Source organism: Haliotis rubra, unplaced genomic scaffold (genome assembly GCF_003918875.1).
Source record: "Haliotis rubra isolate DU_JTF1 unplaced genomic scaffold, ASM391887v1 Scf986, whole genome shotgun sequence".
NCBI lineage: Eukaryota > Metazoa > Mollusca > Gastropoda > Lepetellida > Haliotidae > Haliotis > Haliotis rubra.
Window position 1 is genome coordinate 1 of NW_025767730.1, and position 117717 is coordinate 117717.

At 40.3% G+C, this 117717-nt stretch overlaps 3 protein-coding genes across 3 annotated transcripts; 1 reads left to right on the forward strand and 2 right to left on the reverse strand.

Moving 5' to 3' along the window:
- Positions 1-2426: 2426 nt before the first annotated feature.
- Positions 2427-23603, reverse strand: LOC124265584 (nucleoporin NDC1-like). The gene is made up of 14 exons (XM_046700371.1): positions 23476-23603; positions 22410-22530; positions 21609-21710; positions 20774-20945; positions 19931-20054; positions 19647-19755; positions 18048-18096; positions 17020-17155; positions 13895-13987; positions 12099-12180; positions 11664-11937; positions 8131-8365; positions 5234-5358; positions 2427-3737 (listed from the first exon to the last, which is right to left on the reverse strand). Exons 1-14 carry the CDS (start codon positions 23506-23508, stop codon positions 3674-3676), a joined length of 1719 nt encoding a protein of 572 aa, XP_046556327.1. The 5' UTR covers positions 23509-23603; the 3' UTR covers positions 2427-3673.
- A 260-nt stretch (positions 23604-23863) lies between these two features.
- Positions 23864-34778, forward strand: LOC124265597 (tax1-binding protein 3 homolog). Its single transcript, XM_046700381.1, has 4 exons — positions 23864-24042; positions 25558-25710; positions 28037-28114; positions 29003-34778. Exons 1-4 carry the CDS (start codon positions 24001-24003, stop codon positions 29219-29221), a joined length of 492 nt encoding a protein of 163 aa, XP_046556337.1. The 5' UTR covers positions 23864-24000; the 3' UTR covers positions 29222-34778.
- A 9561-nt stretch (positions 34779-44339) lies between these two features.
- LOC124265592 (zinc finger protein GLIS3-like) lies at positions 44340-116477 on the reverse strand. The gene is made up of 9 exons (XM_046700376.1): positions 116358-116477; positions 91785-92128; positions 80401-82013; positions 74293-74454; positions 69140-69256; positions 58405-58564; positions 52476-52608; positions 46882-47039; positions 44340-44476 (listed from the first exon to the last, which is right to left on the reverse strand). Exons 2-9 carry the CDS (start codon positions 92122-92124, stop codon positions 44340-44342), a joined length of 2820 nt encoding a protein of 939 aa, XP_046556332.1. The 5' UTR covers positions 92125-92128; positions 116358-116477.
- Between the last annotated feature and the right edge of the window lie 1240 nt (positions 116478-117717).

Below are 117717 nucleotides of genomic sequence, written 5' to 3' on the forward strand. Positions count from 1 at the left end.
GACTCACAGGGCTTGTATACAGGTAGTTCTATTGTATAGTGCTAAGATCCCGTCAGTGACAGTATATACATTATATACCTTTGAGGACAGTTTTTTAGCGTTACACTCCTCCGTGCTTTAGACAACGATTAATCTTTGAAAATAAATAATTCCTGATAGAAACAAGCAAGTACAACTAAGTTTCTGTTTTGTTTGTTGTTTAACGCCACACTCAGCAATATTCCAGCTATATGCGGTCTGTCAACAATCGAGTCTGGACAATCCACTGATCAACAGCGCGAACATCGATCTACGCAACTGGGTTACGAACACATGTGTCAACTTTCAAACCAGCGAGCCACTGACCACCCGATCCCAATGATTAGTCGCCCCTTACGACAAGCATGGGTTACTGAAGACCAATTCTAACCCGGATCTTCACGGGTCCTGTGTAAGAAAGAAGTTCCAGTGAGACTCGAGGTTTCAGAATCTGTATGTATGTCGAAATTATAAAGTTACTTAATTTAGAACTCCAGTATACCACAGTGTGGGCTGAACGGAAGGATAACGTGGTTCAGGGACTGTCAACTAACCGTTGTTCCAGACGTATATATAGATAACATCAATACACATTACCCACAAATACATGGAGGAAATAAACACTTCTTTGGGGTTCGTTTCACAAAACGATCGCAGCGCTGCGACTGTCGTAAGTCTATGTTAAAGATCACCTTAGCTGGCTACGATCGCTTTGGAAAACAGGGCCCTGGTCACCAGTCCTGTCTATGTCAAGTGTTTATATAGTGTTTGAATCAGGCTTCCAATAATTTTCAAGACGTTTCTAATTGCATTGTGAAATCACGTTTCTAATAGTTTACTGTTGCAAGCACCGTGTGTATCGAACTTGATGTGTCGAACTAACCGTTGTCTGTTGTCTCGACGTGTAAGATTCCTTATCTTGTTGAAGTTCCTTAACCTTCGACACAACAGTGTTTGACTGTTATTGTTATTGAACATTAGTTTACTGAGGGAAAGACGTTTTGCGCACAACTGTAAATACTGGCCAAAATGTGCTGGAGTAGAACAGTTACAGTAACAGTAACTAGACACAAATCCTGGTGGCCTTAGAGCAAGAGATGAACTTTTAAGTAAACTCTGAATATGGTATCGGAAAATTTGGAAATATATGCAGTTTTCTTTCGGATGTTAAAGTTACTTTATAAAGTTGTGGGATTAAGGGTGTCCCATGTGACTGCAATTCACTGTGCTGTTGCGAATAACCCTACTACAGGATCAGCTGACCACGGGTTCGAATCCCAGATTTGTCCAGATTATGATCCTGTTTGACATCACCATAAACGTCTCTACGTCTCCCCTCATGGTTGCAGTAAAATGCTATCACAGTCAGATGCAGCTTTCATTCACGTCCAGGAAGAATGTGACAATTTATCATTTAGTTGTGCAATACAACAGGCAGTGATATCTGATCTATATCACAGCGGCCTGTAATCACCAAGAATGGACAGCATTTGCAAGTGGTTGATGTTATGAGCAAAGACCTATATCGTCAGGTTATGACACATAATGGAACCAAGTTGTCTCCTCTAACGCCAAGCTTAGGTTCCCTGGAACCAGCGTTCGAAACAATCGCCGGCCCGGAGGCCCAGCGCCGGTTGTTATTGTATTGGGCCGGCAGTTTTAAATATTTGCAAGCCCTCGTGGCCTTCAGTAAATTATCTGTCGATTTTTATTTCAACTGGAATCTTTCCCATGGTTTTTTTCCTTATTAACGTTCGGGAATCATCCATGATCCATCATCGATAACTTAGTTTCACTTCCTTGTATTTCACCGGCATATAGCTGAGTGCGGTGTAAAACGCAACTCAACTCCTGGTATTTCAGCGCTTTGAGCATAGAAATATCAACATCATTCTTTAACAAATAAAAATGTCTCTCTGTGCCATAGGCTTCGCTAACTGATTTTGTAGAAACAGTGTGAAACTGTGTACAGTGTAGTCTATGTTGTTTGATTGGTTTGACTTTAACAAACTGGACCTGCAGATTTCATTCAGGGCTCGTAGCTTTTAAAGCCTGCAGACGACAGCAGGCCCTGATGGCCAACTGGCAAAATAAAGTACATGTATTGCAAACACTGCCTGGAACCTGCTCTGAACCCCACCTCCAGGTGTGATACATCAATTTCAGAGAGGAACCAGTCATGTGGTTTGTGTCTCTCTCTCCATGTGTGATAGCCACCATGGTTGCCTTAAGCATCAATATCTGAGAGTATCTGGTCACATGGTTTATCTGGCAGTGTGTGCAGCTGTCTCTCTCAATAGAACCCCCCTCACAATACAAAATGGACAGGTGTGAGTCAGGTAGGATGATACACTTTTATTGATGAACGCATTTGAATGTATCCATGGGTGGTCTGACAATAAAACACATTTAGCCAGGCCACAAATGTGTTTATTCATGATTGAGAATGAAAATTTCCTTCTTCTAACAGTCATTAATGATGCTGAAGTCAGCAAAGTCATAGATTTTTTTTATTGTGTAAGTTGTTGACAGGATAATGTTATTATCAGTTAAGTCCTTGATCACATGTCAATATGAGATAAGCCATGGTTGACATAATGTAAATGTATAGTTTCAGATGTTTGAGGCAGTACATCCAGTTTAGTCAACTTAGTTCACACTGACATTGTGTCACAATCGGCTGGTATCACATCAACGTCAGCTAGAAAATCTTTCGTGACCTTATGTCAGTGGCATCAAGGTCACTGATGATGATGATGATGTCAGTGTGAGCTAAGTAATTGTTGAAATAATGTCAACATGAGATCAGTCATTGATGACATATTGTTAATGTCAGATTACTCAGTGATGACATTATTTCAGTGTCTGTCTAGTTGTTGATGGCAAAATGTTTATGTCAGATTAGTCACTTATGGTGTTAAGTCAATGATATCTCAGAAACTGAGAACATGTCGACATTAGCTAAGTAACTGACATTATTTCTTCATTGATTTGGCTGATGTTGACATAATTTGCTCAATGTCAACCAAGTAAAGGATCACATAATGTCAACGTCATATCATACCTGACAATACCAATGTCAGCATATACATTAATGTGAACATCTCTGCAAGATGATAAATACAATGTGACCATGTGGTCTCAACAAATACAAATGTTTACATGACATGACAACCATGATTCTTGGCACACTTCAAGAGTAGCACTAGATATCCAGCCTCTTCAGGAGCTTCTTGCTGTTACAGAGACACTTCCAGTGTGAAAGACGTTCTTGTGTTCTTTCCTTGTGTAAAGAAACAAAAGAGGCAAACCTCATTAGGAATAGATGTACTTTACCCCATAATGAACCTTGTGAACACTTTTCTCAGGAATTGTGCATGGAAGTGCTGCACGAATTCAGCACATGATCCTGAGAGAATTTGCCTTCAAATGCAGTTTATATACAAACAGAAGCCACTATATACCAAGGAAACATATGCCACATACACTGTGGCAGTGTGATTACAAGGGGCAAAGGCAATCATTGATTCCCCCCAAAGTGTATTTATGCAGGGAAATCTCCTGATGAATGTTGGTGGTGTACTGCCGGCAGTTTGTCTTGAAACTCTTCAAATCCTGAATTCTTGACAACGACTGTATCTGGTATCCTTTATAATCATTCTCGGAAATCAATGAATGGAGACAATTTTTTCCTGCACTCTGCACTCAGAGGCACATCCCTGGAAACAAAGGAACATATCAAAGTGTAACAAAACACTTAGACAAGGCTCAAGCTGAGTAGAACACATGACTAGAGTAGAACACTCCACTCAAGTATGGTAGAACACTCCACTCAAACACGATAGACCACCCTACTCAAACATGATAGAACGCCCCACTCAAGTATGGTACAATACCTCACTGAAGTATGATAGAACACCCCACTCAAGTATGGTACAATACCTCACTAAAGTACGGTAGAACACCCCACTCAAGTATGGCAGAATATCCCACTCAAGTACGGTAGAACACCCCATTTAAGTATGGTAGAACACCCCACTAAAGTACGATAGAACACCCCACTAAAGTACAATAGAACACCCCACATAAGTAAGGTTGAATACCCCACTAAAGTACGGTAGAACACCCCACTCAAGTACAATAGACCATCCCACACATCACACTAAAGTACGGTAGAACACCCAAATTAAGTATGGTAGAACACCCCACTAAAGTACGATAGAACACCCCACTAAAGTACAATAGAACACCCCACATAAGTAAGGTAGAATACCCCACTAAAGTACGGTAGAACACCCCACTCAAGTACAGTAGACCATCCCACACATCACACTAGAGTACAGTAGAACACCCCAGTAAAGTACGGTAGAACACCACACAAGAGTAAGGTAGAACGCCATATATGAGTACAGTAGAACACACAATTTATGTAGAACACTACACAAGCATACAGTAGACACAGCAGCAATGAACAGATCACATAATTACAATAGAACACTCTGCTAGAGTACAATAGAAACATTACACAAGAGCAGAGATTACAGTAAAAAGCAGACAAAAGTAATCTTCACTGATATACTGTGAAGACAAGCACTGAAGGGCACTAGGTTATTGATTTTGCTTTATCCTTCATGGACAGATAAATCTCCAAGTGGATGTCAACTACACTATGGAATAAGGTTCAGTTACAACAAGCAAGTTGCAGTTGTATTCTCCAGGTAATTACGATGTCATTGTACTTTGTGTGATGCTGATGCTGTATCAATTCAAATTTATGAATGTTGAAAATATATCAAGAAGTCACTGCTGCACATTTACATTTATTTAGATAATTATGATTAAAATGAACAAAGAAAAGTCCTGGAACTCAATCTTATGGAGGAGGAAAGTGTATATTGACCATTAAATTTATCAACTGCAGGTGTTTATAGCTTTATATATCTATCTGGGCACATACAGCATGTACTGAAATATAACTTTATCATTTATCGATATATTGATATATTGAGATACTTTTGATATATATCATTATCAAAATTTCCAATCAGTGACACCCTCACTGGCAACATTCTTGTTCAATTAGAAACAATATGGTTTTAGTCGGTTGTAGTTTGTCTAATCAGAGTTACTTCCCCTGAATACTTGTTTACAGGCAATATGGCAATTGTGACATGACACTATTTATCCTTGCTTCAATCCAGCAGAGCAAACTTACATCAGATGGGTCCCAAACACATTGACAATTCTGTATATGGATGTTTTAAGGGCCGAGTGTAGTTGGTGGCGGAGAGGGGCGTCGCTAGGATATGGTGACATCTTCTGTGTGCGGCTTAACTTGAACTAGAACTCAGCTTGAAGTGCTTCCTCAACATTCTAAATATAAACCAAAAAGTTGAAAATATCCATCCATAGACACAGTACTGGGTGATGGGGAGACACAGTACTGGGAGGTGGGGAGACACGGTGCTGGGAGATGAGGAGACACAGTACTGGGAGGTGGGGAGGCACGGTGCTGGGAGATGGGGAGACACAGTACTGGGTGATGGTGAGGTGAGGGTGAGGTGAGGTGAGGTGAAATTGGGTTTAACGTCAGGTTTGAGAATATTTCAAGCCATATGACGACGTGCATGCGTGTGTATGTGTATGTGCAGCTGCTTGTACTAGCCCAGACTTAAAGCTGGTTTTATAGTGCTAGCTCACTGGAGATACCATGCCGCAGTGAAGCATGAATACCTCGACTCAGACACAGTATACTGACTCGAGCCGACCAGTCCTTGTTGTACCCATTAATGCCGAGCCAGGCAGGACCAACAAATTACCATATTTTAACGTCTTTTGGTATGACACGGTCGGGATCTAACCTCACACCTTCCGGCCTCGGTAGGACGCCTAACCACTACACCACCGGAGGCGGGTCGGGTGATGGTGAGACAAATTACAGTACTGGGAGATGGGGAGACAGTCACGGTACTGGGAGATGGGGACACAGTACAGTAATAGGAGATGGAGGAGACACAGTACAGTAATGGGAGATGGAGAGACACAGTACAGTAATGGGTGATGGGGAGACACAGTACAGTAATGGGAGATGGGGAGACACAGTACTTCGGTGATGGGGAGACACAGTACAGTAATGGGAGATGGGCAGACACAGTACAGTAATGGGTGATGGGGAGACACAGTACAGTGATGGGAGATGGGGAGACACAGTACTGGGTGATGGGGAGACATGGTACAGTACTGGGTGATGGGGAGACACAGGTACAGTACTGGGAGATGGGGAGACACAGTACAGCACCGGTGATGGGGAGACACAGTACAGTAATGGGAGATGGGGAGACACAGTACTGTACAGGGAGATGGGGAGACACAGTACAGTACTGTGAGATGGGGAGACACAGTACAGTACAGGGAGATGGGGAGACACAGTACTGTACAGGGAGATGGGGAGACACAGTACTGTACAGGGAGATGGGGAGACACAGTACAGTACAGGGAGATGGGGAGACACAGTACAGTACAGGGTGATGGGGAGACACAGTACAGTAATGGGTGATGGGGGAGACACAGTACAGTACAGGGAGATGGGAGACACAGTACAGTACTGTGAGATGGGGAGACAGTACAGTACAGGAGATGGGGAGACACAGTACTGTACAGGGGAGATGGGGAGACACAGTACTGTACAGGGAGATGGGGAGACACAGTATAGTACAGAGAGATGGGGAGACACAGTACAGTACAGGGAGATGGGAAGACACACTACAGGGTGATGGGGAGACAGGGGAGACAGTACTGGGAGATGGTGAGACAGTACTGGGAGATGGGGAGACACAGTACAGTACTGGGTGATGGAGGGCATAGTACGGGGAGATGGAGGACACAGTACTGTGTGATGGTGAGACAAATTACAGTACTGGGAGATGGTGAGACACGGTACTGGGAGATGGGGAGACACAGTACAGTACTGGGTGATGGGGAGACATGGTACTGGGAGATGGGGAGACACAGTACTGGGTGATGGTGAGACATGGTACTGGGAGATGGGGAGACACAGTACTGGGTGATGGGGAGACACAGTACTGGGTGATGGGGAGACACAGTACAGTACTGGGAGATGGGGAGACACAGTACAGGGAGATGGTGAGACACAGTACTGGGAGAAGGGAGACACCTGGTACAGGAGATGGGGAGACAAAGTACAGTACTGGGAGATGGTGAGACACGGTACTGGGAGATGGATGGGGAGACACAGTACAGTACTGGGTGATAGGGGAGACATGGTACTGGGAGATGGGGAGACACAGTACAGTACTGGGTGATGGTGAGACAGTACTGGGTGATGAGAGTGAGACAGTACTACAGGTGATGGGGAGACATGGTACTGGGAGATACAGAGGAGGAGACACAGTACTGGGTGATGAGAGACCAGACAGACACAGTACTGGGTGATGGGGAGACACGGTATTACTGGGAGATAGGGAGACACAGGTGCCGGGAGACGGGGAGACACAGCACCGGAGAGGGAGGACCAAGGAGGACCCCAGAGACACAGATGGGAGACATGGCACTGGAGATGGGATCCCACAGGACCAACTGGAGATGGACACCAGGACAGACCAAGGAGATCACCAGACCAAGGACCATGAGACAGCACCAAGGAGACCAAGGATGGAGGACACAACCGGAGGACAGACCAAGGACACAGACACAGGACCAGGATGGACACAGAGACACGAAGGAGACGGAGACACAAGGAAACACCGGAGAGACCGGAGGCACAAGGACACAGCACAAGGACACACAATGGAGACAGGAGACACACAGACACACCGGAGACACAGGCACCCGGGAGGAGAGACCAGGACACCAAGGAGACACACTGGAGACAAGACACAGCACTGAGTGAGACACTGAGCACCAAGGAGACACGAAACTGGACGGAGGAGACACAGCACCAAGGATGGAGACACAGACTGGAGCACCAGAGACAGGTGACAGAGACACAGCACAGGGAGACGGAGACACAACCAAGGACAGGGAGACACAGCACTGAGAGACCCAGGACACGAGACAGACCAAGGACAGAGACACAACTGAGGAGACACAGACCAAAGGAGACACAGACCAGAGAGACACAGAGACAAGGAGAGACACGGAGAGCACAGCACAGGGTGACGAGGACAGGACAGACCAAGGACATGAGGACAGCACCGCACCGGAGACACCGCATGTGAGCACAGGACCAAGGACACACCGGATGGGAGACACCCCACAGGAAGACGGAGACAGCAGGGTGATGGGAGACACCGGAGGAGACACAGGAGATGACCGGACACACAGGAGACTGGAGAGACAGCACAGACCAAGACAGAGCACTGGAGATGGAGGACACGGCACCAAGGATGGAGACACCGGCACAGCAGACAAGGAGACCACGGCACAGGAGACCCAGGACCAGATGGAGACACAACGGAGACAGTGGAGACACACCGAGACACAGACACGAGATGGAGACAGCACAGCACCGGAGACACACAGCACAGACAGGAGACACAGGAGATCAGGAGACACCGAGACAGGAGACAGACACACCGGAGACAGTGAGACAGCACATAACGGGAGACGGAGACACCAGAGCACAGGAGATCAGGACCAAAAGGAGATGGACACATGGCACTGGAGATGGGGAGACAGCACAGACCAAAGATGGAGACATGGCACCAAGGAGACACAGGAGACGGAGACACGGAAGGAGATGGAGGACACACAGGAGACAAGGATGATGGAGACATGGAAAGGAGACTGACCAAAGGAGACATGAAAATAGTGGAGACACACACAGGAGATGGAGACATGGTATATGGAGACAATGGTATGGTGGATGGAGACACAGGACCAAGGAGATGGAGACATGGAGGATGGAGAGACATGGAGACAAGGATGGGTAGACATGGAAGGAGGATGGAGACAACGAAGGAGGTAGACACAGATGGGGAGGACAAAATAAAGATGGGGAGACATGGAAACCAAAAAGATGGGAGACATGGAAGAAAAGGATGGGAGACACATGGTAAATAGGAGATGGAGGACACAGTAGATGGGGAGACATGGAAAATGAATATGGTAATGGGGAGACATGGAACAGGAGATGGAGACATGAACAGGAGATGGGAGACATGGAGAGATGGAAGATGGGGAGGACATGAAATGGAGATGGAGACATGGACAGGAACACTGGAGACATGGAGGAAGGGAGATAAAGACCAATGGATGGGACATGGTAAGGGTGGAGACATGGAGAGGAGATGGAAGACAAGAAGGACATGGTGGAGACATGACCAAAAGATGGGGAGACATGAGATGGAGACAGGAGATGGGGAGACATGGAAGAAAAGGATGGACAGGGTGGATGGGGAGACATGGAAAAGGACATGGATGGAAGACACAGGATGGGGAGACAAGGTGGAGACACAGTGGAAGATGGAGGACACCGAAGAATGGAGATGGTGAGGACACGGAATGGAGATGGGGAGATTGGAAATGGAAGACAGTGGAGATGGAGATGGAGGAGACAGGGTGGAGGACACAAAATGGAGAAGGTATATGGAGACAAGAAAATAGATGGAGACACAGGACAGTGGAAGGATGGGAGGACACAGAAGATGGAGGACACATGAACAGGGTGGATGGAGAGGAAATAGATGGAGACATGGACACAGAATGGATGGACACAGATGGGGGAGATGGACATGGAAGATGGAGACATGAATAGGAGATGGAGACATGGAAGGAAAAGGATGGAGACACAAAATAGGGAGATGGGGAGACATGGAGAGATGGGGAGACATGGAAAATAGGGATGGGGAGACACAGGAGGACATGGAAGACAAAAGATGGAGACAAAAGAGGGAGATTGAGACACAGAACAGGGGTGGATGGAGGACACAGTAGGAGATGGAGGAAGAATAGGATGGAGGACAACAGGACAGGGAGATGGGAGACACAGGGTGGATGGAGGACACAGAAGAGATGGGAGACAAAGAAAAGAGATGGGAGACACAGGGAGACACGTGCACAGGGATGGAGACATGACCGGGGAGGACACAAGAATGGATGGTGGAGACAGGAGACTGGACAATGGAATAGGGATGGGACATGGAGATGGAGGACATGGAATAGGGAGATGGAGGACACATGGACACAGGGTGGATGGATGGAGACCGGAAAGGTGGATGGACATGGGGAGACAGGAAGGGATGGACACAGTGGACAGGGACAACAGGGATGGAAGAATGGAACAGGAGCCGAGACACCTATGACAGGTGATGGGGAGACACACAGCACAGGGAGATGGGGGTATTACAGTGAAGAGGGGTGATGGGGGAGACAGTACAGGGAGAGATGGGGAGACACCTGTACAGGGAGATGGGGAGACACAGTACAGGGTGGATGGGGAGACACACTGCACAGGGAGATGGGAGACACAGCACAGGGTGATGGGGGACACTCCATCATGATGGGGAGACAGCACAGGGTGATGGGGAGACCATCAATAGGGAGACACACAGGAGATGGAGACACAGGAGATGGGAGACACAGTGACAGGGTGATGGGATACAGAGCACAGGGTGATGGGGGAGACACAGGGTGATGGGAGATCATCACGATGGGAGCCAGGAGACGGGGAGACACAGGGAGATGGGGAGACATGGTACAGGGTGAGACACAGAGACACAGACCAGATGGAGACATGAGACAGAGATGAGACATGAGACACAGGATGGAGACCACACAGGAGACACGGCACAGGAGACAGAGACATGGCACAGGAGAGACACACTGGAGACATGCACAAGTAATAGGGAGACATAGAAATGAGAGAGACAGAGTCATGGGAGAAAAAGGAGATAGGACACATGCAGGGTGATGGAAGGACGAAGGACACCAGATGACAGCAGTAGGAACATAGAAACATGGAATCCCACACGACCCCAGGGAGGGAGAAGGACACTTGTGGAGACGGAGAAAAATGGAAACCAAGCAGTGAGACAGACACAGCAGGAAGAATGACAATGGAGTAGTGGACACACTGGACCTGGACCACACCCACGATCCCAGGAGAGACACATACATAGATCCCAGACACAGGACAAGACACATGGACCAGGAATGACAAGAAGGAGGAAGCCACAAACAGAAAGACAGACAGACAACCCCACGAGGGAATTCCCACTGACCACAGCCTGACCCAGACAACCAGTGGATACAGGAACACACAGGGAGAATGAGACCAACTTGAACATGGACAACAGCCCAGGATCCCCACACAAAGAAACCCCACAGCATGAGGGACACAGAACCCATAACTGGACACAACCCCATGACCACAACCCAGCCACAACAGACACACACCAAGGACACACGGATAAAGAAGATGACAATGAGAGAGTGGACACAACACACCACACACAGATATGGACCCCAAGATGACTGGAGAAGACATGGACTAGAGACCAATGTGGATCCTGAGGAAACCCATGGAGGGATAAGGAATGGATCCCGACCACACAAATGGACCAACCACATGGAATAACTGCACATAAAATACTCCCAACGGATGACAATGGGGGGAGATTGCTCACAAGATGTGGTCCCATCTTTGTCTCCGACCTTGCTGCAATTTGTCTGATTCAGGGGATTTGTGGTCATACTGGTGTGCTACACAGAGGATGTTTGTGGTCAACCTGCAACCACCATAGGCGGGATTTGTCGTCTTACCTGCATCCGACACACATGGGGGCTTGTGGGCGACCCCTGCCATAGCACTCCAGTTGGACTCCTGAACCTGTGTTGTGAGAAGGTCAATGTCCCCTAGGCAGGCTGCAGACAACTTGTTCCAGGTGTGTGGGTGGCCACCTGCAGGTAAAGGTCGTCACTATGTCAAATTACCATTGCACCAAATTGAGAAAATAAGTAGGAAGGTAAATTTAACAATTTCCTTCTTCAAATTAATTTAGAAAAGATCTGAATTTACTGTTCAGTCAGAAGAACATACATTTACAACAAGAATGTGTTACCTGGCTGACTGAGAGTGAGCACCTGTCTGCGTCGTACAGGTGAAAATCTGGCCAGGTGTAGCAGATCCAGGTAACCCAGGTGCTGTAACAAACATCACATCAAACATGTTTAGTCGTCTGGAAGATAGGAGGGGATGATGTTCAGGGTATGACAATGGTCTGTTGAGATTGTGTTACAATGGGGATTATTGTGCAGAGGTACAGATAAGTTGCGTATCTGTGTAAATTACGCAAATATTTATGTGAAAACTCAATTCCTATTAAGTCTATTGCGTACAAGTACGCTTGAATTTTGGGAAATACTCAATAAATGTGATCTTACATGCGTATACACGAAAATGTTAAATCTTAGCTTGCGTACCGGTGGATAGATAAAATAACTGAGGTATATTGAGAGGTTCTATTTCAGGACATGGACTTGACAACTTGCAGTCTTTCTTATTGTTTCTCATATTACAGATCAAATATAAATAACAAACACTAACATTTAAACTTTATATATTTTTACAATTAATGGAAAATGGCAAAATACCCAATTGAGTTTGAGGGAGGAGAGTACAATTTATTTGGTTACTCAAAGGAAAATATGGATACCAAATTGAGATGAACACAAGCGAGTACATAACTCAATGACCCAAAAGGTTATCTGTAGATCTGATTGTGTGTGTTTGGATTGTGTTACAGGTAAGGATTATGGTACGTGATTAGAGGGTATTTCAGGTAAAATATTATCGCAATAAGGGCCCAGGGCCCTGGGAGTTTCCTCTCCTTGTTTACTATGTACTTGTAGCAAGGCATCTTCCCTTGTTTACTATGTACCTGCAGCACGGCATCTTCCCTTGTTTACTATGTACTTGCAGCAAGGCATCTTCCCTTGTTTACTATGTACCTGCAGCACGGCATCTTCCCTTGTTTACTATGTACTTGCAGCAAGGCATCTTCCCTTGTTTACTATGTACTTGCAGCAAGGCATCTTCCTTTGTTTACTATGTACTTGCAGCACGGCATCTTCTCTTGTTTACTATGTACTTGCAGCACAGGATCTTCCCTTGTTTACTATGTACTTGCAGCACGGCATCTTCCCTTGTTTACTATTTACCTGCAGCAAGGCATCTTCCCTTGTTTACTATGTACCTGCAGCACGGCATATTCCCTTGTTTACTATGTACCTGCAGCAAGGCATCTTCCCTTGTTTACTATGTACTTGCAGCACGGCATCTTCCCTTGTTTACTATGTACCTGCTGCGCAGCGGCATATTCCCTTGTTTACTATGTACCTGCAGCAAGGCATCTTCCCTTGTTTACTATGTACTAGCAGCACGGCATCTTCCCTTGTTTACTATGTACCTGCAGCACAGCATCTTCCCTTGTTTACTATGTACTTGCAGCAAGGCATCTTCCCTTGTTTACTATGTACTTGCAGCAAGGCATCTTCCCTTGTTTACTATGTACTTGCAGCACGGCATCTTCCCTTGTTTACTATGTACTTGCAGCACAGCATCTTCCCTTGTTTACTATGTACTTGCAGCAAGGCATCTTCCCTTGTTTACTAACGTACCTGCAGCAAGGCCTTGGGATTTACCTCCCCTTGTTTACTAAAGTACCTGCAGCAGTGCCTTGGGAGTTACCAGTTTACCTCGACTTGTTTACTAATGTACCAACAGCATGGCCTTGGGAGTTGCCTCCCCTTGCTTGCTGTGTACTCGCGATAAGGCCCCCTGGGAGGTATTTCCCCTTGTTCAGTATGTACCTGCAGTAATGCCCTGGGAGTTATCTCCTCTTGTTTATTAATGTACCTGAAGCAAGGCCTTGTTCTGACAGGAAATGGCTGACAGCAGGCTCTTGTTCTTGTAGCTGTCAAAGGCACTGTCCACTGGGAACTCCAGCCTCTGAAACCAAGACATGGGGTCAGTAATAATCATTCTACAGAGATTGCAGAGATGCAGGCACGACTGAACATTTGAGAATACTTAATTTCTTGACAGAATTTTGAATCTGTAAGATGACAACGGAGAGTAAATGAAGGAGCTATTACATGGCTCTGTTATAAGCATATACACTCTATCTCACAAACATACATAGCACAGACATTGTTTGAGGACTGATGATACAGTTAGGTAGTAGAATAGGGTACGGCGGTCCGATGACACATGGCTACACCATTCCTGGGAGCCTCCAAATAACCAATTCGACTCCCACAGCCACTAAACTGCACAAAACTAGTCCGGAAGACAAAAAGTGTCCCTACACATTTCACTGGTGGAAGTGCACTCCAATTAGAGATATACTAACAGAGATATAGAACAATGCCAGGAACCAAGCGATCGCGTGAAGCCTATGCTGAGATATGATCTGGTCGTTTGTCCCTTCGGGAAGCGAAGAGGAAGTACCACATATCGCAAGCCAGATATACACAAATCCGGGGCGGCTCCGAGACACAAACAGAGGCACAAACACAGACAACTTCCGACATGGCAGAATTCTTCGAGACCCTGCTAGAGGAGTGTCCCTGGTCTTACTTTCCGACAGAGAGAAACAAATCCTTGAGCGATCGGGATACACCTTCTACGGGCGATACCAGATCCCTCAACAGTTTCTTGAACTCTACTGCTGTGCTTTCGCCAATTTGTAGAAGACGGCAAAATAGTCGATTTTGTCTACATCTACCCGCCCAACCAATTTCTGTCTATTTTTTTTCCACATGCCCCAAACAGACATGATGTTGTTGGCTCGTGCGGAGCAAACCACGACTTTGTTGGTCGACATCTTGTCTAGGCTGGACAACGACATCGACGAACTCCAGGAGGAAATAGAAAACGTCGGGGAGGAACAAGAAGAGACCCGTCTGGATATCCAGAAGTTGGAGCAGATGCTAGAATCGGTCAACAGACAGGCCGACGAGAAGACAGAAACGACCAAAATAGTTTGCATGGCCAAATGCAGGGACCCCTTCTACATGGAGTAGAAAAAAAATATGTGTTTTTCGTATGTATTTTGCATATTGGACTAGATAGAAGCTATACCCGCTTTGTCTCTGGGAACAGCAACTCGACTTCTCGATTGTCTTTCCTATTCGAAATGGGCTAGAGGCAGATTTTGCCAAGTCTACACAGAAACGATCCACCCACCAACCGTAGATTTTCTATTCCGCCGGCGTCTCGAATCGTATATCGCATCTTGTAGCCGCAGACCGGAATCGTTTTTTTAGTCTGCAAATCGAGCAGCAGCAACAGCCTGTTGTTCCCTTCGTATTTGGCTACAGCAAACTTTTTGCATGTATAGATTCCCTCCGAAACGTCTGCGGCCTTTCAGTGTTTGTTGGATGGAGGGGCTGCCAGTTCCGTATCCTTGGGCCCGCCGTAGTTGGGCAAGGGTGTATGCCAAATATTGTTGCCCCGTGGTGGCTCTGCTTTCCCCGCTAGCTGCCGGAATATACAAGAATCTTTCTCTGGGGTGTATAGTCTATCTCTTTGTTTTTCCAGAGATCACATTTCTTGCTGCCAACGCAGTGGTCTATGGCGCTGCATTTGCACATAGAGTTGTCTGGTTCGAAGAGGGTGGGTGGGTAGTCAATGCATTGGTTGTGTCTGTCCTTGGTTTCCGAGCAGTAGCAACCGAGAACGATCCGGAGTTTGCCCGCTGCAGGTCGAAATTGGTTGGGCGGGTAGATGTAGACAAAATCGACTATTTTGCCGTCTTCTATGAATTGGCGAAAGCACAGCAAATAAAGTTCGAGAAACTGTTGAGGGATCTGGTATCGCTCGCAGAAGGTGTATCCCGATCGCTCAAGGATTTGTTTCTCTCTGTCGGAAAGCAAGACCTGGGGACACTCCTCTAGCAGGGTCTCTAAGACTTCTGCCATGTCGGAAGTTGTCTTTGTTTGTGCCTCTGTTTGTGGCTTTCGCCAATTCGTAGAAGACGGCAAAATAGTCGATTTTGTCTACATCTACCCGCCCAACCAATTTCTGTCTATTTTTTTTCCACATGCCCCAAACAGACATGATGTTGTTGGCTCGTGCGGAGCAAACCATGACTTTGTTGGTCGACATCTTGTCTAGGCTGGACAATGACATCGACGAACTCCAGGAGGAAATAGAAAACGTCGGGGAGGAACAAGAAGAGACCCGTCTGGAGCCGCCCCTGATTTGTGTATATCTCGCTCGCGATATGTGGTACTTCCTCTTCACTTCCCGAAGGGACAAACGACCAGATCATATCTCGGCATAGGCTTCATGCCATAGCTTGGTGCCTGGCATTGTTCTATATCCATACACTCAGCATATCTCTAATTGGAGTGCACTTCCTCCAGTGAAATGTGTAGGGACACTTTTTGTCTTCCAGACTAGTTTTGTGCAAAACTTTAATTTTTTTAGTGGCTGTGGGAGTCGAATTGGTTATTTGGAGGCTCCTAGGTATGGTGTACCCATGTGTCATCAGACCGCCGTTCCCTATACTACTTGATACCAAATAGATGCTGGTAATGTCTAAGTACACAGTATCTTTGCCATATGATCTACCTTCAGAAATATACTATATCCATAACAATAAATGTGCATGTACACACACAAAATAACTGGGATTCACATACACACCCAAAGGTTTCTGGCTGCCTAATGGACAAGCAAATTGTGGCATCTGACGAGAGCAGACCCACCATGTCCCCCCACCCCATGATATTTCTAAAAGCTGGCTGATACATGCCACAAAGACATATGACCAGTCATATACTACAGCAATGCAAATGATGAATATGACATATTCTGAACAGTGAGTTTTCCATGATAAGGAAACAGCCAACCAGTTCATCTGTACTCTTCAAACCAGCTTAATGAACAGATATCTAAAAAGAAAAAAAGTGTGTAGAAGTGACACTAGGCACAAAGAGAGGACAATTTGGACTGGGCTTATAAGAACTCCTAACCTCTGTGTGGTAGACTCGGTAGAGAAGAACTGAGAGACTCCAAGTGTAGTTAAGGAAGCACCCAAGCAGCAACAGCTGGATGGCGACGCCCACATCCAGGAGACCCCACACGGTGTCCAGGGGCTGAGCATCTGGGCTGAAGCACCAGTAAATACATCTGTACATGTCGTCAGGTAACATCTCATCAAGTTGTGATCAACAAAGTTCATGAGAAACTAGCCATGAGGAGTAATGTAAGTTTGTTGGGTCATGTGGTGCTATCATGGCCATTAGGCGAGAATAGACAGATAGTATACACGAATGTAGAGAATGGACACAGAAAACCCCCAAAACTGTAGACGGACAAACATACCAAGCCTTACCCACAGCGCATAAGAGTAGTTATCTGTGTCCGTTATTTCACCAATCAGTCATGATCGTTGTCATGTCATCAGTCATGATTCATTCTCTGAACATACACTACACAACACCATTTCAATACTTTGTAGGACCCTCAGGTTACCAGCAAAGACCCGTAAAATGTATTGATGGGGGACACTTTGAGCCCAACCTTGTAGATATTTGGACAGATGGATTGACGGATAGATCTGAAAATGAACTGAATAATGGCAGGGGTCAGTAAGTGTGTCTGTTGTTTGTGTCTGAGTGTATGTTGTGTATGTGAGTATGTGCATGCACGTGCGCGCATGTGCATAAAACTGTTTGTAGTTTGTGTGTGTGTTTCATTGTTGTTTGTGCTTGGCGCGCACATGTGATATATCCTTCTAGGTATTCCCTCGTCATCAATTATTTTCCTCCTGTCTTGTCCTCATGGAAACATTTCAATGAAACATTATAATAATTGTAGAAGAAAACAACATAAAACTTTTGCAAAATGGCACAACCCTACAACACAGCATCATAAAACCTTCACTTGTCTTGGGACTTGGCTACAGTAATTTCTCCTCAGATTTTCCCACCAAAAGTCAAAAGTCAAAACTCCAAGACCCCACCAGAAAACTGATTGGTTGATCTGAGACTGTTCCTACCTCAGCATGAGGTTCAAACTGTGTAGAATCCATCCTCTGGGTATGTGGCCTGGAAACAAAGGTACACATGGATCAAACATGGATGATGCCAAAAGATAATAACACCAATAGGCCACTAATACAGAGCACACTCTACACTGTAAGTGCATGAGTGATTGGCAGTGTGCGAAATAGCCGCTGGCCCGCTAGCCCGTGGATAGTAAAAATCCAGTCGGGCCAGTAAATCTCCACAGCCACCCGACTGGCTAGTGAATTTTAATGGGGTCATTTTGTAATTATATCACTCTCTCCGACTCGTTAAGTTATAATACACTTTTAAACCATGCAAAATTATGGCCTGATAAAACTGTTCATCATATTAGCAACTTAATTGTGAAACCCCTGTCTACATTCAAATTTTGGGCTAGTGAATTATTTTGTGGGCTAGTAACTTTCAGGCATAGTCAGCCCGACTGGCCAGCAAAATCTGGAAACTATTTCTCACACTGGTGATCGGTGTGCATTTCAACCGCCATCTCACACCTGTTTGTACTGGAAAGACTCAATATTTGACTAGGAGACCTGGCCCCGATTTCTCGAAACAAACTTAAGTTTTTACTCAAACTTCAAACTGAGTTTGACTATTTGAAACAGCTGAATTTTAACTCAGCTGCATTTTTATAATGAAAAAAGCCCAAACAACTTCAGTATTCTATTCACAAAACTCAAATTATCTACTATGTTTGAATTTAATATGGATTTCAGTTCATTCTGGGAAATGAGTTTTCTCAAATTTGAGTAAAAACTCTGACTTAAGTCAAAACTCAGACTTAAGTTTGTTTCGAGAAATCGGGGCCTGGCCTTCCTATAACTGACTATTGTCAAGACAATTACGGACATGGCAATGTTTTTACGAACTGCAAATTCTCATACAATCTATGCAAGATGAATAAGGATTGTGCAATGAGTTGCTTGAGTCTTGTGTGAGTTGCTGGTCCTAACCCATCCACCTCATTATATATATCTTAATTAAACCTTCTAGTTATCTTTCTTTATTCTTTCTACTAGTTACAGTGCTTGTCGTAAGAGGCAACAAACTGGATCGGGTGGTCAGGCTTGCTGACTTGGTTGACACGTGCCATCGTATCCCAATTGTGGGCTCATGCTGTTTATCACTGGATTGTCTGGTCTAGACTCGATTATTTACAGACAACAGTCATAAAGCTGGAATATTGCTGAGTGCGGCATAAAACTTAACTCACTCACTCACCAATATGTGTAGAGATAATAGAGATATAGTATATATTAGACAGGTTGTCTGCACCCAAGGGCTACAAGAAAGAATGACTCCAGTCACATGATCATCCTCAGCAGATGGCACTCTCTGTGACTGTCTATATCAACAAGAGGTGTATATCAACAAGAGGTATGTTGGGCGAGGTATTAGAAGAGGCTCAAAACTTCGTTTCAGGTTGTTTCCACCCCATGGTCCAAAGAACAAGGGAGTACATAATATGAGATAGGATAACTTTATTTCAGGTCGTTTTCAATCCACCGTCAAAAGAACAAGAGAGTGCATAATGTGAGTTAGGATAAGCTTAAAATTACTTATATACTCACCTAGTAAAAAGTATAGCAGGTAAAAGTATTTCATTTGATGGAGAGTCTCCGTGACACATCTGATAAACATAGAAGCCACCTCACTGCGGACTTGAAAAAACTTCTCCCTCTGAAAATATATATCATTTCACAAGATGAATGAGGATGAGAATGTCATGTACATTGTCTGTTAATCTCTAGGTTACACATGAGAATACAGAGTACCCGCATAAACAGTCTGTTACGTGGTCGAGATGATCTGTTTTGTTGGTAGTTATACATGGAGAAGGGGAGACAACTCTCACCTGGATGATGGGAAACTGTAGGTAGTTGAGTTGATAGAGGTGGAATTGGCAGCAGAAGTACAGCCCTGTGTACATCCCATACATAACAAACATCACATGGCATTCGTTCAGGTAGACAATGTCACTGAAAATAAACAAAAACATGTCAGAACATACAAAAACTAAGTAGGCTACATGTCAGGTTACATCAAATCCCTGCTCTTTCGTCTGCTTTCACTTTTCCTCAATAAACAGTCAGAAACGTAATGTGTACACGAGATGGCCTATCATCTCTTGTACCGTGGTACTAACTGAAAGCTGTATGACAACAACCTGTAACTATGCAAGTTGGGACAAGGAAGTCAAGTTGGTGAAAAACCAATGGGTTATGCAGACTGGCAATCATCAAAGTCACTGACCACCTGGCCGGATTCATTCTATGTCCTACACAGTTTTCTGAGGACCAATTCCTATTGGGATTCAGCATTAGGGTGGTACAGATGCCGTGCCATCACTGTTGTTTCTCTGTAGAGGCCAGGAGTAGGGTTTAACAATGATGTGATCAAGTGTTCATATCAGTTTAATGAGGCAGGATCGCCTGAGACAACTATAGTATCACTTGTTGTACTCATGAACATAGTATGGTTCACTTTGAACTAGAGAGATAATCACTGAATCATATGTCCATAGCTGTCACACAGCTAGTGCTATTCAAATTACTCAATTTCATTCTGCTACGCTTGTCATGCCCCTAAAGTTCCATTGTATTTATCCAAATACTTCCTGATGTTGAACCACATAATGTGCAATGACTCTTTCATTTCAAAATTTTCAAAGCCAAACACTGATTAGCGGTTTACCCACCCTTCGTATTCTGTATACTTGACGAATCCTGAGAATCTGTCGCCTGCATATATGGAGGAGCAGCATGAAATGACAAAGCCAGCGGCCATGTACACTGATATGTGCACCAGACACCCCGGTCTCAGCAGCCATGCCACCTTCCTCAGTCTGATGTCGGTAACATTCGGAACAACTGAAAAGCAATGGAGGACTACAGACAAGCATCCTCAAGCAGACATTGTACCACTCAGATATTGGTAACGCTAGATAAAACTAAAACAGCCACGAAGGACTACATGCATTTGTCCTCAGTCCGACATCGTAACATTTGGATATTGGTAACACTTGATACAAGTGAAACAGCCATGGAGGACTAAATACAACCTGTGTTAAATCTGCACTCCCATGTTTAATTCTACACTCAGCAATATTTCAGAAATACTTAAATATGTTTGGGTGGACCAGACAATCCAGTGATTGATAACATGAGCATTCATCTCTGCAAATGGGATACGATGACATGAATTATTCAAGTCCGAGTTTGACCCTCTGATAGTGATACCATAATGACCTCTTTTGACAGTTGTGGGTTTCTGAAGATCAGTTCTTATTGAGATGAATTTGCATTGGATGATTGGTGTGCAAATGAGTTTCGAGTTCGAGTTACCTCCCTTGTCCATCAGTTCCACAACTAGACAAGCAGAGGAACAATCACCTCACTTTATCTGAACACATGCCTATCAAACACATCTTACACAGACCACCCACATTTCAATTGTTAATTAAAAACAAAAACAAGACAAAATTAACCACTCTGGCTGTTAATTTTTGAAGGTGCTGGAGTAACTATCAATACCTGAGTAGGCCGATGCCGACAGCCAAGCGAGGCCTCCATCAGCAGCCATGATGATGCCCACAGTAGAAATGAAGTAAACAGACAGCATGGCAGAGAATGTGTCTGAAAGTAGAGGATCAGGTTCAATATCAAGTGAGTTTGTCAGCTGTAACACCTTGCTTGTATGGGCTTTGAGAGGTTCAGTCAGAAATGTTTTCTATGCTCTCTTTGGTCAAATGGAAATTTTGTGCTGCCTGTTGAATGTATGATCTAAAGCACTGGGCAATCTCTTTACCATATTTTGTTAATTGGTAGAGGTCCAACATACCTGTTATCCATGCAGGTACAGTGTCTCAACTCACCTTACCTTGGGGAGTGGTATATGGGATAGCCTAGTGGTAGCCTAGTGGTAAAAAGAGTTCACTTGGCACACGACGAGGGCCCGGGTTCGATTCCCCACATGGGTACAATGTGTGAAGCCCATTTCTGGTGTTCCCCACTGTGATATTGCTGGAATATTGCTAAAAGCGGCATAAAACTGAACTTACTCACTCAGTCAACTTACCTGTTATCCATATGAGTGTAGTAGTGACGCTATTTACCTGTTATCTTCATGAGTGGGTATAGGGGTCCTGTCTTAACCTACCTGTTATCCATGTGAGTGGATATAGGGGTCCTGTCTTAACCTACCTGTTATCCATGTGAGTGGGTATAGGGGTCCTGTCTTAACCTACCTGTTATCCATGTGAGTGGATATAGGGGTCCTGTCTTAACCTACCTGTTATCCATGTGAGTGGATATAGGGGTCCTGTCTTAACCTACCTGTTATCCATGTGAGTGGGTGTAGTGGATTGAGCTGTGCAATGAGGGCATACCCAACAGTGAGTACTGGTAGAGATAGGAGATACCACGTCATGCTGGCTGCTGTCCTCCATACATACACCTAGAAATAGGAGGAACTGTTTAAACATAGTGTCTAGATTTCACAACCTAGCATAAAGGTTTTGCCTTTTTCACATGAATACATGACATGTTTTATGGATAACACCTTCTTTTATTCTTTATATGACGTTTCAGAGCTAAATCTTGTTCCTTCCAAATGCCTTTCAAGAATTTCATGTATTTCAGTTACTAGTAGGAATTTTTGACACCCTCACCATGGTATGCAGATGATGGAACTTTCATTAGTATTCTGTGTGTAGACATTTGTAAAACTTGTCATAAAAAGACTAAACCACATAGTTTAGGTTTAAAAAAATATAAATATTAAAAAAACAGGGCACAGGAATTCTCGGCTGTACTAAAATATAATAAAAAATGTTTAACCCGTGACAAAGTAGACTGGGATTGTAAACACTGAAAAGCTGCACATTCCCATGATAGAACAACCTTGTTTGTGGTTTAATGCCCCACTCTACAATATTCCACCCATAATACGGTGACCAGACAATCCAGGGGTGGATCAAGCATCTTGGAGAAGGGGGGAGTGCACATAAATCATGAAATCCAAAGGTTAGGGGGAAATGCTCATCTGGGGATTTTGTTTCGTGGAGAAGGTGGGGAAAGATTCCTCTGGATCCGCCCCTGCAATCTAGTGGTTGATATTAAGCACACTGATCCACAGATTCAGGGATAGGAACCATTCAGTTCTTTCAATTGTCTGTTATTACCAGACTCGATTGCTAAGGGCCTAGTCTATACTTGAATCCCTCACAACAATCAGTAAAGTCGGATTCAATACTAGCCATCTGGGTAGAGATAGCATTACAATATTATCCCTGTGTCGGTGTTGTGTTAGGGTTAGGGTGATCGAATATAGCACAATGAGAAACGATCATAATTATCGTGATTACGATGCAATGTCTCATTGGTTGTAAAATGATAATACCTCCTTCAAATACCAGATGTCAATAGAGTCCATAGTGTGTAGTTAATCACAACGAGTTAGATATATCTTGAAGGTACTGATCACACCATCTGTGACTGTCACGTTTTTCGTTTTGAAGGCAGCGCCATCGGGAGTTTTAAAAACAATTCAAAGCAGCAAGAAAACGGACAAAGATTATAAGACGCGCATGGTATGTGCCATACTGTTGAGCACTATTCATGACAAAATTTAAAAGTTTGTAAGTACTTCTAATTAACCATGACATGACATGTAACGACCAATTTGTTCTAATTTTAGTTATCATAATTCGTTTCAAGGAATTGAAGACAGACTTTTTAGTGAACTCGTGAAAACAAGCACCTGTCACGCTATTGTTGTTTCGGGGCATCTGTTAATGAAACTTGATGCACCTAATAGAAGTCGCAAAATTAAGGATTCGGAAATATTTTGTTTTACAAATACAATCTGTTAGAGTAAGACCTTATTTTTCTCTGACTCTCTTCCTCTTCCGGTGAAAATACCAAGATGGCCGGCCACACAGCAGGCGATCCCCTCGAGTGCCTGAGTGTAAGTGAGGTTATAGCAACCGGCACGATCAGTTGTCAAAATCAAAATATGTCAGCATTTCCTCCAAACATTTAGAAATGCAACGGACCGATACGATTTTCTTATATGTGCACAGCAGAAATAATATCAATGATGTGGGTGTGGCTACAACGCTAAAAAAAATATAAATGCCATTGTCAGTTGTCATTCTTCAATGTCATTTCAACTGCGTGTGTTGTTTTGTGTCAGCGGCATCCCACGTTACCCATAATTATTACAAGTGACAAAAATGTTGATCAGGTGGACACAATGACAGTCTGGTATTGATAGGGATGCAACAGTAACGTTTTGAAGGCACACTTTGACACTCACTTGACTGGGCGTTGATATAAAGCATTTATTGCATGGATGTTTAGTTGTCCATTTAACAATATTAAAAAAAACCTTCCCGTTTGAATTCAAGTCTACCCTGAAATAGTTTGTGGTTTTCAGGGGAAATTTCTAATCATATCGATAGATCAAGTGAGTTATAAGGCATTATAATACCTACACAGTAGCTTACTCTAGAAAAGGTTGTATTCAGTCCCAAAATCAATCAAGATAGGAATTTATCAAGATTGTGTGTTCGCCAATCAGCAAAAGCAGGTCTTGGTGCATTGCACTTGTATATTTTGCAACACCTATGATGCTGACTTGAATGAATGATACTTGCTATTGTGTCCCCTCAGTTGCACAGTGAATTCTAAACATACTTTAAGCATGACAACAGCTGTCACATTGAAAGTGTCATGTGGTGACCGTATTGAATCCCACATGCAGAGGTATGTGGTATGTTGAATAATTGGTTCTGGAATATTTGGATTATTTATGTAACTACAACATTTGGACTTTATGTAGGACTGTTTTCCAGTGTTATTTCATATATGACATCCTTCATACTACAATCAGATAAACTTGAAAGTTTGTATCAATTAACCCAGTACCAGGGTGTTGTGTACAGAATTCAGATAAGATTTTGAATGTAGCCACCATAATTTTTTCATAATTCAGGTGATCTTCTGAGCCTTTTTCTCTTTGGTTATTATCTGGGTGATCTGGTACTGTACATATTTGTCCAGCTTAGTCATGCCAGTATCTGCTTATGGGGTTGAATTCTCATATATGATCAGTCATAAGTCAGTGCTTAATCTGTGATCTGCACTATAAGTGATCATTTGTTTCAAGTCTGAAATCTTAATTCATTGAGGACCTTAGTCATTTGCATGGCCTGGTTTTATTCTTTCCTCACCACATGAAGCTGATAGGCCTTGATATAAATGAACTACTGTTCCATGTGGCAGTATCCTTGAGTTACCCATGGAAAGAAAAGAAGTTAGAAAATTTTATTCCAGTAAGTTGTTTGAGTTAACAAAATAACTTAGTTCTATCTTTGAATGCTATGCCCGTTTGGGCACAATATTTTTAGCTTTCATACACTGATCACATTTTTTTGCAGAGATATATTTATTATCAATTGTTTTATATTTTGCTTACCAGATCCCCATTGTGTTGGAAAAGGAAGCTGAGCTTGATCAGCAGGGCAATTCTGTCTTAGACTCAGATGGCAAACCCAGGTTTCGTTGTGGCTTCCGCATTGGAGGTGGTATCGACCAGGACCACCATCAGAGTCCTCAGGGATACCCTGATAAAGTGAGTGTTACCATCAGAGTCCTCAGGGATACCCTGATAAAGTGAGTGTTACCATCAGAGTCCTCAGGGATACCCTGATAAAGTGAGTGTTACCATCAGAGTCCTCAGGGATACCCTGATAAAGTGAGTGTTACCATCAGAGTCCTCAGGGATACCCTGATAAAGTGAGTGTTACTTAGTCACACACTTAGTGATGTCCGAGATAACCTGATAAATTGAGTGTTACCCAAGGTATCTCTGAGAAACTCTAATAAATTGAGTGTTACCCAAGGTAGTTCTGAGATACTGTAATAAATTGAGTGTTACCCAAGTTAGTTCTGAGATACTGTAATAAAGTGAGTGTTACCCAAGGTAGTTCTGAGATACTGTAATAAAGTGAGTGTTACCCAAGAGTTAGTTCTGAGATACTGTAATAAATTGAGTGTTACCCAAGGTAGTTCTGAGATACTGTAATAAATCGAGTGTTACCCAAGGTGCAGTTCTGAGATACTCTAATAAAGTGTTTGAGTGTCTACCCAAGGTAGTTCTGAGATACTGTAATAAATTGAGTGTTACCCAAGTTAGTTCTGAGATACTGTAATAAATTGAGTGTTACCCAAGGTAGTTCTGAGATACTGTAATAAATTGAGTGTTACCCAAGGTAGTTCTGAGATACTGTAATAAATTGAGTGTTACCCAAGGTAGTTCTGAGAAATCAATATATTTCAGAACACATGTTAAACACTAAAAACAATACTGAAGTTATTTTGTTGTCTTATGAACATAAACCCTTTTCAAACACAAGGAAGCTTAAGCTGATACCACAAATATGAGTCCCCAGACACGAGGAGGCGATTAAGCTGCCAGGCAGTAGTCCACGTCAAAATGAGACATAATTTTAGGAACCTACCTGACTTATGATTCATATATTAAATCTATCACATTTCACAATGTCTGAAAACACTTATTAAATTTCAATTTATCATATATTATCAGCAGAATTAAAAGTTATAAACTATTTTTACCGCAATGTTATTGAAAAACAGCGATTCTCGGACACATGCTTGACTGGCGGGTCTACAATAACATTGTGAAAGAGCAAAATAACGATGTTTCCAGGAATTCATTAAATAAATTGAATAAACTAATGAATAAAATCAACAACAGCATTCATAAAAGTTGTCAAGCGTACATATAAAATTACTATTTCCATCTTTTTGTGCGATCATGTAATGCAAGTCAAGTCACTGCATCCGTAGTGACATCTCGGCTCTCGCCCGCCTCAATCTTCAAAATTTCGGACACGATGTTTAATCACGAAAATATATACATGAAGCATTTTGTCACAGGTCATAACCTAGCATACGATCACATCCAATAAGTTCCATAATTTACGTACAAGGTAGCGATTTCTTGCTTAATATGTTCAGAATAGCATTATTTTACCCAAAACTTTTGTCTAAATCTGAAGGTTTTCATTTACGAGGGGCCGGTATCCATTGCCGTAATATGATTGGCTGCCTTAGGTCCGTGTCTGATTTTGACCAATCCACGACCCTTATAGCAGACTGTGGGGAAAAGCGTCATTAGAAACCAATCTTTATCCAATAAAATCGCTTCTTACAACTGTAGAAAATACTCTTGGCAAGGGTACAGTGATATTGTTGATGTTCAGAGCTTTCGAGCGATGCCCGACATCAAACGATTAAGCCTCGCATGTTATGCATCACGAAGCTCTCGAAAGCGGAGGTATTTTCCGTTGTTATGTCATGTTACGGAGAGAAAGCCACAGATATCTCGGAAATAGGCGACCATACATATTATTTAAGAAATCTTTTTATAATAATTTTCTGATGACGTAAAAATGAAAATATAAAAAAGAAAGGCGGGCATGTTATCACATGTCACAAATGGAAAAAATGCGCCATAGTTTTTGCTTCTTTAAATTGGTTTTATCTGGGCGTTATAAATGTAAGCTTGCATTTTCATTCAAAAAAACATTTATTTAAGTTGTAGTTGTATTATTTGAATAATATTATAAAAATAAACTTCATATTTATCAACAGTAGGATTAGATCTTTTAAATGGTGTATGGGATGTAGTAGCAATAACGTTTTACAAGCTTATAATTTCCTTCATAAACATAGGCTTCATCTATGACCTCAGGGTCTCTGGGAACTCGGTGTCATGGCAGTAAATGCCTCTGGTTGACTGGTGTTGAAAGAGTTAATGTATGTGGTGGTACCAGCCCTGCTAGTCACTGTACATGCAGAACACATGCTGAACACCTTTTGTTGTCTACCATATATACCTGTGTTTGTGAGCGTAAAACTATGTGTTGTTTCAGGGCGTGTATGTGACGTATATCCATGACAGTAGTCCAGCTTCCCGATGTGGGCTACAGCTCCATGATAAACTTTTACAGGTGAGTGTATAACAGTAATTCTTAGGTTATGCAGGTGAGTGTATAACAGTAGATCTTCAGTTGTACACTACAGGTGAGTGTATAACAGTAGATCTTCAGTTGTACAGGTAAGTGAATACTATTTGATCTTCAGTTGTACTGGGGAGTGTATAACAGTAGATCTTCAGTTGCACAGGTGAGTGTACAACAGAAGATCTTCAGTTATTATACAGGTGAGTGTATAACAGTAGATCTTCAGTTGTATAACAGAAGATCTTCAGTTAATACAGGTGAGTGTATATAACAGTAGATCTTCAGTTGTACAGGTGAGTGTAAAACAGTGTATCTCCAGTTGTATAGGTGAGTGTATAACAGTAGATCTTCAGTTGTGCAGGTGAGTGTATAACAGTAGATCTTCAGTTGCACAGGTGAGTGCATAACAGTGGATCTTCAGTTGTACAGGTGAGTGTATAACAGTAGATCTTCAGTTGTACAGGTGAGTGTATAACAGTAGATCTTCAGTTGTACAGGTGAGTGTATAACAGTAGATCTTCAGTTTACAGTGGTGTATAACAGTTAGTACTGGTGAGTGTATAACAGTAGATCTTCAGTTGTACAGGTGAATGAGTAATATTTGATCTTCAGTTGTACAGGTGAGTAAATAACCACATGTGTTTAACTGTACGATAGTAGATTAAAGCATCATAGTGGATCTTCATTTCTGCAGGTGAGAGTATACGAGTAGATCTTTGCTTCTTGTTGACTACAGTTACGTAATAACTTATACAGGTGAGTTGTCTAATTGGTTAATATATATCGTTCAAGTGAACAGATGCTTAGTTTATCAAATGTATGTGTTTTTCTTTTGCATTTGATAATTACCCTAGTGTCCATTATTGTCTTATGTAGGTAAATGGCAAGGATTTCACGGTCGTCACACACAAGGAAGCCGTGGAGTGTATTCGCAAAAAAGCCTTCCTCAAAATGCTTGTGTACCGTAAAGGAGTCCCACCTCTGCAGAAGTCCCCTGGACATGTACAACCTCAGTTCCATGCCTATCAACAACAACAGCAACAACAACAGCAGCAGCAGCCACAGTTCCAAGGACAACCACAGTATCAGTACTAGTTGTAGCCATGGTAACAGGGGAGGTAATCAAACTTCATGAAACCATCCAAGATGGCAAGTCCATACTATTGTCTTAAATTACTTTTGTCACCAGTCTTTTCACTCTCTAACATGTCCATAACATAAAACCATGAAACATAAGTTTCTCTTAATTACTTTGGCCCTTTTATGACGGGCAAATATGATAAATATGTTTCCTTCCACTGTTTGCATCAGTGTATGCATATAACACTGCTATTTCCTTTCTGTTTAGCATGGTATGGTTTACATGTTTATTAGTGGGATCCATTCTTCTATAATGTTACCATTTAATAGTATTGGTCTGGAAGGCCGAACACTGAATGTCATGGTGGATACTATTTTCCTGATGCATCAAATTCTACATGCTTAATATTTTCTTTTTTTCCCAATAAATTATTGTATCTAACACAAGCCATCTGCACAAGTGATACAAAGTGCTTGTTTGGTATCTTACCTTCTCTGGGGGTGGTGGGGTAGCCTAGTGGTTTAGGCATTCGCTTGTCATGCTGAAGACCCAGGTTTGATTCCCAACATGGGCACAATGTGTGAAGCCCATTTCTGGTGTCCCCCGCCGTGATATTGCTGGAATATTGCTAAAAGCGGCGTAAAACCAAACTCATACATTCACTCTTACCTTCTCTGTAGAGTTTGTGCATCAGTAGCTGAGAATTAGGGATTGTGTTAAGGATGTTAAGGTTCACTATGTATGGACTATATCCGATCCACAGTGTGGGCTCCATATCAGGATTTCATCAACATATCATGTTTAAATATTGAAGCATATTTTAATTTATCCTGTCCACTTTGTTTTAAAACAAGTTTGTTTGGGGATTATATGGGTCCGTGAAAGTTTTTCAGCTCTTACAGGAGTTCATTAGATAACCTAATTTTGGGTGTTCTTGTTAACAATACTACCATGTGCTTGTGAATAGTTGTTGGGGAGGTAGTACATGGTGTAGCAGTATGTGGTATTGGTCATGGAAACCTACTTTGGGATATCATTTATGGGGATATAGAATAATTCAAATTGTGCATATTTTCTCTATTACCCTACCCTAGGGTGACTTTGTGAAACCTTGTTGACACTTAAATGAACTGGTGTAATCTACACATCACATATGAAAGATTTGTTTGATGTTTTTGTATATTTTACTTCTATACCAATTTTATGCTCACCACAATGTGATAGCCTTGTCAATATTCATAATATGTCATGTCTTCCTATTTGACAGGTTTTACGGTCTAAATATTAGAAATTTAGTCAAATGGATTTCAATAGATCTGTGGAATGTAGAATTTTCTAGTTTTAACTTGCTAATCATTGCCCAGTAATATCCTGGTGTAGTTTGGTACAAACATTCCTTGCAGCAATACTGTTATGCACAGTTATGTATTACAGACTTTAGTTAGATGTGTGTGAATCAATTTATTTACAGGCACTATGTGTTTTTGTCATAATATTGAGAATTAATAGGGCTTCTATCGCTTATTTAAAGTATTTTGTATCCAGGTAACAGAGTTCAGTAAGATAGAATTGATGAAATAAATGGATGATTAATGATTCCTATTTAAAATGAAGAGATGATAATTAATAATAATTTTTTTGATACTGATGTTGTGAAATGTTCACCAGGAAGGATGAATGATCTGTGTGATTATGGGCAATACTCAACCAATGTCATCGATGTCATAACTGCTTTCAGACATAAAACTCTGGAATCCAGGAGGATATGGTGCTAATCTGAGGTGAACTGATTGTACATGTGATGTCAGTACTGGAAATACAGTGTTACAATATGGTATAACTGCTATAACATTATGGTAGAACGGTAGTTTAACACCATGGTATATGACTGGAATTAATACCTTGTTGTTCTAATTACCAAATTATCTAGGATTCTTGATCTGCCGTGTTTTGGGTTCCATCTACGAACACATTTACGGGTCACTTGGGGCTTTTTCTATCACATAACTGTCACAGGGTGACAGATCTGAAATACTGTTGATAGCATTGTTTAACCTTCGCTCACCCACACCTGTTTAGTGTTTACAGTATCTATACTTATATGACGAAAACTGGATACAGTATGTAGATTTGATGTACCTTTGATGACTTCTTTGTTATAATGAGTTAAAATTGGTTACAGGGCACTCTGTAACATGTTGATAAATTTACAGGTTCACCGATATAGCTTTCTTATTACACCTTGAGTGAATCCTTCTGGTGTGATATAGGGGATATTATACCCTGTCTTGTCCCTAGTGTCATCACATGTGTCATCAGTGTGGGAGATACGGCATTGATCAAACTGTTTATGAATGAAAGGCTGGCATATAAATGTGATAGACAGCACTGGCTGTAGTCTGTGACTGATGACCTGCCTCTTCCCATTGATGTTATAACCATTATTCTGTTTATAGAAAAATATCCTTTTGGGATTTAAATGCATGATATGATTTCTAGTATTTGAATTTACTTAACTTTTCCAAGAGGCACATGTTGTCTGTTAAAACCAGATATTCAGTATTGGAAATAGTTTGTAGGGAAGTTGTATCCATTGCTTTTCTATACTGCTCATTGTTTGCTTAGATATTATTCAGTTGACAAGGAATATTGGTCTCCATGTCTTTTGTGCAAGAAATGCTCACGAGACAGGCGGTGTTCTGACAGTTGTAGTTTGTAGCGAGAGGCAGTTTGCTGAGTAGAGCTGCACTAACCATGATGGCCACAAAGGCTTCTAAGTTTGAACGCAACACATTCAATGTCTAAATAAGATAAAATATCTATTTCCTAAAGTTTGAAGATAATATCTGTGATTGTCTGTAAGTACCATTCCAAAGTACAGACACACAGCTACACCAGCATCTTGCTTACAGATATATATCTCAAGCAAACTTTGAGTCATATATACTACTCAAAAGTAGTAAAAGAACACTCAATACTTTTGTATTACTGTAGTTAATCTGTCTTGCCATGACGGATCAACAACGGTCATAGACACAATTAGTTGTCAGGAAACTTGTCATCTGCTTCATACTCGGAACACAGAAAGACATATTTATGAGTTACAATAGTGAAGAGTATGTTTATTTTCCTTGCTGAATGATTGACTAGCATTTATTACTGTATATCTCAAATATATATTTACATATTTTGCTATAGGATTGTTGCACTTCATGGTTGTTGAGCTCCACCTGAATCTCACACATGCTTGTTAGTCTGAGTGCCATGCTTGGAGCCACGATAACACAGAGTTGTCTCCCTTTGGATGAAGGTCAAAGTGGTCTGCCCCTGCATTACTGTAGGAGTCATGACTAAATTGTCTGAATAGGTGAATTCCTACTTCAGTGGTCTGAGTGAATAATTTTATTTCAAAGCTGACCATTATGTTTATGTATAAATATCATTCCAAATATTTGAATGAACTGACAAAAGTAACAGTGTAGGAATGATTGTCATGCTACAACCCATAATGTTGGACTGTGAAAATCTCCAACCTGAATTTTAAGAATGGAGAAGTGACGAAGCTGCTCCAGCGTTGCAGATCTTGGCTTAGAAGTTCGGCCAGTATTCAGGGAAGGTGGGAGTTAATTATCCACACCAATTCTGTTGTCCATGATTTTTGTAAAACTATTTCAGTTTACATCTTTATGCTCTATTTTTTACTTTCTAGCTTTGTTTGTGAATGTTCATATTGTAATTTAGATTGAGATTATTGTGATTATTCCCAATATTTATTGATGTGCATCATTGTCTAGTGCTTCTTGATCTTACAAATATACCTCATTGTATAAGCCTTTGGCCTCATACCGGAGACCGTATGTGGGTTTTTTGCCATGTTGGACAAGCTGTTAGGTCCCAGTATCCCATATCATGGTATATGACTAACATGGTGATTGGCTGGTCAAAATGGCTGATTTGTGTAGTTAGTTCTATAAGCTGACTTCAGATCTCTGAACAGTGTGGGTTTGATGGAATGTCTCATCATACTTCTGTCAGTGAAACTTTTGGGTCACAATGGCAAAAACTCTTTTGTGTTGTGCGATTCTTTTATGGCAAGACCATCTTCACGCCAACAAACGCAGAAAATATCAAGAACAATAAGCACTTCAGTTAACCTAAATATAAAAGCTTAAAGGTTTTTTTTAATCCTAAATTTGTTTTTTAAAATACAAACAAGCTTGCAAGAGGTTAAATACTGACATCCTAGCTTGTAGTCCCCTACAGTCGGTTACTGGATGTGTAAATGGTACTTCATACTTATCAGTATCTATGATATTAAATGATCATTCTCACAGTATTGATGAAGTCATTCAAACTGTATTTTCAGCTCTCATTTACATGAAGCCCAGATCTGGTGCCCCCTGCCGTGATATTGCTAAAAATGGCATAAAACCCAACTCACTCACTCACTTACTTTACATTCTGCATTGTAGGTCAGAGAGGTCAGGTTATCTTCGACTCTAAGGCTGCAACTTAGGAATCTGTTTTGGTAGAACCAGCTGAAAATCTTTAGGTGGACATGAAAATATATTGCCCAGATAGATTGGGTAGTTATACTATATTGAAATGTCTATTTTCTAAGAATGTTTTTGGTGACCAGTTACTTTGAACAATGGGTAGGCTGTTGATAGTACCATCACGTGGAAAGGTGAAACACATCACTCTAATAATGAGGATTTTTACGGTCTCCAAGTTCACATGTAAAAAAGCAGCAGCCTGTCAGGTTGTACAGGTCAATATGTTAACATTACATCTTTTCATTATCTTTTTTAAAGCCTTCCATGACATTGTGGATGATTACAAACACCGGGGATTCCATCATGTTGGTTGATGTCATGGTTATCTCCAGCCTACCATTGTTGATAAATAATGGTTCCAAAGGCCATGTTATTAGATTTTCATCCCTACCCACCTTCCTACCAAACGGCCCATCTCACGTCAGTCTATATTAGATACAAAGGTAGCGTTACGTTTTTGTGACGAATTACACAATAAAACCACATCAGACTGTGAAGGACTCGCATCCATCCAACTGGTTACAAGGATGGCTTGATCAGGTGGTGTAAATTGAAAAACAGTCAAAATTACTGTCTCAAAATTGAGACATTTGGATGAAAATCTAATAATTGTGTATCGTGGCCTTATCTTAAAGTACTGTATGCATACACTGCAGTACTTGTCCAATCACAGAACAGGATTGTCAGTATGTGTTGTAGCTGTCTACATCCTCTGTGCAAAGAACACTGTAGCTGGTGAATCTGCAGTGCTGTGGGTAGGCCTTAACATAAATGACAGATGTTGTACGAGTGTCAACACTTGATAAAAGTGCTATTATTAGAAATAATATTTTCTTTTTGACACATGTTTTGTGTACATTGATATCTAGCTAGTCAGAGCCCAGAACAAAGTGCCTCTTAGCTATTTGATTGTAGTGCCTGTGTTGTGACTTGCTGACAGTGTTATTGTATTGTCTTGCTATGTAGCCTGCTGAAATCTGCTTTTAAGCAATAAATATGTTTACATGACCACAGACCTTTGTTTCCTGTACTGTGTATATATATACTTCTTTATTTCCTCCATAAATGAAGATTTACAACAAAGAATGAATATGGATCATGTACAACAGACATAAACATTCGAAAAGGAATTAGACGGATATTTAGAGGGACAATCGCATAGTGCAGAGCGTTTATGCAGGTGGATAGACACTGCGCCCATGTGGAGAATCGAACCCAGGTCCCCGGCACAACGAGCGAACGCCCTAATCAGTGGGCCCCTTACATCCCGACGAGACAGAGGTTGTTCACTAAGTCGTCTCACTCACAGACCTGTGGAGATGCAAGTTACATGCAACTGTTCCTACTTGTAAGAAGCAACCAACTGGATTGGTGGGTTAGGCTCGCTGACTCGGTTGATGCAGGTCAGAGCATTTCTAAAGATTAGTGCTTATGATGTCAATCACCCTTTTGTCTGCTCCAGACTCGATTATTTACAGATTGTGGCATGTAACAACAAACTCACTCTGACAGATGGATAATCTCTATCAATCGATCAATATCAGTACTGCCAAATATGATTTCTTACATTGGAGGCTGATGTGGAGACTTTATTGGAGGCTAAAGGGTGTCTCCATAGTTTCTGGAACTCTGAAGATTCCCTGATGAAGGGTCCAGATTCACCCTGATCTTATACCCTGGTTGTATCAGCATCAGACCCAATTCACTGGTTTCCAAGTCTACAGTATTTTTGGCAATCTCCCAATTTCAGCTGACTTGCTGTGGTATAGCGGAATTACCTTTCAAAGTTCATTCACTGTTTGATGAAGACAAATAACAAGACATTTATACCTGAATCACAGACATTTAATGACCAACAATGCAATAGGGACCAACGTTGATGGTGGCCTTGCCCAATGATGCCAAAGGGACTACTCTGCTGGTGGCCATAGGGCCCAACACCAGTGTTAACAATGCCTTGTAATGCTAGAAGCACTTTATGGCCCAAGACAGTTGTCTATCATGTCCTGTAATGCTACAAGCACAACAGGGCCCAAGACAGTTGTCTATCATGTCCTGTAATGCTACAAGCACAACAGGGCCCAAGACAGTTGTCTATCATGTCCTGTAATGCTACAAGCACAACAGGGCCCAAGACAGTTGTCTATCATGTCCTGTAATGCTACAAGCACAACAGGGCCCAAGACAGTTGTCTATCATGTCCTGTAATGCTAGAAGCACAACAGGGCCCAATACCAGTGTCACTCATGCCATCTAATGCTAGAAGCATAATAGGGCCTATCTCTAGTATCAGCCATTCCCTGTAATGCTACATGCACTATAGAGACCAAGACAGTTGTCAATCATGGCCTGTATTGCTAAAAGCATAACAGGGCCTAACACTAGTGTCAGCCATGCCCTGTAATGCTACAAGCACTACAGAGACCAAGTCAGTTGTCAATCATGCCCTGTTGTGCTTCTAGCACCAGCCATGCCCTGTAATGTTAGAAGCACAACAGGGCCCTATACAGTTGCCCTGTAATGCTAGAAGCACTGTATGGACCAATTCTAGAGTTGACCATGCCGTATTATGCCACAAGAATATTATGTTTGGTGTTAGGCATGGCAAAATCCAGAGTGACCATTAGTTAGGGTGGCTGTGCCCATGGTTACCCCAGTCTGAAAATAAGGCACTTCTTTAAGCAAGCTTCGCCTTCTCTCCATCCTTCTTTCTGCCAGTCTGTCCTGTGCTACCAAATTATCACCTTTGACACACCGTAACCATGGCAACAGCACACAACCAGTTTACACTTTGCGTATTAAATTTACAAGTCATTTGTACAAAAATATCACCAATATGACCTAGACAAGGACAGTCAGTGAGCAGAAATAATCACAACAATTTGTAATAGCACAAAACATTTGAGGATTATTTTTCACATCTTATTTTTGATTACATGTAATGAAACTTTCTGAGCACTATACTTCAAAATATCTGGGAACAACAAACATAACAATAAACATTTTGGAACAATTTATCACTTGAATTATTTTTGATTTCCAACAGTGATCACAGCATTTGAAGAGCTCTACTTGAATACAACTACTGAATGTATAACTGCATAACAAATATTCCATGCCTTATCCCTCTAGAATAGCAGCGTTCACCTTAGCTTCAATTGTAGGGGAACATAAAATGCACAACATGTTCCATCAGCCCAAATTCTGTGATCATTACCTCACCTATGTCATTACCTACACATCCTTTCTGTAACTACAAAGACATCACAATGTTTATTTTATTGAGAACACTCATTGATCTTCAGTATTATAATTGTCTGATGTTGAAGTACATTTCAATCTTCGGGCATTCCAATCACCTTCAGCCAAAATATTAATGACCTATGTCATACCATATGATATGGTACATGCAAATTTCTTGCCTCTATCAACTGGATAAATCATTGTAAGGTTCTTGTCTTATAACACTATAAAGCATTGTAAAGTAGTTATCAGTATGTCCGAATAGTTTTGTTTTTGAGGGGATCTGGTATCCATAGTAACATGACTTACTTTGGGAATAGGCATAGTTGTATACAAATGTTGATGAGCTCACAAGGCTATTATGTACAACATATCTTAACATATGAGTGAAGAAACGATGGAACAACAGCATCCATCTGTTAGACAGACACAGTACAATAATGCTTTGTCTTAAAATCAAGTAAATTTACAGCAGTACAAGATCCAGTTTCTAAAACAACTGTTAGAAACAAATAGCCAAAGTCTAAAAAATCTCTAAAAGAAAATGTCTAACTTTGGAATGTACAGCATAAAATAAACAAATCTGACAACAAAATGAAATACTAAACATAGCACTGTAATGAAGTTACAGAGGAGCACTTTCCGCTGTGGGGTGGGGAATAGCCAGTACAATGCTAGACCTGATATGGCATCCAAGGGTAGGAGTTCTTGGACTGAGTCGTATTCACTGCAAAGAGCTATATATCCCCATACTACATGGTGTATAACCACACCGTAGCACATACATAAGCAATGACCATCAGCTGATGGGTATATTTCTGTAAAAGATGATATCTAGGCTCGCACCTAGATTAAAACACATGAGATGAAATCTACAATGCTGAGTAACTGCTTCCATAGAGACCGTATCCATTGACAACAATTTTCTCTTCTATATCACACAACAGCCAATGTTTTAACTTCCTCCCAGGAAATCTTGTATAATATAATTCATATTTGAATGCTTTGTTATTGGAACATCAAGGGCATTATAAAAAATGGAATATATTTCTCCTAATTACTTTTATCTTTCACTGTCTTTGTTTCAAAAAGAAAATCGATTTAAGTAAATGTGTGTATTCTATATACGGTATAGAGCTGCTCCTCATGTGTGACCGGCCTGTGTGTTGCATTGTGGGATGAGTGTGTTACTAGGGAGATACACACAAACCACTACCCTCATCTCACATCTGTGTAGTAACATTGCTCATCTACCAATTACATTAGCATTTGCAACAGAAACAAGAAAGTACCTCAATACCTAAGTATGATTAAAAGGATGGAAATGATAACATGAACAAATTGATCCTTGACAAAAGTCTAAAAATGTCAATAAAGGAGTACTAAGAACCCATATATTCTATAAAAAAAGTAATTAACAAAACAACTTTTGTTAACAGAATTTTGCAAATTGCATTCACCAAAATGAACAGTTAATTCTTCTTGCAGTAGTGGACTGTTAAGCATATATAAGTGGACACTCATATTCAATACTAAAACTCAAGACATCGAACAGGACATTGACTATGAGGACGAACATCACGGGGTTAATATTGCAAAACTCTTGGACGGCATCAGCAACCAAAGAAATGATGTTTACAAGTATGGATAATTCAGCAGTGCCTTAATATGAAAGGAAAATTGTTCAAGTATTTCCCTTAAAGAAAGACAATGGAAGAATCTCAAAATTCTAATAACCGGGATCCCTAATAAAATGCTTTGTAAATATTGGAAACAAATTGCTCAGTTTCAACCCATCATTTCTCTGATTGTTCACAAATGAATACATTTCTGAAACATTGACACAATGCATTAGGAATGATACATGTACATATGTCATTATGAATGTAGGCATGGAAATATGAGTGGATATCATGTGTAACATGTGGTTGTATACGCAATGTTAATGCACCCCCAGGCAACACACTGACATGTCAACAATGTGAATACATCCAATGCAATACGTGGACATGTCAACAACGTGATGTCCATGTCAACAATGTGAATACATCCCAATGCAATACGTGGACATGTCAACAATGTGAATACACCCCCATGCAATACGTGGACATCAACAATGTGAATACACCCCCATGCAAAACATACGCCTATCAACAATGTGAATATACCTCATGCTAAACATACACATACCAACAATGTGAATATACCCCATGCAATATGAGGGCATATAAACAATGTGAAAAGACCTCCATACAATACATGGATGTATTAAAAATGTGAATACACCCAATGCAATAGATGGATATGTCAACAATGTGAATACATCCCCATGAAATATCTGGAGATGTTAACAAAGTGAATACACTGTCCATGTGACACTGGATCTATGTACTATGCAAAATGTTACATGGATGGAGGGATACCACTTGCAAACAATATAAAACAAAGGGTACAAGGGAAACACTCTATATATATCACAACCATATATACACTGGCATGAAATGACTTGCAATACTGCCTACATGCTTTCTCCTCATGGGACTTCAGTGAAACAAGCTCAAGTACTCAGGTTATTGTTGTTGCTCACAGCATAGCATGAATAACATGGATATAAAATACTATGTTCTCTTCAAAACATAATAAACAAATCCCAAAAATATCTCTTCAGCATGCATAAATTTGCATATATTATGTACCTGCCAACAAAATAACATAGTGAGAGGACGGAATTGCCATCTGGTCATTCTATAATGCTTTCTGGTTACGAGAACATAAACCTCCACTCTGTCTATGTAATTTAAGTGTTTCTATTTTTCGCACAAAACAATATTAAATGAGAAGTGTCAGAATCACACAAGTTACTTTGTGATGAAATGATGACATTTTCTACAACTGAAACACTCCTATACCATGTCCGTGAAGATTTCTCAAATAACGAAATCACCCAATGAATTGGAACAATGTTTTAACGGATGAATTATGGCACATTTTTTATGTTATTGCTTATAAATTAATTATAATATTCCTCATATGTTTATTTTTCTCACTTATTTACAGACAAGGAGGGAGAAGTTTACCAAAGGTGTGTGTTAACAAAGATGCGATGGGGGCAGGGGGCGGGGATGTTTAACATTGGAGGGATGAGGATGCTTCTCTGACCTGCAGAATTCAACAGCAGAACGAGGACAGGCTCCGCCACCAAAATCTGTATCACCATTCATATTGTGGCTTTTTCAACAAATGTTAGCAAAAAATAAAAATGACTATGATATGCATTAAAAGCAATCTAGAGACAATCTGTACATGTTAGTCTAAGCATGCGTATGCTAGAGAAGATCACAGCCAAATATTGTAACATAAAGGAGTGTTGTTCAACTTATGCCCTCACAACACTTTTCTCATCCACAAACTATAGGAATAAACTGATTGTTGCAGGTGCCCTTCTTGTGTTGGGACAGAGCACACTGTCTAGACATTCGCTGGGTGAAGGCACTGCAGAAAACACTGCCTCTTCTTCACGTGTCCTCCACGTAGGTTTGATAATGTTTCAAAGATGATTAAATTCAGAATTAAACACCATTCATCAGATTAATAATGTGAAAAAGCTTTGAATACCATACATATTTCTGCGTAGGTGACTTTCTCTTTGATATAATGATATCCAATCTTTGAAAATTAATGTAACAAAATGCTGAGCAATGTATCTCCATGCACCTGAAAACTGTTTTGCAGTCAAACAGAGCACTGGGGAAATGACTACAGTGAGGAAACATGCTACATCTGTCCGGTGTTAGCAGCTGAACCTGCCAGAATTAGTTACTTGGTATAGTCAAGAGATAACTCTCACATTGTACACTTATCCAACAAGCTAACCTTTTCATGCACAACAAAGAATGTTTCTAGATTGTCTCAAACATGGCAGTCATCCACATATTCAGAACAAATCACTAATACTCATTCCCCAGCAACATGTTAACAGTTGGTACAAAAACCTTTCCTCAAATATTTCCCCAGCAACATGTTACCAGCTAGTACAAAAACTTCTCAAATATTTCCCCTGCAACATGTTAACAGTTGGTACAAAACTTATCCTCAAATATTTCCCCAGCAACATGTTAATAGTTGGTACAAAAAAATTATCCTCAAATATTTCCCCAGCAACATGTTAACAGTTAGCACAAAAACCTTTCCTCAAATATTTCCCCAGCATCATGTCAACAGTTGGTACACAAACTTCTCAAATATTTCCCCTGCAACATGTTCACAGTTGGTACAAAAACTTCTCAAGTATTTCCCCTGCAACATGTTCACAGTTGGTACAACAACTTCTCAAATATTTCCCCAGCAACATGTTCACAGTTGGTACAAAAACTTCTCAAATATTTCCCCAGCTACATGTTAACAGTTAGTACAAAGAATTATCCTCAAATATTTCCCCAGCAACATGTTAACAGTTGGTACAAAAACTTATCCTCAAATATTTCCCCAGCATCATGTTAATAGTTGGTACAAAAACTTATCCTCAAATATTTCCCCAGCAACATGTTAACAGTTGGTACAAAACTTATCCTCAAATATTTCCCCAGCAACATCTTAACAGCTAGTACAAAAATCTCAAATATTTCCCCAGCAACATGTTAACAGTTAGTACAAAAACTTATCCTCAAATATTTCCCCAGCAACATGTTAACAGTTGGTACAAAACTTATCCTCAAATATTTCCCCAGCAACATGTTAATAGTTGGTACAAAAAATTATCCTCAAATATTTCCCCAGCAACATGTTAACAGCTAGTACAAAAATCTCAAATATTTCCCCAGCAACATGTTAACAGTTAGTACAAAAACTTATCCTCAAATATTTCCCCAGCAACATGTTAACAGTTGGTACAAAACTTATCCTCAAATATTTCCCCAGCAACATGTTAATAGTTGGTACAAAAAATTATCCTCAAATATTTCCCCAGCAACATGTTAACAGTTAGCACAAAAACCTTTCCTCAAATATTTCCCCAGCATCATGTCAACAGTTGGTACAAAAACTTCTCAAATATTTCCCCTGCAACATGTTCACAGTTGGTACAAAAACTTCTCAAATATTTCCCCAGCTACATGTTAACAGCTAGTACAAAGAATTATCCTCAAATATTTCCCCAGCTTTAAATTAACAGTTGGAACAAAGGCTTCTCAAACATTTCCCCAGCTACACGTTAACAGTTTGTACAAAGAATTATCCTCTAATGCTTCCCCAGCAACATGTTAACAGTTGGTACAATGATTTCTTCTCTAGCAACATGTTGACAGTTGAGAATTCTCCTCGGATACCTCCCTAGATACATGGCACCAACACTTGACTGCTACTTTCTCCCAAACTTTGTTATCAGTTTGTACTAACATCTGACAACAACTTCTCCCCTAGCAACTATGCATTAACAGTTTGTACTAACATCTGACAACTACTTCTCCCCTAGCAACTATGCGTTAACAGTTTGTACTAACATCTGACATCTACTTCTCCCCTAGCAACTATGCGTTAACAGTTTGTACTAGCATCTGACATCTACTCAGAGTTCCTCCCTCGTAAATGTTTACTGTTGATACCAATTTCTCAGAACACATTTTCTAATACCCTCATTAATGCTATATCTATTACCACTATTAACAAACAGGTTGTTCATGAAACAGGTGAAGATATTTTACAGTCATGTTGAAAGACAAAGTAAATGTTAAAAGAAAACAGGGATGAAATATTCTGACTTGCAAACCAATCAGTTAAAGCAGTTATAAGACATGTATGCCTCCTCAGAGATCAACATGATGATATGAAGATGCAGCTATTAGACCTAGCTGTCATTTGATTAAAACCTGGGACCTTTGGAAAATGCAACATCTAAAACTAACAATATGTTATTCAAATATGGACGGCTTTGGACGGAGATCCTACAATCATAACTGACACAGACTTGAAGTAACAAATGTTCAAATAACCCTTCAAAAGCAACACACATTTCAAAGTGTGTGTAAAGAATAAAGACATGAAACAAAAAATGGAAACTGAAAACCTGAATTGTTAACATTGAACTCCTGACCAATATATATGCAAGATTGTAAGATACAAGGTAACAGCTCTGAGGCAGTTGACCAAGCTCTTGCCTCTACAAGAATGGTGTCAGGATAGCAAGGTGATGGGATCACCTGACTAAGTCCTCACCAAGTCAAACATAACAAGTGGTAAGAATATAGCATCACAGTCTCACTTTGATTCTTACCAGATACATCCTATTTTGGCTTCATTTTCAGCAAAGGATACACCTGATGACATCTGCACTGAGCAGTCTGCCCTTTCAGCATGACAGGGTTGATGATATGTGATACGCCATAACACAACACAAGGAATATACATATATACAATACATGATGGGCGCTATATTCCCAGTAACTCATGATAAAAAAAGGATGCCATAAAGCAGAATGTCCACAAACTATGCTGCCATCTTGGGACTTCATTAAAATGGACGGCTACGTTCTGTCATTGAATATCACAATTCTGTAGTGTTCGTTCTAAATGCTGACAGACGTGTCATATTCCCAGCATGGTATGAATCTGATAGGGCGGCAGTCACGGCACATGAGTGCGTTAGTACCATATTTATCTGACATGTAAATACAGCGTCCTTCTCCTGGAGACCGGACATTTAGAAACATCCACCATGAAAGACCATCACACGTATCACCATGAAAATGACAATACGTCCCTGCCCATTCAATCCAGTACGAAAAAGACTGTCCACTTGTCACATGCCAACCAATGGTAGAGCAGGTAATGATGCTGCATGTCGTCATGGTGACGAAAAGGAGAAGGCTAGGTGGATCCATCTGCTGCATATACTGCGGAAAGTCGACTGTTACAGCGGTCTACAGCTGATAGCTGCAGGAACTGTTGCATATTGGCCTCGTCTTGCCCTGTCATGCTGAACTGTTCAAACCCTGCTGACATCGTTGGTCACCATATCCTGTCACACAATATGAAACATCTCAACACATGACCTGACAAGGTTGAATACACAAACAAACATTACATAATGCATAGGGTACTAGTATATTACATGTGACATACATAGAAACTCAGTAATATGTGATATACATCATACTCATATCTTCATTTTGACAAGCAAACTCAACATTCCCACCCCTGTAAGAGGAGATGGAACAGGAGATATTCTTTCTACAGGCCATTACTTCATATAACACTTCACACTAAAGCATCCAGACACTCACCCTGTTGGCTGACAAATGCCTTCTGCATATCCACAGGCATATTGGCGAACTGCTCCTCAGTAAAGTTCTGGAACGACACACGCTGCGACTGCATGGCTCCCATACGACAGCTGTTGATGTTGGTGAAAGCGTTGGAACCGGGCAAACGGCAACCGCTGAGTGTACTGAGGGTACCCACCCTGGTTTGGCATGTCTGCAGATGAGAAAACCAAAGAAATACCACTAAGTATATATGTCAGGCACACATTCTCCTTTGAAGAATCCACTTGCTAACCATGAAACCTGCTCTTCAGAAAGAAACTTTCTAAGGATAACTTCCTGAGAACTGAAGGGGGTACTTACAAACATGCAAGCTCCTATTTTCACTTCCACTGTGGGGAGCATCTCTGATATGATGTCCCAGCCTTACTGGGGACAGCTCTCTTGTTCTACATGCTCCCTGCATGGTACACCTGGTACACCTGACAAACTTACCCTGCATCCTACCTGCATGGCACGCCTGGTACACCTGACAAACTTACCCTGCATGGTACACCTGGTAGGGCATGACAAACTTACCCTGCATGCTCCCTGCATGGCACGCCTGGTACACCTGACAAACTTACTCTGCATGCTCCCTGCATGGCACACCTGGTAGGGCATGACAAACTTACCCTGCCTGCTCCCTGCATGGCACACCTGGTAGGGTATGACAAACTTACTCTGCATGCTACCTGCACGGTACACCTGGTAGGGCATGGCAAACTTACCCTGCATGCTACCTGCATGGTACACCTGGTACCGTATGGCAAACTTACCCTGCATGCTACCTGCATGGTACACCTGGTAGGGTATGACAAACTTACCCTGCAACCTACCTGCATGGCACACCTGGTAGGGCATGGCAAACTTACCCTGCATGCTACCTGCATGGCACACCTGGTAGGGCATGACAAACTTACCCTGCATCCTACCTGCATGGCACACCTGGTAGGGTATGACAAACTTACCCTGCATGCTACCTGCATGGTACACCTGGTAGGGTATGACAAACTTACCCTGCATGCTACCTGCATGGTACACCTGGTAGGGCATGACAAACTTACCCTGCATGCTACCTGCATGGTACACTTGGTAGGGTATGGCAAACTTACCCTGCATGCTCCCTGCACGGTACACCTGGTAGGGTATGGCAAACTTACCCTGCATGCTACCTGCACGGTACACCTGGTAGGGTATGACAAACTTACCCTGCATGCTACCTGCATGGTACACCTGGTAGGGTATGGCAAACTTACCCTGCATGCTCCCTGCATGGTTCACCTGGTAGGGCATGACAAACTTACCCTGCATCCTACCTGCATGGTTCACCTGGTAGGGCATGACAAACTTACCCTGCATCCTACCTGCATGGTACACCTGGTAGGGTATGACAAACTTACCCTGCATGGTACACCTGGTAGGGTATGGCAAACTTACCCTGCATGCTCCCTGCATGGTACACCTGGTAGGGCATGACAAACTTACCCTGCATCCTACCTGCATGGTACACCTGGTAGGGTATGGCAAACTTACTCTGCATGCTCCCTGCATGGCACACCTGGTACCGTATGGCAAACTTACCCTGCATGCTACCTGCATGGTACACCTGGTAGGGTATGACAAACTTACCCTGCAACCTACCTGCATGGCACACCTGGTAGGGCATGGCAAACTTACCCTGCATGCTACCTGCATGGCACACCTGGTAGGGCATGACAAACTTACCCTGCATCCTACCTGCATGGCACACCTGGTAGGGTATGACAAACTTACCCTGCATGCTACCTGCATGGTACACCTGGTAGGGTATGACAAACTTACCCTGCATGCTACCTGCATGGTACACCTGGTAGGGCATGACAAACTTACCCTGCATGCTACCTGCATGGTACGCTTGGTAGGGTATGGCAGACTTACTCCCTGCATGCTCCCGCACGGTACACCTGGTAGGGTATGGCAAACTTACCCTGCATGCTACCTGCACGGTCCTGCATGCTACCTGCATGGTACACCTGGTAGGGTATGGCAAACTTACCCTGCATGCTCCCTGCATGCATGGTTCACCTGGTAGGGCATGACAAACTTACCCTGCATCCTACCTGCATGGTTCACCTGGTAGGGCATGACAAACTTACCCTGCATCCTGCATGGTACCCTGGTAGCATATGACAAACTTACCCTGCATGGTACACCTGGTGCATGCTCCTGCATGGTACACCTGGTAGGGCATGACAAACTTACCCTGCATCCTACCTGCATGGTACACCTGGTAGGGTATGGCAAACTTACTCTGCATGCTCCCTGCATGGCACACCTGGTAGGGCATGACAAACTTACTCTGCATGCTACCTGCACGGTACACCTGGTAGGGTATGACAAACTTACCCTGCAACCTACCTGCATGGTACACCTGGTAGGACATGACAAACTTACCCTGCATGCTCCCTGCATGGCACACCTGGTAGGGCATGACAAACTTACTCTGCATGCTACCTGCATGGTACACCTGGTAGGGCATGACAAACTTACTCTGCATGCTACCTGCATGGTACACCTGGTAGGGTATGGCAAACTTACCCTGCATGCTCCCGGATGGTGGGTAGCCCTGGTAGGATGTGGCAGGGTATGGGTTGGGTTGCATATTGTTCAGCATGTTGGGGGCGTGTCGGCTGATGGGTGGGAGTGGCCGAGGACTCAACATGCCCTGGGAGGGTCCAGGAGAGTAGCCACCCATGCTGAAATGATAGGCAGAGATAATTAGGTGTCTTCGAAACACACTATATACACTATAACCATTACACTGTAACCGGCAAACAGTTTCCACCCATGTGCAACAAATTCAGGATATACTGTGCATCGTAATGGTTCATACATATACTACCCATCAAGGTTTAGACTCACTTAAAGCACTCACTATATGTTATGCATATAGAGTTACATCGAAGATATATTTCTCCACTAACTTGGGGGAAAACAACTGCAAACCTTAAGCTGATGAATTGCATGAGGATCATGCATCAAATTGCTGAAAAGCATGTGAAATATAGTGCATGTGAACAGCTGCATTTTGGTGTAAAGTTTTGTTAAGAATTCACCAATTTTTACTGAGTTTCATCATTTCTTGAACTCATGACAATAATCTTTTCAACATTACAAATTTGTTTTACAATACATCAGTTCATGTGTAAACAGTACCTTTGAACAGTATGGAATATTTGTCAAAATCTAGATTAGAACAGTTGATTGAAGTAAGTGCCTACATTAAAACTAGTTAGTCTAAACTTTTGATGGGTAGTATATACATACACATTCTTATACAAAAAGATACATATTTGTATCGCTGCACTATGACCCTGTATCCCTCCCTGTTCATGCTGCGAACAGCAATATGACAGTCGTATCACAACATCCTGTAAATAATACAACATTGAAAGGCAAACAATCAGCAACAATCCACTCTGCATAATTCAATAATGCACAGCCAGGTCAGATATTATGACTTCTCAGTCTTTTTTAAGTCAACTTTCTTCACAATCAGGCAGTGCTGGTACCTGTTCTGACCCAGATTTTTTAAGGCCCCCATACACAAATACAAAACTTCCGGGGTCAGTAGTCAGTCCCAATGTACCGGCGCATACCTAAACAGTCATTAGCTGCTATGAAATCTTTTCGCAAAAACATATTTTTTGCTTTGATTCTCTGAGCAAATTATATATAGAAACCCAAGGCCATGCTGACTATTTATACTTCAAAGCTAGAAAGAGAACATTATTTTATCTTTGTGCACAAGGAGGACAAGTAGATCAACATACACTACGTATACATGCTCATCCTGTCTCCATGTTTCCTAGGGGATCTAGCTATTTCACACCACAGTCACTGACACAAGCAATGTCTCTATTGATAAGCTATTTCTGTCTCAAAGTAGGGAGAAGGTCCTCCCCTTTGCTGACAGAGGGATGCACTCCCCCTCACACTGGGAAACTCATCCCACTCACCTGGGTCATGTCACACCTGTCTCATCCTAACAAACCTGTTATACTACCTGTGTAACCACCTGCTGATATCTATGTATAATACTACCTGTAACAGCCACCCTCAACATCCATGTGTAATACCACCCATAACATCCACCTGTAATACTACCCACAACAGTCACCTGTAATACTACCGTATATGACCGTCTATAAGCCGAATTTTGAGGACCAAAAAAAGCAGTCTGTAGAAGGGGGTTGTCTCATCCATGGGTTACGCTTTCGTCAAACTTTTTTCCAGGGGTAAGAAAACAACATCGTATCACTTCGCGTGAACAAACAACAGAAGACGACTTTGTCAGTAGGGACGTCAAATTTGCAATTAAACATCACTAGACAAGATTATTTACCTTTTAAGTTATAAGTTGTTTTTGCTGGGCATTGTATTATTTGCAGGGATTTAGATTACCGTGCGTATTTGTCTCGTACACAAAGCCGGAAATAGCAATCAGCTGTGCACACGTTTCTCGGCGAACAAGTTCAAACATGCACAATAATATAACGGGACGAATTCTGACGCAGTCATCAGTAAAATATAATACAGAATACCATTATTTAACCCAAAGAAATATATCCTAGCATTGTGTTATTTTAGTTACAGTTTTTGCTCTATAAATTAATTAAGATTACCGTGTGTATTTGAGCCGGAAATAGCAATCAGCTGTGCACACGTTTCCGGCGAACAAGTTCAAACATGCACACTAATATAACGGGATGAATTCTGACGCAGTCGTCAGTAAAATATAATACAGAATACTATTATTTAACCCAAAGAAATATATCCTAGCATTGTGTAATTTTATTTACAGTTTTTATGTAAAATATATATAATCAACACTAAGGTTATACGGACCCTCATGAACGTGGTAAGCACATGGAATGGGGTAAAATACGGAAGCCATTTAAATTCACACATTTTTACCGATGTTACTGTAAACTAGCAGTCAATGGAAAACGAGGCGGTAATCAGTTCGTGATTGTTGAATGGGGTAAAATAAGCAAGGCAGTTTGTTGCTACAATAAATATGATATTTAGAGAAGCAAAATATATTATGCATTTTCTGTCAACTACACTTCATTTCGATCCGTGAGTAGACACAATATATATGACAGTGAATTCTTTGAATAATGTGGACCAAAGTTATAATTATTGGTAACTGCCAGTTGTCTATGGTCTGTGTTTGCCGCGATTAGGACCCCATCGTGGGGGATCGACTTATGCACGAAACATACCATTTTGACACTGATTTTAAGGGTCAAGTTTGGGGGTCGTCTTATCCATGGGGTCATCTTATAGATGGTCATATACGGTACCCATAACAGCCACCTGTAATACTACCCATAACAGCCACCTGTTACGCTACCCACAACAGCCACCTGTAATACTACCTATAACAGCCACCTGTAATACTACCCATAAGAGCCACCTGTAATACTACCCATAACAGCCACCTATAATACTACCCACAACAACCACCTATAATACTACCCATAACAACCACCTGTAATACTACCCATAAGAGCCACCTGTAATACTACCCATAACAGCCACCCATAACACTACCCACAACAACCACCTATAATACTTCCCATAAGAGCCACCTGTAATACTACCCACAACAACCACCTATAATACTACCCATAACAACCACCTATAATACTACCCACAACAACCACCTATAATACTACCCATAAGAGCCACCTGTAATACTACCCATAACAGCCACCTGAAATACTACCTATAACAACCACCTCTAATACTACCCATAACAACCACTTGTAATACTACCCACAACAGCCACCTGGAATACTACCTATAACAACCACCTATAATACTACCCATAACAGCCACCTGTAATACTATCCATAACAACCACCTGTAATACTACCCACAACAGCCACCTGTAATACTACCTATAACAACCACCTATAATACTACCCATAACAACCACCTGTAATACTATCCATAACAACCACTTGTAACACTACCCACAACAACCACCTGTCATACTACCCACAACAACCACCCATAACACTACCCACAACAACCACCTGTAATACTACCCATAACAGCCACCTATAATACTACCCACAACAACCACCTATAATACTACCCATAACAACCACCTGTAATACTACCCATAAGAGCCACCTGTAATACTACCCATAAGAGCCACCTATAATACTACCCATAACAACCACCTGTAAAACTATCCATAACAACCACCTGTAATACTACCCACAACAGCCACCTGTAGTACTACCCACAACAACCACCTGTAAAACTATCCATAACAACCACCTGTTATACTACCCACAACAGCCACCTTTAATACTACCCATAACCACCACCTGTAATACTATCCTAAACAACCACCTGTAATACTACCCACAACAACCACCTCTAATACTACCTACAACCACCTTTAATACTACCCATAACAGCCACTTATAATACTACCCATAACAACCACCTCTACTACTACCTACAACCACCTGTAATACTACCCACAACAACCACCTCTAATACTACCTACAACCACCTTTAATACTACCCATAACATCCACCTATAATACTACCCACAACAACCACCTCTAATACTACCTACAACCACCTTTAATACTACCCATAACAGCCACCTATAATACTACCCACAAGAACCACCTGTAATACTACCCACAACAACCACCTCTAATACTATCCTAACAACCACCTTTAATACTACCCATAACAACCACCTTATAATACTACCCACCTATAATACTACCCACAACAACCACCTCTAATACTACCTACAACCACCTTTAATACTACCCATAACAGCCACCTATAATACTACCCACAAGAACCACCTGTAATACTACCCACAACAACAACCTCTAATACTACCATACAACCACCTTTAATACTACCCATAACAGCCACCTATAATACTACCCATAACAACCACCTGTAATATTACCCATAACAACAACATGTAATACTACCTATAACAACCACCTGTAATACTATCCATAACAACCACCTGTAACATTACCCATAACAACATATAATACTACCTATAACAACCACCTGTAATACTACCCATAACAACCACCTGTAACATTACCCATAACAACAACATGTAATACTACCTATAACAACCACCTGTAATACTACCCATAACAACCACCTGTAACATTACCCATAACAACAACATGTAATACTACCTATAACAACCACCTGTAATACTACCCATAACAACCACCTGTAACATTACCCATAACAACAACATGTAATACTACCTATAACAACCACCTGTAATACTACCCATAACAACCACCTGTAACATTACCCATAACAACATGTAATACTACCTATAACAACCACCTGTAATACTACCCATAACAACCACCTGTAACATTACCCATAACAACAACATGTATTACTACCTATAACAACCACCTGTAATACTACCCATAACAACCACCTGTAACATTACCCATAACAACAACATGTAATACTAACTATAACAACCACCTGTAATACTACCCATAACAACCACCTGTAACATTACCCATAACAACAACATGTAATACTACCTATAACAACCACCTGTAATACTACCCATAACAACCACCTGTAACATTACCCATAACAACATGTAATACTACCTATAACAACCACCTGTAATACTACCCATAACAACCACCTGTTACACTACCCATAACAACAACATGTAATACTACCTATAACAACCACCTGTAACATTACCCATAACAACAACATGTAATACTACCTATAACAACCACCTGTAACATTACCCATAACAACCACCTGTTACACTACCCATAACAACAACATGTAATACTACCTATAACAACCACCTGTAATACTACCCATAACAACCACCTGTAACATTACCCATAACAACAACATGTAATACTACCTATAACAACCACCTGTAATACTACCCATAACAACCACCTGTAACATTACCCATAACAACAACATGTAATACTACCTATAACAACCACCTGTAATACTACCCATAACAACCACCTGCACTAATAGCCCCAACAACCACCTGAGAGTGTAGTGAGTGAGGTGATGAAAGACCTCAATGGTACAACAGTACATGTTTAGGCTCCCCTCACCTGTCCTCCTCATTGACCACACTGAGAGTGCCGGTGTTCATGGGACTGCCCTGCATGCTGACTGGAGACTGGTGGCTGCTGACACCTGTGGCAGTACCGCAGCGACTGGAATGTGTGCTGGAGAAGCTGATACCTGCAGAAACAAACACACATGTGACTCCTAATACTTCGTAACACAGGTGTGTCTCCGAATACTTCATAACACAGGTGTGTCTCCGAATACTTCATAACACAGGTGTGTCTCCGAATACTTCATAACACAGGTGTGTCTCCTAATACTTCATAACACAGGTGTGTCTCTGAATACTTCATAACACAGGTGTGTCTCCGAATACTTCATAACACAGGTGTGTCTCCGAAAACTTCATAACACAGGTGTGTCTCAAAATTCTTCATAACAGGTGTGTCTCCGAAAACTTCATAACACAGGTGTGTCTCCGAAAACTTCATAACACAGGTGTGTCTCAGAATACTTTAAAACACAAGTGTGTCTCAGAATACTTCGCAACACAGGCTTATCTCAAAGTACTTTACAATGTAGGTGTGTCTCAAAATACTTCACAACACATATGTATCTCAAAATACTTCATGACACAGCTGTATGTCAGAATACTTCACAACACATCAGTATGTCAATATACATGTGACACACTGGTTGTCATGTAACAAATTTGGTGTCATTATACTGTGTATCCCTATACAGAGTGTTTATGAGTCACCTGTTAAAAGGGCATAACTCTGTAAGTTATCTTATTAATTTGAATAAATCACATGAACAATGAAAGATAAAAAAGCGATAAGACACTAAGGATCATTTATGAGATCATTCTATGCCAAGAAAAACATGAGAATACCACATGCAGTAATGCAGGGATCTTTTCTTAACTGTTTCCTCAGCAATGTCAAGGTCAAAACGCCATGATACAGTGACCCCAATAACAATTGACCTGTGGCCAATTAAAGGGAACTGAATATGTTGAAAGTGAAAATTTCTTAAAGAAGATCAGGTTGTTATTTTGTAATTAATGCAAACAAAATTCATATTTTAACTGATACACTGTCATGATTTCTAAACTTCAAACTGACCAATAGCTTCTGTTCTTTTTCTAACTCCAGTTTCCTCCAAAACAAATGATGGATTGTAATGGCACATTGTTAATTTTTAAAACTGCCATGAAATAGTATCGGCATACATCATGAACAAAGTATCAGGGATAGTTGTATTGTGACATCCCTGTGTCATGTTGAGGGCTGGTTGTTTCACTCACAGTTATCTTACTTAAATTTACTTACTGATTGCCTTCAATTATTCAGATACAGTCGTCAAGGTTTTTAGACTAATTGTTGACAGAAGAGGTATTAGAATGCTTATTTCACTTGTCCTGGACTGATTGTCACAAAACTAGAGCATTATACTGACTGACTGACTGAGTTTAGGTTTACGCCGCTTTTAGCAATATTCCAGCAATATCACGGCGGGGGACACCAGAAATGGGCTTAACACATTGTGCCCATGTGGGGAATCGAACCCGGGCCTTCGGCGTGACGAGCCAACGCTTTAACCACTAGGCTACCCCACCGCCCTAGAGCATTATAACAGAACTCAGATTAAACTAGTCATTGAGGACTAGATTACTGAATTCTTACATATCCTCGGCAAATATTGGTAATCTTTGGCTAGCATACTAGTATGAATTTGTAACACTGCAGACAAACGACAAGAGCGACAACTAGTTGTGAGGAAGATAGCACCAAACCTGGCCTGACTATGTCAACTATACACTATAATAAGTAGCAATATGTCGGTTGAAGCAGATATAGTATTCCAGGATCAATCAAGTTGGGGCCATCCTTCATTCAATAACAATACAATTTAGTCAAACAACTGTACCCAACATGCAATATTTTGCCTTCAATCAATATTCACTGATAAAATGTTGCTTTTAAGCATGCTATTCTCATACCAGATTTCCCAAAATATAATAATGTTTTCAAATTATCAAAGGCTGACATGGGTATTATCTAAATCTCCAGCTTAGAGGGTAGGAAAGTGAAGAGTCGTTAGCTATGAAAGATAAGAAACGGTTTAACATATGACAGGTAGTTGTCTATTTGCCATATTACGTGACTGACAAATGGCATCGACCTTACACTATGCATACAGCTCCAACTTCAGCTGGTGTTTAGCGGTCATTATGTACCTGCCTCTCCATTACCCCGACAATTGTTCTCATTGAGACCGGGGACCCAGCTCCGACCAACTACAGGTATATCCTAGCTACGCTCAACTGTTGTTTGTACATTAGATTACAAGCTAGATGGGTTTTAGGGTGACTGACTTAACCAGCAAAGCTGGGTGTTTGAGTCAGCACTGGAAGATCTTGAGGTTGGAATGTGAGGAGGCGATTGTCATGTTTGTCCATACATTCTTTGATATATCACTGGCTGGTCTTTGCAATATCAGGACACATGGACTTACTAATAGCTGCTTCATTATTCCTAAAACAATCTACAACTGCCACTTACTGGACAGAAAATAACAAATATGTTTCCACATCTCTTTTAAGACATAGGTTTCCTTGACAACATAAGACAAATTTAACAACATTTGTAACAACTTTTCAGAATTGTATTATCAACCTACAACTCACAAACATATCCTGAACACAACTGATATATATACAGTCACTGAAAAGACATGAATGCACTTCAAAACAAATATCATATGGGTAGATACAGGCAATATATATACTGACATTAACACTCCAGCCTTAAATGTGTGCGTTGCTACAGACCGCTGTGTGTTACATATCGATAGATACAGACAATATATATCTTCACATTAAGACTAGCACTTGCCTGTGTGTGTTACTAAAGACTGTTGTGTCTTTCATATTGAAAGAAATATACAATACATCCCTGATATCAATCTATTCTTGTGTTACCCTATGCGGTGCATCTGTTTAACATAACTGACACATATCGTCCAGAGAATTGAATTGCGTTTGCTTATTGTCTAATATGAAACTGATTTTATATGTGGGATTAACATGGATACATTCTTGGGTACAAGTACGACTTTCCAGGGTACATGTGAGTTAGTTACTCGGGTACATGTGTGACCTTCTTGGGTATATGTGTGACCTTCTTGGGTACATGTGTGACTTTCTTGGGTACATGTGTGACATTCTTGGGTATATGTGTGACCTTCTTGGGTATATGTGTGACCTTCTTGGGTACATGTGTGACTTTCTTGGGTATATGTGTGACTTTCTTGGGTACATGTGTGACCTTCTTGGGTACATGTGTGACCTTCTTGGGTACATCTATGACCTTCTTGGGTATATGTGTGACTTTCTTGGGTATATGTGTGACCTTCTTGGGTACATGTGTGACCTTCTTGGGTACATCTATGACCTTCTTGGGTATATGTGTGACTTTCTTGGGTATATGTGTGACTTTCTTGGGTACATGTGTGACCTTCTTGGGTATATGTGTGACCTTCTTGGGTATATGTGTGACATTCTTGGGTACATGTGTGACCTTGGGTACATGTGTGACATTCTTGGGTATATGTGTGACATTCTTGGGTACATGTGTGACTTTCTTGGGTATATGTGTGACATTCTTGGTTACATGTGTGACCTTCTTGGGTACATGTGTGACTTTCTAGGGTACATCTATGACCTTCTTGGGTATATGTGTGACTTTCTTGGGTACATGTGTGACTTTCTTGGGTACATGTGTGACATTCTTGGGTACATGTGTGACTTTCTTGGGTACATGTGTGACTTTCTTTGGTACATGTGTGACTTTCTTGGGTACATGTGTGACGTTCTTGGGTCCATGTGTGACTTTCTTGGGTACATGTGTAACTTTCTTGGTTACATATGTGACTTTCTTGGTGACATGTGTGACTTTCTTGGTTACATGTGTGACTTTCTTGGTTACATGTGTGACTTTCTTGGGTACATGAGTGACGTTCTTGGGTACATGTGTGACTTTCTTGGCTACATGTGTGACTTTCTTGGTTACATGTGTGACTTTCTTGGGTACATGTGTGACTTTCTTGGTTACATGTGTGACTTTCTTGGTTACATGTGTGACTTTCTTGGTTACATGTGTGACTTTCTTGGTTACATGTGTGACTTTCTTGGGTACATGTGTGACTTTCTTGGTTACATGTGTGACTTTCTTGGTTACATGTGTGACTTTCTTGGTTACATGTGTGACTTTCTTGGTTACATGTGTGACTTTCTTTGGAACAAGTGTGACATTCTTGGTTACAAGTGTGACTTTCTTGGGTACATGTGTGACTTTCTTGGTTACATGTGTGACTTTCTTGGTTACATGTGTGACTTTCTTGGTTACATGTGTGACTTTCTTTGGAACAAGTGTGACATTCTTGGTTACAAGTGTGACATTCTTGGTTACATGTGTGACTTTCTTGGGTACATGTGTGACGTTCTTGGGTACATGTGTGACTTTCTTGGGTACATGTGTGACTTTCTTGGGTACATGTGTGACTTGGAGTCTTTTCTTGGTTACATGTGTGACTTTCTTGGGTACATGTGTGACTTTCTTGGTTACATGTGTGACTTTCTTGGTTACATGTGTGACTTTCTTGGTTACATGTGTGACTTTCTTGGTTACATGTGTGACTTTCTTGGGTACATGTGTGACTTTCTTGGGTACATGTGTGACTTTCTTGGTTACATGTGTGACTTTCTTGGTTACATGTGTGACTTTCTTGGGTACATGTGTGACTTTCTTGGTTACAAGTGTGACATTCTTGGTTACATGTGTGACTTTCTTGGTTACATGTGTGACTTTCTTGGGTACATGTGTGACTTTCTTGGGTACATGTGTGACTTTCTTGGTTACATGTGTGACTTTCTTGGGTACATGTGTGACTTTCTTTGGGGTACAAGTGTGACATTCTTGGTTACATGTGTGACTTCTTGGTTACATGTACATGTGTGACTTTCTTGGGTACATGTGTGACTTTCTTGGTTACAAGTGTGACATTCTTGGTTACATGTGTGACTTTCTTGGGTACATGTGTGACGTTCTTGGGTACATGTGTGACTTTCTTGGGTACATGTGTGACTTTCTTGGGTACAAGTGTGACATTCTTGGTTACATGTGTGACTTTCTTGGTTACATGTGTGACTTTCTTGGGTACATGTGTGACTTTCTTGGGTACATGTGTGACTTTCTTGGTTACATGTGTGACTTTCTTGGGTACATGTGTGACTTTCTTGGGTACAAGTGTGACATTCTTGGTTACATGTGTGACTTTCTTGGGTACATGTGTGACTTTCTTGGGTACATGTGTGACTTTCTTCTTGTGTTACAAGTGTGACTTTCTTGGTTACATGTGTGACTTTCTTGGGTACATGTGTGACTTTCTTGGGTACATGTGTGTACATGTTCTTGGGTACATGTGTGTCTTGGGTACATGTGGGTACTGTTCTTGGGTACAAGTGTGACTTTCTTGGGTACATGTGTGACTTTCTTGGGTACATGTGTGACTTTCTTGGGTACATGTTGACTTTTGGGTACATGTGTGACTTTCTTGGGTACATGTGTGACTTTCTTGGGTACATGTGTGACTTTCTTGGGTTACATGTGTGACTTTCTTGGGTACATGTGTGACTTTCTTGGGTACATGTGTGACTTTCTTGGGTACATGTGTGACCCTCTTGGGTACATGTGTGACTTTCTTGGGTACATGTGTGACTTTCTTGGGTACCTGTGTGACTTTCTTGGGTACATGTGTGACTTTCTTGGGTATGTGGGTGATTTTCTCTTGTACATTAGTTACTTACTTGGGTACATGTGTGACGTACTCGGGTACATATGTGACTACATGTATGACTTATTTGGCTACATGTGTGATTTATTAGGGTGTACATGAGTTACTTACTCGGGTACATGTCAGATGCGGTGCCTGGCATGGATGCGTGGGGGGAGCGGCCAAGTCCACTGTCTGTGTGCTCCATGGGAGAACCCTCGGGTCTCAGTGGCTGGATCGAGAGGCAGTCATTGAGGAGGTCAGGTGGTGGCATCTCCGCCTCCTTCTTCAGCTGAAGAGGAACAACAAATGCATATGAGTTAGTGAGTGAGTGAGTGAGTGCTGCAATTAACTATTCATATGTGGCCATGAGTAATTATATCTGTATGAGGCAAACCAGTGACTAAAAGCATCAACAAAAAGCATTGTCACTAAGGTGACATAATCCCCCGCCGCAAATTATGAAATCAAACTTAAAAAGTAATGAAAGTGAATGTCGTAATTTAAGATGAAGTTAAATGTCAACAAGAACATGACCAATCAACCTCTCTTGATATCTTGTTCTGTAGTTGTTCAAACGCACAAATATTTTCAAGACTGACTTTGACCTTGACATGAATGTCTTAGTGTATGAAATATGCAAAAATAGTAATAATTGCTTATTGAAAAACATTCAAGTGAAATCTTGAAAGTCTATGGAGAAAATCCAGTGAACTGTTCTTGAGATATCTCGCTGACAATCTTTACACGCAGGTTAACATGCTGAAATCTTCAAAGTGTCGCTGTGACCTTGAAAATTAAGTGAAGGTCACCAAACTCAACTGGACCTTGCAGCTTCCCCACATGAAGCTTGGTGTCAAATATGAATTAAGTCCAGATAATGGTTCTTGAGATATCTCACTGACAATCTTAACATGCAGGTTAACATGCTGAAATCTTCAAAGTGTCGCCATGACCTTGAAAATTAAGTGAAGGTCACCAAAATCGACTGGGACCTGTGCCTTCCCTAGGTAAAGCTTGGTGTTGAATATGAAGAAAATCCAGTCAACGGTTCTTGAGATATCTCGCTGACAAGGGTAACACGTTAAAGTCCCCTTGTGACCTTGAAATGAAGGCCAAGGTCACCAAACCTGACTGGGACCTTTCTTATACTGTGATGAACTTAGGTACCAAATATGAAAAGAATCTAGTTAACGGTTCTTAAGATAGTCCAATTCGTACGGACGGACGGACGGACGGACGGACGGACGGAGCCTAATACCATAACCCCCGCTTCGCGTTAAACGCGAGGCGGGGGATAATAACATAAACCAATGGGTATGAAGATATGCAACCAACCATTGCTGACCCCAGCCCTGCTGAAGGACCAAAGATCAACGGACCAATGAAAACAAAGAACATCAATATAAGCACTCATCATACAAGTATTCATAGGTCAAAGAGGTGCTAGGTTCTCGGAAACAACATTTTTGTCATCTAGCTCCAGTTCAAATTTCATTTTCATGAAAGAAAAAAAACGTATATTATCAATAAATAAAAATTTCCACACCACTGCCTACATTAGTTAGAAAAAATTCCCAACAATTGCTTACTGTCAAAACACAAACCCATTAATTTCCACTGAACATCAACGGGAACAATGCCATACAATTACAACACCAAACAATAAATGACACTGTGCATGATTTATGTGATCGTTAAATTTTCCCTCATCACTATATGGCTAAAATATTGCTGGTGATATAATTTCTCAGTCACTCACTCACAGGAATCAGGATTGCTGTCTACCCACTGTATGCCATGTTAAAGAGGCAGCAATATTGAGCAGATATCTGTGTGAAGCTGCCAACTGCTGCCGAGTAACGTGTTTGTTTGTTAGTGCAATCAAGTGCCATGAAATAAACAAAGAGTAATTCTGAGGCTTGCCATCAATCAGTCAAAAAACTTTTGTAAAGAAAGATAGGAATGCAAGTAGAAAAGGCTAGAATGGGTAATGACCCAAAGTTGTTACAATATTGGGTTTTTACAATTTTACAATCTTGTAATGCATTTGGTAACACCCACCCACCAACACGCACGCACGCACGCACGCACGCACGCACGAACGCACGCACGCACGCACCAACACACACACACACAAAGCTGTAAGGTTGTTGTCTTGAATACAAAGCCCAATAGGTTAGCACCTAATCTTGACAAATACCTACTTCTGTACTCAACGAAAGGATTGACATGTCTTCAAGCAATATGGTCCACAGAATCAAACAATAGTTATTTTCAGTTATTGATACTTTGATATGTGAACAAGAACACGATTTCCATGAATATATTGTACAGACATTGCCACAAAGAAGCTGTATATCTAAGGCAATAAAAACAGACAAGTCTGACTTTGCTTTTAATGAATACTTATCATAAATCCCTCATTTGGCACTTTAGCACTTGTGTACAAGAAGGTAAGACCTCATTCTTTAATTGACCATCCATCAAGCAGGCAATCTTTGGGACAGGCAGCAACCAACAAGCCAATGTCGAGAGCCATCGCCTACAATCTTGGCATTTGTCCAGCTGTAGTAATTCATGACTGCAGCAGGTACCCTCAGTCTGCCATCTCTCAGTTACAGAGTGGCAACACGATCACAAATTAAGTAAAGTCACCAGTTCCTTAATAAATTTTGGAGCCATTTTTATTTACTTTGCTTTTCATGAGGAGCATGAAGGCAGGGTAATTTATTTGGTTGGCCATTCTCTGCCTTGATGGATCCTTGCCAAGCAAAACTTGTTAAAAACAAACAGAAATCTGAAAACACTGCTTAACATTTTTACACAAACTGTGATATTTCAAAAGAGACGGGGAAAATAATCACACTGGCAGAAATATTAATCATCATTCCCAAAGTAAATTATCTTGTTTTTATTCACACCCATAAAACCTGTCAGTTAAACCTTGAATATATTTCCAATATTCTCAGACAACCTGTGTATTAGTAACTACAGGCTAGAGGTACAACAACATATAATTTCTCAGTATTTTATACCATTTTCCCCTAAAACAATTCAAGTGACAGTTTAACTATTAAGATTGGCAAACCACAGCATCAACTAATTAACAGTGATTTCTGGTCTGGAAAGAACCCAAGACAACTTTACTTAGAGAAATCTAAAAATATACTTCCAGGTAAAAAATGAACACCATGTAATATTAGCAAGGTTTCCAGAAAGAGCATCAGGTTGGGTTACCTTCATCATGTATGCGACTTCAACCTGCTGACTTGTTAAGGAGGCCCTGTCAAGCTAGAGAAATAAACGTCAGGGTTTGGCTTTGTACAAATAACTCCTGACAGTTGAAATGGGAAGAGTATACATGGATGTGTTCGGCCCATTTCATTACAACCTAACTGCCTTATGGCATTCAGTCTGTTCTGATGATGGGATATTCCAAGTATTTGAATAAAACAGGATGGTGCTAATAACTTGTTGAGATTCTGTTAGACTGACAGCTTACTGTGTCAGTATTAAGTCAATGAGTAGCATCAGTTGGGAGGAAACCACTTTTGACATAGATCATTATACTTATGGACGAGCAAATACTTTAGCTTGAGTTGTTAAAGCTTTCAAATTTATGACAGTCAACAACTATTATTGTGCTGTCAACCAGAATCACATGCAGAACAAAAATCATTTTCGTTGCCTAACATTTTCAAAAAGTGAACCCAATTATTAGTGTGACAATTCCATAAACTACTTTGAGAATATTCCAGCAATATCACAGCGGGGGACAACAGAAATGGGCTTCACACATTGTGCCCATGTGGGGAATCAAACCCGGGTCTTTGGCGTGACGAGCCAACGCTTTAACCACTAGGCTACCCCATCAGAGGGTCTGTACCCTGGTGGGGAATCGAACCTGGCTCTTTGGCATAATGAGCGAATGCTATAACCACTTGGCTACCCCACCACCCCAGTTTGATAGAGGATAGGGTAAGTGGTTTGGAGGAAATTGGGGAGGGTCGCCTGAGTCTCAAGAGGAGAGTTCATAAAGATAATACATTTTTGGTGAGGTTCATAAACAACTGTATAAAGACAGTGTGTGTGTGTGTGTGTGTGTGTGTGTGTGTGTGTGTGTGTGTGTGTGTGTGTGTGTGTGCGTGTGCGTGTGCGTGCGTGCGTGCGCGTGCGTGTGTGTTGTGTCCATCCAAAACTATGAGGAGATTAAAGAAATTGAAATGGGTCATTGTATTCAGTGTATTAGTGCACCGACTCACTCACCCACCCCTACAATAAATGGTCGATGGGGACTGACATTTTAACCACACTTATTAACCCGACTTTTGAACCCAAGTCTTTGTGATCACACTGAAAGCAACCGCTGACCTCACTTAGACATGGGGCAGTTGATGTCAGACATTACACAACTTGGTGTTTATATTATTCACACATACTTAACATACATAAACACATACCACCTCTTTAAGCCAGCCTACCATATCACGTTGCTGGTCTCTCTGGCACAATTGCCTCTTAAACATTTTTCAATGTCTTGCTAATATGTCATCCATGGGTTGTCGTCATTTACAAACATACCAGGGTCACCATGCGGCCACTCGACATTATTGTGTGGAAGAAGAATCAATTTAAACCTAACTGTATATCTGACTTGGAATTCTGGGCCTGTCAAGAGACCACTGAATGTATATTTAAATCTGTAATGGGAATTCTTTGCCGTGTCATTATGGTGAGGATTCACAAGCATCATGGAAAAATCTCTTTCTCCAAACAAGGTACAGATATTAATATCAGCGGTACACGCACATATACAACACTTGGAATGTGTAAATGCCAATGTCCAATTACTTGTGAAAATGATGTTCAGACATATGACACACTGATTGTTGTTGGAATTCTGTTGTGGATTAGTGAGTTCTTAACATTGTTGAAAGTAGATCATGTCATTTACCTGTTTGTATCCCAATTTCCAATTTGTCCAAATAATCCCACATTCTTTGTTTTCCACACATGAAATGGCTTCAATCATGCTAAAAGTGTTGAAAAACCAAACTCACTCACTCACTGAAAATGGGTTAGTTTGGACCTAGTTAAGAGACCTATTACTTTTTACTGTTTACATCTACAGTGTATTTCTGTGATAATGTAAATATTATTGTTCATAGACAGCATGCAATCCACAATGTATTTTCCGGAAACCCCTCGAAGGACTGGTATTGTCATTAGACAATTACACATTACTTAGTCCATCAATAGTTGGACTAAAGTCGCATAAATCTTCTGTAATACGGCACTTTCAGTTATTTGCAATAATCTGTGATGATGTCACATTTCAGAAACAATCCAAATTATTGGCATGACTCATCCAATCTGCAGGAGCAAACTGAAGACAGTTTTCAGTAAGATTTGCCAAAGAATATTGAGACTTACGCTTACCAATTTGTAAATTTTCTGATCCAATCTTAACTTTTAGTCATATGTCATTACTGGTTCTTAGTCATTGTTTATCTGGCCCCGATTTCTCGAAACAAACTTAAGTCTTAGTTTCGACTTAAGTTAGAGTTTTTACTCAAATTTGAGAAAATGCATTTCCCAAAATGAACTAAAATCGATATTAAACTCAAACATAGTAGACGATTTGAGTTTGGTGGATAGATTACTTAAGTTTTGGGGCTTTTTTATTTAAAAAATGCAGTTGAGTTAAAAATTCAGCTGTTTCAAATTGTCCAAATCAGTTTGAAATTTGAGTAAAAACTTAAGTTTATTTCGAGAAATCGGGGCCAGATCAGTTACATATATAAGTTATGTCATGCCATTAGAAAGAATATCATGCTTTATACACACTTTATAAGTCATCTAGTGCAACAGTACTGAAAACATTCCAACATAACAATTAGATTCTGAAGAAAAAATTCAACGCAAACACTGATTTTATCAATATTATAAAGATATATAATGGTAGAAAAGGACATAAATAAAAACTGAAGTATTAAGAACACATACCACAATAAAATTGATGATTTAACATTAAAGCCACTTGGAATAACAAACATGCAGTTATCAGCCTGTTAGACCTTTCTCATTCAGTATTCATTCAAGTTGTTTGAGCTGAGAAAACACCCTCGGTACAGGTGAAAACATGTATAAGTATAGAAAAACATGGGAGAAAGGCTCCATGGTGGGTAGGTGGCACTAAGGTTACCCAAAACAACCTCATTAATTCATAATTCCCCTCCTATTGAATATTGCAGTCTTTGATTCAGGGCACAGCATGAAACCCAACTCTACCTACTGTCCCCAACTCGAGCACTTGTAAGTGAAGATTTCAACCTGAGATAGCACGGCCATTTCTCCTCCTGTATGTGTGAATACCAATACTGGCTAGTCTGTCATGTGTATTACTGAACCCACACAGGCATCCATCATGACATTCACAAACGAAGCACCATACACTCTCACTTCTAGTAAAACTATTTGCTCGCTCTCATTAAACAATCAGACAATTTTCCATTCATGCCTGCTTTGGAACTTCAGGGAAGAATAGTGCTCCGTGTTTGCATTAAGAGCTGATAATGATAAGAAGGGGACAGTGAATGAACATGTATGACCTTGCTGATAGATACGTTATTGTACCCCTTTAACGTGGAGCTCCATCACGTTTTAACAGCATGTTTAATATTTTCCATGTTTAACAACCTCCAACTTCAAATTGTTGCACTGATTACATGAATGTCACTTCGTCTGAGATGTGAACTTCTTTCAGCCTGTATTTCATAAGTTGCATATTCAAGACTGTCAGGGCTTTTAGATATATGTACCTCAAATAAAAATATTAACTTAACACATATGAAGAAATAAATGGCCTTTGAAAATGTGCTTTAGCGTGTAACTCCATTTTGTTTCAATACAGACAAGATAACATCTCCTTGAAATACTCTGCTACTGGCAAAATGTACATTCTCAACAATCTGAACCAGTGTTTAAGGGATTCATAAAGAGTAGGACTAGGACAAGAAAGTTAATTTCTCTTTGATATTTTCATGAATGCTAACATGAATAGAACCAAGACACACATATATCTCATAAATGTTCAACAAAAGTTACATATGGTACATCTAAAAGTGATTACATGGAACCATTGTCTTTTGAAGTTCTGTCATTTGTAATCATGTAGGTGCCAGTACGGCTCTGTCCGGATCATAAATCTTATAACACCTCAGCAAGTCCCAGTCGATGACGGAGCAAGACACTCTTGTGCAATGACTCATACTATAAGCCCTCTCAAGTTCCGTAGCATCAAGATATTTGACAGGGGGTAAACATGGATAAGCTCACTAGAACAGCACAATGCTGTACAAAACACTAACTATAATACCCATATAACTATTTATTACATATTAAGTAGTTGTTCTACAGGTGGTACGTGTCAGAGCTGTCTTTATGTCAACTCTACCATGGTATGGTGGTGACCCAAGAGCCAAATCTGCCCCTGGATGCTGATCCAACAGTAAAACCAACCCCTTCCGGCTGATCCCACAATATGACTATCCCTGTTGACTGATCCATCTTGCCAAATCTACACTTGTTGCCTAATTCCAATAGAACCAATCCTCAGCCTCCAGGCTGATCCAAGAGCCAACTGACAACTTAACCATCTGATCCAAAGCCAAATCAATCCCTACTAGCTGATCCAAGAACTAAACCAACCCTATTAGCTGATCCAAGAACTAAACCTACCTCTACCAGATGATCGAAGAACTAAACCAACTCTACTAGCCGATCCAAGAACTAAACCAATCCCTACTGGCTGATCCAAGAACTAAACCAACCCCTACTAAATGATCTAAGAACTAAAACAACCCTTACTAGCCGATCCAAGAACTAAACCAACCCCTACTAACTGATCCAAGAACTAAACCAACCCTTACTAGCCGATCCAAGAACTAAACCAACCCGTACTAACTGATCCAAGATCTAAACCAACCCTACTAGCCGATTCAAGAACTAAACCAACCCCTACTAACTGATCCAAGAACTAAACCAACCCCTACTAGCCGATCCAAGAACTAAACCAACTCCTTCTAGCCGATCCAAGAACTAAACCTACTCTGACTAGCCGATCCAAGAATTTAACCAAACCTTACTAGCTGATCCAAGAACTAAACCAACCCCTACTAGCCGATCCAAGAACTAAACCAACCCTTACTAGCCGATCCAAGAATTAAACCAACCCCTACTGACCAATAAATGTCCTAATACAAACATAACTCTAACAGCTGACCCTTCATCCATCTCTAAGCTGCTAATTGAACTGCATTGTTGTGTAATTGTCTCCATAATGACAGACATTATATAAGACAATACTCCTGATGGCTGCTCTAAGAGCCCACACTTCAACTTCCCTATCTGTGCCACATCTAGGTCTGATAGCCAAAGATTACTTCAGGACTGAAATAGAAAAGCTGAGATTACCTAGAGTCCCATTTGTGTCTAGTTGTAAATATCCACAAATCTTTCCATATTGCAAGATAATACATTGGATACAAATATTGGACAATGTATTCGTGTTTGGCATTAAGTCAAGTGAACAATTGAACTTTCATGCTGCACGTATATGCCCCACATTTCAAGGTTCACTGTGTTGAAGCATTTCAGCAAATATCAGTAGCTGACAGATTTCCAATACGCTTCTATGGACATTTTGAAGGGGCTCTAACAAAACATTTCAGGACGAAGCAAAGGCTGGCAACTTTTTCTTCCCTTTTCAGCAGCCTACTCAGGGGCAATGAAACAATCATTACACAGTAATTACCCATAAGCACAAATATCTTAATGATTCACAAGCATCTAAACAGAAGTACCGTGTATACTGGGATAAAAGAACACTTAACACAAGCTGAGCATCACTCCATGACCCGACAGAATGGAAGGAAATAATGCTGGTGGCACAGAAGGAGAGAAAAGACAACAGGGTATTATGTTCATACAGGGAATGTCTTGTGGGTCCATCCCTGGTGAAATTGTCACTGGGATGTCAATCCCACAGGCATTACTTCAACAAAGTGGTATATGATAATGACTGGTAATGATCCCACCCCCAGCAGGATTGCTTCAGTGTGGGGAGGCCCCCGCATATATGCATGAAACTAACTGATTTCAGGAGTTCTTGAAAGGCATTTAGATGTTGGACTAACATGTGAGTGGTTGAGTGAGTTTAGTTTTACGCCGCTTTTAGCAATATTTAAGCAATATCATGGCGGGGAACACCAGAAATGGGATTCACACATTGTACCCATGTGGGGAATCGAACCTGGGTCTTCGGCGTGACGAGCCAACGCTTTAACTAGGCTACCCCCACCGCCCATGGACAAACATGTATACATGACACATTTTCATGGATATCAGCTTCTTTTCATTCTTTACACAACGTTTCAGAGCTAATTCTTGCTTTGATAGATGCTTTGAAGATTAGTTTACAGATAACAAAGTTATCACAACTACTCTGATATATTATAATAGCGATGTTTCCGTACAGGTGCTTTCACTGTTGTCAAGCAGGACATAGAGGTCCCTACTGTCCTAGGTGGCTTACAGCCATACATGAATTTCAACTTGCAACCACTTGACCAGAATGTTGAAAAACATGTAATTCCTGTGATGATGCCTAATACTATTCAGCATGCCTTATCACTCTGTCAGTCTGAATGACTAATTCATATCAGCTATTTGTTACTTGTTCAGTGAGAATGCAAATTGACAGGTAGGTATACATACTTCTGAATAACCTGTCATCTCGAACTGGAAAACAGGAAGTCAGGCGTACACCTTTAACCATGTCGCCATAACACCAATCTCCAACACATGCACAAAAACATAAATGTCACCACATTTAGGCTTTGAGGGAAACGTTTAAGGATCCTTGTGCTGGGCCTCACTGGTGGCATCGATAGTTACGGGAAGGTCACATAAGTGTCACATGTTGAGAAGGAACTTGCAGTTTGCAGGAGGCCATCTCGTTACTGAAAGTCCAGTTAGGCATTTGGAGAAATTTGTTATTTACATTATTTCTAATTAAATTACCTTAGATGAAAAAGACAGATTTCCGTTCTAAAGATGACCTGTAACTACTATGTTTCAAAAATTTCCATGCATTTTATGACTAAAAGAGCTCATCCTCAGTCCACTGAAAAGGTTGGGGCTTTCAGATCCGATCGTTCACCTTATTAGACACTGGTAATATTTCCAGATGCAAATTGTTTCATTTACTGCAATGCAATTGGTCACTGGAATATTTCATACAAAACAAAATACAAGCACAAATCTTGAAGAAAAACAGATATTTTACTGTCTGACTTAGAATCTAAGTAAAATGTTTGTATTGATTCCATTTTCAAATTACAACTGGGATGATTGCAGAATCTTACAGGGATGGGATCTCAAATTTATGGCTGGGGTGCGGGGGTAGGGGGTATTAAGAGGGAATGATGATTGTTATTTTGGAGAAGCATGTACAATGTGAAGGAACACCCTGCCCCCCAATATTTATGTACAAAGTAAGTGACCCCCTGGTGTCATGTACAAAATCAATGACAATATCTTTAGTACATAATTCCTGACCCCTAGTACATGTGTACCCCCCACCCCCACCCAAGCCTTAAATTATGAACGGTCCCTTATATCTTAAATGAGGTGGGAGTAATACTTTTACTATTAGACTCTTGGATGTTTGTGTTTAACTTCTGCACACCTGAGTTTTGATTTCATCCATGATCCATTAAATATACACTAATGACAAAACAAAAACCGAAAACAGCAAAGTGTACTAATAAGGAAGAAACTTAACAAAGAAAATGTGACTTACCTTCTTCTTCTGCTGTTGTTGCTGGTCTTTCTGGCTGTGGTTCTTGACATGTTTGCGGAGCGAGCTGGGGTCTGTGTACCGCTTGTTGCATGCTGGGTACTGACAGGCATACGGTTTCTAAAAGTAATATTAATGCATACAATGAAGGAGATAATTGAACATCTGAAGAAAGAATTATTTCTGAAAACTTTATGAAGGGGACTTAGACCACCTTAATCTCATATTGTTTTATATTTTAGACCTGACTGGAATTTTTGTTTTAATGGAAACAGCCTGTCCACATATTTTAAAAAGTGCAAGGACAAAACAATATCTACAGGTGTTCTGTATGAAAAATTACAAATTGTCCCAATCATTTGGATGGTAAGGAAAGGAGGCTACATTATAAACCTCCAGTGATGTTACTCTATTGTTTCACCAGGTTCTCATTTTACCGAGGCTCATTTTACTATACAGGCAGTTTCGCAGGCATTCTCCAAGAAATCCAGCGGATTTTCTATGGAATTGCCCTCATCCCGAGGATTTTCTACAAGAATTGCCCACAGCCCGTGAATTTTCTGAGGAATAGCCCTTGACTTTGTATTATTTTACTTGTTTTGAAGATTGATAACTTTGTGTTGCTATTAATGAATATGACAAAACAATATCACATTATTGAAAACTTCCAATATGTTGTGCTGATGCCTGGTTTCAAACCTGCAACCCTTCACTTACTGGCTTCGCAGTTTTATCCACTAGGCTACGGAGGATCGATGAGAAGAATGAGATTGTTTTTCAACAATCAGCCCTCCCCAATTTCCTTCTGCCATCGACATACTTTTTCAAACAAAACCTCGGAGTTGGTTTTGATCCTTTACCTATATGATATTCATTTCCATAAATGGTTTAAGGCCTTAACAGCCAAACAGTCATTCAGATTGTGTTTCTTCATCCCACTGCTGAAATACAGCAATCCGACAAAGACTACCCGACTATAGGACAATCAGATAATTTGTTGCCATATCTTGGTGCATTATAAGAATTTACTTGAATGTGACGATGGTGAAAATTCCTTCCAGTTGAGAAATATCTTTCTGTCATGACAGTGACTAGTAGTGGTGGTCCGATTAATTGAAATAATCGAAGATTGGTCGCAGTGACTAAACGACCAAGCAATCGATCATGTTTTCTCATATTCGAACACAAACAATTTTGGAGCACTTGTTTGCATTAACGATATTTTTCACAAGGTTGGTCTTGTCAGTTACATTTCATGAGCACTACAAGCTCGTTCCAAGTCACGATTGAATTTATCTTAAAGACTCCAGGAAATTTGTTCCCTAACATACTAGTCATCATTTAAAGATGTGAAATTTGCAAATGCATTTTGTGCAATTTGAAAACCCCCAAAGAACTACATGTTTTTTATTTATTTTTTGTGCATTAACAAAGATTACCAAAAAATTTGATAAATGATGCTAACCAATTATTTTCAATGATTGATCGGTTGTAATGAACCAATCATCATTATGAGATGTTAACCAATTCCCAACACTAGTGACTAGTGACAGTCATGCAGTGCTGTTGAAAATATTCACAGGGAATATGTTTGAAGAAATGCAGAAATACTGGAAATAATGAATTCTCTGATTTCTCACTTCTAGCATCTAAATGTTTAAAAAAAAATATTTCAGTGAAAAATTGTACAAGGTTAAGAACTTTTATTGTTTGTATGGCCATGCTTGTCTGTATTACCGTTCTCTAAGGATGATAATTACAGCTTTTTTATTTAGCTTATTAAAGTATCGGTGAGACATCCAGCTGGCACTAGTCAACGTCATCATAAAACTAACATTTATCTACATCCTTCTCTCAAAGCTGTTCAACCAATGGTCAGATTGAGAGCAGTGGTCAGTTCATATGAGGGTGGTAGCCCTGTGGTTTAAAGCATTTGCTTGTCATGATGAAGACCTGGATTCAATCTCCCACACTCTTACAGTATATGAATCCAATTTCTGGAAGCCGCAGCTGTGATATTGCTGGAATATTGCTCCAGCTGACATAAACCTTATTCACCCATTCAGCATACATAAACAAAACAAATACTGTTCTCATCAACATCAATTTCAAAAGTAAAAAATGATTTACACATAAAGAATGTTTCAGGGATACCTCTTGTGTCTTTATCAGGTGAAATATCGCCTATGAATATATCCAATTTCGAAATGCCATTACATACTCTGTATTTGTATTACAATAAAGTAAGTTTCTTTATGTTGGAGCAAAATATAATATTAATACAAAGTTTGTGTTAACAATAAAGTCTATTTCTTCACAGCAAAGAGGTGCTCGGAATAACCAATGAACAGAATATACAACTATCTACTGATGTATTTCGAGCTAGCATTGAATTGTAGTCATCAATTACCCACCAACACGACCTTGTTCCCTGAACTGAATCTGTAAGCCGACTCCTAATGAAAACACTGATTTATGTGTTTACAATCTTTCGGCTACATACTCTGTTGAACAAATCTATTAGACATGTATGAATAACTATTTCAGACCAAAAAAAATACACAAGAAACTACACGTTCAAACACTTTGTAGTTTGGAAACCCTTACTGAAAACACATGGCAGTTTGCGTCATAGCATAAGTGTCTGAGAGATTTATAGCTGTGTTCTCACATAAAAACCTGTCAGAGTTTAAGTTGAAAACACGAACATGTTTAAGCCTAGCTATCCCATGTGATGGGAACTTATTTTGTGACTGATCCCATTCAAAGCCTACTCACTGAAGCATAGTATCTCTGTTTAACCTCTGACCACTGGGCACACCTTCACAATTTAGTGGCACAAGCTGTGATTACAGAACACGATTGGCCAGGCATACTTGAAGTGTATACATAGCAATTGCACTCTGACTTTGTACACTTCATCAAAGAGACACATATTCCGAAGATCGTAATCAGCGGTTATCACTTTGTCATATCGGTGAGAACAATCCCGTGTTATGAGAACATGTCTGTCATGTCTCTGCCTCTCTCCTAATGTTCTGCTTGTCTATCTCTGACTGAACATGCTAACACCACAACACTGAACAAAAGGGACACGATCTACTACAATAAAGGGGATATTATATATTACTCAACACTGGTGGAGAGAGAACCACACCTGACTAAAGATGGGTAGTTTGGTCCTCGGCAGATGTAGGGAGTATACCTGTGATACCTCACTGAACACATTCCTATCAAACTCAATGGCAATCAAATTCAGGTTGTTAATCACACATCTAATCGTTTCAACACACGGTATTTGTTCTGTTAAGTCAAATTATATTACATTGTGTGGGATTTATTGTGTCATTATTGATTATACACATTCATAGCAGGACATTTACGCAGTCAGCTAATAGCACCAAGGCCAGGGAATTAACTGAGATTGGACCAGAATGAGTGAGTTTAGTTTTACGCCGCTTTTAGCAATGTTCCAGCAATATCATGGCGGGAGACACCAGAAATGGGCTTAACACATTGTACCTATGTGGGGAATCGAACCCGGGTCTTCGACATGACAAGCAAATGCCTTAACCACTAGGCTACCCCACCTCCCAAGACTGGACCAGAGAAACTAGGGGATGATAACTAGGTCTTCTGTGAGGCTCATGTTCTCTGAGATCTAGTATTACGGCCATTGTATTTCCACACAAGTTGAAGCTTCTCTGATCCACAACTACAGAATCAATGGAAATAGCACTAGAAGAAATGTGTCTTCAGACAGACTTGGAGAACTGACTCCCTGACTGACTGAGTTTGGATTTACGCCGCTTTTAGCAATATTCCAGCAACATCACGGCGGGGGACACCAGAAATGGGCTTCACACATTGTACCCATGTGGGATTCGAACCCGGGTCTTCGGCATGACGAGCCAACGCTTTAACCACTAGGCTACCCCACACCGCCCCGCTTGGAGAACTGAAGTGTTGGAGCTGATTTCAGAGTATGAAAGAATGACATTTGTGTCTATAGCAAATATATATCATTAAAAATTCTCTAATAAGAAATTTACCAAATCGTAACTAATGACAAAGCTCTGCAGATGTTTGTTTTTCATAAAACCTAGGGCAAATAAATAGGAAACAGTGTAATTGTAATAGACTCAGTCTTTAAATGGCTCTGAACTTCAGAAAACAATAACAAAAGGACAAGTATGTGTTTGTCCAAATTAGCTTGACATCATCAAAATTCTACATAAATTCCTATATGACATAAAGGCAGCTTTTGTATCGACTTTAGCATTCAGTCATAACTATCTTATGCATGTCATAGCCTGTTCTGCTGGCAAGCACAGCATGTAACTAGAGCCATTGGGGGATTTTTCAAGAATTCAATACCATGTTGCCCTGCAAGCAAAATGGGGACAAATTTTCTATTTTCTAAAAGCTGGATTTTTTATCAGAAAGCTCCATCACAGTGTGGGAGACCCTCATTCCACTCTCATGTTATAGTCCAGGGAAACAAGCATCCCTGTTAGGAGCTTTGTTGCAGTATCTGACAAATAAAACTACCTGTTTGATTGGTTCTTGTCATTTACAGACAATCTTACAATTGGCATTTTGCCAACACAAGCAAAGCTCTGTCAGATATGAACGACACAGCAGTAATGTCAAGCAATTGACATTTCTACTGAAAGGTATGGACACAAACTGCCCTTTTTTTTTGATGGGCCAGAGGAAGGCGGACTGTCCCATTCATGTGTCAGGTAGTCAGCAAAACAAACAACAAGTGAAGGAGCGAGCCAGCCAGTTCCAGCCTTACAGTCACAATTGCTTTAAGTTGTTGTGCTCTAACCCTTTTTCCAAGAGTATTTTATTTTAAGTTTTGGCTTGCTTTTTTAATTTTTATGTTCCTTGTGAATTTGCATCTGTTAAGTCATAATATTACAAAACAACAACTTCAGTTTTGTGACATGTACCAGCTGCCAAACATCATCTTTTGATCAGTTCGAGATACATCTCTGGGGCTCCTTTCACGAAGCAACCTTTACTAAGGTTAACCTAAACTCCCATTCTTTAACATTGCACTAAGGTTACCTTAGTGACTTACGATCACCTTAGTGCTTTGTGAAAGGAGGCCCTGGACTTATTCAGGAAAAGTCTCTGCCAGCACCTACCGTGTCAAGATGTGTACGCTGATGTTTGGCGCGGTCAGAGGAGTTGCTGAAGGCCTTGGTACAGCCGGAGTGTTGACAGAGGTATGGACGTTCCCCTGTGTGCGACCTCAGATGTATCTTCAAGTTCTCAAGGCGAGAGAATGCCTTGTTACAGCCCTCGAACTGAAAAGCAGAAAACAGTCTATCAGAAATTCAAAACATTGAAAAATTGTTCTTGGCATCAAACCTGTAAAACTAGATTCTTGAGTTTTGAAAGCTACTTTCACATATGGTACAGTAGACCTGTTTCTGAATCTCCTTCAGACATGATGCACTGGATACTGCCATCTGAGTACCGGTACCCATTTACGCCTCAGCTAAAGAGATCCGTAGCAGGACCCAGATATATAATAAGTTCCCAGTTCTTTATAGTTAATTTGGATCTGGCAGCCATGCACAGTGAACAGTTAAAGTTTGTCATTACATTGCTGGAATATTAATGACAGTTGGATAAAAAACAACCACAAAACATTCATTGTACAGGCATTCTTAGAATAAGGACTCTCATTACCTAGTTTCAGTGAGGTCCTTAGGGGATGTTTACAACCATAGCACAAGAGCACAACACAATGACATGTCTACAAGCAATGAGACTGTCATGTCAAAAACAAACTTGCACCATTGCCACTGCATCTTCAGGGAATGTTTTGAACAATACCAAACACTAACAATACAAAACTACTTCCTATTTTATGACCTATGAGATTTGAATTTTCAAAAGAAAACTATTCCGGCAACATCTTTCATTATGTCATTTCATCCATTAGAAGAAATCCTGACAGTAATAGATGGCAGAATAATGGCTCTTAAACAAGAATATTCAATGTGGTCAAAACAAATCCAACATTGACGTTTGAAGCATGGTCAAGTAATGATCAAGGCAGAATTATCAATAATGTTGCCATGGTTGATTTGCCTGACACTTACAGATCTGTAACACTTAATAAGGCAGTTTCTCAGGAGGCATCAAAATGTAACAAACTGCAGTAAATGGTTGATAGAAAACACCCTGACCTGTATACAACAAAATCTTTAACCAATGTGATTTAGAAAGAATAGGCCTAATGTTACCTTATTCCTAGTCACATAAATAAAATGAATAATACAGTAGAACTTTGAACAAGAAAAGGGTCAAATGAATGACACAATTTCACTCTCAAACAAAGCTTCTGTAAGCACTGGATTTCTTGACACAGCATATGAGCTCAAATGCTTCAAACTCATGTTTAAATAATTGAAAACATTAAATTGCTTTACAATATCTTAATCACCATTACACAGATCAATAAGACCCAACTGTCGGTAAAGCAAAGTAATCATGACTGGGTAATGACCTAGTACGAGACAAATCAATGAATTTAAATAACCATTACTGTCAACGTATTTGCCTATGACAAACAATAAACTACACAACTGTTTCGAGCAGACATTCAGCAGCAGCAGAACCATCGGTCACTGCCAAAACCTGGACCTGAATTCTCGGGGAAAACAACCCATGAATACCCACTTATAAAAGAAACAAAACATAACAAGCTATAAGAGTCCACCAGTTTTCAGATGCCACAATTGTTCTTTATCTTTAAAGACCTTTGCAAGTCTACATAGACAAACAACCTACACATAAGTATGAAATGGCGACACCTATTGTGCTGCTCAGCCCTATGAATACTTTGTTAAGTTTTCTTATGGCCTGCTCACCTGGAAATACAATACACCTTATTTGAACAGGTGCAATTAAAGCACCATACTTGCCCATGTTTTCCTGTCCTCGTCTTATGGGTAAACACAAACATTCTTACAAAAACCTCACCATCCAGGAGATAATGGAAAAGCGTAGCTTTGTAAACTAAGGATAGTTTTGTTCCGGGAACTTTCCTCATAACCAAACCATGTATCATGTACCTATGCTTTATATCAAGAGTGAGTGAAATGGGTTCTACGCAGTTAGTAATATTTCACCTTTCTAGAATTAGCTGCTTGCATGAAACTGGTGAGAAAGGTAATGTCTCTACACAGTATCCAGTTAAAGGCACAGCTTAAGCATCAAGACATTCAAAATAATGACATATATTCATGAAGTTATCATTTAATCTAAATACATAGGCTGACAAGATAAGTCATGCAGTGTATATGACTGTCACAATGTTAAGATGGATTTGTACTATGGAACAAGGCTTCTTGTCATCAGGACGCAGTGGACAACACTGTAAGAACATCAAGCCTGGCACAGCGGGACCAGTGGACAACATTGTCACCTCATAGCAGACATCAAGCCTGTCACAGAGGAACCAGTGGACAATACTGTGTGACCTCATAGTTGACATCAAGCCTGGCACAGAGGAACCAGTGAACAACCTGTGTGACCTCATAGTTGACATCAAGCCTGGCACAGAGGAACCAGTGAACAACCTGTGTGACCTCATAGTTGACATCATACCTGGCACAGAGGAACCAGTGGACAACACTGTGTGACCACATAGCTGACATCAAGCCTGGCACAGAGGATCCAGTGAACAACATTGTCACCTCATAGCAGACATCAAGCCTTGCACAGAGGAACCAGTGGACAACCTGTGTGACCTCATAGTTGACATCAAGCCTGGCACAGAGGAACCAGTGAACAACCTGTGTGACCTCATAGTTGACATCAAGCCTGGCACAGAGGAACCAGTGGACAACACTGTGTGACCTCATAGTTGACATCAAGCCTGGCACAGAGGAACCAGTGAACAACCTGTGTGACCTCATAGTTGACATCAAGCCTGGCACAGAGGAACCAGTGAACAACCTGTGTGACCTCATAGTTGACATCAAGCCTGGCACAGAGGAACCAGTGGACAATTCTGTACAAACTCCTAAAGGACATCAATCCTGCCACAGGTAAACCAGTGAACTATTGAATACACTTCAGTGTACTTTAACCCTTTCAAGCCTCAATCTTCATTCCGCCGGACACGATGTTTAATCTTGAAAATATGTACATGAAGCATTTTTGTCATAGGTCATAACCTAGCACGATCATCCAATAGGTTCCATAATTTACGTATATATAGCGCATTTCTTGCTTAATATGTTCAAAATAGCGTTATTTTACCCAAACTTTCGATCTAAATCTGGAGATTTTTAGTTTTACGAGGACGGTATCCATTGCCGTAATATGATTGGCTGCCTCATGTCACGTGTCTGATTTTGACCAATCCACGACCCTTAAAACAGACTGTAGCTTAAAAAGGCCATTAGAAACCAATTTTTATCCAATAAAATCGCTTCTTACAACTGTGAAAATACTCTCGGCAAGGGTTCAGTGATGTTGTTGAGGTTCAGAGCTTCGACGATACCCGACATCAAACCATTAAGCCTCCCATGTTTTTCATCATAATGAAGCTTCAAAACGGAGGTATTTTTCACGTTGTTATGTCATGTTACCGGTTTGAAATTAACAACATTTTCCCTCATCTTGCATGCATGTAACAGGTCAAACTGATGATTTTCCTCAAGCAGATTGGCAAAAAACAAGTCATTTCTACAAAGTCATATATTACTATGTAACAGAAGTCAGGAAATTTGTAATTCCAATTTATGAATTTACACTGTTGCCGCTTCGGACTTAGGGTAGAATTTACACCTGTGAGCAGGTCAAGATAAATCTCTGGTGACACACCATTATACACACTCTTGGCGGACTTGAGGTGTCAAGGATAAGCGCGTACAGAATGTTTGTCCTGATTTGATGATAAGATATTGACCTATCCTGATTTATGATTTGTTATCTTGAAGTCGATGACCCTTTTGTCCATTGAGCTTAATGACCTCTGACCAATTCAAGGTAAAAACAAAGCAGGGGAGATTGATCAGAAGCTCAGGTACACTTGCTTGTCCATAAAACACAACCCATATACTCATAATTGTACTTGTTCAAACAAGTTGTTTTCATTAAATGACAAAACTAGATTAAAATTCCATACATGCACATTTTAAATTCATACATGTATATTTTTACGCTGTAACTGCCGCACCTGATTATGGCTCATTTAAACTTCAGCAGTTTGTACATAATAATGATAACAGTAATGATGGTGATGATGATGATGATGATGATGATGATGATTGGATGGTTTGTTTGTTGTTCGACGCTGCACTCAGCAATATTCCAGCTATATGATGGCAGTCTGTAAATAATCGTGTCTCGACCAGACAATCCAGTGATCAACAGCATGAGCATTGATCTAAGCAACTGGGATACGATGACACATGTCAACCAAGTCAGCGAGCCTGACCATCCTATCCTGTTAGTCGCCTTTTACGACAAGTCTGGGTTACTGAAGACCAATTCTAACCCGGATCTTCATAGCTGATGATGATGATGATTCTTCTTCTTCTTACAGAGTGCTAAACACTGTAATTGTGTATGGTTAAAGTAGGTATCATCTTCTCATCTCCCTGGGGAGGATACATCCCACGGGGCCTGTGAGGCATCAGATAATTAACCAACTGTTGCATTACCATCTCATCCTACTGGGTACATTAACAGAACTGCAATCTTAGACTGAATTGAAACTTTGTTAACACTCTGATGGTTTTAACAAAATGCATAGATTAAGTCCTAGTTAGTCTCAGAACAACATTTCTCCTTTAGTTTTTTGATGGGCTATTACTCAGGTATTGTGAATCTTTTGCACTGACAGTAAATATTGACATCTGTACCACTTGCACTGGTTACTTTTGTCCCAATTGATTAGGAATCACTGAAGCAAGTTCAAGTAGTACTAAACATGAAAAGGCCATATTATGGCAGCGCCATCTGGAGGCAAGAGCAGATAATACACTGACTATACCTTCCTGGCAGTAACGTTCCTTGAATTGTCGCGTCTCATTATATATATTTACCTGTAAGCAAAGGTGTAACTATTGGACTGGAGTAGCACAATACATAACAGGGTTAAGGTGTGCCAGGTGTAAAGGTGGACTCGGTGACTCATGGTTCCCTGCCAGATGAATGGTGGGACTGTTACAACCTTCTTGTCGTCATACAGGGACTGTATTCATCTATACCACAGCACAATGGCTGTCTGGCTGGGCATTCCTCACCTACTATTCTTTGTCCATGTCAGTTAAATCCCTGGATGACTCCTAGTGGTGCAGACACCACTGTGTTGAAGACTGAAGACTCCAAGCCATAGTTATACTGTGGCAGTTTTAAAATATTTTGATTTCTAAAATGTGGTCTTGTATGCCTGGCCACAAAATCCTAAACCATTTAATTGTTCAGGAAGAAATACTTTCGTAACTACTTAAGATTGATATTGCTGATGAGAAAAGGAGCTTTAAACTGACGAATTAAAACATGATACTGAATATAGAAATGAACTGTTTACACCTGATGACATCATATCCAATCATATGAAAAAACAATTAGAGACCGTGTCATCAAAATATTTTCATACCAAGCCCTAAGATGTTATTCCATCCTAAATGCCTGGCCAAGAAATAATAAAACAATTCATTGTTCAGTACGAAATATTTTTGTCATTCCTTAGCTTAATGTAACTGTACACTCTGATACTGCAAGAATCAAACAGTCATGGTGTGATACAATACCAAATATAAATGGACACATTTTGAAAGAAACCCAATGAAATATACATACTTCAGGCACTCATACTAAAAACAGTTGAACACCAAACCATCAAAATGTTTTCATACCATGTAATATTGATAATTTTGTGATGATAAATATCTTCACAATAGATCATTGTTTTAGGATCAGTGACTAACAGTCCTAATTCAAAATATGTTAAAAACATTAATTATGCAAAATTGCAGCTTTTAACCATTACACTCTATCTTGGATTTCACTGTAACACCAGTGACCGAAAATCTATATAAACAGTAACCATGGTACTTAAGCATTTTGTCAAATAGATTCAAGTAATGTAGTTACTGAAACAATGTTTCAGAAATACAACCTTCATGGCTCAGCTATAACCTTTACAATAATCCAACACTTTAAATCCATTACTTTTAGTTCCTGATGTTATGGCTCAAAATGTCCTTAACCCACAATCTTACCGTGCACTTGTTGGGCTTCTCTCCTGAATGTACTCGCATGTGGATCAGAAGCTTGTACCGGGCATTGAATGGACGATATCTCCTCTGACATCCAGCCCAGAAACACGTGAAATCCTCACCCTTGCGTTGGTCAATATGGGCCTTCTCTATATGGCGCACTAGTTCATCTTGTTCACTGAATTGTTGGTTACAGTCGATCCAGCGACATATTTGCTGCCGCTCATCATTCTCCTCATCATATTCTTCTGACTTGTTCGTCTGACCTTGACCTTGAGATTGTGGATTATGGAGGTACATGTTCTGCTGTGGCTGTTGTTGCTGTTGCTCCACGGCCTGGTCATAAGGAGGTGGTGGTCGGATTGGAACTACATTGTTCATACCATTGTTCATACTAGTGTTCATGGGGTTCATAGTGTTCATTCCATTGTGCATTCCATTGTTCATTCCACTGTTCATACCACTGTTCAAACCACTACTCATCCCGTTGTTCACACCACTGTTCAGGCCACCATTGGTCATACCATTGTCCAAAACATTGTTCATTCCCCCATTGGTCATACCATTGTTCAAACCACCATTCATGCCAGTCGTGATGTTGGTGTCCATAGCACTGAATGGCTGCCCCTGCTGCATGTGTTGTGAGTTGGACATCCCCTGCTGCGACTGGATGTTGCTTTGCAGACTCTGATTTGTCTGCATGTTGAACAGAGCACACTGTTCTATGTATGGAATCTGATCCTGAGGTGCCACATACTGATTGGTCATCAAGTCGGGGAAGCCATGGCTCTCAGGTGGGCCCATACTGTAAAAGTCTGTGTTTTCCTGCTTAATTCCATTGGAAACTGAACTCTGAGGAGTAAATCCATGGATCCTGTTGCCACTTGACCCTGAGAAAGGGCTGTTTCGGGCATACATGTGACAGAATGAGCCAGGCATCATACCAGGTTGTGGTGAGACACTTGTTGATGACCCCCGGGAACCATTCAAGATGGTCACCAAGGATGTGGGCGAGATACGGATGATTTGGTTAAGGTCCAAGCCGTCTGAGAAAGATGGAGATATTGAGAGAGCACGTTTCTGTGATGCACGACCATGGACATTGGCTGAATTTCGTGGACTTGTGAACGTTGACAGAGATGGTGACATGTCGACTTGGTATGGGGACAAGTTGCTGCTGTTGCAAGGATACTGTGAGGTGGCGCTCCCTGGTGGATGATAGTTGTCCATGTCACTCCCTGCCACCGATCCTGTCCCACTAGCAGACACACTGGGCAGGGTCTTGTAATGGCACCAGTCCTGTTGTTTCGGGAGCGGCTCCAGAAACACATGTTTATCACCACTGTTACTGAACCCGCCTGGCGTGGACAGTGAGTTCCTGTCATTGGATACAATGGAGAGGGACGGAGTGTTGACACTGTGGCGTGGACTCATGTTTGACCTGATGCTGGACACCTCGCTTGGCGTAGGTGTGGACGTTTGAAGCTGATGGTTTGGCAGATTTAAGTTATTACCTCCCTTGTGGAGGGCCCCATGGCGTATATTATGACCGAAGCTGGGGATGGCTGATCGGCCTGGACCAAGTGGGATGCATTGTGGGCCATACCCAAAGGCATCTGAAACACACAAAAATATTGTCAGTATCTGGTGGAACACATACATATATTCTGTTAAGTGAGTAAGTTTATGCTCATAAAAGTCACCTTTTCAGATCTTGGTGGTGGACATATGGTCAATATGGTCGCTGTCAATGTTTGATGAAGTATTAAAGAATTGCACAGAGGACACTAGGCTGTGTGGAGATGGTCTTTGGGTTGGTTTCTACTCATTGTTTTCATATGTCAAAGCAGCCACAGGCTTTATGGCTGAGTTTGAAAATAAGCCTTTTGGTGGTACCAATATTCTATTTGTATTGCTTGTGGCAAGTTCCACATATACAGAAGGAAATGTTAACGAAGTATAATTATGTGCAGTGAATCTATATCATCTCATCTGTCACTAGCAAGAGTGGAAATAACTTTAAAATTGCTAGTGTACACCAGTACAGTGGCACATGTAAAATCACTTGCCCTGATAATTTTTCATCAATACCGGACAATTTTCTTGTTGATTTTCTAAATAAACAACATAATTAACATTGGAAAGTCAACTGGACATTGGTACAGCGTGATTTACAAATTTGCTTGCCCGACTGGAAAAAACACTGGACTCGGACGTCAGGCAATGGGTTATTTCCACCCCTGACTAACCAAGAATATCAACTTCCAGATATCAAGACTATGAATTTAAACCATACTTCCCCAAAAACTAATGAGTTGTTAGTTTGTAATCTCAGTTAGAAGCATGTGCACATTCACATTCCTTTCACTAAGCATAAGAGTGGATGACACTCACTGTATTGCCGTGTGAGTCCCCATGGTCAGATATTAGCGCAATGTATTGATCTTAAGGTTGGGGTTATACATTCAGCCTGTTACAAAGGCCAGTCACAAATCACTTCCCACTGGTCTGAGGCTTGGTGACAATTATCAACACAGTCTTCATACGGCATCAAACATTATGCAAACAATATTCTTCGTCATTTGTTGATCTTTGAAAATTGCAAGATCATTTTTTACATCAAAGTACTCAGCATGAGTTTCTGCAGGAATGGCCTCGTCTACATTTCCAGCTGCAGGGTCTCCAGTACTTAGGCCATTATTGAAGTATTCCATTTGCAAAACAAGTAAAGGGTTGAAAATGATGTGAGTTCCTGTTGGAGAATGTCAGGAAGCCTTTCAACTACATCCCCTAACTCCAACCTGCAGATCACTGATGGTGAGGAAATCTACAGACTAGATACACAACAGTTGCTAATTACAAATAATGTGGAACTGAGCTCTTTCAGACATTACATTTCAGCATGTGTGGGCCAAAATGTCTGCCGACTTCAATTCCTTGCGTCAAATATTGCATTAACACCTGGTTTTACTTCCTCACATCAAACTAAAAATACCCCATGAACCTGTTCTGTCTGTTTCTTCATAAGCAGGTTTACAAGCAAATATTCTTCCACCAAACTCATGAGCATATGAGCATATATTTGTTTTTCTATCCATACATGACTCTTTTTGCCTGATTACTGTTGTCATAGATTTTTTAACAAGGTCAAGTATCTGAACTGTGGCTGTTTAACATTTTGATATTCAGACAAGCAAATACTGTTTAGTATCAAGAATGTCTAAAAAGTCAGTATAATATAATTACAATGTGACATCAGATGCCCCACAAAAAAAATCCAAATCCCTGTCATGTCTATTACCAAAATCTGTTTTGGCGCTGATCCTTCATTAAGATATTGCAGAAAATCGTATGCCATTGACAACTTATTATTTAGAACATATTAGTCCTCCCAAATTAGTTCCGCTAGCTGTGAGGAGGCGGTAGACTATATTCTGTCTTATGTTAAGGCATTTCTTGTTTCTTAAGACTCAGCCACTGCTAAAACTGTCCCTGCCCCTAGTCTTGTCTATTTCTTAAGCACTATTAGAAACAACTTTTCTTTTGCACCAAACACTTTGCTTATGTCACCCCTTTCATTGCGCTGGACCTTAACCCAGACAACAAACTGTGAACATCCCTTGAGGAGACTATCCTCAACCAAGTCACATGGTACATAGGATGCAAGTTTATAGGCTTGTAACCTATCCCAAAAAGAAAATTCTACCAAGTCAATTTTCAAATAAAAGACATTGGAAAATACAACATTTTTTATGTGTCCTCAGGGAAGAGGGATCACGTTTTTTTCAGGTACACATTCATTTAAAATGTAATCAATTCTCATCATAAACTACTCAGAGTATAAGCATTGAGCTACAAGGCATGACGGACGTACAACATTCACTTAAAGACTGACCATCCAAAACTTCCAACATCTTATTCTATACATTATTCCTTAAAATACTGAGGGAATACTAAGTGAAATATGAACCTGACTGTCAAACTGAGCTGATGACAGCCTACTGTTAGGATGACATAATGCATAATGTTTGTGACATCATGTGCAATGGATGACATCATATTGTAGTTTTTCAACACTGAATCACTGCGACGTCATATGGCTTCAATTGACCCATCAGCACTGAAAATCCTAAACTGAACATGTGCAAGTATCAGAAAGTTATTACATATAATAATTATAGCCTTATGGGTAATACAGCAACAGTATGGTTCCTTGATCAACAGAGCCTCTTAACGGTAAGTACCCCATCACATCATTCAACAATAGACACATCCTACTGTATCATTATCGAGAAGAAAACAGATTTTCAGGTGGCATTTTGGCGGGTTTAGTAAGAAATAAATTGAGCCCCACACAGATTACAAAATAACTTACTTCATAACTTGCTTGGTGTTGTAAGTGTGGAGTAGGTGACATTTGATTAATGAAGTGCTGACAGACAATATGTGTTTGTAGATGAATGAGCGTAACAACCGATACAATGTCTGAAGCGTAACCCATCAACCAGATCTGCCAACAATATTATACGTTATCTGTCAGCCACTAAGCAAAAGTACTCCGCCATCTGCCCAGGTAGATATTTGTGTAAAAAGAGTTTAACATCCATCTCTGCAAACTTGTCCAAGTAAATAAATAAATTCTAATGGAGTAAAAACCTGGTATATTTGTGGTTCAAGGGTTGACTTTGTTGCTGCAGGAGTGTTTAAGTAGCTCACACTGGAGTTTCTCAATCTCGTATTTGTCTCCTACAGGCAGCTCACAACTCATCGACTACACTAAATGTAAGGGATGGAGCAAGGGAGTTTAAATACATTTTGTTTAGTTGACATGCTACCATTTTGTTATTTTCATTCACCTTTAAACATAGCAGTAACTATATCAAATTATGGGTAATAACAAAACAAGCATCATCAATCAGTGTCACAAGCAGAAATGTTCACTGGAATATTCAGTTTCATGTCTAATTGCTCAGGTTTGCATTGAGATTGAGTAAAAAATCTTTAAAATGGAAACAGGTTAGAATCACAAATAGAATTAATGGTAAATTCACCAAGATGTGTCAGTTTGTATAAATAATCTATTTCTCATTTGTATATGTCTTGTGAAATCTACTTCAGAATTACTTTTCTCCTACCCCCTTTATCTCTAAAGGACTGCGCACACCGATGACATGTTATCACCGGGTTTTGTTTTATTGTGTGGCTGTGTGAACGTGGACAGACAAGCCAACTGACACACTAACAACACAAAAGGAACTGCTACAATACTAGAACACATGAGTGACTCTGAGAGAAGAAATCCTGTAAACTAATAACTGATTCCTCGAGATTTACGCCTCTAAATCAACATGCATAAAGAACAGACTATAGCCAGTCATTGTGACTGCGTGGATGATACACGTATTGTTTATAGATCTACGTAAGCACCTGCGTGACAGTTTTCCCCATACCATGAGTGTGTACAAAGAGGGGCAGTTCATAAAAGAAGCAGCTTTATTCCCCAAGTATTATCGATATACTGTCCCTTACGTCTCAATCACATCATAAATAAAACTGACAGGCTTAAAACTCCAACTATCTTACTGTGTATGTGAACTGAAAAGCAAATCTATAGGTAAAGTCAGGTATTTTGTTGCTCTTTGTCATGCCAGGAGCAGGTCAGGGCCTGTTAGGTGGAGCTGACTGTCACAACGGATAATCTTTCACGTTTAATGCTCCGACCCGTTAAGTTCATAATCCTGGAGTGTCAGGACCGTTGTGTGTGGAGACAAGATAATGAGAGCTTCCCAGACTCACATCCACTGCCTCTACAGCCCTTCATTACCAGCACTATATGACAGCTCTGTAGCAGTGTCGGTGCCATACAGTATGTTATACCTGATGGATTGCATTAAACAACACTCAAGCAGGCTATAAGGGATATATACACCACTGCCTTGTTCTATGAAGCAATCTTAGAGGCTATGACTATTATATGTTGAAGTATGGAGGTTACGATCACCTTAGTACTAGACTGGTGTGCGGAATAGGCCCCTGTTACATGTTACTTACAATAGAAGAGTCTGTGCTGATATTGGGTACTGTCAGAAAGAAACTACATGTATAACCTATTATGCTAATTGACTCGGCAATACGTTAACAGAAATATACTACTGAGCCCATTTATATTTTTATTAAGGAAACTGATGTCATTAAACTAAATAAATATAGTAAAATGTACATGCTTATAAAGAATTGATGGAATATATTATAACAAACTCAATTTTTTTCCCAACTACTTGTACATCTTAATCAAAATGCATATAACAAACTAAGCAAAGTCAGTTTTTTTAGTTTGATATTACCATAGTTTATTGTACATTGATATGCCTAAATTTCAGAGCAAGCCATACAGAAGTTAGGGATAAGGAGTTGAACATGCATGGTGCCGTACACGGAACTGGTCTTAAACATCAATAGGCCCTTCAAGCTAGTGCAGCCAAATAAGACTCCTACTTCTAGCTAAAGTGTGATATCAAAAGTATTAGTGAATGGAGCAGAGTGAGCATGGTTTTACGCCCTTTCGGGCAATATTCCCGAATTATCATGGCTGGGGAACACCAAAAATGGGCTTCACACATTGCACTTATGGGGAATCAAACCCTGGTGTTTAGTGTGATGAGCAAATGCTTTCACCACTAGGCCATCCCACAGCCCCTCCAAAACATTAATGCAATTGTACACAGCCTTAAAGCAGTTCTTAACATCTACCGAGCATTTAATTTTATATTAGGCTCATCCCCTCAATAGTTCTAGTTCAAAGTCGCAGCTTCACAGACACCAAGCTTAAGCTGATTCCTGTTCCTCATGCATGCAACCTCCCACAAATGAGACCAGAGTCTCAAACATTGCTACAGAATCAAAACGCACCTCATAACCAACATCAAAGTTGAGTACATCAGCTAGAATTTGTGTAGAGCTGGTGTGTGTTTTCTTCATCTAGTGTTAACAGAGGATCTGTGTAACAGACAAAAAACTGCACAGTCAGAAATAGGTGGGTTTGTTTTTGGCACTGGTTTCAGTGGAAGCCAGGTGGATCAGTCATGCACGAAGAAGGTGTTGCTGCCGTTACAGTCAGAGTTGGTATGAGAGGTGCAGAACCTGCAACTTAGCAGTGCTGTGGTCCATATTTACCTTTCACTTCACCTGTTAACGACCAATCACAACAATAGTGGCTGCATACATTGTTCAGTTGGTATCTTTATGCAATGAGTACAAGCCTCATTCATGGACTGGACACATAGACTTCTATGTATGACACTATAGATTAACTATTAAGAAGCAGAAAGGCTATTTATTACAACTACAGCAGAGAGGAATACAGCATTCCAGGAAACAAGCCCATGTGTTAAATCCTGAAACCTAACACTGGAGAGAAGGATGAAGCAGTAACATATTTGTTGATTTAATGAGGTGGTTTGGACAAAAAGTCAGGTTGTAAAACCTTTGATATGGAAATGTTCCTGTTAGCTCAGAATATAACATTACCAGAATTAAAAAACTACCAAAAGCAATATTTAAAAAGCAATTTTAGAACATAAAATGACTTTCCTGATGAGGATTTTATTTTCTTCATGGTTTGGTAGCATTTAACAGTGGCACTACATCGATATAAGGCAACATGGCCTCAGAAGGTTTGTCTATGGATTTGACACAGGCACTGAAACAAACTAAATATGAAGATGATTCAATTGTATTCCTATAGTCTCTTTATTTGATGATACATCAAAATCACAGATATCTAAAAGAAATGCAAAACAGAAGAAAAATCTAAACATGACTGTATGTTGTCTAAAGCCTAACTCTGAAATATTCCAGCCATATGAAGGTGGCCCATCACATCTGATTCTGGACTGGACAAACCAGTAACTGCTATTATCAAAAACATCCAGCACCATAAGCATACAAATTTTAGTGAGTGAGTTGGGTTTTACGCTGCTTCTAGCAATATTCCAGCAGTATCATGTGGGGACACCAGAAATGGGCTTCGCACATTATACCAATGTGGAGAATCAAACCTGTGTCTTTGGCATGACGAGACAGCGCTTTAACCACAAAGTTTGCTGAAGACCTATTCTAACCTGGAATACCCACAGGGGTTACTTATAACTGACCAACGCTTGCTATTGGCCATTGCAAGTAAAGAGGACTGGTATGACAGCAAGTTTCCTTTTCTCTCAACATTTGTTTCTTTTATCTCTACAGCTAACCCAAGCAAATCATTCAATGTTACTATTACAATAAAACATATTCAGTCTTATATTTTCACTTTTTCAAGCTAATTTGGAGTAAAAAATGTCAAAAAGTACATGAAAAAGAGCTGCCCCAATTATACTGCAACAATAACAAATACAGGCAGATTCTCACAGCAGTGTCAACTGAACAAGACAGGAGGTAAACATAACTGATTATTCTAAAACCTGAATAATTGTACAACCTGGACACGGTTTATCAGCTTTTGTTCCTCTTCAGAAACATATTTATTACTGTTATCTGGCATGATTCCAAGACATTTCCTGACTTTGATCTATTTATCAGATATGTAAGAGTGGGTTCAGTTTATATTAAAATTTAAGTCACTTCAGCTCTTGTGATGAAAATCGTCATGACTCTAATCTTAGCTTACAACCAAACCCAAATAACATTCTGATTGGACTTTACACTTATGGCTATTCTATCAGGGAGTGGGGCATTTCTGTTCTATCTTTGTCTTGTAAATGGGTTTTAAATGTTGATTTATGTTTGACCCATGGCCAAGGCAATGAACATCAAATCTAATCATTTGTAAGTAGTGAGTGTATTTAAAGTTTGTAGACAGCAATATCACAGTTGTATAACAGCTATATCACAGCAACATCAAATCTCTGTGACAGCTGTTCAATATCTGTTATATCACAGTTGTATAACAGCTATATCACAGCAACATCAAGCTCTATGACAGCAATATATGTTTTATCACAGCTGCATCACAGTTGTATAACAGCTATATCACAGCAACATCAAGCTCTATGACAGCAATATATGTTTTATCACAGCTGCATCACAGTTGTATAACAGCTATATCACAGCATCATCAAAGCTCTATGACAACAATATATGTTATATCACAGCTGCACAACAGTTGTATAACAGCTATATCACAGCAATATCAAAGCTTTGTAGCAGCAATATGTCTGTTATATCACGGTTGCATAACAGCAATATCTGTATCACAATCTACTGTGTATTCCCTTGCTGTACAATTCAACTTAACACATTGTTAGGATGTGAATTTCACAAAAAACAGTATCATTTCTAAACAAGCCTAGCACGATCTTAGCCAGCTTTGTATCACAATGGGCCACTGTTCTGCAATTACCAGTGAATCAATATCTCATAAAATCTTTACAATGCAAAACAAATAGCCAAATCTAGATTTTTTGCCCAAATGAAAACGTAGACACAAAAGGTAAAAAACTTAGATGAACCTTGAACACACCAGTGGTCACATGAATGTTAAATGTGAAGATCTAGTGTAAATCTTGATGGTTCTGTGAATATTGTTTAGTTTACATTTAATGTCTCCGCCACACCTATGATGGTATAATGAATGGGCAAGACTGCAGCATGAATGGCACTCATCCGATACAATCAATACCACACTCAATGCTATATTGATCCCTGCCAAGTGCACAGGGAAGACACAAGTTCTTGCACAACTCAAATAGCTGTCAGAAGAAAAGGACTCTATTATTAAGTTTATTATCATTCATGATTATTTTTAAAAGGATTTAAACAAATGTATCATTCTCCTCAGTTGTGTATACAAATGAGTTGTAAGGACATGTAAATATTAGTTAGTGGTGGGATAGTGGTGAATACTGATTAAAGTGAGTGAGTTTAGTTTTACGCCACACAAGCAATAATCCAGCTATTTGGCAGCAGTCTGTAAATAACCGAGTCTGGACCAGACAATCCAGTGACCAACAGCATGAGCATTGATCTACTCAAATGGGATACAATGATCACATGTGTCAACCAAGTCCACGAGTCGGACCACCCGATCCCGTTAGTCGCCTCTTACGAAAAGCATGGGTTACTGAAGGTTCATTCTAACCCGGATCTTCACGGATGATTAAGTTTTAGGATGGTAGTACATACAGATGACTGGTAGACCTGTTCATGAGTGCAGAATTGGTAGAGTAAAGAATACAGAAGTTGTACAACAGCAGTAAATACAGAAGTTGTACAATAGCAGTAAAAAGCAGTAGATACAGCTTAGAGGGAACCATAAGGCATGTAACTTTATATATATTTCTCATGACTTGGTTGTAGTCACTTTTAACTTGATAACAGTGTAATAATCTCCACTGAAACGTTGCACTGCAAATAACAAGACGTTGTCCTCAATAATGTTGTATGCTTCATATTTGACTCACCAACTTTTAGAATGCTGATCAAACAATTAGTGGTAAATAGTAGTATATACAGACATATGGTAGATATAGGTAGAATAGCAGTAGATATAGATACCTGGTAGAATAGCAGTAGATATAGATACCTGGTAGAATAGCAGTAGATATAGATACCTGGTAGAATAGCAGTAGATATAGATACCTGGTAGAATAGCAGTAGATATAGATACCTGGTAGAATAGCAGTAGATATAGATACCTGGTAGAATAGCAGTAGATATAGATATCTGGTAGAATAGCAGTAGATATAGGTACCTGGTAGAATAGCAGTAGATATAGATACCTGATAGATAAGGTGAGGTGAAATTGGGTTTAACGTCGTGCTTGAGAATATTTCGCTCATATGACGACGTGCATGCGTGTGTATGTGTGGCTGCTTGTACTAGCCAAGACTGAAGCTGGTTTTATAGTGCTAGCCCACTGAGATACCATGCCGCAGTGAAGCATTAATACCCACTCAGACACATTATACTGACTCCGAGCCGACCAGTCCTTGTTGTACCCATTAATGCAGAGCCCCAGACAAGGACTTCAAGTACCATATTTCAATGTCTTTTGGTATGACACGGTTGGGGATCGAACCCATGACCTTCCGCTTCCCGGGTGGACGATCTAAACATCATGATACCTGATAGAACAGCAGTAGATATAGACTGTATATTGGCTGAAGATATTACACAAGTGATGATGACATAACAATCAAAATGAGAATAGATCAAAGAAAACCATTTGGTACTGTGATCTATGTCTAAAATGCTCCAAAAGTATTGGTTGTAAGCCAGTGGAGCATATTATCATTGCAAATTTTGGATGTGTACCACTACTGTGACCCTCTTGACCTGTCTGATGAAACATACAACATCTGAGTTGGGACGAAGAGAAAGAGTTAGCTCACCTGACTTGTTGGATCTGTTGAAGGAACCACTGTGGCTGACCATATGGCCGTGTTGGATCCCATTTGTGCGCGGCGTAGGAAATATTGATTTCTGTTCAAATCCATTTTGGCGAGGTGTGGGTTTACCTGCATTCACTAAAGAGCGTGAGGAGCTAAGGGCAGGAAAATGTAGTCCCTTTTCAGCAGTGCGTGTGCTTGTTTGTGGCGGGCCCGGTGTGTTGCAAGCTGGAGGAACTGGAGTCTCTGATTGGATACGGAGTGTTGGGATGTCCATGCGGTTGCCCTTACTTGTCGGCGGTCCATTCTGGCTGCTCGGCTTTCGAGAGTTTTGTCCATTCATTATCCTAAAACACAACAAGGGCAAAATGTAAAAGAGACCCAATGCAGGTGCAACACAGGTTAGTTGTATAGAGACTTAGTGCAGGTAAAGTAACAGTAAATTGTACAAGAGGCTTTCTGCAGGTGCAACACAGGTAAACTGTACAAGAGACTTTCTGTAGGTGCAACAGGTAAATTGTAAAGGAGGTAGTAGTAGTAGTAGTAGTAGTAGTAGCAGTGGTAGTGGTAGTGGTAGTGGTAGTGGTAGTGGTAGTGGTAGTAGTAGTAGTAGTAGTAGTAGTAGCAGTGGTAGTATATTTATATAGCGCTAATTCCACAACACATGGCCATGCTCACAGCACTGTATTGGAGATGCAACACAGGAAGGAAAGGAAGCCAGTTGACCTGATTCTGATACTGTTGACATGGACTCAAGCTATATTCTTCCTGTTTCAACATATACCATTCATCTTCATAAAACAATTTTTGCTTCATAAGAATTCCATTTAAATATTGAAATTGACCTAATCATTGCTATTGGTAATATCCATCCCAATTACCATCATACTAAAGTACAAACATGATTTGTTTTAAGTCCTACATCCTGATTAAAACCATCCTAGAGGCCAAACCAATATCGTGCAGCCTAGATCCGCTACCCACCAAGTTCATGTTGAAGATCCTGGACGTTCTCCTACCCACCATCACAGATAAAATCAATGTCAGTATATCCACGGGTGTTGTGCCGGATTATTTTTAGAAAAGCCATTGTCAAACCCCTTCTGAAGAAGCCAAATTTAGATCCGCAGCTACTCAAGAACTATAGGCCAGTCTCCAACCTATCGTTCATATCCAAAATCCTAGAGAAGATAGTTAAGAGACAGTTACTGTACCACCTGACCTCAAATGATCTACTTCACAAGTATCAGTCAGCTTATAGACAGGCCAACAGTACGGAAACACCATTGAACTGTGTGATGAATAGTGTGCACATATCTGTTGACAGAGGGGATATTGCTATGCTGGTATTGTTAGACTTGTCATCCGCCTTTGATACCATAGATCATAGCATAATATTGCATCGTCTCGAGAACACCTTTGGCATCACAGGGATACCGCTTCAGTGGTTTGGGTCGTACCTCACAAACAGGTCACAGGCAGTCCTAATTGGCGATGAGATGTCCACTCCAGCCAGATTTTCTGTGGAGTGCCACAAGGATCAGTGTTGGGACCAATACTTTTTACCCTTTATACAACACCTCTAGGTCAGTGTATTGAAGAACATCATATACCTCATCACTTCTATGCAGATGACTCACAAGTACATAACAACTTTAAGCCAACACCCATCAGTCAATCTGAAGCAAAACATGCAATGCAACAGTGCATTGATGATGTCAGTACATGGATGGAACAAAACAAGCTGAAACTCAATTCAGACAAAACGGAGGTGATTTTGTTTGGATCTCCATCCAGGTTACGGAAATGTACTTTGGATCATCTGTCTATCGGGTCAGCTGACATCACCTTCAAGTCATCTGTCTATCGGGTCAGCTGACATCACCTTCAAGTCATCTGTCTATCGGGTCAGCTGACATCACCTTCAAGTCATCTGTCTATCGGGTCAGCTGACATCACCTTCAAGTCATCTGTCTATCGGGTCAGCTGACATCACCTTCAAGTCATCTGTCTATCGGGTCAGCTGACATCACCTTCAAGTCATCTGTCTATCGGGTCAGCTGACATTACCTTCAAGTCATCTGTCTATCGGGACAGCTGACATCACCAAGTCATCTACAGGTCAAGAACCTCGGTGTGTACCTTGACTCCTTGCTATCCATGGAAGATCACATGAGCCACTGCTGCAAGGTCAGTCATTACCACCTGAGGAACATCAGTGCCATCAGACATTTGCTGACGAGAGACGCAGCTGCCTCCCTCGTGAGATCTCTGATATTCTCTCGATTACACTATTGCAACAGTTTGCTCTATGGAATCACCAATCAACAGATCAGACGTCTGCAGCACATCCAAAACTATGCTGCCAGATTGGTCACTCGGACAAGTATAAAGGCACACATCACACCAGTGCTAAACTCGCTTCACTGGCTCCGCATTCCTGAGCGAATCATTTTCAAAATACTCTCACTCACTTACTAAGCTGTCCATGGTATTGGACCTGCCTATCTGAGTGATCTGACTGTCCAATACCTCCCTTCAAGAACTCTGCCCTCTAGTCAACAACAGCTCCTTCGGATGCCTGTCACCAAACTTAAAACTTTCGGCTCCAGATCCTTCTCCGTCTCAGCCGCTACTCTGTGGAACTCTCTATCCGAATCGCTGAAGTTGATTCCATCTCTAGAATCTTTTAAATCCAGTCTTATAACCCACCTTTTCAAGCACTATACCTAAAAGAATCCCCACACAACTCATACCATTGTGTAGAACTCAACTGCCTCTGTTTCCATCGTTTGAGGCAATGCGCTTTGAGCATACCTTCATGGCGTGGATATAGCCCAATATAAGTACCATTATTATTATTATTATTAAAATATTTTATTTCCAAATGACAACATAATTTCTTAAGCAAAACTAGCAATACCTAACTAATGCTGTCAAGTGGCTCAACAGCCTTAGACCGCACAGAGTATCTAACTAAAGGTAATGGGTTCAATTCACATTTTCCCCAATTAATCTTTCGCATCTTATTTCACATTACATACCAGTGTCATAAAATATGGTACACATCTATTTAACACGTATACCACTTTGGGTTTTCCTCCCAAATATATCTGAGAAGCTGGGATATAACAGAATTACTGCCGAAACTTGCACATCAATAAACCTGACTCACTAACTCCAGGTAATGTACTGTTTGTTGGCTATCCTCGGTGCCCAACAAGGACCTGTCTCACAGTGCTGGTCTGACCTTGCCCATGTAATGCTGGTAACATCCTAAACATTTGTATAAACACCTCAATCATAGCTTGTAGTAAAGGCAAACTAGGCCAACTGCCCTGTTGCCAATGCACAAGTGGTGATAAAGAAATTTGACTGAATTGGATCTTGAGCTCCTGCTGACCTGGTTACATTAATCAATGTTTGACATTCAGTATTTAGGGAACAGTTAAGACTGAAGATAGATCATAGGCCCCACTGCCATGGTTCAATAGTACAGATCTGGGACAGGGTACCCACATGTGTTTGCCATGACTAAACAAATCCAGCAGAACACTAAAACCTAACCATTGGTGTTCATATTGTGACAGATAAATGTCACATCTACTAGATCTCTGGAGTCCAACTGTTGGTTTTCATATTGTGACAGATAAAAGTCACATCTATCACATCTCTGGAGCCAACTATTGCTGTTCATATTGTGTGTCACATCTACAGATGAATGTCAACTGTTGGTGTTCATATTGTCTAGATCTCTGGAGTCCAACTATTGGTGTTCATATTGTGACAGATGAATGTCACATCTACTAGATCTCTGGAGTCCAACTGTTGGTTTTCATATTGTGACAGATGAAAGTCACATCTATCACATCTCTGGAGCCAACTATTGCTGTTCATATTGTGACATATGAATGTCACATCTACTAGATCTCTGGAGCACAACCATTGGTTTTCATATTGTGACAGATGAAAGTCACATCTATCACATCTCTGGAGCCCAACCGTTGGTGTTCATATTGTGAGCAGAGGATGGTAGTGGAATGTCTACCTGGAACAATGGCACCAATTAGCATCAATGAGAAGTTAAATAGTGGGTCTCCTCCACCAATCAGCATCAAGGAGGAGCTAAATAGTGGGGCTCCTCCACCAATCAGCATCTAGGAGAAGCTAAATAGTGGGGCTCCTCCACCAATCAGCATCAAGGAGAAGCTACATGCTGGGACTCCTCTACCTATCAGCATCAAGTGAAACTAAATTTTGAGACTCCTCCAGTGATCAGTATCTAGGACAAGGTAAATATAGGGCACCTGCCGCCACAACCTGGTTCTGGGACAGCCTGGAGCACCTGCTGGAGACTTCCACCACTTATTTCCTCTGAGGAGAGGGTATTGATCTCCCCATCCACTATGATCAATTTGATAATGTCAGATATTAATTGATTCTTTCTGAGGGCAAGGAAAATCATATTATCTCAAGTTCACTTTAAAGGTCAAGAAGCTTGCACTCAAAAAGTAATCATATGAATTAATATTTCATTATTTTCAGAAAGCTGAATGACTTGTCCGCCAGCCTCAAATGAATGGCATTTTAGTCTAAGACGTCAAGTGTTTCTTCACTGTTCAGGTTGCAGCTAGATGCAGACATGTTTGACCAAGTTAACAGTCTGTATTCAACAAATCTGTGACACATTATAACAATCAACATAAAATATTCCCTGTTAAGTCCATTACCCAATCCTGCTGGAAACACTGAATAGCCTATGTTGGTATTATTTAATTATCTTTTGTTGATAAAATCTATCCAATGTCAACATTACCTACATTCTGTTAACTATAATTACATGTCCTCATGTCAACATTTACATGTCCTCGGTGATGTCATTCAATGTCTTCTTGTTGCATGGACAAAATAATACCAATGCAAAACTCAGTTAATTCATTAACAACATTCACACATTCTCTTTTGACAACATTCACGTGTCACCTGTTGACAGTATTCTCACATCCTCTTTTGACAACATTCTCACATCCTCTTTTGACAACATTCACATGTCCCCTGTTGACAACATTCACATGTCACCTGTTGACAAAAATTCTCACATCCTCTTTTGACAACATTCACATGTCACCTGTTGACAATATTCACACATCCTCTTTTGACAACATTCACATGTCTCCTGTTGACAATATACACATCACCTGATGACAATATTCTCACATCCCTTTTGACACATCCTCCTTTGACAATATTCACATGTCTCCTGTTGACAATATCACACATCCTCTTTTGACAACATTCACATGTCTCCTGTTGACAATATCACACATCCTCTTTTGACAACATTCACATGTCCCATGTTGACAATATCCACACATCCTCTTTTGACAACATTCACATGTCTCCTGTTGACAATATCCACACATCCTCTTTTGACAACATTCACATGTCCCATGTTGACAATATCCACACATCCTCTTTTGACAACATTCACATGTCCCCTGTTGACAACACTAACACATCCTATGCTGACAGCATTCTCTGCTGTGATATTACTGGAATAATGGGGAAAAAACTACACACACACTCACTCACTCTTCGAAAAAGATTTTGTGATGGTATTTATATATGAACTGAGTACCAACACTCCCACTACATACAGCAAACTGGGGTGGGGCACCATCACAGACCCAAGCAATTAACCCTGATGTATTGCCTGCTGAAATGATAATGTCAAGTATCATGTCCAGCCATTCTTTCATGTCGTTAAAATCCATCTTTGATGGTGTATCAAACTTTAATGGCACTGACATACTCTACCTGTAAGTGCCAATGGCTGCTGACACATCACATTCTCTTTGATAGTCATGGGGCACGTCATTCAGCGCTACAATAGGTCCAAGAATCTTACTGTTAGGTCATTCCAGATGGCTCGCTCAAGTAATCCAAGAATACATCAGACTAAGACAACTGCCTCACTAATCATGCCACTCTGTGCAGTCTGCAGAACCATAGGATGGTACAACCATATTACCACATGTCTCGCAGTAGCTGTAATGTCATGATTATAACGTTCAGTACCATAGGATGGTACAACCTTGTCACAATACTGTACAACCTGGTCACAATACTGTACAACCTTGTCACAATACTGTACAACCTTGTCACATACTGTAAAACATTGTCACAATACTGTACAACCTTGTCACAATACTGTACAACCTTGTCACAATACTGTAAAACCTTGTCACAATACTGTACAACCTTGTCACAATACTGTACAACCTTGTCACAATACTGTACAACCTTGTCACAATACTGTACAACCTTGTCACAATACTGTACAACCTTGTCACAATACTGTACAACCTTGTCACAATACTGTACAACCTTGTCACAATACTGTACAACCTTGTCACAAGACTGTAAAACCTTGTCACAATACTGTATAACCTTGTCACAATACTGTACAACCTTGTCACAATACTGTAAAACCTTGTCACAATACTGTACAACCTTGTCACAATACTGTACAACCTTGTCAACCTTGTCACAATACTGTACAACCTTTTGTCACAATACTGTACAACCTTGTCACAATACTGTACAACCTTGTCACAATACTGTACAACCTTGTCACAACTGTAAAACCTTGTCACAATACTGTACAACCTTGTCACAATACTGTACAACCTTGTCACAATACTGTACAACCTTGTCACAGGACTGTATAACCTTGTCACAATACTGTACAACCTTGTCACATACTGTACAACCTTGTCACAATACTGTACAACCTTGTCACAATACTGTACAACCTTGTCACAATACTGTAGAACCTTGTCACAATACTGTAAACCTTGTCACAATACTGTAAAACCTTGTCACAGGACTAGAAAATCTTGTCATAATACTGTACAACCTTGTCACAATACTGTAAAATCTTGTCACAGGACTATAAAATCTTGTCACAATACTGTACAACCTTGTCACAATACTGTAAAATTTTGTCACAGGACTATAAAACCTTGTCACAATACTGTACAACCTTGTCACAATACTGTACAACCTGGTCACAATACTGTACAACCTGGTCACGGACTGTATAACCATGTCACAATACTGTATAACCTTGTCACATACTGTACAACCTTGTCACAATACTGTACAACCTTGTCACACTACTGTACAACCTTGTCACAATACTGTACAACCTTGTCAGATACTGTACAACTTTGTCACAATACTGTACAACCTTGTCACAGGACTGTTGCAGAAAGGTACAACTTTGTCACAGGACAGTGTCACATAAAGTAAAACCTTGTCTAAATGAGTGTCTGCATAGCACCACAGTACTGTCAAACCTCATCTCCACTACTGTCTCACAGGAAATACCATGACAAGACTGTAAAGTTCAGTACAGAGCTCAACATAAAAACCAACTGAAAAATACACACCAACAAATAATTAGTTCAATTATTTCCTGAACCAATTTCTTGAGTAGACTTCCACTAACAACGTAAAGTTCTGTGAAAGATGGTTGTTTATCGTCTCTGAGGAACATTGTGTCCCAAGATGACTGATGACAGGTCTCAGGAGTACAAGTCCATGTGTTGTTGGCCCTGCTATGTCCCAGTCATTTCCTTGCCCAGGTCATCTGATCAATACATGCAGTCAATCACATCATGTAACACAATGTCACACCCTGTGGGTTGAGTGTGAGTCTCGACCTGCATGTGCCCTGTAATCAGTATGGTCATAACAGGCTTAACACAGTTATAGACCATGATAGTCTTGCACAGCTTTCTTGAACACCCTCCGAAATATGATCTGGATCTATTTTGAATAGAATAAGTGACTGGCATGGTTATTCTCAGGATTTAAGACATGGTAACAGTCATTGCCAAACTCTTGAGTCTACTTCCCCGGACAGAACTCTTTACATCATTTTCATTACATTTTAATGGTATCATATGTACTCTTGTTGACTGAGTTTACTTGACCAAACAGAATTTCTCTAGAATCTGGCTTCATACACGTGGCTATGGTTGTGGACATTTGATAAATTGTCACAGGGTGTCGGCACATTAAGCTTTAGTCTCATTCAGGTGTCTGCACCAACTGTAGAGAACTTTAATATAGCAACACACAACAGAATATGTAAAATAGCATTGTTACATCTGATTTTGAAAACATGGCAGGGCTCCAGATAAGGGTTGTATCGGCGCGTATGTACGGATAAAACAATATGCAAGATACAGTAGGAAATAATTTAGAAAGCGTAGCAGATACGCACCACAGCAATGGTGTACGGTCTTAGAATCATTTACAGAAGTATTTATCTGAAAAAGTATTGTTTATTGACCTGTTTAAAAACAAGAGTAGCAATGTTGTGGTGCATATATGAAACGAAACACAAGATTACTGATACGCCATTAATTTCCATTCAGTACTCTAAATCTACTATTAAGGTTTTCCAGTACTCCTATATTGAATAAATAAGGAGTACATACTCCTGATCATGAAAAATTATCTGGAGCCCTGCATGGACTGAATTATTTAGTTGTGTTCCTGAATTATATATATGTACTTTGGGAGTGTATTTTAATGTTAATACAAAACCTCTGATGAATGACCAGAAGACCATACAGAAGGTCAGAATAACTTACATTAGGAAGCTATAAGTACATGGCTGATTATTTATTTCAAGTTCGAGCCTTCAGCCACCTGAAGTTTTATTAACATTGATGAATCTTTCACAACATAATTACTCGTCAAATCAGACAACCTCTCAGACAGATCAAATAAACAAATTAAGTTTTCCTGTAAATTAATTATCTGTTTCACATGAGGCCAATGTAATTCATCTTCTTGTTTTACAGAATTGTCCAGAATGTCCTTGTCCACATACCAAGATAAGAAAACATATTAAAAACATGTCATCTAGGTGGTTCTAGTTTAAAAAACTCTCTTAAACCCTTTGTAAGTGAATTTAAGTTTTATAGTTTGGAAAAATGTGACAAATTCCCAAAACATGACCACATCAGAAGGACATACTCCATACTGATTCTACAAATAGCATCATCATCTAATGTTCGAACATTTCTTGTCAAGTAAACATGTGAGACAAGATGTTTCTTTCTGAAAACAACAGTACAGCAGCAAAGTTTTGGTTGGTATAGTGTTTGTTTCTGGCCAAAACACACCAGTAGATAATTCCTGTACATGTGAACTTGACCTAAGGTTGTAAAGTAACAATGCAGTACACACATGGCATCATAGTATAGTGAATATACTTCACGGAACATGCATTCAGATTGATTTAAAACCCTTTTCCCATGTCCTAAGTCAATCATCCACTCCAGAATGACAGACAACTGCTAGAATGGTAGCTTTCAGCATGCTAGTTGTCTGTTTTTGTGTGCGAGATTTAGGCCTGGCTGTAGAGTCCTACCTGCAGTAAATCAGACACATCTCAGTCAAGATGGCTGCCTGTCAGGAATACACTCTGAGTCCCCAAGTGTCACGGAGTAAGGGCATGGTGTTTATACACCTGTCAGCAATGGTACCGCTATCACACTATCACGTGGACCACACAATACAGAATGTCAACTGTATGAACAGGAGACTTTGCTGTGTGCTGCAATAGTGTCTTCTGGTCTACCCGGCCATCACATCATGCTGGGAGATGCTTTGTCCTGACCACATCCAGATTTCTTTTGTTCTAACCCTTCTTGTGTTTGCATCATGTCATGGGTTTTTCTAGAGTTCAAATGTCTAAGACTTGTCTCTTTATGTGTTGCTCAAACAAAAAACTGACAAAAAATGGCGCAACTGCACTTTAGGTTAAAGTAGGGTTAAGCCGAAATCTCCCACTCTGGAACATCACAGGTACAACGACACACAGTAAACTCAGTCGAAGTCTTCGATGTTCATGTTATGCAAGCACTATGAAACCCAATCAGAATCCAGCCTGGAACTATGGTTTTATCTTGGTCTCATCGTGAGATTCAAAGATCTCAGTATGACCTCTGTGTTCACTAGTGTTCCAAGGGACCGTTCATAATTTATGGCTGGTGTGTGTGTGTGTGTGTGTGTGTGTGTGTGATGATGATGATGATGATGATGATTTTAATGGAGAAGCATGTACAATGTGAATGACACCCCCTAAATAGTATGTACAAAATAAGTGACCCCCCTGCATGCCATGTACAAAATCAATGACCCCCCTCCCCTTTCCATAATTTCTAAGCATCATTTTAAACATACTTTTATGTACAAAATTGCTGACCCCTCCTAATAGGACCCCCCCTTAAATTATGAACGGTCCCCAAGGTTTCAAAATGTTTCCAGATCCAGTCAAGTCTACTCAAGACAACTCCAAATGTCCCTTAAATCACTGGGTTGTATTGTAAATTTACTTTAAAAATATATATCCTCTGAGATCATAGAATCAGCTTTGTTACAGCCTTTTCTCTTCATACAAAACTTTCATAACATTCATCATGCATTAACATTAAAGTTAAAAAGTTTCAGTTGCCAAGAAGTAGAAAAAAATAATTATATATCGATAAGTATATTTTACTCAAATGATTATTGGTAAAGTATCTTTACTGATCAGATAAGAATAGACCACAGTTCTTATTTGAAAATCTTTTATGGTGAGTCTTCATTTTTTTCCAAATCCCAAAGTTATACACTTAGAATGTTTTGTGGTTAATGTATTTCTTTTAGCATCAGGTACACCTGTCCGCTTACCGTTTCCGTGAAAACAGTGATGAGCCCATGGAAGCACGCACCTCCAGCAGACAGGTGACCATGCCGTGATGGCAATCAGCTACAGTCAATCATGCATGCAACGCAAAAGACAATAATTACGAGGATCCCTTTCAGTGGCAATAACAACCACTTTCACTGGTGTCAACAAAATATGCATGACTTGCAGGATTGCTCCGAAAACAGAGATCATGTGGACGATTTCAATCATGCCAAAAACTCACGATAATCACTTGTTGTCATGAACATTCCGCACACAATATACCATGTTTAAAAAACATAGCTGGTAATTACACTCCTCATCTGTCTGCTATTGGCCGAGTCCCAGAAGACAGGGGTGTTAAATGTCTGTATTACCGTCACATCTGTCGTTCACCAATATCTATTTACAAGTCCTTATCAATGGAAAACAAAAGCTAAATAATAGGCAGATAACCAGCATGACAGAATATATGTATTCAGTATATAGACCTGATGATCCAAAGAATGCTTTTGATGTATTGGGGAACCCTCGCATGCAACCAAGGCAAAAGGGCTAGCATTGCAAGTAGGCATGACAATCTGTTAGAACATACTCTATACTCGTGTCTAGTGTAGCTCTTCAGACAATGGAGGGGCATTAACTTGAGTGATCAGGGTAGGAAACTATTACCTATTCTTCCTTCAACGGCCTCTGACACAACATGCAATTTGTTAAACCCGTACAAGTCAAAAGACCTGGGCTCATTGCCAAGCAGTACTGGGAAAGTACAACACAACAAATGTACAAATATACCCATCATTGTTCTCTCAGAACTGAACTTACAAACATTCACAGGATTACTGGGAACCCTGCTACTGGGGAAATAACTGAGATTTTTGTGGTCATGAGAGACGAAGACTGATTTTAGATATATTCTGATACTCAGTGATATCATCAGTGAAATATTAGATACATGACGTTTCATGAGTCAGCTCACTCTGCTAATGTTCTGCCACTGAGATAAACATTCCCAATACCTATGTTTCTACAGAACTTGATCATATCGCTTGAGGCCTAAAACAATTTAGTGGTCACACATATAATAATCCAATAAAAATACATCAGCATTGCTATGGTCTTATGATGCTACTTTCTACACCAAAGTATCTTAGAAAGTATTTTTACATGAATTCTAGCCACACATGTAAAATCTATGTCGATAATACCTTGGAATTATTAACTGCACAAACTCTTCTAATATCGAAATGTCTTTCTAACTGCAAAATAGATAATAAGCAGGATTAAGACAAAAAGCTGAAATACTAGGCCTCAAGCCATGTTTCAAAGACCTCAGAATTGTGAGAGCAAATCCAGTCAAGTTTCATATCAGTAACCAAGACACCTTGAGGCTAGACAACATAATATTCTTATCCCATCCAAAGGTTAATAGTCGGTCCTAGCAATCAAACATCTGATAGCATGTGGATGATATATTTAATAGGAATATAAGCAGTGCCATCAAAGTGATCAGAAATCACACTGTTAAGAGTTAAGATGTCTAAATCTGCCCATAAAGCCTGAAAATATCCTGAAGGAATGACTTGTCGTACTGGGCATTTTGTCATGATGTAAACATAGCACATGTCGGTGTCCAGCTGAAGCCCATGACTGACAGACTAATAAGCTCAAATTACCCCTGTTGGATCCTCAATAGGCAGGACAATATAACAGGTATGGATGACCAACCAGTGGTCACTCACCCCACACAATGCTACTCACACTGAGACTGACTGACTGAGTTTGGTTTTACGCCGCTTTTAGCAATATTCCAGCAACATCACGGCCGGGGACACCAGAAATGGGCTTCACACATTGTGTCCATGTGGGGATTCGAACCTGGGTCTTCGGAGTGACGAGCCAACACTTTAACCATTAGGCTACCCCCTCGCACCGAGAAGACAAGGTTCTGGTGTTTAGTAACTTTGAAGAATTGTACAACCCTTTTATCTTCAGGCTATGATGTTCCATGAATATGACAATCTTCAACATGTTATACATCCATGAAGAAATATTGAATAAGTTTGTTTGACAAGGATACACCTTTCATGACTTGATGCAAGTGAACTGATGTCTCCATTCCAACTTGTTCACTACCATGCTCACTCAAACATTCAACCTCTACATGTTGCTACTAGAGAAGCATGGGACAAATCCACATCTACCTGTGGCAGGAAGAGTAATGTCAGGAAGAATTATGCTACAGATCTCAGCCTGGTCATTCTTCGTCACTATTCTCAAAGATCTCAAAGTAGTCTCTATTTGTAACTTTGAAAGAGTTAAGTGTAAGTTGAACTGCTAAATATGAAAAACAACTCCTGCAAGAATATCATGAGCATATTTACCTTTATAAAGAAACAGATAATTTTCATTTCATACAATATTATACTACTGACACAAGAGGCATAGCCTTAAACCGTTTGTCTGTGTAGGGAATCAAACACAGACCTGATCAATCACACTGACCACCGGGCCACCACTAACAAGCTGTTACTACTAAAATAAATCTTCCATTTAAAGAATTATCTTTGTTGTAATGGTGGCTGCACTTCTTTTCATTTAATGAGAAAACACTGCTTAGAGGCATACAAAACAATTTCCTCAGAATACCCTATGGAAAAGCGCAATAATTACAGGTGAAAAATGTGCATTCCCTGCTTTCTGCCGATTCCAGTGCCAAAAGATATTTACTAATTAAGATTCTGAACAAAGACATGAGAGCAACACAATTCCCCTGCTCTTACAGTTCCAGTGTTTTTACTTTGTGTTTTCACTGATGATTCATTAAGATTCTCACTCTAGATAAAGACTCTTACAGGAAAGAATTTTCTTGAAAATTTGGCAAATAATTCGTCACGGCCTTGAGTCATAACCAGAAACATATATACTGAGTTTAAATCTTCTTCTTCTTTAAAGGGCTGATTTCCTTGGTGAGAATGTATTGTTCATAATGACTGACTAATGAGTGCACTAAGCACCTTGAGAGATAGAGGGAACTGGGGACTGCTGCTTTTCCAGGCAATACAGGTTACGTTCTGTGATGAAGTGCCTTAAAGGTTTGAGTTCAACGATGATATTGTAGGGGTGACTGAAGACAGTATGAAAACATAGATAAGAATACCATGTAATTTGGTTTCACCTCCCTTCAATATATGCCAGTCTACCTTGAAGACAATTGATAATGGCAGTTAACTACCATATTCCGTCCTGACAGCAATAGTAATTCTGGGAAGAGTTGGTCCAAAGCAACCTATGCTAGCCATAAACGTTGCCAAATGGATCTGCACATGATGATCTGTGACTTTAGTGATTGGTTGTTTTCATAATGCATGGCATGTACTGTCACTCACAATATCAATCACCTGGACAGTAATTCAGTTATATCACAGCATGTTAGATTCATGTGAGAACATGCTCATATTGTGTGGATGTCTTTTTAATAAACATCTAATCTTACATATATCAAATGAAAAAGAAGACATAATTAGACCATGAGAACAACTACTGACTTTTTGTTAAAAATGGAACAGGTAATTGATTTGTACCTAAATTTCACACATATGACTAACATTTTATCCAAGTCTTAACATAAGACACTAGATTGTTTTCTTAAATTTGGATGACTGACTCTTTAAACTGAGCATAAAATTAATGCTGACTTTCCTACTTCATCATTATTTACATTTTTTCAGAATATTTTTAGACACATTACAAAACTATAATTATTTTAGGAAAATGCTAAAAAAGTAATGCTGCAGGTATACTGAGATAAACAGCAAGTATTTCCGTTACTGTCCTGCGTCACACATATTCCTATCTCCCACTATCTGGGGATTCTGGATTGACTTGGCAAACAATCACAAGATTGACATTTCCGCAACACAGGCCCGTGGCCCTATGAAATAAGACTCATAATGTTTAAACTTTGATCAACTCATTGTTCCTATCAAATAAGGACATTTATCAACAACAAAACAATACACAGATCGTTGACTTTCTGAATGAACTGAATTTTTCATTAAGTATAATCACCTTCATATTATTCAGAGATTATGAGACTGAATCTTCTATTGTCAAAAAACTATGTGTTGAAAAAATGGCCACCTCGTGAACATGTGATCACTATCTGGCAGGGAAGGCTGCAAAGTTAAAGGGGACTGACACTAAGCAGGTGTTACATTATTCTTGTGAAACAAATACCACATTAACCAATTACACTAATTAAGAAATATTTAAACTATCTTGAAAGAGATGTCTGTTAATTGAAATGCACATTCATGTGACACAAAAATAAACTATTTTGTCTGTCTGTTAAGTAGAGATGCAAAGAGGTGGATCTATTTAATGTATATTTATTTGATCCACCCAGGACTAACACCTGGTTTGGTATCAGCAGTTGCACGACACTTTTTGGGTAAAAACACACAAACTGATGGTTGCAAGATACATAATGACTGGATTATTGTGAGACTTGGAAAATACAATCTACGGAATTTTCGGTCTTGAAAATTTTCCAAGTGTGTGGATTTTGAGCATTACCAATTACATTCACATGAACCTGTATGCCCTGACCACGACCAGAACACAGTGTCCCTGTTGTTCGTGAATTTCTATAGTCACATCCTTGAATTTAATGATGTCTTCACAACTGATGTGAAGGTCTTGCTATATCATACCCCAGATACGACACGTAATGTTTATAACAAACTGATCCATGTTTAACAAGTGTTTATGGAAGGCCTCAAACCATTGATAAAATTAAATCATGGATTTCATATGAAATGTTCAAGATGGTTGTTTTCTCTTTCATTAAATGTGTTTGATGTTGGAAAAATATTTTGATTTCTTGTTTTAGTGAAGTTTAGTGGTGGTGGTGGTTTGGTGGTGGTGAGTGTGGTGGTGGTGGTTGTGGTGGTGGTGGTGAGTGGTGGTTGGTGGTTGTGTTGGTGGTTGTGTTGGTGGTTGTGGTGGTGTTGTTGTGGTGTGTTGTTGGTGACAGTTTGTGTTGGTGGTTGTGTGGGGATGAAAAGTTGTGGTGTTGTGTGGTGGTGGTGGTTGTGGTTGTGTGGTGGTGGTTGTGGGGATGGTTGTGGTTGTGTGGTGGTTGTGAAGGTGGTTGTGGTGTAGTGTTGAATTGGTGGTGGTGGTGGTGGTTGTGAGTGGTGGTTGTTGTGGTGGTTGTGGTGTGGTAGTTTGTTGTGGTGGTGGTAGTGTGGGGATGGTTGTGAGGTGGTGGTGAGGGTGGTGGTGGTGGTGGTAGTGGTTGTGGTTTGTGTTGGTGGTGGTTGTGGTGGTGGTTGTGGGGATGGTTGTGGTGGTGGTTGTGGTGGTGGTTGTGGTGGTGGTTGTGGGGATGGTTGTGGTGGTGGTTGTGGTGGTGGTGGTTGTGGTGGTGGTTGTGGTGGTGGTGGTTGTGGTGGTGGTTGTGGTGGTTGTGGTGGTAGTGGTGGTGGTGGTGGTGGTTGTGGTTGTGGTGAGTGGTGTTGTGGTTGTGGTGATGTAGTTGTGGGAGGATGGTGAGGTGTGGTGAGGTGGTATTGTAGTTGTGGTGGTGGTTGTGGTGGTGGTTGTGTGGTTGTGGTGGTGGTGTGGTGGTGGTTGTGGTGGTGGTTGTGAAGTTGTGGTGGTGGTTGTGTTAGAGGATTAGTGGTGGGTTGTGTGGTGGTGGTTGTGGTGGTGGTGGTGTGGTGGTAGTGTGTTGTGGTGGTGTGTTGGTGGTGAGTAGCTACGGTTGTAGTGATGGTTGTGTGAGTGGTGAGTTGTGAGTGTTGTGGTGGGTGAGATGGTTGTGGTGGTGGTTGTGAGTGGTGGATTTTGTAGTGAAGTTGTGGATTTGTGTTGGTGGTTGTGGTGGTAGTTGTAGGGATGGTAGTAGTTTAAATTTGGTGGTGGTGTGTGGTTTGTGTTGGTGGTGGTTGTGGGGATGGTTTGTGGAGATGGTTAGTGGTGAGAGGTAGTTGTGTAGTGGTTTAATTGGTGGTTTGTAGGGATGGTTATTATGTTAGTTTGTGGTGTGGTTGTCATTAGTAGTTGTCATTGAGTTGTCAGGGATGGTTGTCAGTGAGTAGGTGGTGGATTGTGTAGTGGTTATGGTGGGATGGTTGTGAGTGAGTGGTTGTGAGTGAGTGGTTGTGAGTGGTGGTGGTGGTGAGAGTGGATTTGTGGTTGTAGGGCATGGTGGTAGTTGTAGGGTGGATTATTAGGGATGGTTGTAGGGATGGATTTGTGGTAGTGGTTGTAGGGATAGTGTGGTGGTGTATAGGTAGTGAGGTGAAAGGTGGTGAAGTTTGTGGTGAGTGAAGTTGTAATTGAAGTGGTTGTGGTGGTAGTTGTGAGTGAGTAGTTGGTAGTTAGTGGTGAGGTAGTGGTTGTGGGTATGAAAAGTTGTGTGAGTGAATTTGTGGTAGTGGTTAATGGGGATGGATTTGTGGTGGTGGTGGTTGTGGTTGTGGTAGTGGTTGTGGTGGTGGTTGTGGTGGTGGTTGTAGTTAGTGGTAGTGGTGGTTGTGGTGGTGGGGATGGTTGTGGTGGTGGTTGTGGTGGTGGTGGTGGTGGTTGTGGTTGTGTGGGATGTAGTTGTGGTGTGGTGGTTGTGGTGGTGGTGTGGTGGTGGTTGTGAGTGGGGGTGGTTGTGTTAGTGGATTTAATGGTGTGGTAGTTTGTGGGGGGTGAGGTGGTTGTGGTGGTGGTTGTGGGGATGGTTGTGGTGTGGTGGTTGTGGGTGGTGGTTTTGATGGTTGTGGGTGGTGGTGGTTGTGAGGTGATAGTTGTGGTGGGTGGTTGTGGTTGTGGTAGTGTAATTGGTTGTGAGTGGTGGTTGTGGTGGTGGTTGTGGTGGTGGTTGTGGGGATGGTTGTGAAAATTGGTGTTGTGGTGGTAATTGGTAGTTGGTGTTGGTGGTTTTGTAGTGAGTAGTGGTGGTAATGGATTTATTAGGGATGGTTGAGGTAGTGGTGGTTGTGTGGTAGTGAATTTAGTAAGGGTGAAGTGGTTGTGAGGTGGGATAGTTGTGAGGTAGTGGTTGTGGGGAGTTGTGTTGGATTTGTGGTAGTGGTGAAATTAGTGGTGGTGGTATTTGTAGGGTAGATTTGTGAGTGGTGGTGGTGAGTGGTTGTGAATTGGTGGTGGTAGGATTAGTGGTTGTGGTGAGTGGTTGTGAGTAGTGAGGTAATTGGTGGTGAGGTTGTGAAATTTGCTGCATCTGAACCTAAAATTGGATGATCTTGTTTTAAAGAATAGGAAAAGTTTGTAAAAGGTAAGTCACTTCAGCAGTCACCAGTTACAGCAACTGACAAAACCTTTCTAATCCCTAACAGGATGTCAAGTTTGCAAATAGCATACAGCTTGTTTAACAAGATGGTTGTTTTTCTCTTTCATTAAATGTGTTTCATGTTGGATAAATATTTTATTTTCTCAAGTTTGGTGGTGGTTGTGGGGATGAGAAATTTTGTGGCCAAGTAAGGTTTCCATATGACACACTCAACTTGGAATCAGTTGCCCTGCTGTCTTTACCATCTTGTACACAATGTAGGTTCTTATCTTTACTGACAATGGTGGCAAGTCCACCCAGTGCCATAGAATGGCAGATGGATACTTTGCAAATGATTTTCAACACCTAATAAATAAACATCAGTTGACAAACTTTCTCAAAAAGCAGGACAAAACACAAGAATGCATGACAAAAGAGGCCACTAACTCTACATTTTCAGAAAAATGATTTCCTGGGGTGGGGGGGAAGTCTCAAAATTTAAGGAATTAAATGTTTTATCTGACATCATGGTTTTAACTGGTAGCTTAAAACAAATAGGGTCACTTAATTTGTAAAATGATCTGGCTGAAGCTCCCTAAATTACAAATAAAATTTCAATAAACTTATACTCTGTATAGAGAAGACTGATGCCTCTGCATTATTTAACAAATGTTCTATATTTTCACAAAATATGAACGAATAGTGTTAATTTCTTTTTGAAACCTCCTTAAACAAAAGTTAAGACAACATAACATATTCAAAATGAGCACTTAATCAACCACAGAATACTTCAATTTTCCATTTCTTGATGAACTAAGTGTATGCACTATCTTTAAACCAGCTGAAAACAAACTGTCTTAAGCAGCCTTCACACAGCAAACTAAAGTTTGACAACACATGTTGTCAAACTTAAGTTTGAGAGGGAGAACATTCCAACAACCCGCCACCAACACCAATTTCAGAGTTGTCAAACTGTTGTCAAGAAATAGAATCGGTCTCTCTTCTCACCAACTTTTCCATCAAACTTTCAGTGTTGTCAAGCTTGTGTTGTTCAGAAACAACCAATCGCAGTAAATGAAATTGTCACATGATGTTTTGGTCAACTCGACCTACAAAATGGCATCGTTCAAATGAGAGGAAAGTTTGACATGTGTTTCATGAGTGAAAACGCGAGTTTGACAACTTTAAAATTTTAACATGTGTTGAAAAACTTAAGTTTACGGTGTGAAGGCCGCTTTAGTGTCACAGAAATGCCAAAATACCAAATCAGTCTTTTCCTCAGTGAAACAATATTTCGGTGAAACTAAATATTAGATTAAAAACCACAGTGTGTGTCATGTACAGATATGTAAGAATACAAACATATCCATTTCGAGGTCTATTTTTACGACACATTCTCATCTGTGCATGGTGTTAGCGGAGTTTATCCCACTTCTCCCAGGTTCCTGTGTTGCAATGGAGTGCCAATAATCAGATTTACATAGCCAATAAGAAGATGTCAAAAATCAGGTGGCGCTATGCTTCCAGCCTGTTAAATCCCCTGCTGAAGTGGCTCCTATCCCAGGGACTGACCCGTCATGCAGCTACACACCTATAAGCCGGGGATAAGTCCTCATATCACAACAATCCAAGACAAGGATGTAATACGACACGTATCATACATGGTACAGATCATAATGCTTTACATACAGCATAGATAAACAATCATCCATATTTCATGCCAAGGAACTTACAAAGATAATACGATTGTCATATCCATGTATAAAATAAACAGGCTTGTTTGTGGAAGTCATGACACTAATGGCTGAGAGTTGTTTTCTGACTTTCATTATTAATTTATCCTGACTTCTCAATGGAATCTTGTTCTTTAGTGCAAAGAATATAGTACTGGTTGCTGTGTGATATGACATTTTATTCTGCTGACAAGTAAGCCTAAGGCACCTATCCTTTGAAGTAAGTTCAAGAAAACAACAGTTGCAAAGAAAAAAGCTTAGGATATATTCAAATACTGGAATACTAAACAAAATCAGCTCTTTTGACATGCTTATGTCATTATTCTAAAAGTACAAGTGTTGAAAAGAACAGAATCTGATTATCATTCATATCAATACATCTCATAAGTTTCATGAAACTTAAGTTTTATGTTATGTGCAGATAATATGGGCAAACTACTTCTTACTTCCTAATGAATTTATAATACCTTGTGAATACATATCCAGTTGATACTCTGAAACTTAACAAGTTTGTCTGAGCAAATGTAGGAACAAAACTGACAGTAGAGCAGACAAGATGCAAAAAAGGGCTTCACGTGTATCACAACTTCATCTTTGAAGTCCCAAGAATCGTTTGTGTGACATCAACAACATTTGACATGACATACTATATATTTCTGGGTGATGTGGCATATGTCAGCCCAACACCCCCACTCACTCAGGTGGTTAGAATGGATGGATATACCTTCAATAACAGAACAATTCTCTCAATTTAGTGTAAAACCAGCTTTGAAAAGAGCTAGACATGAAACGATTCAGTAACATTCACGCTAAAATGCTAGTAACTGATATATATGTGGGAGTAAAACGTTTACCAGGTTACAGCTGAACTTAAAATGTCACACCTTACCCAAATATGAAGACAGTGGAATTCAAAATGTTGGTTCTGAAAGTTTTGGCAACAGGAATTCAGCATTAAGCCTGCAACTTAGATACATTCTTCTATCCTGATTATATAGGTTACAGTATTATGTGTATCACATTAAATGATTCGTTAAATGTTCTTGCAATGAAGACTGGCATGTCAGCATGTGAGAACATATCCATTCCCATCCTGCTACAGCAATGAGAAGACCATCAACATTACAAGATGTACCTGCTGCAGCCATCAACAGCAGATGACTAAATGTTCACAAAAGAAGTGTACTGCTGCAACACACAAAAAACAAAACCTAATAATATCCGCATCAAGTTCTATTTTGGCCCAGTTGAGAATCACCAACCACTACCAGCCTCTGACTGTACTTCCAGTGCCAGTAGTTAGTATATTTATACATAGTCTTAAGCAGGGGTGCGACACGATAGATATTGCCATGCAGTATTTGGAATATGATACATTTATCACATACTGAAGCGGAATATTTTCAGTATGCTCCATATGATGTTGTCAGTATCTATTTGGGGTGTGATATGACATGTTATGCTATGTTCCCATATGCATTGTGATGCAACACACAACAATAATCTTGACACAGCTTCTTATTCAATGTACTACAGGATATAGCACCGACTGATATGCAGTTATGTATCAATTTAATAGTAAATAGCAAACACAAGACTACAATTATACCTGTTGTAGACTTGTTATGAAACACCTTCTCTCCCACTAAAGTTCCCTCAAAGTATACTTAGTAACACAATGTTCCAAAGACACCAGAACTACAGACTCTCAGCATGTGCTATTTACTCCCTCCTTTCCCTTGACAGCAGCATACTTCTCTGGGAATCAAGGAAGTAATGAGGTTGACCCAAGTATGGCTGAACCTGATCCTGAAATTCACATGCATGTGGTAGCACTCATTTATTGCTATCTCATTACAGCTAAACATCACACATAATGCTCTAGGTATGGCATGGCAGGTATGCACAAGAACTGGAATTTATCTCTGGAAAAGGACATAAATGCATGTGTTTGACAGATTATCAACACAGGCAGTCACTAGACTGTGCCTTCCTGTCACAACAGCTGTCAACCATGTATAAGATGACCTCTCAATATTGTTATATCATCCCTGAGTATATACAAATTAATGGTATATATTAACCATGAGTATGTAAAATTTAACCTAATGTATCAACCCTGTATATATCAACAATAACGTTACATATCAAATATGAGTTTATTATTGTCATATAACAACCCTCTGTTTATCCAAATAATAATGCTATATACTAACCATGTGTATGTAGAATATAATCTAACATATGAACCCTGTATATTTCAACAATAATGTCACATATCAATCATGCCTCTATTAGTCATATAACAACCCAATGTTTATCAACTGTAATAATATACTTTGATCTGTACATATTAACATTAATTGTACATATTAATCCTGTACATATCAACTTTAATCTTACACAGTAATGTTGAAAACACCCCTAAATTTCAGACTAAGCTTGAATGCAAAAAATAATGATTATTTTGTTTTCCCTTTTGTTACTGGAATAATCTAGATCTACATGTTGTACAATGAATGGCTACATGTTACATAAATATTGTGTCATAATTATGTTATACCAATGTATTGTCTATATGTTATATCCATTTACTGCCTATATTTCGAATCAATACAGCATCTTTATAATATACAAATAAGGTTTATATATTAATATAAATATTGTGTCCATATGTTATACCAATATACTGTCTACATGTTATACCTATTTACAGCCTATATTTCAAATCAATATAACATCTTCATAACATACAAATAAGGTTCATATAATACACCAATATATTGTCTATGTGTTACACAAATAGTTGTTATACACATACTTTGTCTAAATGTTATACCTATATACAGCAGATCTCTACATATTGCCAACAGGGGCGGTTGGGTAGCCTAGTGGTTAAAGCGTTCGCTCGTCACGCCGAAGACCCGGGTTCGATTCCCCACGTGGGCACAATGTGTGAGGCCCATTTCTGGTGTCCCCCGCCGTGATATTGCTGGAATATTGCTAAAAGCGGCATAAAACTACACTCACTCACTCACATATTGCCAAGATGTTATAGGTGTAACATGATGTGTCACAACATGATGTGTCACTGATGTACTACTACTCTGCCCACATACAAGCATTGTGTCTTCAAATGGCCCCTATAATTCATACCTACTGACTTCACATTATGCCAACATTTCACCTGTATGCCATACATCCATATAATCTACCAGTATGCAGTATCATGACAATTATGTTTATTAAATTTACATGTGTAGCAACAAACATTAATATGTACATATCATTCATAACTTATAACATAACTGAAGACAATCACCGCCATCACTGACAACAGGAAACCATGCATATATTGATATTCAATCTATTACTATTGACATATAAAACTATATCAATTATTTCATTTACTTCTGGATACCGTATATCCCCTGACAATTACAGTTAAAATCAATCTATCAACATATCAATGTGATGAATCAACACATTTCTCCTTGGAAAATCAAATCAAACAACAAATGTGAAATCAATGCTCATCCCTGACGATGAGGCTATTATTTCCCTTAATCAACAATCAACTTAACCGCTACCCACTTATCTGGTTACCACGACCAAACTTCCAGGGAAAAGTTGTTTTTTTTGTCGACAATCATGCTACCTGAATGACTCTTTTAGGAGACTGACTGCCCTTGTATAAAAAAACTAAAAAACAACAGACTGATGAGACCAGAAAATGTAACATAAACCTGGCAATATTGTCTCCGTGTTGTTGCCAGATATACTGAAATAACATATAAAGAAAGAAAAACATTTACACTTATGATGCAATATCAAAATATAAACACAACATGTTTATTTATGTTTTGTAATGAATGATACATTGCGTCTCCTACACAATAGACTGGCAACATTGTATAACTCCTCAACTGTATTTAAGCTTTCAAAGTTTCATTTGTCAACATTGTATATAATGTTAAGCAATATTATGAAATATACCCTGGGTATACATTTCTATTGTTCTAGTTGTAGGAGATATTTAGCTTAATTTACTTAACAGCAACAAATTAGGATGATCAAATGATTTACAATTACATGTCAAGTAATGTAATCTAGGATATGTGTCAAGGATAGTGTGTGTCAGTGTAATTTAAATGAAGGAGAGAGAGAGAGTGTGTGTGTGTGAGAGAGAGAGAGAGAGAGAGAGAGAGTGTGTGTGAGAGAGAGAGAGAGATAGAAGAGAGAGAGAGATTTATTCAATCAAGAAATATATGAGCGCTGTCCGTTATTTCCAGGTGCGTATTGCACAATGACACCCATAAGTTACCCTACAGATTGAATAGTGAGGAAACCCATATACAATAAAAAAAAACTGTTATAAAAAGACGACTTCGGTTGTCGTTAGAATTTTTTTACCTTCAAAATAAAACTAAGGTTCACAACGTTGTACATTCAATGACACGGTATATAAACAAACATCGTCTCCTCAGAACCAGAGCTGTCCCCCTCCAACATTCAACCCTCCCTCCCCTACCCCCATCCCAAGACTTGTTACAGAACATTGACTGTCGGTGCCAACGTAGTTCTGACAATCATTGCTTTACAAGCAGAAGGTGGTGCCAATTTTAGCAGACTTTAACGAATACCTTACGAAAGCTGAGAAACAAGTGAGTTAGTCATTTCAGTGAGCTGTGCTAGCAGACGTCAGCCCCTAAGGCACCTGCCACCGAACATGCCAACTTAGGTCATTAAACTCCAGAAATAAATAACAGAATCTACCCTATGACAATGGACAACACTCTTACCACTAATTTGTATAGTCCGGGTAGCGTCCTCACATGGTGACGTAATTGGCGAATTGCTATCCGTTAGTGTGAGCACCGGGAAGTAACCAAGATCTGGCGTCCGCCACTACACGGTAGATACCGCCAGATGGCGCTGTGTGCTCCAAGGAACATGGCGACTTCTACCTATAGTCCGTATCAACTTTAGGCTGTCAGGTGTGCACAGGTAGATCCCCGATCCCCGATTTATTGTACTGCCCGCGTCTTATGTTTTCTGTTATTAAAGCTGATTAGCTGATAAAAGTTTATGTAGCAAGCCGTATGGTTTTTTTTGTAGTTGATGCATATAATCTCGCTGGTCTAATATACGACATGTTCAGTCTCTGCGATCTTGGGAAAACATTCTGAAGGGGAACCATAAGTGGAAATAATAACAAGATTTACACGCTATTCGTGATCTTTGGTTTATTTCAGAAATGATATCTGAGGTCGTATTTTCGTAATTAGTAGGGACTCGAAAGATAACCGTGTCTTATAACATAGGACCAAAGATAACCATATAGAGATGTCTTATAATATATGACCAAAGATAACTATATAGAGATGTCTTATAACATATGACCAAAGATAACTATATAGAGTGTATAAAAATGGAAAAAAAATCAGAAATACATTGACCTTGGTCACGGAGCTCTCAAAGAATGATTGTTGTGATTGTACGAACCACAATAACGAGCACATAACATCTGCCATTCCATCTTGGAGTGCCACATTTTGAACGGATGTTTGATGGGGGTCACATCGTGGCTCCTTGTCGACTAATATACGTGTGGTTAATGTTCAAATTAGCCCGATGTTGCCACAGGACATCTCTGCGTCAATCCTGCCGATAACTTGCCATCGTGTATGTTCTGAAAATTTACCTCTTGCCAGTCACAGAGCTACAGATAACTTTTTGGATCGAGTTATGTACTCGCTTGTGTTCATCTCAATTGGGTATCCTATTTTTCCTTTGAGTAACCTCATAAAATGTACCCACTTCAATCAAACTCGGGTATTTTGCCATTTTCCAATAATGGTAAAAATATAATAAAGTTTAAATGTTGGTTTACGTGTTTGTTATTTAAATTTCATCTATACTCATGCCAATAATGGTTGTCACCCCCCTCCCCACACACACCTCACACCCCGACCCCACACTCCCTCTCCAATTAAAAAAATTGAAGGGGGTGACAACCATTATTGGCATGAGTATATAATATGAGAAACGAAAAGAAAGACTGCAAGTTGCCAAGTTCATGTGTTGAAATAGAACCTCTCAATATACCTCAGTTATTTTATCTATCCACCGGTAAGCAAATCAAGATTTGACATTTTTGTG

What these genes read in the sequence shown, in the direction of transcription:
- LOC124265584 (XM_046700371.1), bottom strand. Translation starts at nt 23,508, where the DNA reads ATGGACTCTATTGACATCTGGTATTTGAAGGAG. An exon ending in GCTCACTCTCAGTCAGCCAG is followed by an intron (nt 11,938 to 12,098) that starts GTAACACATTCT and finishes CTTTACCTGCAG; the next exon opens with GTGGCCACCCACACACCTGG. An exon ending in CAAAGATGGGACCACATCTT is followed by an intron (nt 8,366 to 11,663) that starts GTGAGCAATCTC and finishes CTGTCTCTCCAG; the next exon opens with TCTCCTGTGTGTCCGGTCAT.
- LOC124265597 (XM_046700381.1), top strand. Translation starts at nt 24,001, where the DNA reads ATGGCCGGCCACACAGCAGGCGATCCCCTCGAGTGCCTGAGT. An exon ending in ATCCCCTCGAGTGCCTGAGT is followed by an intron (nt 24,043 to 25,557) that starts GTAAGTGAGGTT and finishes TTTGCTTACCAG; the next exon opens with ATCCCCATTGTGTTGGAAAA. An exon ending in CTCAGGGATACCCTGATAAA is followed by an intron (nt 25,711 to 28,036) that starts GTGAGTGTTACC and finishes GTGTTGTTTCAG; the next exon opens with GGCGTGTATGTGACGTATAT.
- LOC124265592 (XM_046700376.1), bottom strand. Translation starts at nt 92,124, where the DNA reads ATGAATGGACAAAACTCTCGAAAGCCGAGCAGCCAGAATGGACCGCCG. An exon ending in AGAAGCCCAACAAGTGCACG is followed by an intron (nt 74,455 to 80,400) that starts GTAAGATTGTGG and finishes TCTGCTTTTCAG; the next exon opens with TTCGAGGGCTGTAACAAGGC. An exon ending in GTGGTCAATGAGGAGGACAG is followed by an intron (nt 47,040 to 52,475) that starts GTGAGGGGAGCC and finishes CTATCATTTCAG; the next exon opens with CATGGGTGGCTACTCTCCTG.